Genomic DNA, 128974 nt, shown 5'->3' on the forward strand with positions numbered 1-128974 from the left:
GCCACCTTTGTTTCCTTTCCAAGAAAAGCTGGCTGTGCCGCTGGGCTGAACTGCGGCAACCGGATACCCCAGGCGTGCATTGCTGAGGGTTCACGCCTGCTAAGTTTAGCGACCGTGCGACAAATGGGCAAAACTGGGCAGCTGGTGTCATGTCCGGACCAGAACGGGATGCTACTAGCAAGTCCTAAGAAGAGGATGGGACGAAAGGGGACCCTGGGAGCTGCATCATACACAAAGCCAAAGTATTTGCCCATTTGGCCCGGGATTGACTCTTCTGCCTGCGTGTAGCTCTGGCAAGGAAAACAGCCAAGAGTCTTGTGAGACCCTGAACACTGACGCATTTAGGGCATAAACCCATGCATCGCTAGGCAGAAAAAAGTCCTACAATTCCCAACGTCCGCCCAGCCGCTCATGGAGAAGGAACGTACAAACCGTGATAATTCTATTAACAGTTGCCGTTCACAAAAGCTGGGTGATAATGCAGACATGTAGCGGGGATTTAAAAAACAAAACCTTTGTCCTTGTTCAAACCACAGGAGATAGCATTGAATGTCTGGCTGAATCATGCTTTAGGAATTTCATGTCGATATCAGTCTTTGAAATGCCTTTGATATCTGCTGTCCCCAACTTGGTGCCCAGGCCTGTAGCCGGGGTGGGGTGGGGAGGCCTGCCCCCCTGCAAATTCTCTCTCCCCCCATTATTATTATTATTATTATTATTATTATTATTATTTACAAATAATAAAAACAAGTTTACAATTTTGTCGTTAAAAGCCCCCCTACGTTTTTGGAAAATCTCCCCCCCCTCCCAGAACTTTTAGTCTAGCTACGGGCCTGATGATGCCTGCCATATGTTTTTGACTTCAACTCCCATCAGCCCCAGCGAGTCAGGAATGCTGAGAATTGCTCTCCAAAACATCTGCAGGGAACTTGGAGGAAGCCTGGTATACTAACATCAGGTCTCCAGATGTTTTGAATTACAACCCCTGTCACCCTTGACCATTAGCTGTACTGCTGAGGAGCTGATGGGAGTTGTAGTCCAAAACCTCTGGAGGGAATGACTTTGGGGGAAGGCTGCCAATAAGCCTCCAGATGTTATTGGGCTACAATTCCTGTCACCCTTGGCTATTACCCATACTGCCGAGGAACAGATGGGAGTTGTAGTCCAAAACCTCTGGAGGGAACCACTTTGGGGGAAGGCTGCCAATAGGCCTCCAGATGTTTTTGGACTACAATTCCTGTCACCCTTGGCCATTACCCATACTGCCGAGGAACAGATGGGAGTTGTAGTCCAAAACATCTGGAGGGCACCAGGTTGGGGGAGGGTGTGATGCAATACGTGTGTGTGTGTGTGTGTGTGTGTGTGTGTGTAATCTCTCTCTCTCTCTCTCTCTCATATTGATATATATTTTATAATTTATTTGTTATTTATTTATTTATGTTATTATTTATTTACAATATTGATATAACGCGCTCCCCATTCAGAATTTTGGAGCGCTGAACAAAATAAAATAAAAACAAAATAAAATCACACATTTAAAGTACAAATGTACTTTTAATGTGTGTTTTTATATATGTATGTATGTATGTTTGTTTGTTTCCCTTCAATCCCCGACCCCGACTAGGCCAAAGCCTAACTCCTAACGCGTCGCCATGGCAACCTTGGCCTTCCAGCTCCTACCCTCTTCCCCACCCCGTGACCCGCGCTCCGCCTATCCGCTCCACCCTCTCCTTTTCAGCCCCGCCTCTTTCCCCCCCCTCCAACCCCCCCCATCCACTAGGGGAGCCAAACCGCCCGTAAGCGGCGCAAAGGAGGGGAGGGAGGGAGGGAAGGAGAGAGGAGGCGGAGCCCGCTTTAGCCAATGGGAAGCAAGAGAGGCGGAGTCCGAGGCAGAAAGCAACGGGCGAAAGAAAAAGGGGCCCGGCTGGTCAGCCAATGGCCGAGCGCGCCGGCGCGGTGGGAGGAGCCGGCGCGGCGTCAGAGAGGGGAGGGGGGAGGGCAAGGAGGGGGGAGGTAAACAAAATGGCGGCGGCGTGTTAGCTGCGGCGGCAGGAAGGCAAGCAGAGGGCGAGGCGGCTCCGGTAGTGAGGGGGGGGGATCGCGGCAGCCGCCCCCTCCCCGCAGCCCCCCCTGGGCGGAGGGCAGCCCCCACCTCCCCCCCAGGCCCAGGGCAGCCCCCCAGCCTCCCTTCGCCCCCTTCCCTACCTCAGAGGAGCGCCTGGGCCTGCTCTGGATTGAGGAGGGGGCCCTGCGGGGGTCGGGGGGGGCATATAAGGCCCTACAGAGGGAAGCCCACCCACCCCCACCCTAAGCAGGACCCATTTATTTTAAGGTGGGGGGGAGGCTTTTTGTAAAAAAAAAAAAAAGGGGGGGTCTGGGGGGTTTGAGGGGAGGGGGCTCGAAATAATAATAAAAAGGCAGAGCAGGTTGTATATATTTATATTTTTTTAAGCTGGAGGGGTGTGTGCATTAATTGGGCCCAAAGTTTAGTTTGGGGGGGTGCCAGTGTGGGTTATTTTTTGGGTGTGTGTGTGTATTTTTTATTATTATTATTATTATTATTATTATTATTATTATTATTATTATTATTATTATATTTGTATCCTGCCTTTTGCCCAATGCTGGGCCTCAAGGCGGCCTTACAAAGTTTAAAATATACATTGGGTGGGGGGGGGAGCTAAATATACCTTGTACACCGCTCCAAAATTTTTCAATGGGGTGCGGTATATAAATATTCTAAATAAATAAATATTTGTATATTTAGATCTGCATATATAGCCTCTAAACCGACTTTACTTTGTGGGGGGGGGGCGGGGGGGCGACTCTCCTTCATTGAACCCCTTTTTACGTTTTGAGGAGGGGGAGAGGTTCATGTCCCTTTAAGAAGCAAAGATTACTGGTCAACCCCCCCTCCTCAATTTTTAAAGTTTTTGTTTGTGTGTGAAATAGCGGAGAGAGTCCATTAATTATTCCCCACTTTACTTCCCCCCTCCCCCCCCCCCCCGTGTGTGTCAGTGAGTGACACTTCCCGAATATGGCCGATTCTGCCCCTGTTTTTAAGATGTATTCTGGGGGTTAGGAAGTCCTTTAATTGACACTTTTCTTGGGGAGGGTGGGGAGGGTAAGACAATTACCAACCTTCTTGAGGAAAGAGCCTTATAAGTTTTTTAACTTCAGGGGTGGGGACAACAAATTGTCACCTTTTTTGAAGAGGATATTTTATTTCTCTTCCCTGCCTGGTCGGATTGCTCCTTCAGTTACAGACCCGTGTGGTGAATTAAGTCAGAGCAGGTATAATTCATAAGGGGGGGGGGGGTTTGTATCCATGAATTGACCTCCTCTTTTTCTTTTCCTTCCCAATTTTAGAGACGCTTCTGAGGAAGGAAGATTTTTCCCCTCTCTCCGGCTGTTACATCACCCCTTTTTCTCTCTTCATCCTCCCCTCTGCTTGCTTTTGCACAGAACTATCATCTTTGGAGTGACCCTCATTAATTGCCCACAATCTGGAGAGAAAATTACAGCCCCCAAACTACCCACTCGCTGTAGGTGTTCTTCCCTTTCTTTCTCTTCTTCATCCTCTCTTTGGGAAGAGGCAGGTAGTTTCTCTCCCTTTCCCCCCCCCTAGGGTGCCTTTGTGGATCCCCACTGACCCCCCTCATCCCATCTTGTAGAAGAAGCAGACCCTCCTTAATTGAACGGCGCTATGGGATGGCAACAGCACTGAGGTATATGGAAGTTTTGCACAGGGGTGGGATTATTTCCCTGTTTTAATCCCGGGGCGAGGAAGCCCCTCGTTAAAGACACTTTGATCTGTGTGGTTCCTGACCTTGGTTTCCTGTGTTTGGGCTCCGTGAAAAAAGAAAAAGGAGCAGCAAACCCTGGTAGTTATTGAGGGGAGGGAAAAAGAAAGAACCGAATCCCCCATTTGTATTCTTCTCACCCGCTTGGCAGGTGTCTTGCTCCCTGAGTGACAACTTGCGGGAATAGTACAGTTACCCATCAAAGAGAGAGTCCAGTTTCCTTTCACTCTCGCCCTCTCATGTGCTAAGGTTGACTTCCCCCTTTCTGGAGTTTTGATTGTCACGTTGCCTTCCCCTATTTAGATTGGAAGGAAGTATAAGCATATATTTGTGTGTGTGTGCGCAGAAAAAGAATATTCCTTTCAAGGTGGTCAGGAGCCAGGCGTTAATCCATTCGGAGTAGCGCCTGCAAAAATCTGGAGTTTGAATTGTTTTAAAAGTAGAGGGTTTCCCCCCAAATTTAGAGTACTTAGAGGCTCTTTCCCCTTTTTTCAGGTTAGTTACTTAAATCTGGAGGAGTCTATAAATCGTAGAAGTGTTGCCTCCGGAGAGCTTGTTCAGAGCCTGTTCCCATTTATGGTGGTTGCTCAGCTCTGGGAGACTTAAGTTCGGTCTGCGTTGCCTGCCTGCCTTGATACCTGAAGCAGTGGGGTGACACATCATGTGTCAGGTAGACCCCAGGTGGTTGAAGGATGCCCCCGGAAGTACCTGCTAGGCACAGAAGGCCTCGAACCTTTGCCAAGGACGAAAGAGAAGCGGTTGAGTTCAGTATTGAAAATTCCTTTAAAGAGACTTGGTTTCAGCTACCTAACGGTTGAGAACACCCCCGGCCGGCGTGGTCCCTGGGTGGCGAGAGTGGCAGAAGCCGGAGAGTGGGAGGGCTCGTTCCTTCACGTCCCTTCCTTGCGAGCGATGGAGCGTCCTTAAAGAGACCTAGTTTGCTGTTTGGATTTCAAACCTGGGAAGTCTTCTAAAGATGACTTAGGTCTCAAGGAAGGAGGGGAAATTGGATTTCTTCGGAGGGCAAGCTGACCTGAAAGACGTGGACCGGCGGACAGAGATCGATAAAATTAATGTGGAAGAGAGGTTGGTTTCCTCTCCCACTTCACGCGCACGCTCTATAGTATTGGCATGAGGTGCTGGACCTTCCCGGGTTGACCGGAAAGTTCGCATAGGTTTTTGTTTTTTCATTTCTTAAGTTAAAACTGTTTGTACAATCTTCTGGGGAAAGTCTTTATTTACCTCTGCTGAACCTCCCTACTTCCTCTCCCCACCAAAAAGAAGAAGAAGAAGAAGCCGGGAGTCAAAAGGGAGCGTCGGCTAAATCAGGGATTGGATTTATAAATCTTTGGCGCCCGCCCGCTTGGCCTTTTTCGCGGGGTGGCGAACGGGGTCAGGCGGCTGGAAGCCCAAGATGGATCTCGACGAACCTCAGCAGCTGGGCATGTTTGTGGAAAGCGAGTTGATGTCCGTGGGCATGGACACGTTCATCCACCGCATCGACTCCACGGAAGTGATCTACCAGCCCCGCCGGAAACGGGCCAAGCTCATTGGCAAATACCTCATGGGGGACCTGCTCGGCGAAGGGTCGTATGGCAAGGTCAAGGAGATGCTGGACTCCGAGACCCTCTGTAGGCGAGCGGTCAAGATCCTGAAGAAGAAGAAGCTGCGAAGGATCCCCAACGGGGAAGCCAATGTTAAAAAGTGAGTGGTTTTTTGGGGGGGAGGGCGGGAAGCTGGGTGCACCTGCAAAATTTGGGGCCTGGGCTCCCTGCGTTACAGGGTAAAGCGTAGATTGAAAAGGGGGATGTGGCAAAGGACGCGGGACAGCTGTGTTCAGACGCCACGATGGTTAATAGTCACGGCGGGTTCTAAGCAACTGTGAGCGGATTATTAATCCACGCTGCGTTGACTAACACGTCCCGCCCCCGCCCTCCTCCTCTCAGTCCTCCTTGTGTTCCATCATCCTTTACTGCCAAAGATGGAGTTCTGCTGTTGCCTAGCAACTCTGTAGCCAATGAAAATAACCAATGGTGCCGTCCACATGACACGAGAGGCACGGGTGGTTTAAATAAACCACTCTGCACGTCGTGGGTTATTTTGGACAAATAACCCCGCGGTGGTTTTAAAAAAAATCCACGACACAATAACCCACGATGGGTTATTTAACCCATCGTGGGTTATGGTGTCGTCTGAACCCAGTCAACCGCTGTCTGCAAACGCTCGTACCTTAAAACAGTGCTGTGGGAAATTTTACGAAGTCCTTGAACTACGCAGATGTCAGCCAGCTATAACTGCTGGGAAAAAGCTCTTGCTTTAGCTTTAGACACCAGAAGTGCAAAGTGCGTAGCAGTGAGCCGTTCCCATCAGTTCGAGCCAGAATGGCCCATGGTTGGGGTTTATGGGAGCTGTAGTTCAAACCATCTGGATTGGCTCTGGGTTGCCAACTCCTGAATTAGCGGTAGTAGTCGGAGGGGAACGTTGTAGCCCAGTACTGGATTCAAATTCCTGTTCGGACACCAACTTGTGGAACGACTTCAGGCGTAGGGGTGTCGTGGCCTCACCTTGCCCATCTGTAAAATAGGAGGAATCATAAACCCCTTCTCAGGGCTGCCAGGAGGCACTTTGCGTAATAGTCCTGTGGATACAGTAAGACAAGAACAACTCTTGTGTGGTGTTCACCTGTAGTTCCGTCGGTCTGGAAACGCCACAGATGCCTAGTTATTCAATTTCCAAAATGTTTACACCAGTTGCTGGGGAACATGGGTGGGAGGGTGCTGTTCCACCGTGTCCTGCTTGTTGACCGCTGGTTGGTTGTCCACTGTGTGGACAGAATGCTGGACTAGATGGACCCTTGGCCTAATCCAGCAGGGCTCTTCTGATGTTCTTATGATATATTTGTGCTGTGCCCAGTTGGGTCCTAATAAGGGAACGGATTTTCCACCACCACCTCTAGGTCATCTTTTTGCTGTCAACCAGGCCGGGGAAGTCCCCTTCTTTGATCACTGAACGGGGTCTTCTTCCAGGCTGACTTTCTGATATTTTTTTGGTTGGGGTGAACCGAGGGAGTTTTTCCGCAGCTCGTTGAGAGAGAAATCTTAGCCCTCCCTTCCAGGGAGTCATCGTGACGGATCAACCGCTTGCAGATCTTGTAAAAAGAAAGAAAGTGGCTTTTGGCTGGATAGGGAAGCGTTTGCGTTCTACAGATTGTTAAGGGGCCTCTTCGGTGCAGGGCATTCTTGGCCCCATGGACCTAGGAGCCAGGTGCTGGGTTTAGGCAACACCACACTCTCCAGATGGCCTGGACTCCAGCTCCCATAATCCCTGACCAATGGTTATCCCGGTCGGGGCTGACAGAAGATGCTGTTCATAACATCTGGAGAGTACAAAGTTGCCTCCCCCCTGCAGGGTGTCCTCCAGATGTTTTGGTGCACAGCTGCCAGCATTCCTGACTATTGGCTATGGTCTCTGGGGCTGATGGGAGTTGAAGTCCAAAGCATCTGGAAGGCACTAGGTTGGCGTAGGCTTAGAGCCCTTCTGTGCAACACCGGCCCCTGTGATTGGCCAGGCAGCATGAAAGCTCTGGATTGGCGAAGTGTGGTCTTAACACCAGAAACATGTCCTTCTGCCCTTGCCTGGTCAACAGAGGAAGGCCTGCCTTCGTTTCTCCTTTGCAGGGTCCCAGCTACAGCAACCCCCCTCAGCCGCTCTTCCTGGTTAGAAAACAGCCAGTCTGGGTCTGGCTACAGCGTGCCTGTGGGCCCGGCCTGGCCTCTTAACAAGCAGAGCCAGCCCTGAGCTTTTTGAATCTGGGTGATAAACCTCCGTCGGGTTCATTCCAGCCTCTGTGAAAACTCTACTGTGCTGTCGGGCAAACGTATTTATTTATATGTTCTGCATTTTCATCCCACTTTTCAGACCACGACGGTCTCCCAAAGTGGCTTGCCGTCAATAAAGGGGGACACGGGCGCTGCTCTCAGGCTTACAAGCTAAAATGACAAGAGAAGGTGAAAGGAGGAAGAGGGAGAGGAGTTTTGTGAGGCCTGAGCGAGGTGGTGAGTTCGGAACAGGCATTGAAATGCGCCTCAGGCCAGGCTGAACTTCCCCTGCCGGTGTCCCTGCTTGAATAGCAATTGCGGTCCCTTGTTCCTTTGGCCCAGGGATGGGCCCAGAGCGTTCTTTTCTCCTTCCTTCTTCAGTCCCAGGGCAACGGCACTTTGCAGCCAAGCGTTCTTTCTGGCAAGGCGACTTCCAAGGCTTGTGGGGGTCTCCTTTGTGTTTCTCTTCGAACCCTGAGTTGCAAGGTAGCCACTGGGGCAGGCAGACGTAGGCTAGGAATTCAGGAGTGGGGCTGCCTCTGAGCACATCCTTGGCTCAGGAATTTATGGTGGCTGCCTGCATCAAGCTGGACTCCTGTTTTCCCCGCCAAACACTCTTTTTCAGCACCCTAATTTAGGAAGGGGTGCAATCTTTTTAGTTGTGCCTGTTGTTAGACAATTGGGAGTCAGAAATCTTGCCAATTTACTGTGAATCTCCCAGAGATCCTAATACCCACCCCCTGCTGTTGAGGATAGCTTGCGCCGACTCTCCCAGGCCTCCGCGGCCAGGCAAAGATGACGTACGTGGCCCTCATGCTGTCGCAACCGCCTCTCGGAAGCCCACGGGGGTTGTCGTCCTGGCTTTAATGGGAGGGACAGCGACGTCAGACGAGCGTCAAGGCTTTCTGTCGGGCGAGGGGAAAGAGTTTGTGGTGGCACAGGAAACGAAGAGTGGCAGAAAGGAGTAAGCCATGCAAATGGTACGAAGGAGCCGTGCGGAGAGGACGGCTTTGTGGAAGCAGTGACCTAGGGAGGTTGTGGGCTCTCCCACACTAGAGGCCTTCAAGAGGCAGCCGGACAGCCATCTGTCAGGGATGCTTTAGGGTGGATTCCTGCATTGAGCAGGGGGTTGGACTCAATGGCCTTGTAGGCCCCTTCCAACTTCTATGATCCATCTGTCAGGGATGCTTTAGGGTGGATTCCTGCATTGAGCAGGGGGTTGGACTCGATGGCCTTGCAGGCACCTTCCAACTCTGCTATTCTATGATTCTATAAGTGTGGCACAGCTCTGATGGTTCCCTGCAGCTTCCAGAGGCTTTAGATTTCTCTGGCATCCTCGCCCCCCGCTCTTCTAAAAGCACACGGAGTTCCCGCTTCTTGCTTTTCTCCTCCTTTCCCTGAATGAACCTCTACTTCTTGTTCTGTTCCGACTTCCACTTCCTCTCGGGGAAACTCAGAACAACTTTGAGCGCTTCTGATTTAGGGAATCCTAGAATCGTAGAGTCGGAAGGGGCCTCGAAGGCCATCGAGTCCAACCCCCTGCTCAATGCAGGAATCCACCTTGACGTATTCCTGGCGGATGGCTGTCCAGCTGCCTCTTGAAGGCCTCCAGTGTGGGAGAGCCCACAACCTCCCTAGGTCACTGGTTCCATTGTTGTGCTGCTCCAACAGTCAGGAAGGGAATTGGAAGCCTCTTTTATTTATTTATTATAGTACTTTTATCCCGCCTTTTAGCCAACAAGGCTCTCAAGGCGGCTTACAAAAATATTTAAGACAGTCCCCTGCCCACAGGCTTACATTCTAAACCATCTTCCAGTCTCTTTTCTGTCTAAACATGCATAAGATGGTACCCTAAGGGCAAAATCCACTACTGTTGATAAAATCACCTTCTTATGAGATGTAAACTAAAAAAATATTTTCTCCAAATCAGACCAGTTTCCCCGCTGTGAAGGGAGGGTCTAAAAAAAATAAAAATTGGTTCGAGTTGCAGAGGAATTAACGACAATAAAACAAATAACGAAGGAACTGATTCATTAGCACCGAACTATTTCCACAGGGGCATAATCTAAAATCGTAAGCTATTTTGTTAAAACATTCTTCTAAAACAGCGCTTACACATCCTGAGATAAAGCTCCAGAGTCTGGCTAGGACATTTCTACGGGCAAAATGAGCGATAATGTTCAGATAGCTCGCACGTTCAATTTTAAATTTAAACTCTGCATACCGGGCAGCTATCTTATTACAGGCAATAACACAGAGGTCAGATAAAACGGTAGGACTCTGGACTCGTTTTGCAAAAAGCCTGTTTACAGAGAGTAAAATTCAGTGCTCTGCTCTTCGGAACTAGATAACTGTTGTGCCACACGTAGGATTTATTTGTATTATTTTATCCCGCTTCTCAGTCAAAAAGGCTGCCGGAGCGGCATACGTATGAAATAAAAAGCCACAACACTCGAGGAAGAAGGGATGAAGAGGGAGAAGGAATTATGTTTTTTCAGCCGGACTGGTAGAATGGTCCTGCGTCCTGCTGTCATCCTGTTCTGCATGTAACATAATTCACTGGGCCTCTTTGTAGCGCGTTGCTGTCCTGTTTTGGAGTGCGCGGGGCTGATTTGCGAAGGCCCGGTGCGGCAGCGTTCTGTCGGGTCAAGAATTGAGTTCCACAGGCCTCGCTCTTGAGGATTCTACAGGATGTTGACCAGAGTGACGGTGCTGGTACATCGTGTGAGGCCTTTCCGGTCCTGCTCCTTGCCAGCATCACTGGAGAACCGGATCCATAGAAATCGGCAAAACTAGCTTCCAAGTAGACACGCTTAGCACTGAGAGTGTTACTGGGCCTCCCGTCGATGCTGACAGATGTATCTAGTCTGTATCTTTCCTTCCTTGCTTTTTATAGTCTTTCACACTTTAAATTTCATTTTTATTAACTAATTGGTGGTTTTGCACCTTCTCTGCATTTGAGTGGCTTCAAACTGCAGGTGAAGAGGGCTATAAATATTTTTGAATGAATAAATAGGCTGGTGATTCTCAAACCTAAAAAAAAAACCCCAAAAATCTCAAAGCATAATTAAAGGTAGCGGTGCTGTTGTCCGTTTAACTAATTCCACTCAACTGTCTCCTGTTGCACAAGGCCGTGATCTTGTGCCATGCTGTGGACAGGGGGAATCAACACCCAGCACCCATCTAAAAGGACACTTGCCTTTCCCCAGGTGGGCTCTCTCTTTGAACTCTTTACGATTCAGTAAACCAAAAGAAGTTTTTAAAAAAGGGTATTGTTGCAACTTCTCAAGCTGCCGTGTGTCTGTGCGCGACGGCCTCTTCTACCACCAAAGGAAATTCTCTTCTGAGGTATGGACCGTTTGGGGTGAGATGTTTCCTCCCCTGGCGAAGTTGTCTGCTTTTTTCGGAGTGGAGGACCCTGACCTCCACGTGCATACAGAAAACTCTGGCCTCTGTTTCTTGCGTTTGTGTGACTGGCAAGCTAGGGGATATTGATCTTCTTTTTCTGTATTCTTATTTTTGTCCTATTGAGGGTCCGCTGAGTTGTTTGGTTGGACTACAACTCCCGGCATAGCTGGCTGGGCGAGGGGGGATTCTGGGAGTTGAAGTCCAACACACTTTGAAGGGCGCCAGGTTGGAGAAGGCTGAGCTATATACTCTGAGCTTCTCCAATTTGAGATGGGGGCACTTGTTCACCCTATACCCCTCAAATCTTTGGAATATTCTCTTCTCTCTCGCTCTGGATGGCTCTGGGACCTGCCTTACATGCCCTGTTGAGGCATGTTCTATGGGCAGGAATGTATTCCTCACGAGGAGTGCCGCGGATGAGATTAAATCCCAGAGTTCTGTTCTGCTGATGGGAAGGAAGTTGGACTCATTGGCCTTCTAGGCCCCTTTAACGCTACTATTCTATGATTCTAAGCTTCCTTCACACCCACACCCACACACCCCAGTTGCTGAGGACAGTGCAGGATGTAGACCTTTCATGAAATTTGGACTCCTGGTTCTAAAGGTGGCTTTCTCTTGTCTACTCTGGAAGAAGCCACATGGATCCAGAATGTCTTTGCCTATTAATAGGAGCAATCTATTAATAGGGTTTTGCTTGATTAAATATTCCTTGCTGGGCTCTGGGCTCCTTGCGCTGTGTTTACTCCTGCTCCGAAGCGGAGGAATAGGTGTGGGTGCTTTATAGGGAAATGGCTTTGGCTCGGACGCTTGAGTCTTCTGCCGCTGATAATTTTGGGAGGGGGGCGTTTTCCATCTTTACTTTCATTGTATAAGAGCTGAGTGGAATGAATGCCTCAGGGCCGTCTTGGTGCCTTGCAATGCCTGCATTAGATTCCCTGATGTAGCTGTCAGTTCGTGACGACCGGTGCAGTTTTTAACTGCGACACGACGCGATACGTGATCAGTGTTTCTCCAGTCTTGCTGGGGGTTTGCTGGCCGCTGTTCTGCCCGCTGGCAACCGGAAACACGAGAGCGTAGTTTTGATTTATAGTGCTTCTGCCCCACCCCCCACCCCACAGTCCCCAAAGCTTGGGGGGGGGGCAGGTAGCCAATGCAATGATGATGACAGAAATCCAAGGCCGAATTTTACCCTTATTGAGATGCTGTTGATATTTCTCCTAACCTTTTCCATTTTAACATTGAGGCCAGGCTACAAATATACTTCTAGCCGGTATTTAGAGTCAAAATGGTAGCCATACCACAGGCTGATGAACGTAAGAACATCAGAAGAGCCCTGAGACTGGATCTAGTCCAGCGCTCTGCTCACGCAGGGGTTGACCAGGGACCCACAAAGCAGGACACGGTGCAATAGCACCCTCCCGCTGATGTTCCCCAGCAACTGGTGCAAATAACCCTACTGCCTCTGATACTGGAGGTAGTACACAACCTTCAGGGCTAGCAGCCATGGGTCGCCTTCTCCTCCTCCAGGAATTTCTCCAACCCCCTTTTAAAGCCATCCAAATCGGTGGCCATCCCCACGTCTTGTGGTAGCAAATTCCATGATTTATGTGCTGTGTGAAGAAGCATTTCATTTGATCTGTCCTGTATCTCCCACGAATCAGCATCGTAGGATGATCCCGTTAGTATAATGAGAGAGGAGCAAAAATGCTTCCCCATCCATTTTTTATCCAGGCACATGTGCGCACGGGTTTGCGAGGAATGCAAAGTCACTGAAAGATGTCGCAAACAGCGCATGCGCCGATTCCACAAGGAAGAGGAACACTGGGAGAGCCCTGAGGCTGGATCAAACCAAGGGTCCATCTCGTCCAGCACTCCGTTCACACAGGGGCCGACCAGCCGTCGGCCAGGGACCCACAAAGCAGGATGTGAGTGCAACAGCACCCTCCCGCCCATGTTCCCCAGAAACTGCCTCTGACCCTGGCTGTTTCGAATGACACAAAATTGGGTGGGATAGCTAACACCCTGGAAGACAGAAACAAACTTCAAAGTGATCTTGATAGGCTGGAGCGCTGGGCTGAAAACAGCAGAATGAAATTTAATAGGGATAAATGCCAAGTTCTACACCTAGGAAATAGAAACCAAATGCACAGTTACAAGATGGGGGAGACTTGGCTCAGCAATACTACAAACGAGAAGGATCTTGGAATTGTTGTAGATCACAAGCTGAATGTGAGCCAACAGTGCGATATGGCTGCAAGAAAGGCAAATGCTATTTTGGTCTGCATTAATAGAAGTATAGGTTCCAAATCGCATGAGGTCCTGGTTCCTCTCCTTTCAGCCCTGGTTAGACCTCATCTTGAGTATTGCGTCTAGTTCTGGGCTCCACAATTCAAGAAGGACGCAGACAAGCTGGAGCGTGTTCAGAGGAGGGCAACCAGGATGATCAGGGGTCTGGAAACAAAGCCCTATGAAGAGAGACTGAAAGAACTGGGCATGTTTAGCCTGGAGAAGAGAAGATGGAGGGGAGACATGATAGCACTCTTCAAATACTTAAAAGGTTGTCACATGGAGGAGGGCCGGGATCTCTTCTCTATCCTCCCAGAGTGCAGGACACGGAATAACAGGCTCAGGTTACAGGAAGCCAGATTCCGGCTGGACATCAGGAAAAACTTCCTGACTGTTAGAGCAGTATGACAATGGAACCAATGAGCTAGGGAGGTCGTGGGCTCTCCCACCCTAGAGGCCTTCAAGAGGCAGCTGGACAAGCATCTGCCAGGGATGCTTTAGGGTGGATTCCTGCATTGAGCAGGGGGTTGGACTCGATGGCCTTGTAGGCCCCTTCCAACTCTGCTATTCTATGATTCTATAAATGTATTACACCAGTGCTGTGTCGACACCGGAACCCTAGCCTCCACTGGGCAGGCCTCAGTCCCATGGAGACCCATGGTTACCACCTTCATTTCCATCATGGCAGAAAGGTGGGTTATAAAGATACTAAATTCAGAGCCGCATATCTGAATGTGCAGCTGTGGGGTCAGCTAGGGCAAACTTAGGTTTCCAACTGGTTTGCGGAAACTCTCTCTCTCTTTTTAATCACATAAGGGAAGGTTTATTTTTCCTCTCTCTCTCTCTCCGCCCCTTTCCTGTCTTGCTGATCTAGCCATCTGGTTGGGCTTGGCTCCGTCCCAGATTCCTGTATCCTGCCTTGTCATGATGACGGTGAACAGAAAGAGGGTGAGGGGGGGGGATCCTGGCGTGAACTCGGCCAGGGCAGGCGTGGCGGAAGTGCCTGAAACAGCACTCTTTGCGAGGAGGTGGCGGTGGCCTGACCTTACCTGGATTCAAAGAGGAATCTTTGAATCCTGATTTTCCGGCTGGACGTCAGGAAAAACTTCCTGATTGTTAGAGCAGTATGACAATGGAACCGGTGACCTAGGGAGGTTGTGGGCTCTCCCACATGAGAGGCCTTCAAGAGGCAGCTGGACAACCCTCTGTCAGGGATGCTTTAGGGTGGATTCCTGCATTGAGCGGGGGGTTGGACTTGATGGCCTTAGAGGCCCCTTCCGACTCAACTATTCTATGATCCTTCTTAGGAAGTAGAGAGTTTGAGCAACGGGCTACTGCATTAGGATGATTTGGGGTCATCTCTCCCCCCCCCCCCCGGCATAAAAACCCTCATGTGCCTTTGTAACGTGACGTAAATCGCTCACGGTGCCGTTCCTGATTCTCCCACTGCTCATTTCACCCTCACAACAGCCCTGTGAGGTAGGTTAGGCTGAGAACCAGCTGTCAGCTGAAGGTCCCCCCTCTGAGATCCACGGCCGGGGCCTCACCAAATGGCTTTTGATAAACTCCCTCCCCGAAGACTCCTGAACAGCCCCTCCCCCCACCCCAGCATTTTCCTGTTAATTTGGCGATTCAGTCCCGAGTTCGAATTTAACAGCGCGATCAACATCGAAGACTGCCGCCGTGAGGTTTTAACTGAAACGAGCCAGTCGGACGACCAGGGTATCAATAGAAAGGAAGCCAAATTCCGGCTGGACATCAGGAAAAACTGCCTGACGGTTAGAGCGGTACGACAATGGAACCAGTGACCTAGGGAGGTTGTGGGCTCTCCCACACTAGAGGCCTTCAAGAGGCAGCTGGACAAGCATCTGTCAGGGATGCTTTAGGGTGGATTCCTGCATTGAGCAGGGGGTTGGACTCGATGGCCTTCTAGGTCCCTTCCAACTCTGCTATTCTATGATTCTATGATTAATTTCGTTTCAGCTAAAGCCCCAGGTCTTCGGTGCTGGTCAAATTTTAACTGCTGCTTTAAGACAGAAGGCCAAGTGCAGCTCAGCTGTTAACCAAGCGCATCTGTCCTTCGGGGGCGTCCCCTGGCAGTACCCAGATGTTATGAAGTCCTGGACTTCTGCGCTTTCAAATACACCAGCGCCCTTTGCTGAAGAGTTTGCAGAAACGAGAACATGCGTTCACCTTGTCGGACAACGTACTTCTTTCCTGGAGATCTCGGATGGACAAAAGGGAGTCCTTCTTTGCTAGTTAGGCTTGTGGTCTGTCTGGCTTGATGTGAGGCAGGAATGTGTTCACCAGGTGCTGGGGAACATGGGTGGGAGGGTGCGGTTGCATCTGGGTCCTGCTGTCTGGGTCCCTGTTCGAGAGCTGGTTGGCCCCTGTGTGAACAGAATCCTGGACTGGATGGGCCCTCGGTCTGATCCAACATCAGGGCTCTTCTGATGTTCTTTGTGGCCTTCCAGATATTGCTGGATTACAGTGCCCATCGCTTCCCAGTTGTGAGGGGTGATGGGAATTACAGTCCCAATTACATCTGGATGGCCACAGCCTGCTCACCCCTGGCATCAGGCCATATCCTATGCTTCTAGCATGGAAAACTAGCCATCTTTCCATTTTCATGAGGATTAGAGAGTTGTTAACAAAACCAGGGATCCCCTGGATTACGCCGCACGCCCCGTACCGTCCCTTCCTTCGTCGCTACGAGTACTTGTGTGGCTCCTTGTCGCGGCTTCAAATTTTTTTGAAACTGAGCTGGCCGCTTTTGTAACGGATCGGGTTCTCCTTGTTGTCGTTTTAAATCACTGCCGTTGCGTTGCGGCAATCTCGGAAAGGTTAGGAAACCCCTCCGCAAGTCCCTTTTGCAAAGCCGGCCTGTGGTTGGAGGACACAGCTCCTTCCGTCCGTCTCCACTGCTCCTTGAGCGCATGTCGACATCAGGTTTCGTGTTGGGCTCAGGTTTCTTAAGACTTGCTGCTTTTTTGCGTGGCCAAATGTTTCTCCATTTCGGCGTCGACGCCTTTATTTCTTCCTCTGCATACGTTGGGTGGCTTTAAAAGGGAGCCTGGAGGAGTTCCTGGAGGAGAAGGTTATCCATGGCTACTAGCCCTGATGGCTCTGTGCTACCACCAGTAACAGAGGCTGTGTGCACCAGTTGCTGGGGAACATGGGCGGGAGGGTGCTGTTGCATTCATGTCCTGCTTTGTGGGTCCCTGGCCGATGGCTGGTCGACCACTGTGTGAACAGAGTGCTGGACTAGATGGACCCTTGGTCTGATCCAGCATCAGGGCTCTTCTTATATTCTTCTTATATTCTTCTGTCTCCTCCCACATGTCCCTGCTCAGACCCTAAGATCATCTTCAGGGGTTCTTCTCCGGGAACCCCTGCCTAAGGACGTGAGGTGGGTGACTACCGGGAACAGGGCCTTTTCTGCTGTGGCACCCCGTTCGCAGAATGAGTCCTGCTTGTGGATTCCTGGTCAACAGCTGGTTGGCCACTGTATGAACAGAGCGCTGGGTTAGACGGGCCCTTGGTCTGATCCAGCAGGCCTCTTCTGATGTTCTTAAGATATCTATCTATCTATCTATCTTAGTCTAATATGTATGCATTGAAATTGACATTTTCGCAAGCCTGGGCTGAACTTGTGAAACAACCCCGAAGTGCACCTCGGTCACACAATAATATGTCCATCATTGGTTTCGTTTCCCCTCTCCCACTTCCCCTGAAGCACGCAGCTTGGCTAGCTTGTAGGAGTCATCTCGGCCTGTGTGCGCCTGGAACAACTTCCCACAGCACACACCCCTTTTGTCTGTGCCATTTCGCCAGCCCCACCCCCCCACCCCCGGCAAGCCGGCAGATGAGCAAAAGGTGGGTCCGTTTTGGTGTGGGTCTGATTCTGGCGGCAGGGTGGGCGACAGCAGCGGCCGAACGCCTGCCTCTCGCTGAAATGTGCGCCGCCAGCAACGGAGCCGCATCGCTGACCTCTTGCCTGGAAGAGGGCCAAGATGTGGACACGGCCTCATCCTGGGAGGCGCTGCAGGGGTTTGGGGGAGGCGGGGAGACGTGCGTCCGGAAGAAGGCTGCAAAGCCGCCCGAAGGAACAATCTGTCCCCTCGCACTGTGTGGGTTTCTTGCTCTTGGCAGCTGTAGCCGTGCGCTTGCTTGCTCTGGGCCTCTCTCCGTGTCAGCAGAGCTCAGCTGCTCGCTTTCCCTGGCTGGCAGAGTGCGCTGAGAGGGTCTTCCTGTTTTTGAGATTGCGGGGACAATGTGGGAATGGGGGAGATCCCATTGAGAAGAGATCCTGGCCCTCCTCTGTGTGACAACCCTTTAAGTAGTTGAAGAGTGCTCTCGTGTCTCCCCTCCGTTTTCTCTCCTCCAGGCTAAACATGCCCAGTTCTTTCAGTCTCTCTTCATAGGGCTTTGTTTCCAGACCCCTGATCAACCTGGTTGCCCTCCTCTGAACACGCTCCAGCTTGTCTGCGTCCTTCTTGAATTGTGGAGCCCAGAACTGGATGCAATACTCTAAATGAGGCCTAACCAGGGCCGAATAGAGAGGAACCAGTACCTCACGTGATTTGGAAGCTATACTTCTATTAATGCAGCCCAAAATAGCATATATATTTTTTGCAGCTGCATCACCCTGTTGGCTCAAATTCAGCTTGTGACCTGCAACAATTCCAGGATCCTTCTTGCTTGCAGTATTGCTGAGCCAACGTCTTGTTTGGGGGGCGGGGGAGAAATTTGGATTTCTTTCGTCCGTCAGAGCAATGGGTAACTGGCACCTCCAAAATCCCACGTAGCCCTTGAAAAGTCCGAATTAACAGTCTCTGGATCAGTAGACCTTGAAAAGGAAGTTTAGCCCTACAGTTTTATATACCTGTATTGCTGTAGGCAGGTCATTGTTGATAGGTTATTTCATGCTTGGTCTCAGTTGTATGTTTTTCATGTTGTAGTGTCCGTTGATGGAATAATAAAAAATTCCCCCCCGCAAATAAAATCAATCAATCAATATATATATGGGAAAGGAATGTAAACTCTGTTGTCGTGGGGGGCAGGATTCAAATACAGAAAGTACAGACTGGGATAATGTCCTTAACAGTTGCTTCTGGGTGATAACAGATTCATCAGGGCAACTGTTCAGGTGATAACAGACAACATAGCCAGGGTGACTGGATTAGCTTATGTAGTATGATTTTAAAAAGACCCGCTTGTCTTTAATCCGACCACAAGAAATACAAGTGGGCAAAGCCCCCTCACAAGACGGCGTACAATAAAATGCATTAAAATATTAAAAGCAATGAAGTATTAGAATCATAGAATAGTAGAGTTGGAAGGGGCCTATAAGGCCATCAAGTCCAACCCCCTGCCCAACGCAGGAATCCACCCTACAGCATCCCTGACAGATGGTTGTCCAGCTGCCTCTTGAAGGCCTCTAGTGTGGAAGAGCCCACAACCTCCCTAGGTCACTGGTTCCATTGTCGTACTGCTCTAACAGTCAGGAAGTTTTTCCTGATGTCCAGCTGGAATCTGGCTTCCTGTCACTTGAGCCCCTTATTCTGTGTCCTGCAATATTTAATATTAAAAGTGATAAAAAAAAGCAATAGAACCAGCAAGGGTTGCATCTCTTGATGAATTGCCTGCCAGCCATCTCGTTACTTGCCGTATCCAAATATTCTTTGGCTATTCGACCGCAGTCAAATGAAAAGAGACAATTTACCGACCGTATTCTGGCGTAGTGAACGCTGGGGGCAGGTGAATGGGACAGTGGACGGTGCAGCACCTGCCTTTGACTTTGGAGAGGTGCGAACTATACCGGTGACTCCAGCGTGTGCGCGTGGCCAAAACGATGACGGAAAGGGCATTTAATTGCCCTTTGCTGTTGCTGGTAAGGAGAAGGGCTGGTTTGGTTTGCTCTGATCACCTCTTTCTCGCTTTCTTCCCTCTTCTTCCAGGGAAATACAGCTCCTACGGAGGTTACGGCACAAAAACGTCATCCAGCTAGTCGATGTGTTGTACAACGAGGAGAAGCAGAAGATATATCCTTGCTTCGCGTTCTTCCGCGGAATTTTTCATAGCGAGATGCTGTTGTTTGCTTCGTCCTTGCCTTTTTTTAATTGTTGCGTGATTCCTTGTGGTCCAAAGGATCTTCCATCTATGCATGAGAAGTTGTCTTTTATCGTGTCAAATCTCTTCTCGATGGCCTTAGAGGCCCCTTCCAACTCTATTGTTCTAGGATTCTATCTATAACTTAGTTTGCTCATGAAATTATCATTAAGACCATCAGAAGGGCCCTGATGCTGGATCAGACCAAGGGTCCATCTAGTCCAGCACTCTGTTCACACAGCGGCCAACCAGCCATCGGCCAGGGATGAACAAGCAGGACATGGTGCAACAGCACCCTCCCACCCATGTTCCCCAGCAACTGGGGCACACAGGCTTACTGCCTCTGATACTGGAGATAGCACACAACCATCAGGGCTAGTAGCCCTGGATAGCCTTTGCCTCCAGGAATTGATCCATACGGGTGGCCATCACTACACCTTGTGGTAGCGAGTTCCGTAATTTAATTAAGTTTTGCAACTTTTAAAAGTAAGCTCAGTGAATAAATTTGTAATTGGCGTCTGACCAGATTAGAACTACATTAAATAACTGCTACAGTATGAGAAATGCAGGACTCTTTAGAACCAAACCCAGATTGCCAAAAATGCCCGTTTACTTTCAGGAAGGCACAATGGTGACTCTACTCGCCATGTTGGGAAACTGAGCATCAACGTCTATCTGTAAAATATTTTGTTGTTTATTCGTTCAGTCTTTTCCGACTCTTCGTGACTTCATGGACCAGCCCACGCCAGAGCTTTCTGTCTATCTGTAAAATATACTTCAGATCAATAATTTTAATTAGCCATGAGCGAAATAACTATGCTGGGAATCGTACAGAGAATTTTTTTAAAAAAGGTTGTCTCCCACGGCTTCATTATTTCGAGACATTTGACATCTCCAGTCTTTCTGTTAAAGCAGCCTTCCTCAACCTGGGGCGCTCCAGATGTGTTGGACTGCAACTCCCAGAATGCCCCAGCCACATCTGGAGCGCCCCAGGTTGAGGAAGGCTGTGTTAAAGTGTTGTTATTACATATATATGTTTTTAGAAATCGTTTGGAGGAGAGGTTGGGTAACGTTATAGAAATACTTTGCCTTAAATTTATTTCTTTATTTATTGCATAGCCAAAGCTCTCTGGGCGGTTCACAAAAATTAAAACCATGAAGAGCATGAAAACAACCAGCAATTTAAAAACACGAATACAAATTCTAAAAGAACATATTTGTTTAGTCCAAAGATGTTCAGTTATTTTTTGGGGGGGGGGGGGGAACAAAAAATGCAGGGGGGGAAGGAGGGACAGATTTTTTCCCCCTGCATTTTTTCGTCCCCTTCCCCCAGGTCTTCACATCTCTATTTAGAACCATGAGGGCCAGAATCTTGATATTTAGGAGTAAGGACCGTAGTTGAGTGACAGAGCTGCTGCTTTGTGTATCAAAGGCCGCAGGCATCTCCGGCTCAGAGCATCCGGGAGCAGGTGTGTGGGGACACCCTCTTGGTTTTCCCTGGGGACACCCCCTGCTCGGCAGCTTCTGTATTTCCAACCTCTTCCCCGGTGCTTCCTTAACTCACGCCTCTCACGTATATGGTGATGGAGTATTGTGTGTGTGGTATGCAAGAGATGTTGGACAGCGTCCCCGACAAAAAGTTCCCTGTCTTTCAAGCGCACGGGTAAGTCTCTGTGTGGTGAAATTCGCAGATCTGGGTGGTTCTCCGATTCATCGCTCCACCTCTTTGCAATTCCAGGTACCCTGATTTGCAACCAATCTCCGTGTATTTCCTTCTCCGTATTTTTAATTCTGATGTGTTTTCCTCTCTCTCCCGCCGCACCGCCGTCCCCCAAATTCAGGTACTTTTGCCAACTTATAGACGGCTTGGAATACCTGCACAGCCAAGGGATTGTCCACAAAGATATCAAACCGGGGAACCTCCTGCTAACGACCAATGGGACGCTGAAGATTTCGGATCTCGGGGTGGCAGAGGTGAGCTCGGAGTTTGTGCCTGGGGGTGCACAAGCGCTCCTGTAGGTGTGACGTCCGCCGGCTTTAAAATGGTGCTGGACGCCTTCCCGGAAGAACAGGCTTCTCAGTGGGGCCTGGTCATAAGTCACCTTAAACCCTGCTGATTAAGGCTTTTGGCTTCAGGTGACTTGCGGGATGCGTTTGGCCAAACCCTTTTCTCCCAAACTAGAAGCGATGAAATGTAGGCTTCCATTTATTCGCTGTGTTGAAGCTCTTCAAACTTTTGATAAAACCCCAGCCAAGGAGAGTCACCTGGGTTTTTCGTGCCGCGCCTAGCAATTTGGCCTAGAGCTTTTCTGTTCTCAGGGGACTCTTAGGTGACCCTTCATTCGTCGATGCGTCTCTCTCTCTCTCTCTGTGTTAGCCTGCTGTCAGGCCTAACGAGGGAGACATGCAGGGAATCCCAAGGACCCTGGAAGAAATTCAACTGTGTCCCCTTTGCCGGACGTCCAGGGTTTTCCGTTGGCTTCCAGAGGAGGAACCCGACAGGGTGGCCTCGCAGCGGGGCAATTGCTTCTTCTTGAAAGGGTGACCTGGTGTCGTGCGGGGGCTGTTTTTCGACGTCTATAAACCGATCGGGAGAGGGAGGTCGCTCTGAAATGTTCTCGGCTGTTGGGTAGGGTGGAAGCCAGGATTTTACTTCCCCTTCAGTACATAAACTGCAGACCAGCCGTCCCCCACCGGGCGCTTTGCAGATACGTTGGACTACAGGCCCCATCGTCCCGGACGATGGGGCCTGTAGCCCAACGTATCTGCAAAGCGCCCGGTGGGGGAAAGCCACTGTGTGGACTGAAGTGCTGAGCCGTCTTGGTTTCTCCCCCCACTCTCAGGCCTTGCATCCGTTCGCGGAGGACGACGTGTGCCGGACGAGTCAGGGGTCGCCGGCTTTCCAGCCACCGGAGATTGCCAATGGCCTCGACACCTTCTCCGGCTTCAAAGTGGATATCTGGTCAGCAGGCGTCACGCTGTAAGTACACAGGAAGCGAGTGAAACAGGAGCAGAACCCCTCAATGGCGGCGGCTGAGGGTGGTGGCGGCTTTGTTACTGGCTCGGGGTCCTAGGGGGCATCCCCAGGCAGTATTGGAGGGTCTGCTTCTGCCTTGTGGCCGTGTCAGGGTCCCTCCTATGATCTACACCCCTTGAGCAACTCTTTAAGGATCCCCGCCTCCTTAAGAGGCCCACCTGCCTTCTTTTGCCATCCTCTTCCCTGTAACTCAGCAGTTTACTACTATATTAAAACAACCGAATTACAACAAAGGTATTTAGTCAATAGAGCTGAGTGATATAAAAGGCATTAAAAGAAAATAAAAGTTGAAAGAAACCACAAGTTCTTTTACCCTATGCTGCACCTAGACTTCTTCAAGTTGCTTCTTTCTGTTCCTCCTTTTTGCTCTGGTCTAGCTGACTCTCCCACTCTTTTATCCCCTCTTCCCCTAAAACGGAAAATATTCTTCCATTCTTGAAGAAATGAAACTTAAACTAGGGAATAAATCCAGCACTCTGTTCGCACAGCGGCCAACCGAGCAGAACATGGTACAACAGCACCCTCCCACCATCGAGCACACAGGCTTACTGCCTCGAATACTGGAGTTAGCACACAACCATCAGGGCTAGTAACCATGGTTAGCCTCCTCCTCCAGGAATTTGTCTAATCCCCTTTGAAAGCCGTCCAAATTGGTAGCCATCACTCCATCTTGTGGCAGTGAGTTCCACAGTTTAACTCTGCGCTGTGTGAAGAAGTCCTTTTATTTGTCCTGACTCTCCACCCATCGGCTTCATGGGATGACTACCTGTCCACCTTCTCCACACCAGGCACCATCCTTCATTCCCTTTCTGCTGCTTCCTCCTCTTCTCTCCTCCAACCAGATGCATAATTAATAAAATATAGGAGAGTGGTTGTGGGTGCGTGAACTGACAGGGAACACTGTGTGAAATTTCCTGGAACTGGGGCGTGGGTGGGGGCGTGGGTGGGCCTGCTTTCGCACAGGCGAAGTTTTTCTTCCCAACACATGCTGAGTAGTGCACAGAAGAAACAGAGGAACGTGGGAGGGCCCTGATCCTCCTCTTTTAGAAAGCACAAGCAGGGGAAGGAAGGGGAGTTCAATTCATCTATCGTCCCCAACTAGCATGGCCCAGTGGTTGCATGAAAAGAGCTGCAGTCCAGTTGATATGGAGGGCAGAAGCTTGGGTGGAGCTGGATTCATTTCATTTCATTTCATTTCATTTGTTGCATCTCTGTACTGCCCAACAGCCGAAGCTCTCTGGGCGGTTCACGCAAATGAAAGCCGTAAAAGTATGAAACTTAAACCACAATATGAAAACACAGTATAGAAAGCACAACCGGAATAAAACCTGAGCGGCGATGCCAAGATTTAAAATCCAGATTTAAAACAGGGAAGTTAAAACACGAAGATGGTAAACTGTTAGAATACTGGGAGAATAACAAGGCCTTCACCTGGCGTCGAAAAGAGTATGATGTAGGTGCCAAGTGAACCTCTCTAGGGAGCTCATTCCACAGCCGGGGGGGGGGGGGGGCACAGCGGAGAAGGCCCTGCTCCTGGTAGCCGCTGGATTCACAACTCCATAAATCCCCCTCCTCAATTCTGTGACCTTTTCTCCCCTTCGGCAGGTACAACATTACGACTGGCCTTTATCCCTTTGAAGGCGATAATATTTATAAGTTATTCGAAAACATTGGGAAAGGCGACTACACCATCCCCGAGGATTGTGGCCCTCCGCTTTCAGATCTACTTAGAGGTAAGTGCTCCTCTGTGAAAAAGGCCGGGGAGGGGCGTCTCAGGGAACGCTGCCCCCCCCCCCGACCCTCCCGGCCCATGTGTGACTATCAGAAGTACCAACAGATGGGAAGGTTTCCTGAGCAGACGTCCTCAACCCAGCGCCCTGCAGGTGCTTCGGACTACAACCCCCACCATCCTCAGCTATTGGTCCTGCTGGGATTGATGGGGGATGTCGCCCAAAACACCCGGAGACCTGCAAGTTGGGAGAAGCTGGTTTAAGCTTTTGAGTGTTCTCAATCTCTCAACTTGACTCTCCCCAAAAATAGCAAGGCTTGAAGTTAAAGGAATTTGTGCGTCTGTTTAACCCACCTTTTGGCCCAGCGGTTCCCCCCACCCACAGCGTCAGTGGCTACCCGGATGGTTGTGGGCTACCTCCAGTATTCGAGGCAGTCAGCCCGTGTGCACCAGTTGCTGGGGAACATGGGTGGGAGGGTGCTGTTGCACCATGTCCTGCTTTGTGGGTCCCTGGCTGCCTGGCCCCTGTGTGAACAGAGTGCTGGACTAGATGGACCCTCGGTCTGATCCATCCTCAGGGCTCTTCTTATGACAATCCTAAAGAATGAAGTTAAATTAAAAGCCAAATTTACCGGCACAAGCCCAGCTGCGCATATCGAAATATCTGCTGAAGGGAGATGTGTAACTTTGATCCCCGAAGTTTAATGCGGCAAGGCTTATAATTTTCCTCGCAGTTATAATTTCCCCTTTCTCTCTCTCCTGCCACACGCACGGATCTCCCTGCCTCTCTGTTCAGACGACACGCGGAGCCGCGGTTAGGGCCGCTCCCCCTTTCGTGAGCGGGTTTAAACCGTGGTTCTGCAGCCACCATGGTCAGGAAAGGGTTCGTACGACACCCTGAGCTGCCACGTTGAGCTCAAAGCGCTTCACCTCTGTGGCTTAGTGTGTCGGTGAACATCCCACCTTCAACCTTTCCTTCAGCTCTGTAGTGCCGGCTCAGCTGGCATGTTGAGGGTGGACCTTGAGGCCTTGGGGGAGGATGTCCTCTGCTACGTAAGGGTACCGCAACCTGGGGCCGGCCAGATGTGCCGGGCTGCAGCTCCCATTCCCCGCAGCCAGGAGTTGTACTCCAATGCACCTGGAAGGCCGCCAAAGAATCTCTCGCCGAGAAAACCGTCAGCTGCGCTTCCTCCGTGGCTGCTGCAGGTGGCGCCACGCGCCTTTGGCACCCGAGAATCCACGTTTTGCGTCTTTGGAACAGGCCCCGCTAGAAGCCGCTGTCTCTCTCCCTCTCTAAGGTGCCTGACTGACAACCCCCCCCCTTCCGCGTTAGAGCCATCTGCCCGGCGGTTTTCATTCGACCGCTGCGGCGGGTTTCCTTCGCCCTTTCTGCTTTGGGGAAGGCTCCGCCCCTCCCAAACGCCTCTCTGGCGTCCGCTTCCCCTCGACAGACGCCGTTCTGTTTTTTAACGATGCCCATCCCGTCCGACGGGCTTGGGCTGGGCAGCGGCGTGCGGAAACGCAGGCAGGAGCAGCACCCTGCCCTCCCAGGGCTCCGGAGAGAACAAAGCCCTGCCGAAACGTTGGGTGGAAATCGCCCCGTCGCCGGCTGCGTTTCCTCCCCACTCCCTCCATTAAAAAGCTGGCCCGGCCAGGGCGGATTTTCCACGCTCCCAGGAGAGGTTTTGCCTCCAGCTTTGGGCGAGGCTGTTGGGCAGGTCCGTTCCCACCGTCTGAGGGTTCGGTATGAAGGAGCAAGGCCGCTTTTACAAGGCCCGGCGGCGGGTTTTCGACAGTACCCTGGACGCAACGCAGCAACTAGGGACATATGAACATCAGAAGAGCCGTGAGGGTGGATCAGGCCAAGGGTCCATCTAGTCCAGCGCTCTGTTCACACAGTGGCCGACCAGGGACCCACAAGCAGGACATGATGCAACAGCACCCTCCCACCCATGTTCCCCAGCAGCTGGTGCATATAGGTTAACTGCCTTGGATACTGGAGGTTGCAAATAGCCATCAGGGCTAGTAGCTATGGATAGCCTCCTCCTCCTCCTCCTCCTCCTCCTCCTCCAGGAATTGATCCAACCCCCTTTTAAAGCCATCCAAATTGGCGGCCATCACTACATCTTGTGGTGGTGAGTTCCATAGTTTAACTGAGAACATCAGAAGAGCCGAGATGCTGGATCACACCGAGGGTCCACCTAGTCCAGCACTCCGTTCACACAGGGGCCGACCAGCTGTTGACCCACCAGCTGGACACGGGTGCAACAGCACCCTCCCACCCATGTTCCCCAGCAACTGGTGTATATTGGCTTATTGCCTCTGATACTGGAGGTAGCACAGAGCCACCAGGGCTAGTAGCCATGGCTAGCCTTCTCCTCCCCCTGGAATTGATCCAACCTCCTTTTAAAGCCACCCAAATTGGCGGCCATCGCTACATCTTGTGGTGGTGAGTTCCGTAGTTTAACTTTGCGCTGTGTGAAGAAGTCCTTCCTTTGATCTGCCCTGACTCTCCTGCCCATCAGCTTCATGGGATAATGACCCCGTTGGGTTCTAGTATTATGGGAGAGGGAGAAAAATGTCTCCCCGTCCCCCTTCTCCACCCCATGCAGGGCTTCCGTCTCCCCCCCCTCGCAAGCATGACCACTGCCTAAACAGACTGTTGTGAGAAACCCAGTTCGTTAAACCTTATCTATTTTATAGCCAGACTGTTCTCCCGAGAGTTTAAGATCGCGAAAGGATCCTCTCCTTCTTTCTCCCCTTCTCCCATTTATCCTCACAACGATCCTGTGAGGTAGGCTAGCCTGTGAGATTGGTGCAAGATGCATCACGTCTGAATGTCGGGGGGCCACCCTAGGCCTTCCCTTCCCCTATTCTTTCATTTCCCTTTTCTATTTGCAACCCTAACATTAACAAACAAAAGCCAGTGTGGCGTGTCAGCTGGAGCGTTGGACTGAGAGCCGGGTTCGAGTCCCCGCTCGGCCACGGAAGCTCCCTGGGCGACTCTGGGCCAGTCCCAGACTCTCAGCCCAGCCTCCCTCGCAGGGTTGTTGTTGCGAGGATAAAACAGAGAGGAGGAGGATTCTGTACACGGCCTTGGGTTCCTTGGAGGGAAAAGATGGGATGCAAAGGTAATAAATAAACTAAAAAGCAGGGGTTACTGCAAAAGAGAGAAAAGGAAGAACGTGTCATAAAATATATCTATACACAATAATCGTAGAATGATAGAATAGTAGAGTTGGAAGGGGCCTATAAGGCCATCTTGTCCAGCTGCCCAGAGAGCTTCAGCTATTGGCCGGTATAAAAATGTAATAATAAATAAATGCAGGAATCCACCTTAAAGCATCCCTGACGGATGGCTGTCCAGCTGCCTCTTGAAGGCCTCGAGTGTGGGAATAGAGCCCACGGCCTCATTTGCATCATCTTTCACAACAAAAAAGAAAAGAAGAAAGGATTTAGTCACTTCCATTGCAAATATGCGTTAGTATGAGCGGCCTCTATACCTAAACAAGCAGCCGTGCGAGATGGACGGCTGTCGGTGACAACATTCAAATGTCACAAGGGAAGTGGGGTTTTTAATCCTTCCAAGGCCCGGTCTCGACATCTGATTCATTTTCTTTATTACGTTTCTATACCAGCCATCAGCCGAAGCTCTCTGGGCAGCGCACAGTTAAAACCCCAAGTCTAAATTTAAAACATTAAAAGTCAGTATCAAACCAGCTACGTTAAAGGCATCCAAACCGCGCGGAGTTCTGTGAAGCCCCCAAAGCCCCGCCCACAGAGGAGGCAGCCTGCTGCGTCTCTGTGTGAGTCGCTGCTCCTGTGCGGCCTGCACCTCTTCACTGGAGGCGGTGGGTAAACGTTGCCCCCTGGTTGGAACATCCAGTCGCAGCTGAACCACTCACCCGGAGAGGGGAGTCTCTGCCTCTTGTGTTACCTCTGCATGATTCACCGGTCTGGGCTGCTCTGCCTCCTTCCAGGCAGCTCTCTCCGCCCACCCAACCCCGATCGGTGACTCGTGCAGATTCGCGGGGCTGCCTGGGAGAGTTGAGCAGTTCGTGTCCGCCTTCCCTCCCTCCCCAGCCCTTCCCACCCACACTTTAAAAAGTTAACCCTGAACCGGATGATTAGCGCCTCCAGTTTTGACCCCAAGGAAAAGCGTGCGGCCCCAAGGCCGGCTGGGGGATGCTGGGAGTTGTAGTCCAGAACACCAAAGGGGCAACAGGAAGGCTTAGAGTGAGCCAAGGGCGCAGTAAACCACGTGCAGGAGGACGAGGAGGAGGTGGTCTCCCTGAGCTAATGCAGTGCAGCAGCTTCGGCTAGCGGGCAGCATAAAAATGCAGTAAATGAAATAAATCGAGCCCTGCAGCAGGGATTGGGCCTCTGCGTTTCTAGACTACCAACCAGACCGCAGTGAGGAGGGGAGGAAGACGGGAAACGGAGGGCATCTTTGCCTCCTCTCGGCGTGCGCCTGTGCCGATTCAGGCCGGCCCACGCCTTTTCGAAACCCGGAGCTGCGGCTGGCAGGTTTCGGCACGCCCGCTCAGCGCAGCAGGGGGCGGCTGCTCTTTGGGCCGCCTGCTTGGCTGCCGGCCCGCTTCCCTTCCGCTTCGCCCCCCCCCCCCCCGGCCTCCCAGCACCCGGCTTCACCCTACCCCGCGGACCTCCCTCGCTCAGCTGGCCGGGAGCAGAGCGGAGAAGCCGCGGTTGGGCTCTGGGAACATTTCCCCCTCCTCCCTCCCTCCCTCCCTCCCTCCGGCGGCGCAAACTGCAGTAATGGAAGGTGTGCCCAGCGGAAGCAAAGCCGGAGAGATCAAAGCGTCCTCCCTGGCCAAATTGGGAGTGTGTGGGAAGCTACTGACACCACACGCCAGCAGCGGCTGGCCCCGTTTTTCTTCTCCTGCGTTAAAACCCCGGCTGTCGGGCTGGTTGAATGATTGCTGAATCTAGAAATTGTTCTCCCCCCTTTTTTTTGGGGGGGGGGGACCCTTAATTCCTTAGAAAACAGCCAGAGAATTTTGTGTGTTCAGCAAGAATAAAAACCCCACCCGCTGCCTTCTAGAAAGCTCCGGCCCCTTCCAGAAGCTGCACAGAACAGGGCCTTTTCTAGATGCGGCAAATGCCACGGGCTTGGCACCGGGTCCTTGGGACCCAGGCTGTTGCTTTGGAACCATAGAATCATAGAATAGCAGAGTTAGAAGGGGCCTACGAGGCCATGGAGTCCAACCCCCTACTCAATGCAGGAATCCACCCTACAGCATCCCTGACAGAGGGTTGTCCAGCTGCCTCTTGAAGGCCTCTAGTGCGGGAGAGCCCACCACCTCCCTAGGTCACTGGTTCCATTGTCATACTGCTCTAACAGTCAGGAAGTTTTTCCTGATGTCCAGCTGGAATCTGGCTTCCTGTAACCTGAGCCCGTTATTCCGTGTCCTGCACTCTGGGAGGATCGAGGAGAGATCCTGGCCTTCCTCTGTGTGACAACCTTTTAAGTATTTGAAGAGTGCTCTCATGTCTCCCCTCAATCTTCTCTTCTCCAGGCTAAACATGCCCAGTTCTTTCAGTCTCTCTTCCTAGGGCTTTGTTTCCAGACCCCTGATCCTCCTGGTTGCCCTCCTCTGAACACGCTCCAGCTTGTCTGCGTCCCCGTAGGGTTTTTTTTAATGCTTCCGAAACATGGAGGCCCTTCCCCTGCATTCCTTTCTGGGGATTCTTGCATGTTGCCAGGAGTGTGGTCTGTGTGTATGAGAGAGAAGCTGACTCGGATTGGGCTGGAAACCGTACAGCGAAGCCTTCGAGCGGCGTTGGGCACCTCTCAGAGTTGGAATGTGTTGTTGCTTGCCGCGTCTGAGCGAAGTCAGGCCTTCCGGCACCCCCAGGCACAGGCCCTGCCGTGGGGCGTGCCCTATAGCTCCCTGAGGAAGGGATGTGCCCACCTCATTCCCCTAAGAGGGGCTGTCCCACAGCAGAGAGGAGGAAAGGAACAGGCGTCTAACTCTCTTTCTTGGTCTCCTAATCGCTCCTGTAAGGTTTGCAAAGCTATGTACTACTTAAGGGTGACGGTCTCTACTGGCGGCCGGGAGGGGCCGGGACTACAAATCCATCCCTTGGCTTCCCATTCTCCCTGTTTGGTTAGAGTGTTGGACTGGGACTAGGGAGACCCGGGTTCGAGTCCCCGCTCAGCCATGAAATGTGTTGGGTGGCTTTGACCCAGTCCCTGTCTCTTAGCCTGGCCTACCTCTCAGGGCTGTTGTGAGGATAACATGGAGGAGACCACATAAGCTGCCTTGGGTTCTGGCTGGACATCAGGAAAAACGTCCTGACTGTTAGAGCAGTACGACAATGGAACCAGTGACCTAGGGAGGTGGTGGGCTCTCCCACACTAGAGGCCTTCAAGAGGCAGCTGGGCAACCATGAAATATGAGCTGCTTGGGCCTGCTCATATTTCAGATGCGACCCCCAGAGGGGCAGGAAGAGCAAAAGCCTGGGGGGGGTTTCCTAGTTCTTCTTCCCGCCTCCCCGACTTCCAGATGTCCAGATCTGTCCTTGGGGAGAAGCTCCAGCTTAAAACATGAGCCGGGAGCCTTTTAAACACCTCCCTCCGCCACCTCCCTCCTGACTTCCCAAACGCATGCATGGGATCCTTTCCAGGCTTCTAATTCGTGTTTTGTCGAGTTGTATCCAGCGTTTGGTACGTGAAGGAGGCAATGCCAGCGCATGTTTAGACGGGGGAAAAGTCCGACAACTTCCAGCATTTCTTAGCATTTCGATCCCCCCCCCCCCATCTAAACATGCAGAAAAGGACCACTGAAATGACCCAGGGCCTGGATCTCTTCTCGATCCCCCCACAGCGCAGGACACAGAATAACGGGCTCAAGTTACAGGAAGCCAGATTCCAGCTGGACAGCAGGAAAAGCGTCCTGACTGTTAGAGCAGTACGACAATGGAACCAGTGACCTAGGGAGGTGGTGAATTCTCCCACACTAGAGGCAGCTGGACGACCACCTGTCAGGGATGCTTTAGGGTGGATTCCTGCATTGAACATGAGCCAGTGTGGTGTAGTGGTTAGCGTGTTGGACTGGGACTCAGGAGATCCAGGTTCTAGTTCTCCACACAACCATGAAGCTCACTGGGTGCAGATCTTTCCATTGATTAGAGCACATTTGTGCACATTTTTCAAACGTACAGATTATCAAATGTACGTATGCTGTCAGACACAATTTATATTTGGTCTGTGACTCACATTGCAAGCTTGGAAACACATGGATTTCAACTCCAGATTGGGTCCAAGTTCAGTCCAGAAACTGTACTTGGACTTGATGACCTTATAGGCCCCTTCCAACTCTACTTTTCTATGGAAGGAAGGTGACGGATTGTTCAGCTTGGAAAAAAGGAGGCTAAAGGGAGACAGGAGGGAGGTGGACCAAATTATGCCTGGTGCGGAGAATGTGGATATAGGGAGACCTTTTCCTCCTTCTCTCAAAATACTGGAACCGAAAGGGATCATTGCATGAAGCTGATGGGCAGGAGATTCAGGGCAGCGAAAAGGGAGGACTTCTTCACACAGCACTTGCTTAAATTTTGGAATTCGCCACCACAAGTGATGGCCACCCATTTGGATGGCTTTCGAAGGGGGTTGGGTGAATTCCTGGAGGAGGAGAAGGCGATCAAGGGCTACTTGCCCTAATGGCTCTGGGCTACCTCCAGTATCTGAGGCCGTCAGCCTGTGTGCACCCGTTGCTGGGGAGCATGGGCGGGAGGGTGCTGTTGCATTCATGTCCTGCTTTGTGGGTCCCTGGTCGACAGCTGGTCGGTCGCTGTGTGCGCAGAGTGCTGGACTAGACGGACCCTCGGTCTGATCCAGTTGGGCTCTTCTGGCAGCCTTATGATTAGACCCTAAATCACCTTAGCTGTGGCGATGAGGTATCGCCCCCCCGCTTGCGTGTCATCCTTCGTGGAACGGGGCGGGGGGACACTCTACCATCCGGCTGCGCTTTGATCTCTAATTTAGATCTTCGTTTCCTTCCAGGAATGCTTGAATACGACCCAGCCAAGAGGTTTTCAATACAACAGATACGGCATCACAAGTGAGCGCTTGTTTCTTGGTTCCCTTTCTTTGTGCGGGTTCGTCGTTCCGTCCTTTCTTACGTTTACGGGAGGGAGCAAAGCAGAGGCGAGCGAGGAGCAAAGCCTATTTTTGTTTTTAAAACTTGGCGTCCCGCGACGTTTTGCTTCTGAAAGCCCTTTGGGGCGGCTTCCAGTTCCGGCTCAATCGATAACGTCGACGGTGCGGTTAGTTAACATCTCACAATGTGTGATTTTTTTTTTTTAAAAAAAGGGAAAAGTTGCATTATCGAAAACAAAGCCTCAGCTGCGTTTCCCCATAGTTGTATCACGGTTTAGGGTCCCTTTCGTTTTTAATCGGGAGATGCCAGATTAATGTAGAGTTAAAGCATATAAATAGAGATCTACAAAAGTTTAAAACTATAATTAAACGTGCTGCCGATATTAAAACGTTTTAAATACATATATATATATATATATTAAAAATCTAGTGTAGGAGCAACGCCTATGCAAAGGTCCAGATTATTCCCCAAAAGCCTGCCGGAACGAAGAAGTTTTTGCGTGCCTCCAGAAGCATAGCAAGGAGAGTGCCAGTTTAGCTTCCCTGGGAAGGGAGTTCCCGAGTCCTGGGGCAGCCCCCGAGAAGAGTCATTCCAGCCTTTACGGTTGTTCAGATCCGCTCGGAAACGTGTGTGTGGGGTAATGCCTGCTGAAATGGCAAAGGCGACGGAGCGAGTGGGGGGCGTTGTGCAGAATTGTTCGTGGCTTTGGGTGGCTCCGTTGTCCTCGGACGCCTAGGAATGCCGGGATAAACCGTGCGAAGCGAGATCCGCCTTCAGCAGGACGTGCCCCCTGCGAGGTAGGCGGGTTTGCAGACTCCGGCCAGAATTTGGAGTGCCCGGGTGCAGAAACGTTTCGGCCGGCTGTGGCGGACTCGCCCAAGGTAGTGGCGCTCACGGCTTGCCTCGCTTCGGACTCCGAGCCTGTTTTGGGGACCGTGCCCTCCTAAGGAGGGTCCCAGAGCGTGCGGAGGGCTTGCTTTGCGGCCGCAAGGCCTTCCGTAAGGGCTCTCGGGCGCCCTGGACGCTGGGTAGGGCACGCCCGTCCGCACTTGAATTCAAGGCCGCCGCGGCGCTCAGCGAAGCGTAACAGCGGATTTGGGGCCCTCTCCTGCCTCGCCCAGCCTGCCTCTTCCGGAAGGCTCCGTGCTTTAATGCGTCCAGTCACGTGCGCGCACGCGTGGAGCTGGCTGCCCTGGTTGATACGGAGCAGAACAAGAGGGACGCGTCAGCGCTGGGTCTTCGGTGACCGAGAGCACAAGCTGTGAACCGGGAGGCGTCGACTGCGACGTTGCTATTTTTTGCTATCGATTGCCTCGTACTTGCTGCCGGCAGCTTTTTCAGGCGGATAAGCTGTGTGCAAACGTGAAGGCTGCAGTTCAGATTTACTTCCACCTGAACTGGGGATACACATGCACACGCACGTCTCAGTGGTAGAGTCCCTGATTTGCATGCCGAAGGTCCCAGGTTCCATTCCTGGCATCTCTGGATATGGCTGGGAAAAAACCCTACCTGAAACGTTGGAGAGCCATTCCTACCAATATCCTACAATCCTGTGCATGTTTAGACCGAAAAAGGTCCTACAATCCTGTGCATGTTTAGACCGAAAAATATCCCACAATCCTGTGCATGTTTAGACAGAAAAATGTCCTACAAGTCCTACCAGGCTACTAAAATCTGTTAATGGCCTCGGTCGAGGCAGGCGTTCTGTCCTTCTCTTCTCCTTCCCCGCCTGGCCGCATGTAGTCCATGCTGGCCCACCTCGCGGGGTTGTCGTCAGGGTGGCGGAGACGCCGCGTGCACAGCGATCGGGGCCGCTAGAAAAGGCCGCTATCTAAAGGCGACATGTTTCTCCTCGTAGTTTTCCAGGTATCCCAAGCCCCTCCGTCTTTTTATTAACCAGCCCACAGCCCTTTATGCTCTTGGGCGGCCTAGAAATGAAATGCATGAAAGAAAAAGCATTGAACAGGGAGAACGACACGGAGACTCCCAAGGCTTGTTACGGCAGACACTTTTGGCGGGGGGGCGGGGGGGCGGGAGGGGATATTCCTGGAGAAGCAGCTCTGTGTTTCAAGCCTCCCCCCCATCCCAATTCCCCAACCTGGAGTTGGGGCCCGACACATCCACAGGGTTCCCGCTGGGGACAAACCCAGGAGAGCGGCCATCTCTCCTTCGGCTTTGCCGCTTGCTCTGAGCTGCCTTTCTCCGTCTCGTCCTCGCCAGCCTGGATGCACACGCAAATGTTTGACTATAATCTCCCGGAGGGCTTTGGATCGATATCGCTCTGCAAGTTTCCGCCGTTCTCCAGACCTATTTTTACTCCTTCAATAAGTAGGGCGAGGAGCTGGGGGGTGTGGGGAGCGAGGAAAGAGGGAGACCAAATTTAAAATAGCGCAGAACACAGGCTCCTGCATTTCGGCCACCTGCACGTATCGCCTGTTGCTTTTTTTCCTTTCTTTCTTTAACCATGTTCCTCCACCCCCCAAGTCTGTGCAAATTCCGGGAATAGTAACCATTCCCAGCTGTCTGCGGAGAACTATTTTTAAAAAGCCCTGTTTGTTTTAAAGAACGATTTCCCGAGTGTTTTACCTGTCGCAAAACATACGCACAGGTGCCTCTCTGAGAGATATGCCGTAGTGCAGCAGGGTGCCACCACAGAGAAGGCCGTCTGCCATGCTCCACCTTAGCACTTGTCTCGCATTGGTGGGACGTGGAGGAGGGCTCCTCCAATGGATCTCAAATCTCAGACGAGCATATATAAGGAGAGGCGCTCCCTCAAGATCCCAAACTGTTTAGGGTTTTAAACGTCATTGCCGACACTTTGAATTCCCGACTGGAAGTGTATAGGCAGCCATTCTTTTAAGACCAGTGTTATATAGCCTTTGTGGGATGTACCGGTGTGCAATTCGCAATAGCTGCAAACTTCCGCGTCGTCTTCAAGGGCAGCCCCATGTAGAGCGCGTGGCAGTAGTCTAGCCGAGAAGTGACAGCACGTGCATTACTGTGGCTAGGTTGTCCCGGTCCAGGAAAGGCCGTCAGCCAAAGCTGGGCCCGTGTACTCCAGGCCACGGAGTCCACCTGGGTCTCCAGGGATGAGGATGGATCTCGGAGTGCTGTAAATAAACACAAAAGAACTATAAAGGTCGGCTCGCAGTGAAGACCCTTTCCGCCCTGAGGGTGTCCCTTCTCTCCTCCGTAGCTGGTTTCGGAAAAAGCACGCACAGTCCGAGCCTGTGGTCCCCATTCCTCCCAGCCCAGAGACGAAGGACCGGTGGAGGAGTATGACGGTAGTGCCATACCTAGAAGACCTGCATGGCTACGACGACGAGGACGACGAGGACGACTTAAAAGACGACTACTTGGAGGACGAAATCATCTACACTCAGGACTTCACAGTACCAGGTAAGGGAGCTGAAGGGAGTCCGAAAAGCGTGGGGTTTTTTTTCAGGGCATCGAGAGTGGAGCAGTTAGCAAAGCGGTGTCCGAGGGGAGATCTCAGGTTGTCCGTTGTAGGGGTAGCAGGGTTCACACACGGTGGCGTGGAGCCGGGCAAACGGGGATGCCTTTTGGTTTCTTGGTGGTTTCTTCCTCCGCCTCTGGGCCTTCTGCGCGGGTGAATGCTGGCGGATGGGGTGGCACCGGCTTAGGGGAGGCTGGAGCGCCCAAGGCGGAGCAGGACTCCGATCCCTGTGCTTTAAAACGCCGGACGGTGGCTCTTGGTTGAGCCAGCGGGAGACGCTCTTGACACAGAGCGGATCGGGGACAGAACCGGTTACCTAGAGGGGCGGCTGGCCTCCCCCTCGCTCCGTGTGTCGAAGCAGGAGTTGGACAGCCGCCTGCGGAGAACGCCCCACCCCCTGAATTTCCGGCGTCAAGCCAGGGGTTGGTCTAGATGGCCTCGGAAGGTCCCCTCCATCTCTCCACTCGCCTTTCCTCCCCCTGGCTTCCAAATAGCCTGCCGTCGCAGTGGGCTGCTGAACTTCCGTCGTGCTAAATTCGGGGGACGTTTTGCTTTTCCCCTGACGGTTCCTTTTCCGTCCTGTTGGCTGCTTGCTTCAGTTGCTAACAGCGTCCGAGGTTTCTTTGTAGCGCATGCGCGCCAGAGCGCGCTAGGGAAAAGGCAGGAGGGTTTTTAACATGGAAAAGCCAGAATGGCAGGTCGCTCACAGGGGTTTCAGTGCCGGCCATGGAAGCGAGAGGCCCGGACAGAAAGATGGAGACGGCGAGAGACGGACGGGGCCGGACCTTCCGAAGCCCTGGCCCTCTCTGCGAACGCGCCTTGCCTGGGGATGATGGGAACTGTAGGCTAACTCATCTCAAGGCCCCCTGCTTGGGCTACACCGTCCGGTCTTGTGTGGCTTAAAAGATAAAAATCCGCTTTCCAGGGGGAGACGGATCTGTGCCAAGAACAGCTAGATTGGGCAAACGTGTATAGCAATCTCTCGCCTAACCCACATTTCGAATAACTTTTGCCGTTTTCATCCCCTTTTTTTTAATATAACCAATTATTGGGAGCTGCCACTTTTAGGCGTTTTGCATCATGCCGGTTTTGCTAGTCGCAAAAAAAATGCACCCCGGGGTGGGGGTGGGGGCGCAACCCCTGCCCCAAACCCTCCCTATTCACTCGTCACTGTTTATTCCGCCCCGACCCTCCCGAGAGTAGCTCACACAATAAAACAGGTTGAAAAATTACCTTTTTATTCAGCAGCTCCTTCTTTTGTTCAGTGAGCTTTCCGTTGAATTGTGACCTCTGCAGGCATAATTCACCACCATCACCCCCCCCCCCCCCCCAAAAAAAACACCCCTGGGTTCTGCCCTTGAGAAGCCTGTCCGGGGCTCCCTGGGAATCGCAGCCTACGGTCCGTCCGTCCATCCGTCCGGTTCGTAGGCCGTCCCGACAGCCGCAACAGCAAAACAAAAACTCTAAAAAGGCAGCTTTAAAAGCCCCCCAAACAAAACGGCTTTGCCGAGCTGTGGAGACGCGTCTCTTCGCCGAGGGAACCCGGCCAAGACGCCTTTCAAAAATAACCTGAAACACAGATTTTTTTGAAGTGCGTTCGGGGCTGTTAAAAATAGCCCTTCCTTATTATAGTTTCTCTGGATAAAGGAGACGCCGCCGCAGACCCGTCGGCCGCCATCTAGGGTAGCATTCCCCAGTCTCAACGCCGCCGATGGGCACCAGGTTGGGGAAAGCGAGGGACGTTGGGCCGGCTCCACGCCCCACACTAAACTGCATCCACCCACCTGGTATTGGAGGAGGAGCGTGGCCCAAACGGCCGTCCGAAGCGCCCCGCCTCGGTGCGATTCGTGTCGGCTGCATTTCCCTTCCTTCCCACCCTCCACCCCCACCTGCTCCTCCTAACTTGCTCCCCTGTTGCGTCTCCTCAGGTGAAAGCGAGGCAGGGGTTAGTGAGGAGGAGAGCGCAGATCTGGAAGGCGTGCTGGCGTACCTGTTCGGAGACGGAGACGTGACGACCAGCGGCGAGGAAGGAAGGAACACGAAGCTTAGTTTAGAAGGCCAGAGAGAGCAGGAGCAAGAAGAGAGAGGCACCCGCTTCCCCCCCGGCTAGAACAGTTCGGGGGTTGTCGGCCCTGCGAGGCGGGGGGGTGGGGGCGTTTTGTTGGCGCTCGGTTTGCGTTCGTGGAGGAACAGAACGCGCGCCGTACGAAGCGACACCTCGCGCCAGGGCGCTTGCGGCCCCCCCTGGATGGACTTGGACTACAATTCCCATCCACCCTGACGGATGGGATTTGGAATCCAACAAGATCCAGAGGGGCTCTGTCTTAAGTGGGAGGTCTGGGGGGGACACTCCCCCCACCCCCAATCCCTCTCACAGACCGCACTCTGGAGCACCAAGCCAAAACGAAATGTCGCGTCTGGCTTGCCAGGCTCCTTTTTGTATTTCGGGGACGGTGTTTCCCGCTTCTGCCCGGAGGGGCGGCGGATTGGTGCTCCAAAGCCCCCGTTGAAGATCGGGGGGGGGATTGAGGCCTCTTGTTTGGCCTTCACAAGCAGCGCCAAGCCCCCATCGGCACCAGATGTTTTGTTGCAGAGATGTTGAGCCTCCGGCGTCGGGGTTCCCCTTACCCGGGCAGCCGTCCGGCTGTTTCCGGCTACGGCTTCTTCTCCCGTGCCTTTGAAGAGGAGCCTGCCTGCCCCCCCTGCATTTGAGCCCCCCACCCCCCGGAGGTCTTGGAAACGGAGACCTGGTGCAGGAGCTGGAGAAAGAGGGGGAAAAGAGGAGAATCCAGAAATGCTCTCCCGGTCTGGCGGGTGGGCAGGAAACGTAGTTAAAGTCCAGGTTTTGTTGGAGGGTGTGTGTGTTGGTTGAAAGTAGTGGTAAGCTAATCCCCCCCCCGCATCCCCATTTAAAGAGCCACCCAACGGCTCTGTAGTTGATTAGCCTTCCCTGAGCAAGGACCGTGTGTTTGCATTTTGCCGGCCCCCCCGTTTATGGGAACCCCCTCCCTCGCTCCCTTTCCCGGCCCTGCGAACCGGAACGGGGAGACAAGTTTGTGCCAGGGCTAGCTTTGAACCCAGGGCCGACCGCTCCCAGTTTCACCTCCTGGATCCCGAAAGCGACGCCGCTCGAGGGCCCGGCCAGGCCACGGGACGTGGCCGGCGGGAACGGGGCGCCCCAGCCCCCGAAGCAATAGGGAAATGGGGCCGCCGGCTCTTCCTCGCTCCTGTGTTGTAAAGGGGTTTCAGGTGGAGAGGAATCGGAGCAGCAAACGGCACATTTCTGCGGCCTTCCTGGACCTGCGACTCGCAACAGCTCTGTAAGCTGCCAGATCTGGGAAGGCGCTGCTCCCTCTCTCTCGGAACAGCTACAGCGGCGTTTTGTGGCCGTGTGGCTTTCATTTCTTGTGGGCGGCGCTGGAAGGGAGCATCCCCCCCCCTTCCGTGGGCCGGCGGGGTCATTGCCACAGCGTTTAATCGCTCCCATTATCTGCTGCTTCGGCAAAACAGCCGGGTCGTCGCTTTGGCGCTCTCGGGCTTCCCGTTCCGCCGTCTCTCCCGGGTCGTGCGCGCGCTCTTCAGCGTCCCACCCGCGCAGCTGCGCGCATCCTTTTGTTCTGGAACACCCACCCCCGGTTCTCGTTGCATTAAAAGGTTTTGAGAAAAGCGCTTCTTCGCAACCTTTCGTGACCCTAGGAAGTAGTAAGCGTTGGTGTGAACAGCAAAATAAAAGCGTTCTTATTATATAAAAGCCTCGTTTCTCGTTCCAGAGGCTCGGAAGATCAACTTAAGAGTAGACCGGTTATCTGTCAAAGGTTCCCAGCAAGCATCTGCTCTGTGGAATTTTATATGAGACAATAATAGCTCTCTCTCTCTCTTTCTCTCCCCCCCCCCCCCCCCCCGGTCCAAAAGCTCGGATCAGGTAACAAAAGGCTTAAAATGCCCATTTTGAAATCCAGCTGAGAAGAGCTCAGAAACATATCCCCCGAAAAATATCACGCTGCAGTTCAGAGTCTCTTTGCAAGTAGGGCAGCGGTGCGGGAGGGAGCCCTCCATCTTGAATTTCCAGGGAAGGGCTGCCAGTTAGGGAAGGCGTTGAGAATCAAACTGGCAGCATCGTATACTGCCTTTATACAAATCTAGGGCGCGGCCACACTGAGAATACGGTGTGCCGTTCTGGTCACCGGACCTAAAGAAAGATATTGCAGAGCTGGAAAAAGGGCAACTGAAATGACCCAGGGGGTCGTCTCCCTTAGGAAGGAAGGTGACCACAGCTGGGCTTGTTCAGTTTGGGGGAAAAGGAGGCTGAGGGGAGACATGGATAGAAATGGACAAAGTGATGCCTGGTGTGGAGAAGGCGGATCTAGGGAGGATTTTTTCTCCCTCTCCTGTAATACTAGAATCCCATGAAGCTGATGGGTGGGAGTAAAAGGATGCCCTTCACACAGGGCAAAGTTGAAGCTACGGAACTCATTGCCACAAGATGTAGCGACGGCCAGCCATTTGGATGGCTTTCAAAGGGGGTTGGATCAATTCCTGGAGGAGGAGGAGGAGGAGAAGGCGATACATGGCTCCTAGCCCTGATGGCTGTGTGCTATCTCCAGTATCCGAGGCAGTAAGCCTGTGTGCTTCGGTTGCCAGGGAAGAGACGCTTCTATCTCCTTTCTCTAAAAAGGAAAAAGAAACGCCTGCTATAATCAATTCCCCTGCAGAGTCTGTGTGTGTGTGTGTGTTTGAGTGAGTTCCAGGCAGCCGCAGAGAAAGGAGGAAAAGGTAGCGGTGAGTCACCCGCGGGGGTGGCTGGTGGGTTATGGTGGGGAGGGATCCGGGTGGAGGTTCATTAAGCTTTCATTGATCAGAGGAAGAAAAGCCCTGAATGAGAAGCCCGGCTTCTTTCTTCCCCCACCAAAAACAGTCGTAAAAACATTTGTGCTGCTTGGCTGAACATTAAAAAAGCAAAACTCTCTTCTCCCCCCTTTCCTCTCCTGATGGGCATTATAATCTTTACTGGACGTAGACGTTGGAAAGGTTGGAGCGTTTGCAGGGAAACGCCAGGTCAGGGTTAGGGCGGATTAGGGTCCCCTGCCCGTCCTGACGGGTAACGAAGCAGGGCAGGGCCGGATCCAGCGAAGCCCAAAGAGGTTTCGCTTCGCTCTGGGATCGAGGTTAAATTGTGGAGCGGAGAAAGTCAGTGATTTCTGTTTTGTGGTGAAGAAGCCTTTCCTATCCTGTCCCGATCGCCCTGTATATGTCGCACGCCGTTATCTCCCAAACATCAAGGAATTCCCGCCCTTCCCCTCCGCTGTTTTATTTATTTATTATTTATTTATTTATTTGCAATATTTATATACCGCTCAATTATCTCACGCAGATTCCAGAGCGGTGAACATAGGGATAAACGGTAAAAAGAAAGAAGATTAAAAAAGCAAATTAACGTGGTTCAATTTGAAAACAAAGGAGCCGGAGAAACAGTGCCTAGTCAGTTGAGGAAGGCATCTCGAAAAAGAGTTGATTCCAGGAGGTGCCGGAAGCAGCCTAGTGTTGGTGCTTGCCTGACTTCCAGGGGCAGGGAGTTCCACAGAGCAGGGGCCACCACACGGAAGGCTCTGCTCCAGGTGGATTCCAGTAGGGACACTGGTCCATGCGGAACCACTAGGAGCATGCCCTCCAATGACCTCAGGACGGTGAAGGGAGAAGGCGTTCTCTCAGGTATCCTGGTTCCAAGTTGTTTATCCTCACAACAACCCTGCCAGGTAGGTTCGGCATGACCCGGAGTCACCTGGGAAGCTTTATGGTGACAGGATCTGAACACAGACCTCCCTCGACTTAGACCCACAGAAGGCCGGGCCATCGGTCTCGAACGCCTTTTGACGGTAGAGGTGGGAACAACAGAACGGACATGACATCAGAAAATTGCACCCTTTGGTCTCTTAGGAAAAGACCTTCCCCTCATGAGTACACCCACACGCACCAAATCAACTCCTAGACGCGTAGAATCCGTTCCCCTTTTTCTTAAGGAGGCTCCGGCTGCCGGCGGGGGCATCAGCGGCCCTTGCTCCAAGCCGCGTCCTCTCAGACCTATTTGCATGCCCAGCAACCGACACATGCCGTGGTCTCAAAGGGGTCAAAGACCGCCGGCAAACGAAGCTCTTGCATCTGGAAATGGCAACAGAGAGACAGTGCCGGTCTTGATGAAGTCCGGGCAGGCATTGGAGGGGTGGGGGGCAAGGAGTGAGGTCAGGTGAAGGGATGAAAAAGAAGACAGGTGAGTTGAAATAATGTTGGGTGGGGGGGAGGTTGGCCATTGACCGCACGCCAGCAGAGGCTTATTTCTCTAGCCACAGTTCCAGTAAAGGCTTCCAAAGGACAATTATTATTATTATTATATTTATTTCTATCCCACCTATTGCCCAGTACTGGGCCTCAAGGAGGCCTTACAAAATTTTAAACGATAGCGGTATTGTCAGCACAGGCCTCAAACCGGCCACTCTTTCACGCCGGAAGTGATCTCGTCCTTCCGTCTCGCGGGCTGAGCCCACGGGCCCTCTTAGAACTTGTACGCTGAATTTTCTTTCAGCTTTCTTGAATCAGCTCAAGTTTCTAGTCCTTTTGGATGGAAGCGGCGGCGGAACGAAAGAGTACATTGGCTTCCGCCTTCCGGCCAAATCCGTCGAAAGGCACGGGGAGATTCAGGGCAGATACCAGGAAGGGTTAGATTATGGAACTCACTTCCACAAGATGTTATTATTTATTTATTTATTTATTGCACTTATATACCGCTCTCATAGCCAGGGCTCTCTGGGCTGTTTATAGAAATTCTAAAATTAAGATAAAAACGAGTATACAAAATTTAAAATTCTAAAACACCGAACATACATAAAGCATTAAAAACTATTAAAAAAAACTAAACATGTGGGTGATTAAGATGTGCCGCCATACGCCTGGGCAAAGAGGAAAGTCTTAACCTGGCACCGGAAAGACAGCCGTGTTGGCGCCAGGCGAGCCTCGTCAGGGAGATCGTTCCATAGTCTGGGGGCCACCACCGAAAAGGCCCTGTCCCTCGTTGCCACACTCCAAGCCTCTCTCGGAGTAGGCACCCGGAGGAGGATCTTAGATGTTGAACGTAGTGAACGGGTATATTCACGTCGGGAGAGGTGTTCCGTCAGGTATTGTGGTCCCAAGCCGTGTAAGGCGTTATAGGACAAAACCAGCACCTTGAATTGGGCTCGGAAACATACAGGCAGCCAGTGCAAGCGGACCAGAGCAGGTGTTATATGGTCAAACCTTCTGGTTCCTGAAATCAATCTGGCCGCTGCATTTTGCACGAGCTGCAGCTTCCGAACTGTCTTTGGAACGGTGATGTGACGATGGACACCTATTTGGATGGCTTTCAAAGGGGGGTTGGATCAAGGCTATAAGGGCTACTAGCCCTCATGGCTCTGTGCTCCCTCCAGTACCCGAGGCTGTACGTCTGTGTGCACCAGTTGCTGGGGAACATGGGCGGGAGGGTGCTGTTGCACCACATCCTGCTTTGTGGGTCCCTGGTTGATGGCTGGTCGGCCCCTGTGTGAACAGAGTGCTGGACTAGATGGACCCTTGGTCTGATCCAGCACGTCTCTTCTGATGTTCTTATCATTTTTAATTGATTGCTTATTATGTTGTTTGGGGGGCGGCAGAATTCCTCCCTCCTGTTTTTTGTTCAGCCTCCCAGGCAGAGCCAGCAGCGTTCTGCGACCATCGCAATGTCACGTTCAATTTTATTTGACTTTCCTTCTTTTTGCTTTGGGCCGCCCTTCTTTCTCCCGCACGGCCTCCATCCCACGTGCGGCGATGACAGCGGAATTGCCGTGACGCTCGGCCCTAGGTGTGCCGTGGTGGAGTGAGCGTCGTGCGTCCTCCGGCAAAATCCGACGCAATCATTTTGTGTCCCCTTTACTTTTTTAAATTTTTTTTGCACTGGCTCTGAGTCACCGGGCTTAAAAAGCCCCGGCGTGTCGTGTGTTCTTCTCTGCGTGAAAATTACCTTGGCAGAATCCGCTCCGGGGTGGGTGGGAGAGAGAGACGTGAGCCGGCTCAAAGGGCATCAGCAATGGAGCGTGATTTTCTGAATCATTCCCGCGTGCCCGCGCCTCCCTCCTCCCTCGTTGCTGAGCTAAGCAGCTGAACGAAGAGCTTGGATGCGTTTAAAAATCCTTCTACGGTCAGCTAAAGGCCCTTTTTGAACAAAGCAAAACCTCACACACACACCCTGCAAAAAAAAGAACCCCCAACCGTAACCCATTCACCGTTTCATTTCGCATCTGCGAAGAATTACGGATAAAATAAAAAAAAACCGAGACGGACAATCTAAGACACGAAGAAAGGGTCAAGACGCGTCGTTTCGAGGGGCGGGGTGGATCCTGAGCCATTTAAATGGTATTACTCGAGGGTAGGAAGGGATGCTGTCGGCCCGCAGTTTTTCAAAAGCAGTTTTGACAGATCCTTTCCCACCCCACCGGCCGAAGCAACGGAGAAATCTGTGTCCTGTATCCTGTCATCGTAGCGTGGACCGTTACGGGCGCCAACGCGGCCCGATTTTGATGGGGCCTCGCACAAAAGGGTCCTCTGGGGCGGATCTTGGGCTGATGCCCCCCTTCCCGCTCGGGCATCCCTGGGTGTGATGGGAGCATCAACCCCGCAAGGTGTCTGGGCGTTGCCATTCTAGCCGGGCCTCGGAGCGCCCCATGTAACATCACTGCAGGAGACTGCGGGGAAACGTTGAAGCGGAGGTGCGGGGACCCAGCAGGTGAGCGCGGGGCAGGGCAAATGTGGACCCCTATGCAGGGCAGTGACGTCTGCCCTCGTCGTCCGGTTGTTGGTGCCAGCTCTGGGTACCACCGTTGAGTTCTTTTCCCTGCAAAATGGGTAGAGTGTGTGTGTGTGTGTGAGAGAGAGAGAGAGATCTGGGGCATTTTGTCAGACAAGACTCATATCTTTAACTTTGGTTAGGGGGATGAAATATTTCTCTTTCCACAGCCCAATCTGACCAAAGCTCCATAACACACACACACCCGGTCAAAATTGACCCCGGCTCTGCTGAGCGCATCACCCCTTTCCCTGGGCATCAGTCCTTGCTGAGTGAACTGGGTTCTTCCTCCTTCCTCGGCCTCCAATCCCAAGCCTTCGTTATGGGAGGGAAGGGTATTTTAAGACCTCTGGAAGGGTCCCACCCTTTTCCTCGGGCTCCGCCCCCTTTCCCACCACCACCAATCACCTGTTGTTTCCAGGCTAAAAGGCTGAACTCCTCCTCCTAAAGTTTTAGTGACTGGCAGGAAGCGCTTGAAGCTAAAGTAGGCTGGTATTTTGGCCCCACCCCTTTTTGCAACTGACTCCGCCCACCACTGGACCGCAGCCCCCGAGAGCTTCTGCGGCCCTCAGAGGTGGAAGAGCACGAACACCCTGGCGTTAAACCCTCGAACAGCAGAGCTTGGTTTTGAAGGTAGCGGTCGGTCCCCCGACTCCGACACTTTGCGAAAAGAGCTTTCAGCGCGTGCTCAGAAGCACGGATCCACCTTGGGTCTTTTTTTTATTATTATTTCCTGGCCTTCCAGGACAGGTGCCTGACGAGGAGGCACGGCAAAACGGGCAGAGCCGCAGCCGGGGGCTGCCCAAGCCGGTCTGCATGAACGGGACGGAGCCGGGGCAGCTGAGCAGCAAGACGAAAAGCGAGCGGCGGGCCAGCGCTTCGTCCAACCCCTCGCGCAAGGCCTCCTCCGCCAGCAGCAAAATCCGCAAGCTCTCCACCTGCAAGCAGCAGTGACCCGGGCCCCATCGCCCACCGCAGGTGCGTTGCTTTTCCTTTCCAAGCTGGTAGGTGGCAAACCTGGCTCTGGGCTTGTGGGGAGGCTTAGTGAGGGCAGCTGGCTAGGCAGAGCGGACTCATGATTGCATCTCACTGGCTCCCTACCTGCAGCTGAACCTAGCAAAGCATGGGGGGGGGCTTCAATTCAGCTGGAACGGGGGCAGCCGATCAAAGGAGGCGACGGCAAGCCACGGCGAGCCCATCTCAAGGGTCGGCGCGGTTGTACAACAGGAGCAGTCTATCTGAGCAGTGTGGATTTCAGCAGCTACCCCAAAAAACACCTGTCTTGATTTGCTCCAGGTTTTCCCGTTCAGCGGGACCAGCCATAGCTCAGCGAGAGATAGTCCCAACGCATAGGGAGGGGTGCCATGTTCGGGAAGTCCACGTCGATAGGCTCCCCTCCCCCATGATTTCGCCTTACCCCTTTTTAAAGCCGCTGCTTCTCGCAACGGCGAGTTCCGCGGATTAACGGCGCTTGCCGCGCAAAGGAGGGCTTTCCTCTGATCCGTCGCGGCAATTTGGGGGCCCCCAGAAAACGGAAGCCCTCCTTTCGTGCCGCGTGCGAGTTTTAACTTTTCCGCAACTCGCTGCTGCGCAACGCGGCGTTAGGCACATGCGACCCGGGGGCCACCACCGGCTCGCCCCCGCTCTTCTGTCCGCTTGAAGCCTGTTTCTTTTAAAATAAATAAATAGAGGCGCTTTTGACGCTTGTGTCGGGTATCGCCCCAGGATGATTTTTGGGAACGCAAAAGGGCTGACTGTCCTCCGAGCCGAGTGTGGATCCTTCCGGGGGCGGATCCGGCAAGCGCTTGTGAATGTAATCGGAGCGATCGCTGCCGCGTGCCTCCTCCGTCTGACGTGCGCGGCTTTTCCTCCTTTCTCTTCTCCATCCCCTGCCGTGGCAAATCTCTCGCCCTTTGTCGTCTCGCTCTGCCTTCCCCAAATCTCCTCCCCGGTGGCTTTCGCACAGCTCGCCTGATTCATAAGCTCATCACGAAAAATTATTCATCTCTGCCTGAGCTCCTCCTGCCCCCTCTGCCTCGCCTGGTCTCCGGCCTTGTCACACTCGCTGCCGCGGAGATTTCTTGGCTGGCAACCAGGTTCTTCATTCTACATCCGTTGCTCCTCCTCGGTTTCCTTTCCCTCCTTCCTCAGCAGCGCGTGAGCCCTTGGGTTGCTTTGTAAATGAAGGTGTTTGTTTTTTTAAAAACGTTTCCCTCGCAACTTAGATCTATTCGCTGTTCTCTGGGATGTCGGCAGAAAACGTGCTTCTCCTAATGGCCAACCCAAATCTGCCCTCCTCTCCCTTAGATCTATTTGCTGTTCTCTGGGATGTCGGCAGAAAACGTGCTTCTCCTAATGGCCAACCCAAATCTGCCCTCCTATCTTTTAGATCTATTTGCTGCCCTCTGGGACGGCAGCAGAAAACGTGCTTCTCCTAATGGCCAACCCAAATCTGCCCTCCTATCTTTTAGATCTATTTGCTGCCCTCTGGGATGGCAGCAGAAAACGTGCTTCTCCTAATGGCCAACCCAAATCTGCCCTCCTATCTTTTAGATCTATTTGCTGCCCTCTGGGACGGCAGCAGAAAACGTGCTTCTCCTAATGGCCAACCCAAATCTGCCCTCCTATCTTTTAGATCTATTTGCTGCCCTCTGGGATGGCAGCAGAAAACATGCTTCTCCTAATGGCCAACCCAAATCTGCCCTCCTCTCCCTTAGATCTATTTGCTGCCCTCTGGGATGGCAGCAGAAAACGTGCTTCTCCTAATGGCGAACCCAAATCTGCCCTCCTCTCCCTTAGATCTATTTGCTGCCCTCTGGGACGGCAGCAGAAAACGTGCTTCTCCTAATGGCCAACCGAAATCTGCCCTCCTACCCTTTAGATCTATTTGCTGCCCTCTGGGACGGCAGCAGTGAAATTGCTTCTCCTAATGGCCAACCCAAACCTGCCCTCCTGCCCCTAAGAACTCCTCTGAAATGGATTTTGTCCCTCAGGCTGAAAGACCTTTCCCCCTCCCATCACAGGAACTTCATAGGAACCCATATTCCTCATCGCCCTTGTGGTTCTCATGTAATGGTTCCCATTTGTCTTCGGCCTTCTTAAAGCGTGGTGCTCAGAACTGGCCGCAGCGCTCCAGGCGAGGCGAAGCAGAACCATTCCTTGAAAACGATGGTTCTCTTAACGCGACCGAAGATGGTCTTCGCCTCCGTTGGCGGCTGCGTCACGGGGCTGGCTCGTGATCTTTTCACGGTTGCAAGGAAACCAAATCCTCTCCCTCCGAACTTACTCCGGATTGACTTCATAGCGCCACATCCCTTCCCACACCAGTTGCAATTCCACAACTCCTGTCTTGAGGGAAGCAGGTGCCAATGGGAAGTCTAGCCAGCTGCCCTTCCTAAGCCTCTGAGCAAGCTGGCAGAAATGCAGGCATGTGTGTGTGTGTATGAGAGAGAGACAAACGGCTCTTTTAAAAATACGATAAAAACAAAAGTTCCCTGATCTTTTCATCCTTCACAGGCAGAGCCCTGAATTGTGTCCTGTCCTGGATGGCCGCCCCCGTCTTCATCCTCGCTGTCTCTCCTCATCCCTCCGCCGTCCCCGTAGCAGATGATCCGTAGAAAAGCTTGCAATCAAAAGAGAGGGAGAAGACGAGAAAGAAGAGAGAGAAAAAGAAAAACTTTTTTAAAAAGAGAGAGAGACCGAAGGGAGGAAGACCAGATGTGGACGCTCCTGCGTAATTTGCCCCGATTTGCCGCCCTTCGTCCGGCCGAATCCCGGCTTCCCCATTTCCGGCGAACTTTACCCGTGTGGCCGGCCGTTTCCGGGACTCTTATGAGTTTGCGACGGGCAGGTTGAGGTTAGAGGAGAAAAGTCACGGGGGTGATTTTCTCCCAGGTGTGTTTAGAACTTTTTGCAAGCCATCAAAACGCACTTTATGTAGTAGACTACTGTTATATAATATATATATAGATATATATATTATTATTTTCCTTTTTTGCCTCCTTCCTCCCTCCCCCCTCCCTCGCCCTCCCCACTTTTCTTTGCTTTCGTTTATATTTGCGGTATCTCTCGAAACTTACCTTTAACACATCGTGATGTGTTTGGAATAAAAGCGGGGAGGGGGGGAATCGGAGAGTGGGCTTAATTGGGAAGTGGGGGGGGGTGGCGGAAAGAATAATTGAATCGGTATTTAAAACCAACCCACAACCGCCACGCTCTATTAGAACAAAAGGAAAAAAAAACCCACAATAAATAAAGAAATCTGCATGCTGTTTCTAAGGGCTGGAGCAAAGGGAAAAATGAGTGCATTTTTTTTCTTTATTTCTTTTTTCTTCTTTTTTTAAAAAAAGAAAATAAAGTTAAAATGGAGAGATGGGGGTTTTTTGGCGACTGTTTGTGTGGCTGTAACGGACTGGGATGTGGGCGGGAAATCCTCTCTCTTGCTGCTCATAGAATCATAGAAGAGTAGAGTTGAAAGGGGCCTAGAAGGCCATCCAGTCCAACTCCTCCTCAATGCAGGAATCCACCCTAAAGCATCCCTGACAGGTGGTTGTCCAGCTGCCTCTTGAAGGCCTCCAGTGTGGGAGAGCCCACAGCCTCCCTAGGTAACTGGTTCCATTGTCGTACTGCTCTAACAGTCAGGAAGTTTTTCCTGATGTCCAGCTGGAATCTGGCTCCCTTTAACTTGTGCCCGTTATTCCGTGTCCTGCACTCTGGGAGGATCGAGAAGAGATCCTGGCCCTCCTCTGTGGGACAACCTTTTAAGTATTTGAAGAGTGCTCTCATGTCTCCCCTCAATCTTCTCTTCTCCAGGCTAAACATGTCCAGTTCTTTCAGTCTCTCTTCATAGGGCTTTGTTTCCAGACCCCTGATCATCCTGGTTGCCCTCCTCTGAACACGCTCCGGCTTGTCTGCGTCCTTCTTGAATTGTGGAGCCCAGAACTGGACGCAATACTCAAGATGAGGCCTAACCAGGGCCGAAAGGAGAGGAACCAGGACCTCACGCGATTTGGAAGCATTCTATGAATGCAGCCCAGAATAGCATTTACTTTTCTTGCAGCCGTATCGCAGTTGGCTCACATTCAGCTTGTGATCTACAACCATTCCAAGATCTTTCTGTGTGTGTGTGTGTGTGTCATCCCTATCCACACACTTACGGCCAGTGTCAGAGGTCGGCCTGGACGGGCACCTGCCGAGGGCTTTCACAGCAGCAGGGGCCCACTGACAAAATCCCCTGGAGTTGCTCCTGCGGCTGTTCCTTGTTTCAAGCTTTGCCCCTTGCTCCAGGAGGAGACGCAGGAGACGCCGTGGCCTCCTTGCTCCCTGGCTCTCTGCCTGCCAAGCAAGCAAGCGGCAGCCATGATGAGGAAGAGGAGGGGGAGGCGGAAGAGCAGCTGGAGACCACGGCGCTGAGAAGGCAGACTCACTGAGGGGGGTGGGCATGGAATGTGTCCTGTCCAGGGCCCCTCCAAAACTTGGAGCTGCCGGTCTGGCCCGAGACAGTTTGCTGCCCGCGGTGAAGAGCAAAACGGCACCCACCCCCTCCCATTCCACGCAGCAACGCTACCTGGACACCAAAAGGTAGCCGGGGCAGAGAGCAAGCTGCACAGCACACAGGTCTGCCCTCCCGCACCTGGCTGCCGCCTCCCAGCACCTGCCGCCCGAGGCAACGGCTTCCGTCTGCTTCACAGCAGGGCCGGCTCTGCGGTCTTACTCTCTGCCTATTGGTGCCTCAGTCTGGAGGCGGGATAGTTCGGTGCAGAACTCTTGCAGAGTTTAGGGGCGGCGGCTTTGCTTTCCTTCGGGAATGTCCGAAGTGAGGAGAGGAAATGCCATCCAGTCTGCGTGTTCCGGTATGAGGAATGGTTGCGTGGAATGGTGGGTTCCTAAAGGCTAACTGGGAGGAACGATGCACTTAGAGTCGTCTTGCTCTGGTGGCAGCGCCTTCCCCTCCTGGACTATGTAATGGGGGGGGGGGGGTGTCAGGTGTCCAAAATGGTGGGAGGAGAGGAGTTAAGAGAGGGGCACGTGTGTGTTTCGCTAAGTCCCCCTCCCTACTTGCCAAGAAATGTTGGCAGGACTATAGCTCTGTGGTATAGCCCCTGCTTGGCAATGCCGAAAGGTGCAGCGGTTCAGTCCCTGGACCCTCCAGTTAAAAATCACCGTAGGGGATGGCAAAATACCTTCTTCTGCCAGAAGAGATGGACGAAAATCTGGCCTTGGGAGGGATCTTGTTCACAACTGCAGCATCCTTGACAGATGGCCGTTCACATTCGGCTTAACCACCTCCGGCGAGGGGGAGCCTCTACCCTTTCCCCAAGGTGGCCTGTTCTGCCTTCGGACAGTCCTTCCAGCTTCGGGCGTTTTGTTTCTGCCCCCGCTGTCTTGATGCAGCGATCCTATCCGCGCTGGCACAAGACGGCAGGGCCTTTGAGTTCTTCAGAGATTACTCCCAGGTAAGCGGGCAGTGGGTTTAAGGAAGTTGTCTGCATGCCCCATGGTTTTGAGCGTTGGCCGCGCAAACTGCTGAAACGTTGAACACCGACGGTAGCTGTACCAAAAAAATGAACCCTTCTCCAACTGAGGTCACGGGTTTGAATCCAGCCTGACCTACGGTGAGTTACAACAGCAGCACTTCTCTGCAAACAAAGCGCCTCCCCCCGCCCGAAGCACATTTCAGACAAAGTCTTTTCTATTAAGACGCAGTTCAGCCTTCCCAAGCCGGTGCCCTCTATCTAGAGTACACCTCCCATCAATTCCAGGGTCAGGCATTGATGGGAATTGCAATCCAAAACAGCTGGAGGGCAGCAGGTTGTAGAAACCCGGCATAAACATGACCCCTACCACCACAGCCAAGGCTGCTAGTCGAAAGAGACGCCCTTTCCACATCCAAATGGTGAGAGATTGAAAACGGTCAGCATTTCTTTATTTTAGAAAGGCCGCAGGGTTCTCTGAAAGCAAATGCCTCCAGAATTGATTTTATGTCCGCCTTGGGGTGTCCGAATCACAACTCTGTCATGGGCAGACGTTGGAACTCTCCAAAACTTTTGGACTTCCAACTCCCAAAAGCCTCTACCAGCATGACCTACACTGGGAATGGAAAGTCCAAAATCTCTGGGAATCTACTTTAATTCAGTCACCTCCAAACCAGTGCCCTGCAGGTAGGTTGGATTGCACTTTCCATTATCCCCAGCCTGCATGGCTAGAGTTGTGGTTGAAGCATCTAAATGATGACAGCTATGGGAGTGAATGTTTGTTCTCTCGAGGAGCATAGCTTGGTCTCCTCCCGCTAAAATTGCAGCAAATTTCAAAGACATCCATAGGGAGGGCTTCTGCATGAAACTTCCAGAATCCGTGGTCAGAGATCCGTGGCCACTTCTGGTGAGGGTTTTAAGGGTCTCCATTTCTTGTATGGTGTGTCACGTCCTCGCAGCAGCCTTTCTCAATCTGGTGTCCTCCATAGGTTTTGGACTACAACTCCCATTAGCCCTAGCTGGGCTAAGGAGTTACAGTCTAAAACGTCTGGAGGACCACAAGTGGCCCACCCTTGATGTAACGGCACCTGCTATCGGGAGCAATTCTCTCCCGTATGAATGTATTTTAGCTATCATTTCAGTAAAAAAAAAAAGTAAGAAAAATGACCACCGTGCATGCTTACTCAAATTTCTACCCAGAGACTGGGCTCTTCCATTTCCTTTTAACAACTGCTGCTCCCCAGAATACCTCAAATTCCAGCTGCTACGCTGTAGTGAGGCCGACTCACTCTGCCCATGTTCAGAGGCTATGCACGAGGATGGAAGAGCTGCAGGCAAGGGGAGCTCAAACATTGGGTGTGATACTGGGCCCTTCAGCTCCAGCCACACAAGGAATAGGAGCCACACAAGATGTTGTCATAGCACTGTAGCCAAGGCCTCTTCCCCCTCTTGCAGATACACACATGGATCACCCTGGGGGCTTTTTCTTCCTTCCCCCCCCCCCCCCGGCTTCTCCATGTCGCACAAAGAAAGAACACCAGCTGTTGGCACATGGTTTTTAATAAAGTCTGTTCTGAAAAAAAGTTTGGCTTGTGGGTGGTTTCTGTGTGTGTATGCGTATGTGTGTTCCGTCGTACGCCCCAGCACACTAGGTAGAGGATGCGTTTTTTTGCTCGCCCCAGCTGAGCCGCCGGCCAAAAGAAAGGACAGCAGTTTGGTGCAATAACCCAAAACATTGGGGAAATATATTTATGTAGGCTTGCCTTTCCTCTCTGACCCACCCGCTCCTCTTCCGCCATAGATTTAATTTGCAAAACTTATTTCTTTTCCCCTACCTCCATATGCTCTTTGGATGTCAAAAGGACAAGAGGGATACCCCCCTTCCCAATACACACTGAAAATAACCGGGCACCCGCAACCTCTGTGCTTGCATGCAAATATTTAAAGCATTGAACGGGAAAGAGTGGAATAAAAGAAATTGGATTATTCCAGGTCCTTTGAACTCTCCCTGCGCTGCCGGGTGGGTGGAAATAGGGATTTGATGCATGCATTCCACCACCTCCGCTCACTGTTTTGCATTTGCCCTCGTCCATCCTGCCGCAATTAAATTAAAAAAGAAAAATCTCTCATACACCCACATCTCCCAGGTGTGTTGGACTGCTACTTTTAGCATCTCCAACACATCTGGAAGGCACGAGATTTGGGGAAAGGCTGCTCTGTATAACTGCAACCAATCAGCCTCTGTAATTAAAAACGAAACGAAAACATACACACCACAAATAAATAATAGGTTTAAAAAACAATACAGCAAAAATAAATGCACCCTCTTTGCTTGTATTTCTGTCGGGGGGGGGAGGGGGCGGAGAGGGAGGGATTGTGGAATCAGGTTAAAAGTAAAGGTTTTCCCCAATCTGCTAGCCTTCAGCTGTGCTGGACTACATCTCTCATCATAAGAGATGTTGGGAGTTGTAGTTTGCAACTGGTTGCAGAAGAATAAGAAAGAAAGTGCTTGTGGAAATGGAAGGATAAATGGCACCAGACTTCAATGCCTGCATGCTTTTCTCCTAATTAAGAACCCAATTATCTCCTTATCTCATGCTTCAAGAGCTAAACCGGGATTCCTAGAACAGGAGAATACTTTCCTTCTCCTTTTATGATCCAGAACTCATAAGGACTAGAAACTCGAGGTGTTTGGCAGCTTCACTCCACCCTCCTTTCTCTCAGGATGCAATTTGGTATCTTTGCACCAGGCCCTTTTTTGGGAGCTCTGGACAACTAAGCTCTGAGAGGAGACCCCGAATTGAAGTTTGGGTGGGGGGAGAAATACAGACACACGAGCTCCAAGGTGTGGTTTGAGGAGAGATGTACGGATGAGCTGTATACAAAAGGGAGTGTTTCTACTTCCACTTCAAGCTGCATGCCTTAATTTCCCCCGAAACAGTGCTCCCCGCTCCAAATTAACAAGGGAATCCAAGCCTGTGCAGTAACACACAGTCAGAAATTCTCCATCCAATAAAGTGTCAGCTTTTTTCAAGTCCAGTTTTATGCAAAAGGGGGGGGGGAACTTCTTCAAAAAGAAGACTGGAGAGTCGGGGCCGAGCAACCGGGCCTGGTTTCTTGTCCCATCTGGAAAACGAAGGGCCCCCACCTCCCACCACGAGGACATCCAAAGACTGATGGGGGAAGGAGGAAAGGACACGGTTATTGCTTGTAAAAAAAACCAGAGAGAGTGAGGGTGAAGGAGTCGTAATATCTGCTACAACCAGCTCTTAACATTGTGAGGTAAAAGTCAGGCCTCCGCTAGGTTTCGGGGTCTTTACTATTAGTAAGGGAAAAAAGCCCCTTAAAACTGCTGTGCAAGAGATACGCCTGCTTTGGCAAACCTGCTTCGGAAGGGCGGGGGGAGAACCCTTTGGGGTGCTAGCAAGAAGGGAGCAGAGGTCTCCTCCAACAGCAAGATTCCATCCTCCTTGGCCCTTGCAAGTGGAAAGGTCAGCTTGTGGCTCGCTCCTCCACCATCTCGGGTATGCCGGAGAGGCTTGGATGGACACGGCTGGGCCAGGCTTCCCATAATCCTTGGCGGACTCCGTCATCTGGCAGTAGACAGGGACATCCGCTCGGAAGGGACCCCCCCTCCCTGTACCTTCAACTGTGGAGGGTATATCCCACTGAGATATGCCTACCGAGAACATAGCGGGGTACCCCGTCTGGAACCTGTCCAAGCAGGGACGCCCAATGGAGAGCGCCGCTTGCGGTCCTCCGAGGTAGCCCCTCTCACCCTCGCACCCCTGGAGTGCCTTATGACCCGGTTGGCTGGTACATTCCCGTTTGGGCACTACCAGCACCGGGGACAGAGAGAGACATGTGGCCACCTCACCCTGGGTTGACTGCTCTTCCCTGCTCCGACTACTCCGGGCTGTGGTCAGGGGACGCACTGGCCACAGCCACCATGCACTCTGGACTCTCTCTCATTTTTTTCAAGTGCACGTAGAACCTGTCCTCCAGCCCCCCGGCAATTTTGTCCATCACTTCCATGCCAAGGTGGCCCAACCCTGGGCACTGGCCGCCCTCGGGGCAGCTACCGCCGTAAGGGTCAGGTACCACCTTGGCTTCTTCTGGTGGTTCCTCTTCAATCACCTGGATTTTGTCGCTGGTTTCTGCAGCTGGCGACGCCACCTCCTCGTCCCCGGCACTGATGATCCGGGGCAAGGTGCTCTGGTAGCGCCCCTCGGGTGGGTAGTTGACACTGTCGCCCCGCCTCAATGGGGTCCGGTGCCTCTCCAGCGCTGGAGGGTAGCGGACGCCCGGGTCGCTGTACTGCTTGGTCCGCTGCCACTGCTTGCGCAAGTGGGTGCGGGAACGGTGCTTGGCTCGCAGGGGCGACTCGTCAAACTGAGGGTCGTGGCGGACAAAGGCGTTGAAGAGGGCATCGGTCTTTTCGTCAATGCTGTAGTCCCGGCGGGGCAGGCCCTCCCGAGTGGGGAACAGCTGCCCGTACGGGGCCCATACGAGCGGACTGTGTGGGGGCAGCCCGCCCACCGCCCCTCCTTCCTCCTCCTCCTCTTCCTCAGCCGGCTCCTGCTCTTGCTCTTCAAAGCTCTCAAAGATGGTGGCTTTGCGCCCAGCGCTGGTGAAGCTATAACGTTTCTCCGAGGCCGTCTGGTCCTCGCCCACTCGTCCACTCGGAGCTTCAATGGAGGCATAGCCGCTGTCCATCTGCAAGAGTTTGCGTGTCCCTGCTTCAGACTCCACACTCTCCTGCTTGGGTTTCCCCCAGGGTCTGTCATCTCCTTCTTCGGCCTCATCTGCCAGGGAAGATGGAAAGCTGAGTAGGCCGCTACTTGAGGAAACACTTTCCCCGCCGTCGCTGCGTACCGAGTCCCGGTCATTACCCTGCTCCGACGAAGCATACAACTCGAGCGATGCTCGCAGGCTCCAAATGTCATGATAAGGGGGAGTGGGCTGTGATTCTGATGCTGGGGGCTCAGGTGGGGCTGGGCTGGGCGGCTCGGACGGTTCTAACCTGTAGCCGGGAAACAAAGGGACAATTTGCAAGGGATACCTTTGGCTCTCGGGGTTCCTCGTTTAACGCACATGCGGAACACGGGACAAAGATAACGACAGCAAAACGGGAAAAGGCAGGCTCGACTCAGCCTCACCTTCAGCGACCCCACCGTCAACATTTATGTAGGAAGGAGCACGCCCCTCACGCCTCAGAAACCAGGAAGGGAAACTACTCTTTGCCCCAAACCCAGTATCTCCAGTTAAATGGGGTGGGGAAAATGACTCATTTGACCTGGTATAAGGCAAGTTTTTGTGCTCCTTTTCTAAAGTTTGGCTACCGCAATCTAACATACCATGACCTCATTTTATTCAATTTATGACATTTCTATACCGCCCGACAGTCAAAGCTACCTAGCTAGTTTACAAAGATTACACCCCTAAAAATTAACAGCATAATATACAACCAATGTACAAAAATATAACCGCTTTAAACCGTCAGTAGTAAATCCCACGACCCATTAAAAACATCATCACCGCCATTTAAAAACCTTGGGTAGTTTCCAACCGTAGTCCTACATAGAGTAGACCCATTGAAATGAATGAGAGTTAAGGACTAACAATGGATACTATCCCATACTAGTGTAAAGCCCACGGATAGGCCAACGTAGCACTTCTGAATATTTCCCCAACGTTGGCTGGGACACAACTCCCCCACCCCTCCCTGAAGTGATAGTAATAGCTGTTCCCACAACCTGATGTTCTCCAGATGTGTTGAACTACAACTGGAGGACATCAGTTTGGGTGGGTGGGGGATAGCTATAATAGTTTATTTGCTGCAGGGAGGGAGTCTTTGCTGGTTTGGAAAAGAAGGTATCCTGCAGCCTGAACCAGTATAGCCCATGCTTCCAGTTCAGGACTGTACCATCTCATTCTAGGTGTTTTATAAATACATTACAAACCAATTTGGTGCGGAAGGGAGGGAACACCAGTGCGCTACCAGCTGAGTTTTCAGCTACTGATTTGGCTCAAGATACCAAGTGTTCTCGTCAAACACCTTTTGGCACCCCTTTTCCAGGAAATGTTTCTCCAGGGTGCGTGTGAAGGGGTGGAGGCAACACCCTGCTCCAATCATTTGAGGGGAGAAAACACTCTGTGCATGCTTAAAATACTCACGTAGCCGCCTTTTTTTCCACCCCAACCCTTTCCTTTCCCACTTATCTACTGAAAAATACCTGCCGATAGATAGTGAGGGGCTAGCAGGGGCTGGTAAGAAAGGCCCTGCCACAGGACGGAAAACCACGTCATCCGTCCGAGCAATGTATTGGATGATGTCCGTCTGGTGGGGGTCCCGATCCTCTTGGTCCATGCTCTCGCTTGCGGCCCGCTGCCGCTGGAACTGGTGTCGCTTGGGGGACCCTGAGAGGGGAAGAGAAAAGCAAAGCTTCCAAACCCGGTATTGGTACATTTGGAAGCAGGGAATTGGCTGCAAAGCAAACATTGCATTCTCTACTTTAAGGGTACAGCACTCGAATTGCAGTCGGTTTCAGGGGTGGCGGTGGCTCTCGGACCCTTTGTGACTGGGTTGTTTTTTTTTAAAGACTACCAAAGAGGGCATGATTTGGCGAAAATTCAGGGGGCTGAAGGGAGTTCTCCTGTGCTTCTCCCCGCTATAATTCAAACAATGTACCACTGTGTCACTTTGCCTCCATAAAATCCTGGGAGGATAATAAATGAACAAAGCAACATGCCAATAGCCTCTGCTTCGGCTATTTATCGTGGTCTGTCAATGTTGTGCCGAGAGTTCTGGAAAGCTAAGCTGCGTAACCTTGTCTAGTGCAAGAAAGGGTTTTGCGTTGTGTGTCAGGCTGCCGGCATGTGACAGAAAGTCAGGGCTGACACTCAGTCTTAAAACGCCATTTCGGTAGGCAAAGTAGTGAGGATCAAAGACAAGTAATTGTACCCAAGACCCCAAAGTAGAAAACCGAGCGCCGAATTGCCACAAAACCGCTCTTTTCAGCCCCCAGTGTTCTGCTCCAACAACCATTTCGGAGAACATGGCCATGGAACGGAACATACGAGGCAGCCTGTGTCCCAAATGCTGGATCGGAAGTTTGCCCCCCCCCCCCCCCCGGAAACCAAAACGCCCATTTCACAGAAGGAATTGTGGTGATGCTTAGAGAAATGCTAACACAGACACACCCCACCCCAGTTCAGGGGCAGACGGACTAATACGTCTGCCCCGGTTATAAGGTACTTCTCTAACCTTGTCCGTTCAGGGGTACCCAGCCTGTGTATCGGTTTGCCCATTCTGCCGGGTTACTCACCACGCGTATCCAAGCTAGAAGCCCGTTGGCTTGTCTCTAGCTTCCATTTCTTGATCTTGAAGTAGGGGCTGGCGCCTTCCAAGCTAGCGTGACGGCGTAAGCGGGTGAAGAAATGGAGGACGGCGCCCTGGGCAGGGGGCAGCGAGGGCTCTCCGGGGACCGCACCACTTGCGCCAGCTCCCTTGGGACTCCTGGCTGCGCTGTCAGGCTGAGAGAAAGAACGAGGGTGGGTGAGACACGCGCCGTGCGGTAGATCTGTCTGATCCACCAACATCCTGCTTCATGGGCCCCATGGTACTTCAAAAAATGATCACGACCCCGCCGGCTGGATCGACCTACCGAGACGCCATCGCCGGAGTCCGAGGAAACGGTGGAGCCGGCCTCGACGGTGGAGTTGAAGGTGTCCCCGGGCAAGGCTGAGCTAGGGCACATGGCATGGGTGGTTAGCGCCGTCTGGGGCAAGGTGCCTCCCGAGGGCTGCGGAAAATTGACAACGTGGAGAGTGAGAAAGCAGACAAGCTGAGCGTGTGCAGAGGAGGGCAACGAGGATGGTCAGGGGTCTGGAAACAAAGCCCTGTGAGGAGAGACTGAAAGAACTGGGCATGTTTAGCCTGGAGAAGAGAAAACGGAGGGGAGACATGATAGCACTCTTCAAATACTTAAAAGGTTGTCCCACAGAGGAGGGCCAGGATCTCTTCTCGATCCCCCCAGAGTGCAGGACACGGAATAAGGGGCTCAAGTGACAGGAAGCCAGATTCCGGCTGGACATCAGGAAAAACTTCCTGACTGTTAGAGCAGTGCGACAATGGAACCAGTTACCTAGGGAGGTTGTGGGCTCTCCCACACTAGAGGCCTTCAAGAGGCAGCTGGATAACCCTCTGTCAGGGATGGTTTGAGGTGGATTCCTGCATTGAGCAGGGGGTTGGACTCGATGGCCTTATAGGCCCCCTTCCAACTCTACTATTCTATGATTCTAAGACACAATAGAAAGGCCAGGGACCTTTGAGAAAGACTGAGTCGCAGAGTCAGTCTAGGAGAAGGCCTGCTGCGAAATTCAAAACCTTGCACAGACCCATGGGCCCATCGAAGGATTATGAATATTATTTATCCCTATAGTTGCAAACCAACCCATCTGGAGAGCATCCGGTTGGGGCAGGCTGAGAAACGCGGCGTTTTAAAGAGCAACTCAAGTCGGAAAAGGCAAACGCCCTGCCGCACGGGGCCTGCAACTCTAAATTTAGATGGCAGCAGGAGAAGTTGCAGCGCCCCTGAAGAGGCTGAGCCACAAAACGGAGCTAGAGGAACGAGTTGGCATGAAGCCCGCTTCCGAGTCGAATCGGAACGAAGAGGACTAGAAGCTTGGTTTTTCAGAGGGGTGGACGGCGGCAGAGCAGCCAGGACGATGTGGTGCCCAGTTTCGAGGACTCACCTGGAAGATGGCGAGGCTGGGCTTGGCGGGGGGCCGCCGAGGGGTCATGGCTATGCTGTTCTCGTTGGATTCGCACTCGTGGATGGTGATGATTTTGAGAGCGGCGGAAGGGGGCAGAGGCAGGTGGCTGAGGCGGGCGTTTTTCAAGTGGTGGAAGTCTCCCTCCGTCAGAGTGTACCTGGCCGGGGAAGAGCGGGAGGCGGTTAGATGCGTCGGCGGTGAAAACAGCTCCAAAAGGTGCTTTACCCACTAGGCAACAGACCTGTGTGCATCCTCTGCCTCTGTCTTTGCACCCTCTCAGGCTGCTCATAGATGCCTTTTGGGACCTCCCTCTTCTTACAAGGGTTCAAAGCTCACGGCACCTTCTCCTGGGCCGGTGGCTCAGTGGGCAGAGACCCTGTTTTGCGTGCTGGGTTCGATTCCCGGCACGCCCGACTCAAAACGCTTCGCGGAGCAGGAGACGAGAAAAGCCTCTGCCGATTGGTGACCCACGGGTGTTTTGGACTTCAGCGCCCAGCATTCCTGAACGCTGGCCAGCTGTGACTGATAGGAACTGAAGTCCTCAAAAATCCAGAAGGCACTGGGCTGGGGCAGCCGGAAGAGACAATCCTGAGCTCAACGGACGAATATCCTCCGTCCTGATATAAAGCAGCTTCCTACGTTCTGATTTAAACCAGCCGTTTAAAGACGCTAGTCCTCATGGTATGGGCTGCTTTAATCTGAGGGGGTCAGTTGGTAGCTCAGTGGCAGAACCACCACAAGATGCACCGAGGTCCCAACGCTTGATAAAGCTGCATTCCATGTCTCTCTATAAATCAGCCCTTTTTTTGAAAACAATGAGGGCTAGAATAGTCCTTCGTTTTTAGGGGAGCACCATAGCTTATGCGGAACGTTTCAGGGTCAATCCCCAGCGTCTGCAGGTAGAAGGATCAGGGAACGAGTCCTGAGAATGACCCCTTTACCCTCACAACAACCCAGTGAGGTAGGCTGTTGTGAGGTTTGTGCGGCTTTCCCCAGCCCCTCCAAGAAATATGGCCTGCAACATCCATCCTCCTGGAGCATTGGCCATGCCGGCTGGGGCAGATGGGAGCTGAAGTCCAAAACATCTGGAGGGCGCCTGGTTGTTAAATGTTGTTCTAGCGCAAATCCTGCACTATCCTGCAGATGTGCGGGACACGGAATAATGGGCTCAAGTTACAGGGAGCCCGATTCCAGCTGGATATCAGGAAAAACGTCCTGACGGTTAGAGCAGTATGACAAAACATCAGGAAAAATGTCCGGACGATTAGAGCAGTATGACAAAACATCAGGAAAAATGTCCTGACGGTTAGAGAAGTACGACAATGGCCTAGAGAGGTTGTGGGCAGTCCCACACTATAAGCCTTCAAGAGGCAGCTGGACAACCATCTGTATGGGATGCTTTAAGGTGGAGTCCTGCATTGACAGGGGGTTGGACTCGATGGCCTTAGAGGTCCCTTCCAGCTCTGCGATTCTATGATTTGGACGCTGCTGATCGGCTAAAATCAGCCTCTCTGAACTTGGGTCCCTTCGGATGTTTTGAAGTACAACTCCCATCAGCCCCCATAGGCATGGAATAGCCGTGGTAAAGCACACTACGTTGCATGCAGAAGGTCTTAGGTTCGACGCCCGGGCTGCTCAAATCTCCTGTGGACACGACTGGGCAAGGTGGACCCAGCATCCAAACCAGCTGATAGTTTTGACTCCACCCCCTGTTGCCTTTGACCCCGCCCACTCCAGGAATGCAAACGCCCCCCCACCCCCTGGGAGCCTATCCTCAAAACTGAATTCCACACCCCTGCTCTCTAACCGCCCCTCGCTCGAACCCAAGACTGACCTCCTCCCCTTCTCCTGGGTCTTCTTGCTGTGTTCAAAGAGGGCGGCTTCATTGAAGGAGACCCGCCGCCCTGTGGCGCTGCCGGAGGACAGGAACCGCTCGCTCTCCGCGTCCCGGTAACTGCAACCAGACATCCCGTCCGGATCGTCCACCTTGATGGTGATTTCTAGGGCAGGCAAACACACCGAGGGGGCGGGTTACGAGTTCGAGTTTGCTCTAAAACGGGCCGATCCCGATTTTATTTCACAACTGGAGAGTGTTTGCAGCTCGGGGGGCCGCATTTGGCCCTTGAGGCAAAGGAGGTTCAACACCCCCGGAGCAGAAAATACTGGGCAGGTGCGACACGGACGCCTGAGGTCTAATTTCCTTTTAAAGCCAACGTACACACAGTCTCTCTCTCTCCCTCTCATATACATATGACTACTTGGGCCCTGCAAACCTTTACGCCTACAACTCCCATCATCCCCTGCTATTGGCTATGCAGGCCCAAACATTTGGAGATTTGGCCTACAGATTGTTGACCCCTGCTTTAGGGTGAAAACACACACAGCCTAATCAGGGCTCAGTGAGAAAGCTCTTCCCTTGCATGCAGAAGGTCCCGGGTTCAAATTCCGTCAGCATCTCCAGGTAGGGCTGGGAATACTCCTGCCTGAAGCCCTGGAGAGCTTTTTGCTGCTGCCAGCCCGTGGCGACAATACTGGACCCAGGCTCTGACTCAGTACGAGGCCTAAGCATGCTCAACAGCCCATGGAAAGCTGACCAACTTTTTCGGGGGGGGGGGGGTGGAACAGAGAGCCAGGAGGAAGGGGGAATGGAATGGAACATTTTGGAAGCAGGCACGACCGACTGGCTGGCCCACTGAGCAGCCTACTGCAACATTTGGTTGTGGCGCTCCTATGTCTCTGTCTACCGAAGAATTGCAGCTATCCAAAATGACCCTCACATCCCCCCACTCAGAGCAGCGGAGTCGACTCTCTGTATCGTGGGAGCTCCCCCTCTTCCAAGTGAGGGTGGCTGAGTCCCCAAATTCACCCAACCCAGAGGTACCCGCCAATAGGTACTTTTTGGGTGGGTGGGGGGGAAGCAGCTGCACAGCATCACGGGGAGAGCTGGTGGGTAGGCGATGCACGGGGGGGGGGGGGGATGCAGTTTCCACGGCAACCCCTCCCTAGCAACCGAGTCGCTACTGCCAGGCCTCCCTGATGGAGGGCTGCCACTCAAAGGGAGCTGTGTGTGTGTGTGTGTGTGTCTCACCTTGTGCCGGCTGTGAGTCGTCCAAGTAGGTCGTGTTGGTTTTTTCCGGGTCATCGGTGCCTCTGAAGTCGGAAAGAACAAAATCCGTGTCCGGCAACGGCAGGACAACCACGGCGAGAGAACGAACCAGTGCCTCCGATGGCGTCCGCGCGAGTCGCGACGCAGACCCGAACCTAAGTTCCCCAGCCACGGCCCGTTAGGGACTCGGCTCCCTCACCCACCCCACAACCCTGCTGAGCAGGCCAGGCCGAGAGGTTAGCGATTGACTCGACTTTGCCCGGAGAACGCCGCGGCCAAATGGGGATTCGAACCCGGGTCTTCCTGAGTTCTAAGTGCGGCGTCAGGTTGCAGCTGTGATTCCAGGGGATCGCTTTGGCGGGCCGCCGAAAGCAGCGGGGGAAACGCACACAAAACTGGGGAAACCACGACGTGGATTTCTCCCCGGACGTCTCACATCTCCTATCCCTGCTTTCCTGCGTTACCTGGAGCGCCGACGGTCCGCCTCACAGCAGCGCCGGCAGACGATCAGGATGCCGAAGAGCAGGACCAGGGTGCCCCCGATAAAGATGGAAAGAAGCACCAACAGCAGCATGTACCCATCCTGGGTGTCGACCTCGCCAGGCACGGTCTGTAAGGCGGAACACGCCGGAAGGTGGGGTGAAGGGAGGAGGAGGAAGAGAAAAGGAGGGAGAAGTCAACTTGGTTTTTGTGTTTTTTAAAGTTCCCTTCACAAAAACAACGGGATGATTTGTCAGAACACTCCAGGCGACCGTCCACCCGGAGCAGTTGGAATGTTTGCAAGCATTCCGTGACCGCACAAAATGCTGGGAAAGCGATCATTGGGGAAGACGAAGGGCTTTGTCTCTTGCTTGTGGGATTTTTGACCCCTGCAGGGACGTTGGGTCTGACCCAGTGGGGGTTCTCCCCACATTCATCATGGCATTGACCCGTCTCCTTGGGTCTCCGATGGTAGTAGAAGCACCATTTTACTCTGAGCAGAACTAAACTTCAAAAAAAAAAAAAAGGGGGGGGGGAAGAAGAAGCTTTGATTTCTCAGTAGCCCAATTTTTATGCCTGGCAAATATCAGCATATTTTAGATTAAGGCAATACCTGCCAGTGATTTACACCTTAAGAGAGACATTTCAACTTTTTAGAAAACCACTGAAAGATCTGTGGTTCGGGGAGGGGAAACAGGGCGTGGCCATTTTGAGTGTTTTGGCACCATCACCTTTGGCTCCACCCACCCCTGGCCTTCAGCCTTGGAGAGCGCCCCCGAAACTGAATTTCGGCCAAGCAATCTCTTGTTTTAGAGCGTGTGGGGCGAAGAATTCCCCGCCTTCAGAGACGGCCGGCCGGCCTCCCTCCCATCTCTGCCTGAGTCAACGTTCTGGGCTCAGTTGCAAAACTGGTGAGCGCAGAGCACTGCATTGCTGCAAGAGAGGCAACAGGCACCCTCCTTGGAGGGCAGGGAATTCGGCTGGAACCCTGGCAAGGGAGGCATCAAACGATCCAACTGCATCTATCGCCTTCCCGGCCAGCCAGAGACACATTGGTGTCCATCCCCAGAGGAAAGGCACCAGAGCAGTGACTCACACAGAGACACCATGGGCAATCCCTTCTGTGCTTTGATCCTTTGGGCTCGCCCAGGAGGCGTGCGTCCTCAAGCTAGATCCTTGGTTTGAAGGAAACAAAGAGATCCTGGCTGGCTGGCTCCAGAACCCCGATAGAGACCAGCCTGGATAAATGCAGGCTCCTAACCTATGTAGAACAACATCTCTCATTCACTATTTAGCAAGCAAAAGGGAGCAGCCGGGCTAAGAACATCAGAAGAAGAGCAATGCTGGATCAGACCAAGGGTCCATCTAGTCCAGCGTTCTGTTCACACAGCTGTCGACCAGGGACCCACAAGCAGGACTCATTCTACAACCGGGGTGCCACAGCAGAAAAGGCCCTGTTCCCGGTAGTCACCCGCCTCACGTCCTTAGGCAGGGGTTCCTGGAGAAAGACCCCTGAAGATGATCTTAGGGTCTGGGCAGGGACATGTGGGAGGAGACAGAAGAATATAAGAAGAGAATATAAGATGCTGGATCAGACCGAGGGTCCATGTAGTCCGGCACTCTGTCCACACAGTGGCCAACCTGCTATCGATCAGGCACCCACAAGCAGGACATGCTTTGGACTACAACTCCCGTCAGCCAGCAGTCAGGGATGATGGGAGCTGATCTCTCTCCCCGGCACACACCTGATCTGGAGGGGCCCGGGTTCAGGAGTGGGGAGAAGCTGGTTTAGATGCCAATTTCCACGTGGCCCCATCTGAACTCAACGCACGGCTAACCTTTATAGGCTGTAAACGACGCACAAGTCTGTGAATAGGGGTTACCAACAAGGGTAGAATTCAACGAAAGGTCTACTTAGAGTTGCCCCATTGAAAAGAACGGGACGTCAGTGAGTCCACTGTCTCCGCAGTGAGAAATTTTAGACTGTATGCTCCGTGAGGGCAGGGACCTACCCATATCTAGTTGGATGGACGTTTGTGCAGACACTATAGAAATGATTAAGCTAATAAAGAGGGTCATTATCATCCATAACAACACCCTCATTTCCCCCCTCCCCCCCGAACAGCGAGAGGCTTAACGAGAGGCCCAAACAGCCAGGAATTCAACCGAGGAGGCTTTTGGCAGAACAGAAATGCCAACTCCGGAACCTGTTGGATTTCTACCCTCTGGAGGCTACAAAGCCCGGCTCGAGGTGGAGAAGCGTCAGAAGCCAGGAGACGTGGGCGGGCGCTGAGTCACAGACCTCCAGCCGCCCGTGACCTGGAGGAAAGCTTTTGACCCTTCTTGCAACACATTGCACATTTAAAGCTCAGCAATTGGCTAGTCCTAACACGGCATTTATTTTATGTCATTTTATATCGACATGCAGTGCACAGGGGAAAAAATAACCCACCCACCCCACGCATCATAATAATCCAGCCCAGCCTTCCCCAACCTGCATTGGACTACGACGCCCATCATCCCTGAGCCAGGTCGGGAAAAAGCCGTTTCAGCCATTGACACAGCACACATGCCTCCTTTATTTTTACTCCACCTCTCAAAAGCTGGGTCCAAAGAAGAAAAGGTACAGAGAAAGAGGAAAGATAAGGGTCTTTTTTGGAGGGGGGGGCATTCAGAACAACCAGCCCCCCCGTTCCCCCAACTTCGCAGCCCCCCCTCGCACGCCTCGCACACTCACCGTCACGCCTTCGGCCGTCGCGTTCTCCCATGAACTCAATTCATCGTTCATTGTCCGTCGTCGAGTCGGAAGGTCCTTCTACAAGCCAGGCACGCAAATGAATAAATAATAATAATAACGGGGAAATGAAAGAATTATGTATAGATATACATTTATCAAAGGGAGGTGTCCCCTCGGTGTTTTCTTTTCTTCGGTCTGCCTCTCCCCGGCTCTATCACCAGCTCTCCATCCCGTCTTCCGGAAAGCTCACATGTTTGACCCCCCCAAAATAAATAATAATAATAATAATAAAAACAGGATTATGGCTGGTTTGGCTCACAGCATCCTCGACTCCATCTTCCGGCTCCGCGCCTGGACCAGAGCTTCCTCAGATCCGACAAGGAAGAAGATGAAAGGTGGGTCGCTTGGGGTTTTGGTTTCTTAGAGGAGGGTGGAGGAGGAGAAGGCGAGGAAAAGGGTGGAAGATTTCGGGCAGCGACCGTAGCTGTGCATGCTGTCTTTATCTCTCTGCCTTTGCTCAGCTTCTTTCCGTTCGCTTCCTGCTGCTTCGCTCCTTATGTCAGATCCTTGCCGAACGAGAACGAATCGAACCAGGCCTCTCGGCCACCTCCAGGGGGGGAAAAAAGACTCCCAGATGGCTCCTCTCTGTTGCCGGCCCCTGGGTTAAAAAATAAATTAAAAATTAAATGTGCCAGCTATTCGCCTGCCGCCCGCGGCCGCCCACCCTGCCAGCGAAAGGATCGACCAGCCCCGTTTAAATTGAAAACCAGACACACACACACACACCTCCCAAAAGCCACCCACCCGAACGCAGGCTAAGCCGCCTTGGAAGCCCACAAGCCGGGGTGACTCACCGCAACCCACCAGGAGAGAGAAAGAGATGAGCGAGAGGGGTAGGTGGGAGGGTGAGGAGGGGTGAGGAAGGGCGGATGCCGCCACTAGAAAAGAGCAGCCGGCTTCGTGGCCTCAGCTGCTGCAACAGGGATGGAAGAGGCCTGCCCGGAGGCTGTGCAAAGCCCTTGCAGGTGTTGTACCTATTTGAGGAAAGGGGGGGTTATTTTGAGCTCTCCCTGCAATCCCCCCCCCACCACCACCCTGCTACTGTACAACCTGCTGGTACTGTGTTCCGAACCTGATGCCTTCGAAACGTGGTTCCATTTTGCAGAAAGCCCAGCGCGCTGTGTCCAGCTGCGGGACAGCCGGAGGCCTCCCCATTGGGGGAAGCTAGAAATTGGGGTGATTAAAAAGCCCCCGCCTCAAACATCCGGTCATCAGGTGTGAGAAAGGAGTTGTTGTTGTTGTTGTTGTTTTAAAAAAAGGTATGTCCACACACACACACCTGATGTGGGACAGTCAGTTTTATCACCTCGGCAGAATGAGACAAGGGCCGTACCACATCCGACGACAGGGGCAGCTGAGGCGGGGGCAGACCAGGCCTGCTTGGGAGACGGGGACCAAGGCCTGCATCGTCGTATTGAGAGGAAATCATTCCTGAGTTTTTATTTTATTTTTAAACCACACACCCCTGGCTGGCAACGTGCCCCAATCCCTTGGGGGAGAGAAAAGGCGTGAGGCGAATCGAAAGGAGGAAAGGGCACTCTGCATGCGCCTCAGAGGCGCCTTTCCTACGGAGCCCGGACGTTTCAAAACAGGTTTGTTCAAGGCCCGCTTGGGGGGGGCGGTGGTTTGGAATAAGAAGACCCCCACCCCCAATTAACCCCCCCTGCCCCCAGATGCACAGCAAGGGGGAGGTGAATGGTAGCACGCCTGCTTTTCCTCTCCCTCCCCGCCACAGCCGCACTGATCATAATGCAAGAATTTCATCTCCATGGAGACGTGCAAACGAGGACTGGAGAGGTTGTTATTCATGGCGAGGAAGCAGGTTTCTATCACCTCAACTCCCAGGGGGGTCTTTTGGCTCTCTAGGGGGGTGAGGGCAGGCATCAGAATCCGATCCAAGCCTTCAGAGGCCGGGTCTACGTAACCCAGTGCTCTGTCTCCGGCTGCAGGACAGCAAGCTGCCCCTGGGGGAAACGTACAAGCCCTGGCTCAGCTGTGTCCTCAACATCAGAGGTAGAATGCGTCCAGATGTGGGCTCCCCCACCCCCTTTTAACGCTTCCCTTGTGACTCAGTACCCCATCTCTGTGACCCTGTTTGCCTCAAGCAGCAGGAGAGGGCCTCTTTGAATCTATAATCCTCACTCCACACCGCCCACGAAGCGAGTCGGTTTGCCCCCTGTGCCTCGGCTCTGTTGCCCCAGTGGTAGAGCGCCCCTTTACAAGGAGGTTCTTATTTAGCCGAATCGCTGTGGATCGACCTCTCTTCTGGGAGCACGCCATCCGAGTCACCGAAGGCAGTGAAGGAGTTAACATTTCTGTCTCGCCTTCCAAAATAAAACACACCGGGGCAGAGAGAAAAGATGGGACAAATACAGATGGAGTGAAGGAAGAAAGAAGACGAAAAGAGGGAAGGCTTTTAAAAATGTCATGTAACCCCCCTCCAATTCCCCCCCCCCCAAAGGATCTACAAAACACACCTGGATTTCTTGGTAAGCCCCATCACATTATACAGTCAAAATTATTATTATTAGTAGTAGTAGTATTATTTATTATTTGTCCTGGGGACATATAATAAGGGGAGACATGATAGAGGTGTACAAAATGATGGAGAATGTGGACAGGGAGACATTTTTCTCCCTCTCAAAATACTAGAACCCGGGATCATCCCATGAAACTGATGGGTGGGAGATCCAGGACAAATAAAAGGAAGGACTTCTTCACACAGCGCAGAGTTAAATTGTGGAACTCACTGCCACAAGATGTAGTGATGGCCACCCATTTGGATGGCTTTAAAAGGGGGTTGGATAGATTCCTGGAGGAGAAGGCTATCCATGGCTACTAGCCCTGATGGTTGTGTGCCACCTCCAGTATTCGAGGCAGGAAGCCTGTGTGCCCCAGTTGCTGGGGAACATGGGCAGGAGGGTGCTGTTGCACCATGTCCTGCTTGTTCATCCCTGGCTGATGAACAGAGTGCTGGACTAGATGGACCCTTGGTCTGATCCAGCATCAGGGCTCTGCTTATGTTCTTATTATTATTCGTTTTGAAAAAGGAAAGTCATTAGGTGTCTTTTGGCTGCTAGAGACTGACTGTTTGGTTTCAGACAATTGCTGCATCTCAGGAGAGGGGGGATAATTTCCCCTTCTGGGGAACAGGTTTTGACCCCATGGTTTGCAGGAGGAGGGGACACGGCGAAGCTGGAAGGCAGACGTGCACAAATCTAACTGCACCACAGTCCTGAGGGCTGGATTTCCTAAGTGTGACAACCCTCGGCCCCACCCCGCTCTGACGGTGCAAATCTTCAAGCAGGTCTACTCAGATGTCAGTCCAATTCGGTTCAACGAAGCTTGCTCCCAGGTAAGCGTGCCTAGGATTTCCTGCCCCCTCTCTGGTGCTTGGGAGCACACCCATTTTGGGATTTGCATTTGCAGAAGGGTTTGCATATGTGTGTGTGTGTGTGTGTGCGTGTGACATCTGGCTGGTGAAATGTAACCAGGAAAAAAATGCATATATAATATTTATATATATACACATACACACACAACATATGGCTTTGAATGTATTATCTTTCCCACTTTAAAGAGAGAGAGAGAGAGAGAGGGAGGAAATATTAGTCAATTTCACCATGGAGTCTTTTTTAAAAAAGGGAATGGTTTGGTCAATTTCACTGTGTTTTTACATGTATGCATAATGTGTGTGTGTGTGCCAGAGAGAGAGAGAGATAGGATTTCATTTCTGTAGGTAAAGGATTCCCCACCCCAGGACATATCAGTGAAGCAAATCCTATAGGGTTACAATCTGCTTCCCCAAACCCTTTGCGTCCAAAACAAACCACCGAATTAAACAGAAATCCAGACACATTATTCTAGCTGTGCATCCTTCATCATCAACACCTTCCTAAAGCATTTCTGCCCCCTTGTTCAATTACAAAATGGGGTGAAGGTTTTTTTTTTTTTAAAAAAAAAAGGTGTTTTTTTTTAAGGTGAATAAATCAAAATAAAGGAATGGTTTTTAAACCAGCCAACACTGCAGCTTCAAAGAATCAGATATCCTATTTTATCAAACACCCCCATTCATTTCCTAAAAAGGTCTGTGTAGATGTGTGTGTGTGTGATTCCTTCTGGTTTTTAAATCTTGATTTTTATTCTTCCTAAATGACAGAACTACCACCCTTGTTATACACCCCCCTTCCCCCCCTCATGTTTAATTGCAAAACTGGGCAAAGGATGAACAATAAATAAATAAGGGGAAAAGAAATGAATCAGAAAAAAAGAACTTTTACAGAAAATCCAACCAACAGTTTTTTTAAAAAAAGCTTTCGATATCATGTGTCATCAAGCAACCTTTGATCCATTTCCTAAAAATGGGGGAAGGAAGCGATAGCGGGTCCTATTTTTAAAATCTGATTTTTTTTTCTTTTTAAGAAGAAAAGCAAGGAAGAGTAAAATATGACAAGACAGTCTATATAAAAGGGAGCAAGAAAGAGGAAGTGAAGAGGAAAGACGAGGTGATATACTGATACACAGAGAGAAAAAGGAGATACTATTTATCTCCAATCTTAACATTTGCAAGGTTGAAGGTTTGCAGAGAGAAAAGAGAAAGGGGTGGTGGGGGAATGGGTCCAGAAATTTAAATAATGATAGTAAAATAATAATAATAATACTCACCCAGCAGGAGTTCATGTATTCCCATATGCAAGGAGGGGGGTTGGAAATGCTGCGGAGGTGATTAAATAGATCTAGATATATATTTGAGCGGGGAAACCCCCCTTTTCGCCTCTCTTAACACCTTTAATTTTGATTTATAAAACAGGGCACTGGATTTATGAATGGGAAAGGGTCCCACCCACCTCCGAACGCGGAGGGGGGCCACGTGACCACACATCCCATACAACAGCGAAAGAAAGGGGAGAGAGAGAGACAGAGGGAGGAGGGGCTGGGTGTCATTGAGAGAAGAGGAGCGGCTTGTGATTGGACAGCGCCCGGAGGTCGATTTGAATAAAGGGGAGGGGTTAGGGTTATGTAAAACGGATAAATAAATAAATAAATATTGAAGGCCTCCTCCTATTGAAAGTTGCATTAATTTATTTTTAATTCATTTTTTGGGGGGTGGGTGGGGGGTGCATCAGCTCCACTCTGCCAGGGTGTCAGAGGTGTGTGTGTGTGTGAGAGAGAGAGAGAGAGAAAGTGTGCAAGGCAAACGCCCCTGGGGTGCAGCTATATCTTTTGCATCTCATAATGTTTAGACGTTATATAATTTCCTATAAAAACAGAGGCAGCTGGGTTGGGAAAAGAGGGGTTTTTAATCTGTGCAATTCCCGATTTGTCTACTCAGCCGTAAGCCCCCTGGACTTCCAAAGAGGCTTACGGACAGGTATAGGGTGACCCTATGGAAAGGAGGGCTGCGGCTGCATAGAAAAGGGGAATTTCAGCAGGTGTCCTTGGTATGCAGGCAGCACCAGGTGAAATTCCCTCTTCGTCGCAACAGATACAGCTGCAGGAGCTATATTAGAGCCACCAGATCCAAAAGAGGGCAGGGCTCCTGCAGCTTGGACTGTCGGGATGAAGAGGGAATTCCACCATGCATGCAAATGACACCTGCTGAAATTCCCTTTTTCTGTACAGCTGTTAAAAGATACAGGAACCCGGTCCTCCTTTCCATAGGGTCACCCTACCCAGGTAAGTGGGCACAAAATTGCAATCTAACTGCATCACACACACACACCTCTTCTCAAATTGGGCACCTTGCAGATGTGTTGCCTGGGGGTTAGTTGCAGTTTGACACATTTGGAAGAATCCAGCGTACGCACGTACCTCAAAGTAAAAGGGCCGTGGTTAAGGCTTCCTTCCGAGTAGGATCGTGCTGTGTCTACGTGCTAACCATTATTTTTATACCCTGTGTGCCTACAATATAATCTCTATTGAAAAGGGCCTCTCCGGTTGCAGCTCTACGGCCTACCACGTCATAAAAGGTCTCGGAGATTATTATTAGGAACTTGTATACGCTCTCTAACTTTTCTATTAAAAAAAAATACTTGTGTCTGAATATCCAGCTGTGGCACGTGGATTATTGCTTCAAGGACAATAATATTCTGAAACGTTTCCAGTGAAATAGATATATCTGAACGTACGCGTGAATCCTCCAAAGGCCTCAGGTTGATGGCATCTTAAAAAACCTATCTAGTCCCCAGTGGTACTTACAGGTAAACTACCTCTGAAAATGGAAGCTCAGTCAAGTGATAATCTATTCCTGTTTGGTCAGGAGCTCTTTCTATCCGGTTTTCTCGGAGAGGGTGGTTTGCCTTCGCAAAAGGCTCTTGGAGTTAATTTCGCGACAAAAAGTCACACACCCTTCTTTCTTTAGTGCCACCGAGGTGCACAGCACTGCCCAAAATAAGAATGAAAACAGCGAGTCCCTTCCACAAGGCGGACGTTCTCATAAAATCTCAAAATGAAACCGAGGGGAAGGAGAGGTTAAACAGTCCAAAACTAAATAATATTACCAGCAACCATTAAAATCTAGGCTAAAATCCCAGAAGTCCAGGCACTGGGTTCGAATCCAGCCATCCCAGGTGTTCCCTGATAGTCTTGCCTCTTTCTCCCAACCAACCCGAACCCTAACCCTAACCCACCACCCATCTCACCTTAAGATGAAGCGCCTCTTCTAAGCCTCGGTTACTCGAAGTCTTTCAGCAAAAATACGCTGCTATTTTTCGCCACGGGGGCCCAACCCAAAACTGGAAAGCAGGCCCCGACATCTTCCCCGAAATTAGATTCGGCCCCCGGGGCTGAAAGAAGCTTCACACCCCCGCTATAAACTATAATGTTTGTTTGCCTTTCTCCAAAGCACCACGTAATGTTCTGCTGCTTCCACCGGCCATGGAGCATGCTCAATCCTTACCAGACTGTTTTTCGGGTTCTCCCCCCCCCCCCCACACCCACCTTTCTAAAAAAGTTTTGTATTTCTACATACCTTGGGGTTTGCCTCAGCATGCCACTCGTTTCTCAGCGGCCGTACTTTTTTGGCTCCAGACGTGTCGGCACGCAAGCACCTGGGTCCGCTTATTAAAGGGAGCGCTCGGAACGTTGTTTTTACGCGCGGCTTTGAACAGGAGTTCAAAAGGGAGCGTCACAGAGGTGGTTATTGGCATGCCTGCAAAAAGGATCTTTCCTCTCTGGTGCCCTGCTGGGGGACGGGTTCAGCAACTGGCAGCCTGGTGGGCCAAATCTGCCCCATCTCAAAGATGATGCTATCTGTGAAGGTTAGAAGGAAAAGCTGACAACAGAAAGCCATGGAGAAGGGTGTGTGTGTGATGGCAGATACCGGATCTTGGCCCGAAAGGGTCTCACGCCACACCAGCTGCTACGTATTCCAGCTGTCACTTAAGAACTCCAAGCCTTGCCCATATATGGGGCAAATACTAGCGTGCTGAGGAAAGAAGACCACCCCCGGCCCAGCACTTAAATCTCGTCTGGTTTTGTTTGCTTTGGGTGAATTTTATATTGATTCTGGCAGGTGAAATACATTGGAAAGACAGAGTCATGGGGTGTGTGTACGGAAATGGTATAATTCTGCCTTGCAGGTGTGCTGGACTACAACTCCCACCAACCCCAGCTAGCTTGGTTCACGGCAGGAAGGATGGGAACTGAAGTCCAAGAAAGTTGTTCTGGCCCCCTGATTATCTATCTATATATACAACACTAAGGCAATGAGTGGCATTGCTGGAGGTTCTGAGCTATGAGAAGAACTTTGCACACTGGAGGTTCTGAGCTATGCCAAGAACTGTGTTGTTAAGCAAAAGGCTATATAAACACAGCAGGAGGGAGCGGCTGGGGGGTGGCAGACGCTGCATTAAAATGTATCATTGTTGAAGGAAACCTCAGGTAAGTCCTGTGGGCAGGAAAGTGCAGGGGTGAGGGAAGCTGAGAGCCCAGAGAGGAGGCCAGGCGACTCACCAGCCTGCATGGAGGGCTCAGGTAAGGGTTGGTGGTGGAGGGAGAGTGGGCATCTGTGGAAAAGCTGGAAAACTATGAAGTACTAGCACGCAGATGGCCTCCATGAGTCAAACTAGTTTGGTTATATTTTTGTTGCGTTTTCTGCTGCAAGAACAAAAGGAAGTCAGTGTTTCGCTCAAATTCTTTATCAAAGCAGGTTTTTTGCCGGTTTTCCAAACTAAAAGTCTTCCGAAAGCTGTCCTCGCACACGCAAAAATTTAAACAGAATGCACTGAAAAACTAGCACCCTTACTTCCAGCTCAGATCATTCCCCTGCCAGGGGCCATGCCAGCTGGACATGATGGATTTTGTAGTCCTGGACACCTGGAGGACACCAGGTCAGGGAAGGCAGAGACAAGGGAAGTGTCCGCAGATATTTTTTTAAAGGAATAAATTGCAGGGTATCCAAGGTTTTTGAGTTTTCCTTACGTCAAATGTCGGGTGAGGAGAATGGAAACTGGTCTGTGTTTTGAATGGAAACAGAAAGATGAACTAAAAGCCCAGGAGAATATTTACGGAACAGTTGCCTTCGGAAAAACACACCGCGTCTTACAACGCTGATTAGCCCCGATTCCACACGGAGGCTTCCATCTCGGCGCTTGCACGGATGCAACATCTCCAGTGGTTACCCTCGGAGTAGCTTCCACTTGCTGTGACTACCGTCCGTGCGGTCAGAGGTAAGGCTGCAGTGATGCCCCCGTTAAAAGTCTTGCGTGGAGAGATGAGCTCCTTTTCTGGCATCCTAAATTCACATCAAGATGGGGGAGGGGAGGGGCCCTCTTTTGCATGCAGGTTAGATTCCCAGTGTGCCCAGTTAGAAGGATCAGGGAGCCGGTAATGGAAAATACACGAGACCTGGGACAGCCTTCTAATTAAATCGGTTGTTTTTATTTAGCATCAGTGACAATGGAATCTTACTTTGTCTTTAGGCGAAGGGTCATCTCTCCGTAGTCTTTAGGGAAAGACCAGCAGTTTGAAAGATCAGAGATGGAGGCCTTTTTTTGGCCCAGAGATGGCTACTAGGGAAACCTCTCACGGGCCACATGCCAGCTGTGTCCATGCCCAGAGCCCAAAGACAGTGGGCTCACCCTACTCACACAAACCATTCATTCGGTTTTAACACTCGCCGCTCAGTGCGTCACAACAGGCATGAAGATGGGGCCAGGGAAAGATGCGTGGCCTTGGAGTGTGCCACAGGCCAAACTGGACAGCTCTGTGGGCTAGATGAGACGCCTGCCCTGGCATAAGGCAGCGTCTCACGGCCCGGAGTCTCTTGCCCCAGAATCCAGTTTCCAAGTATTGCAACAAGATCGGCACAAGCAGAGCACAAAGCCAAGAGCAAATGGCATTTAGTGGTAGGCTGCTTCTGGACACGGAGGTTCCATTAAGCCATTTTGGCTAATAGCCTCCGAGTCTCCCTCTCTCCATCGGATCAGTACAGGAATGGGCTTGCTTGCTGCCTCACTGTTTCCCAAAGCGTTTCTGTTTTTGTTTGCTTTTCATCCGGGATGGCGTTTTATTATTTTTGCACTGCTGTTAACTTCCGTTTGGTTATTTTTATAATATATAGTTTTAAACATTTATAGGTTGCATTTTGTTTTACGGCTTAAAGCATTGCAAACCACCAACAGCTTTAGCTATCGGGCGATATAAAATGTAATCAATCAAGAGTGCTGCTCCTGAGCTTCCTCATGGTGTAACAAACCTGGATCACAGCAATGTGGAATAATCCAGGAATAGCTATCTCAGGCGGAGAAGCGGCCGGTCTCTATGCCGGCCGCACAAACCTTGCCGTATTGGGTCATTCACCATTTCTCTAGGATATTTCAACACCTTGAAGGTGGGTGGGTTGAAAAAGACCCTTTAATATGTTGCAATGAACAGCAGAATTCCAACTCTCCTTCCTCTCCGTCACAAAGTAAAAACTGGCCATTAAGGAAGGAATTTCATCAAGAATTAGAAAAATCAAATGCTTTTAAAAATTATTTATTAATATCGTTAATAATGCCCGGGGTTTTAAGGCCTGGTTATTTATGTTTTGGATATTCTGAAGTTGCTGTTGAATGACTCCTTGTCTGGGAAAAGCAGATTTTTACCAAAAACCAACACATAAATCGCTTAGGACATTCTGCGCAGAACTTCCGAACATTTCAGTATGGACCAGGAACGTGGCAACGGCGATTTTATTTGATTCTTGGTCCAATTGCCGGTAAGCACGATTGCAGACGTTCAAAGAGAAGCCCGCTCGAAGAAATAGTTAAAATCCCTGCCTGTTCCGTTCCACAACTCACAAATCAAGACTGCTGTGGTGTGTTTAGGATATTCTGATCCTTCGTGAAGGTGTTTTGCAGGTGCAAGAGCAAAAACTGAAGTTCGTGAAGTGGGAGGTTATAAAATTTTGCCCGATTGGGAGATAAACCTGAGTGGCCCAACTCTGGTTGGGGGGCGGGGAGAAATCGGTCTTGGACAGGGGAGGAAGTTAGATCTGGCTGTACTGCGTGATTTCCGGTAGATTGGCAAGGAAGACCTGGGTTCCAGTCTCTGCTCAGCCATGGAAGCTCCCTGGGTGACTTTGGGACAGTCACTGACAGCCAGCCTAACCTACCTCACAGGGTTGTTGTGAGGAAAAAATGGAGGGATTATTAAGATGCATTGGGATCCTTGCAGGGGAGGAAAGCAGGAGACATACGTAATGAATTAAACAAAACAACTTTCCCCAGCTAAATTAAGCCGCCGAAGTGAAGAAAGTTTGGGACAACCAGGAATGTTTTTTTGGGGAGGTGAATGCTCAGTTCAGGTTCGGAAAAGAAATTCCTATTTGGAATGTGCTCAGGAAACACTTTTTACTTTGAAGGCCGCGATCTTCTGCTCGCTTACCCAGGAATAAACACCATTCAGTGGGAGTTACTTCTGAGTAGACCTGAATAGGGGGTCTTGTATTTTGGGTTTGGCTCCATTTGGTGGATTTCAGGGTTCTAGTAAAAAATAAAAAGGCAACCCACAAATCTCTACTCCGTGTAGCTGTCTGTGCCATGATGCAAAAATGTCTTGTTGGGGAATTACTGCTTCATTCCAATCAATCCCTTGTAGATTTCCAGGACTTGGGAGTCAAGTTTAGCAATGTTTTCCAGCAATTCAACACCTTAGCAGATATACACACACAAACCTGCTTTCTGAATTTGAGATTTAGGTCCCATTTTTTGAGCTAAAGCGCCCTCTGCCGGCAGGAAGCAAGACACGATCCCAATGTCTGGGATTAAATCCTCCACCCATCCAAACCACCGATTGGTGAAGGAAGACGGTTCTGGATATCGAAGATTTGCACTAAGAGGATGAGTAGGACATGAAGAGGGAACTCTGGACTATTTGACAACCAATACACGGAAAGACTGGAAGAGTAGATTAGGCACCACTCAGGTTTGCAGGATCCATTTTAGTTTTGTTTTTACACTGGACAACTTGAGTCAGTGGCTCAAGTGGACAGACGTAAGCGAAGAGCTTAGAAATAAAGGCGCCTCAGAGCACAGGCTCAGGCCAGGAATATGTGATCAGTACCAGAATTATGTCCTCTGCCTCACAGCTTTCATTTCCCCCCAGACGAATCTTGGTTCCAACGTAGCAGAAACCTTCAAACTGGCACAGGGGAAAGGGTGACAAAACAGTATATTGTTAACCGGATTTCTTTGGCCAGTGGCTTCCGTGTTGCTTCTATTCTATCTTCAGTGAAGAATCCAGAATAAATATAGCTTTTTCAGAACAAAAATTCAGAACACTGTCCCTCTAGCACAGCAATATGAGGCAGGGGTCCTCAAAAGCCCTTACCATTATTCCTATCATCCACCAATACATCCTCTCCCAAACCTATTTAGTAACAAGAGTTCTCGAAACCTCAAGAGCATAGCTGAAGCCACCAGGAATTAAGTGGAATTAATTCACCGTTGCAGTTGGGCTTCCTTCCCTGCCTCGCTTAACTGCTATCAGTTCCTACAACAGCCCTCAACTGGCAAAAAGCCTAGCCATCTTTGTTCTGCAGCCGTTTCCCCCATTTTAGAACTGGGAGATTCGAGGGGCTGGAATCGAACCCCGACAAGGAACGCGCTTCACTGGTCTGGAAGTTGCAGCTGGACAGCGGTTTCACTTGTAAACTTTAAAAATCTTGGGCATTATCATCGGATCGCTTTCATCTTTGGTTGGGTGCTGGGTTTCACAGCATGCCTTGGGATGCATTATTCTCTTCGCTGTCACTACCCGGGCAAAAGGATTTGCCTGCTCCGTGCCTCAATCCCCAGTATTTCAGGATGTTCTGTAACTTTCTTGATCGCCAACTCCGTACCTACATGGTTTCGTTGCTAACCTCTGCAAGCAGCACTGTGGCCCGGAAGGTTTCTCTTACGAGTACCGTGGGGATATAGCCCCGTGTCCAACTCCTGAGCGCTCTCATTACTGATTGGCTAAAAATGGCTGGGGGGGGGGGAACCACACAAGGCAGTAAAGGGCTAGATGCACCCACTGTCCAAAAAGCCTGTTCATTAGAAAACTTTTTTTTTTTAAAAAAGAGTCATCTGAATTACTTCAATGCGTTATACCTGGGGCTACCTTTGATAATGGTCCAGAACAGGACAGCAAAATTGATAATGGCCATCAAGTCCACAGAGTCCAATTCATAAAAGTTGGTATTAACATTCAAAATGCTAAACGGCTTGGGACCAGGTCCTCCAAGGATCACCTCCACCCATATGTACCTGCCTGGATGCCAACATCATTTTCAGGGGTCCTTTTCTGTGAGCCTCTGCCCAAGGAAGTCAGGCAGGGAAGGCCTGCACTGCAGTGGTGCCCTGGCGGCGGAATGAGCTCCCAGGAGAGGTTTGCCTGGCACCTACGTTGTATTTTATATTATGGTTTTATGCTGTTTTATACATTGAATGGTTTTAATTTTTGTGAACCGCCCAGAGAGCTCTGGCTATTGGGCGGTACAGAAATGTAATAAATAAATAAATTGATTTTCCCAGTATTTCTGCATCCTAGCCTTTTTGCTCTAGTGTTTTAAATCTGTATTTTTAAATCACTGCACCGCTGTTCAGTTTTATTCCAGTTGTACTTACGCATTGCGGTCTTACGCTTCCGGATTTTATGCTGTACCTCGTGGTTTTAATTTTTGTGAACCAACCAGCCAGCCAGCTTTGGATATTGGTCAATATAGAAATGAATAATAAGCAGAGAAAGTTTGTACTCTACTAGGCCAGGAATGTAAAGGGAGAAAGATCTCCAATGGAGTCCCTTTTCACCCTCCACCAGGACATCTCCTACTTCAGTGTATATGCATTACTCAACCATTTTTTTAGCCCCATGTTTTATTAATTCCTTTTGTACATATCCACTCGGCCGGTTAATCCACTGCAGTACACAATCCTCAAGAGCTTTCTCCTGCACAGGCGGGCACTCCCCATGACCCTTGCTCGCTGGTTCTCTTCCAAGCGGCATGCAGCTGAAATAAGATTAGAAAAAAACCCGTAAGCGTTAAAACCCCAGATGAAAACGTGTTATCAGGATTAAATCCAAATGTTTAAAATTCCAAAGGCAATTTTAAAGCTTGTTTTGTTTTTCAAAGCCAGCCTCCCCCAATCTGTTGCCTTTCAGGTGTGTTAAGGACTACAACTCCCACAATTCCACAGCCAACAGACTGGGCAAGGGTGTTCCAGGCACCTAAGAGTGCCGGACAGTCCATTTTTCAAGTGGCCAAAGCGATTTTACCTGCTTGCGAAGTTGATTTGTCATTTTTTACGATCTAGACTTCGGTTCTCGAGCCTCAAACACCAGTCACCTGCTCAACGGTCCTTTTCTTCGTCAACCTGCCAAGACAAACCCGCGTTAACAAAGAACTATCCGCGCAGGGAAGGCGCAACCGTGCCCACCCCTCACCCCTGAATGGAACAGGCAACGTTTCCCACAAAGGGGCTTCCAAAGCCTGCTTGTAGAACACCCCCCTCCCCCCAAATCTCAGAAGTGTGGGCCAGCTCTGCTCCGAAACTGTGAATCTGTGCCTCCCTTGGCCAACAGCACCTGATCCCACAAAAAGCAGTTAGTCACTGTTGATATAATGGTTGCTTAGGAATAGTGTGGGCTATGGGGAGAAAGTTAAAATGCAAACAAGATGGCAAAAAGCGTTAACGGTTACGTGACTTAAGTGAAGTCTTAAAAGAGTCTCCAGTGATGAACGTAGTCACTTAGGGGGAGGGAGCAGTCAAGTTTCCCCATCTCACATCTAAGCTATCGGCAAAGGAATAGCTACAGAACACAAGCCCCCTTCTGACCCAGGTCAAATTTATGCCACAGAATTCAAAGGCTCACTACAGGAAAGAACTTTTTCTTTTTCTTAGCTGACCAAACTTGGCAGAGAAAATCTGGTGCACGTTTGGTTAACATTCAGCCTTTCAAAAACAAACAAACAAATAAAATATATAATATATGAGCTCTCAACAGGAGGAAGGGATGCGGACATGAGGAAAAGAGTTACCTCGAATTACGGGACTATCCCCACATATGAACTAGCCAAAAGAGCAGCTTTCGTCTCAAGAGGTTCTCTCTGTTGGAGGCACAACACTTCTTTTTCGCCGTTTTCCATATGCTAGCAGAGAATTCTTAGAACTTAGGAGGCAACGACAAAGCTAGCTAAATTAGGTCACGGTTATATCCGCCTTAGAACACTGTCGGACTAGCAGCAGCTGACCCAGTTAGGAAGAGACTCTGTTGCAGGCTAAGTGTTTGGACGGCCTTTGGCTACCAAGGTGTCAGCTAAGTTCTCGCTTGCGCTACTATGGACCTATCGCTCTCGTCAGCGGTCTGTCCTGCGTCACTAGGTGCACGTTACTAACCAGTATTGTTCACAATGGTTGGATCAAGTCCAGCCACATGTAAAGCCGTCCCATGAAGGGCAAAGAGGTTGGCTATGTTGCTTTGTGACTTTTGCTTCCATCACTCCCCAAATTGACAGATTATCTAGTTCAGTCTTAAGAGAACAACAGGGATTTACATTAAACCCCCGCTACTGAGGTTGGGCCCTGTATAGTTCTCCCTAGGACAAGTTTTTCCCCCTCTCTGCTGTCCTGTCTAGCTGTACACTTTTCTCACGGTCATCCAGCCTTAGTGTTGTGCAGCAAGACGTAAGATTTCAAGAGCAATTTTTTTTTCAGATGGACTTTTAATGGGCTTCGTGAAGCCAAAGGAAAACTATACAAGAAATCCTTTTCACCACTTCAAAATTACAACATCAATTGAATTAGGCATACTTTCTTCCAGTAAAAAAAGGACAATAGAAACAAACAGGGTTGTTTTTTTTCTCCCAAATGAACCTTTTGCGTGGTTTTAAGATTTGCAGAGTCTCTCTGGGTAAAGTTTTATGGCATACAAGTAAAAGTCTCTCAATGCAACTTGAACATACAAGCAAGTTATCTCTTTAGATATATCAAGGTGGGTTGCCTTTTGAAATTTATACCCAGGCTACAATTACCTACCTTGCTACACTAAAGTTTATGTTACAAAACGAAGCACTAAACAAAATAAAAAAACCAGTTCACAGCTTGCTCAGCTTCTATCGAACAATTTAAGGTCCTTTCTTGCTCAAATGAAAAACAGAAACACGGCCCAAAAACCTTCCGGCCTTTTTCTTTTTTAAAAAAAAACTAAAACACACACACACGCACACGCACCTCTGCTCACAAATGAACCCAAAAATCTTAAGTGCTTTAAAAATAAAATAAAAAAAGTTAAAACACTTCAGAGGAGAAAGAAACCCAGAGCTTTCTTTGCGTCTGAACAGACCGTTCATAATATTAGAAGCTGTCAGGCTGTGTTTATGACAAGGTCAAAACTGCGAGTTTACTACAAAAGTGAGAATACAAAGGAGATGGACTACACAAGAACGATTTCAGCGGAGCTCCAAAAATCTTTATAAATACAGCCATTGGAAGGACGATCTTGAGCCAGGAAGGTTTTTTACTCGTTGTGTGTAGCTGAGGACAAGAAGCAGGCAGAGTTGTAAAGGCACTGAAGCATAGACAAGTTCTAGCATTTCTCCTCCCGTTTCGCCAAGCACCTAAAAGGGCTAGCTTGCTACATCCTCTTTGCCCCACCCCTTTTTCATCACTTGTGGACTTTTGAGAGGATCGCTGGCATGTTATTTCTCAGCTTCGGAAAACGCTGGTGTATGTATGCTTTTGCTTCTGGGTCCAACTAGCGCAACGCATGCATTAACGCGGGGCTGGGTGTGTGCATGTGTGGTGGTGTGTTTTTCCTCCTTTTTCTTTCCTGCTTTTTCCGTGGCACGAGTGCTTAAGGCCTGCCAAAGGAGTGACGTTTCTCACAGGCCAGAAATCAAAACTCCAAAGCGAACCTTACAGCACTTCCAAGGTTATCGCTGCAAGATCAAGAGCGGCTCCACGCATGCCTCCTTTCCCTCATGATCGAAGACTTACCGTAACTGTCGTAGCTGTCTCTGTAGGACCCTCCGGAAGGCCTGTCGCCATAGCTGCCTTGACTCCTGCTGTGGAAGGCAGACAGGGAAAGGAAACAAACAAACCCACAAGTCGTTTACGAGGCACGTCGACAACCCCAAGCATACACCAACGTCTTTTCCACCCCACTCAAGAGACCTCATCCCTTTCACGTACCTGCTGCTGTAGTAGTCTCTAGAGCCACTATATCCCCCGCTTCTGGATTCAAATCTGCTGCCACCACCGTAGCCTCTGTCTCCACTGGAACCTGGAGAGGGAAGCAACACAAGGGCTGAAATGTAGCTAAGGGGCAGCAACTATGTCGGAAACCAGGAGACACTTGAGCGCACCCGCTCACCTCTGGAAAACCCTCGGCCCCGGCCTCTGCCTCCGCGGAAAAACCCTCGGCCTCCAGCCGAGCCCCCTCTGTAACCACGGGAGCGGTTGTCGGACGATTTGCCGGCTTGATCAACACGGATTTGGCGGCCGTCGACAGACTGAAAAGGAGAGTCATGGGTCAATGCGATGGCGTACACACCATCATAAAGCAGCACACGCAAGCCGTTGGTTACTTGGTGAGATACCAAGTATTGCGGTTAAACCGGAGACTTGCTTGTAAACCAATACTCAGAACTTTTGTTGCCTCCAAACTGTGCCACAAGCCCACATTTGAACAACGCTTTCGCATGAAATAGACCCACATCCCAAATGGTGTAACTCCCTGTTTTATCAACACCCAGGCCCATCACCCGGAACGGCTATTAAAGAACGCAATTCCTCACCTTCCCGTTCATGGCCATCATTGCATCTTTTGCATCATCGATGTTCTCAAAGGTGACAAAACCAAAACCTCTCGATCTCTGGGTTTCTCTGTCTTTTACAACAACAACTGGAAGGAAAACAAGAAACATTGAACACATCTTTACGTTTGATTTTAAATACCTTATATCACTATTTTCTCAACTTTTTGTAAAACACCTTGGCTGCCTTCAGAAAGGCGGTATAGGAATAATTCAAGAACAACAAATAATAATAATAATAATAATGCCACTTAAGAGCCGGGTAAAACATAGCATAAAACTAAATGTATTGCGCAGGGCATTTACAGCCTAAAGAACAGAAACAAGGTTGTACCTTATACTTTATCACATTTTTATACCGCCCAATAGTCGAAGCTCTCTGGGCGGTTCACAAAGATTAAAACCATCATAAAACAACCAACAGTCTAAAAACACAAATACAAAATACAGTATAAAAAGCCCAACCAGGATAAAACCACACAGCAGAAATTGATATAAGATTAAAATACAGAACTAGAACAGTAAAACTAAAATTTAAGTTAAAATTAAGTATTAAAATACTGAGAATCAGCTGGCGACGAAAGGAGTACAGTGTGGGCACCAGGCGGACCTCCCTGGGGAGCTCATTCCACAGCCGGGGTGCCATAGCAGAGAAGGCCCTGCTCCTGGTAGCCCCCTGCCTCACTTCCTTTGGCAGGGGCTCACGGAGAAGGGCCCCTGTAGATGACCTTAAGGTCCGGGCAGGTACATATGGGAGGAGGCGTTCCTTCAAATAACCTGGCCCCAAACCGTTTAGGGCTTTGAATGTTAATACCAGCACTTATACCTGCTCTGAGGGGCGTTAGGAATCCAAACAGTAAACAAAACCAACTGTAACATTTCCATTTTTTTGTTTACCTTCAGCTATTTGTCCATATTTAGAGAAGACTAGCTCCAATGCCTGTTCATTGGTGTCGAAACTGAGTCCCCCAACGAAGAGCTTTCCTTCATCAGATGCCATTTTCTCCCTGCAAGCACAAGTTAAGTGTCAATTCAGCCCCGAGGTGCAAAGGCAACATCCCCACCCCCCCAGACCAGTTTATTTATTTATTGCATTTCTATACCACCCAATAGCAGAAGCTCTCTGGGTGGTTCACAAAAGTTAAAACCATTAAACCTGAATCAAAATATCAAACAGGTAAAACCAAGCAGCAATGCAGAAATTTATACAGATTTAAAACAGCAAAGTGCTCAAAATGTTGATTTTGAAACTGGTGGGTGGGGGACCCATAGGTAGGCTGTATTCATAATTTAGCACCGTTTTCTTTCTTTTTGAGAACAATGCAAAGGAAGACACAATTCCATTAGCAACAGCAGATGGGTAAATAAAAGTGAGGCTGCGTTTGTTACAAACTTATCCTTTGATATAATTATTAAAAATACAGCTCTGCCTTCTCTTTACATCTCAGTAACCTAAAGAAACAAAAGTACATATAGGAAAAGCAATTATCTCTTCTACTTCAACCCCCTCCACGCCCCTTCTCCTCACTGTGTCTTTTCTCCTTTCTTTTAAGGTTTCTATGCCAGACAACCAGGCTCGTCAGCAATTTTTTTTGTTTAGATACAACTACATAACTATGAACACTCTGAAATGTGGATTTTTAATTTTTATATAAAAAAAGCTTTGTTATCAGCTACTTCGGAAGACTATTGCTTTGGGTTCTGTCTGCAAAAAAAATAAGGGTGAAAAAACCATTTAGAAGTCCGCATAGACGCAAATAGCCATCAAAAATATAATAAAAACGTGCATCTAAATAAACCGCCCAGAAAGCTTCAGCTATAGCGGCGGTATATAAATGTAATAAATAAATAAAAGTCAGTAAATCCAATTTATATGTGCATCTAAACAAAATAGCAAGCAAAACATAATACATAAACGGGCAGGTAGGTTATTAATCAAAAATGTACGAGCATATATAAGCAAACTATGTATAAAAAGGGCGTTTTGCCTCTTGTGAACCTCTTTAGAATTTATTTTTTAAAGGAATGAAAAGTAGTGTAGAATAACGGAAATAAAATTAGTAAAAAATTAACAACTGAGACCGAATTAATAAAGATGCAAACATCACAAATTGCTCAGCTTTCCCCAGATCTTTCCCCCCCTTTTAAATTAGAGCATCTTGACAGCTTAATGTGCTATTTTCTCTCTCCCCCCCCCTTTGACCCAATTCCTTGGGAAATTAAGCCACCCACCTCTGCGCATGCGCGCGCGGGGACGAACTATTCGAACCTCTCCCATAGAGGGCGCTCAAACAGCGCCTCTCAGTTGGCCCGCACATGCGCAGACACCCAACCCTCCTCTTCGCTCACCGCCGCCCAGAGCTGCTCCTCCCACGCGCATGCGTAGTACCACCACCCGGCCATTTTTTCCCCCTCCGCCGCCATTTTGAGGCTTTCCCCCCAAACCCGGTCGGAAGCCATTTTGTTTTTTTGTTTTTGTTTGCTACCGGCCACTTCCCCTCACGCCAAAAGCGCCTCCCGCAATAAGATTATTCCCTCACGCACCAACTAGCCATTTATATTACTATACAATATATATATATATATATCTTTTTTTTTAACAAAAAATCACTTCACACACGCGCGAGTCACCAATTCCCCGCCCCTCCCTTACCGATGCGGTTTTACAGCAGCCGACACGAGTCACACTCTTCAAAGACTCAGCGCGAACTACGCCGCGTCTTGGAGGCGCCTCCGCTTATATACCTCCTCGGAGGCTCCGCCCACCTCATGAATATGCAGACAAGGCCGGCTTTGTAAAATGGCGCCCTCTTTACCCCGCCCCTCTCCGGCAGCCATGAGGTAATCCTCGACGGAAGCTTCCCATTGGTTGGAGTCTGATTAATATTCATATCATGCAAGAGGGGAGAAAAAAATTATCCTCCACTCCCCCCTCCTTCTTTTCCGTCCTCACCACCACGTGGGGCCGGGTGCAAAAAAGAAAGACGTGATTGGAGGGATGAGGATGCGGGAGTAGGTTGGTAAGGGCAACCAGCCCCGCCTCTCTGCCTCTGGCGAATTGATTGGCTAATGCTCCTCGGATGGAGGGAGGGAAAAAGAGAAAGTGGGCGTGGCTATGCTGACCTACTTTCGCGCCCTTGTCAGCAATGCGGCGCGGCGTTTGCCGCAGCGAACAAAAGGGGGGGGGGGGAGATGCTGCGGCCGTAGAGGCAGGAGGGGAGCGGGCGCCATCTTGGAAAGCCCCCTTCAAATACCCACAATCCAACGCGCGAAAAAGTTGCTCCTCAAAGCGCCTCACAAATATTGTGGGAAAAACACGCAATTTTCAAAGCCCTCACTGAAATAAATGAAATAAATAAGAATACATACATAATAAATAAATAAATTCTCTTCAGAGGCAAGATGGGTGACAACCCACCGAACCACAAAATCTCCTTAAATATCGTCCACCTAAATAACACAAGCAGATATGTGTATATATTTTATAAATTATGGTGTGTGTATGTGTAAAATTATATTATAATAACTGACACGCAGCGTGTGTGTATCTATATATGCAGAATATACATTTAGAACAATATATATATATAAAAAATTCAGTGCCCGTGAGGTCAACGCAATTATTTCTACAATTATGTGAGTCCCCTCATTGATATAGAGAGGATACATCAACAAAGGATCACATCACATAATTGGAAAGGAATATTTTTTGCATTTATATCCCGCTTGTCTTCATCCAAGGAACCCAAGGCGGCGTACATAATCCTCTCCATTTCATCCTCACAATAACCTTGTGAGGTAGGCTGGGCTGAGAGTCTGACAGGCCCAAAGTCAGCCAGTGGGTTTCCATGGCCGAGTGGGGACTCGAACCCGGATCTCCCGACTCCCAGTCTGACACTTTAGCCACTACGCCACACTGGCTGGAGTTTTGCCTGGTTTCGTTTTGGGGCGCGGGGTGCACGTTTCTCTGAGCGTCACCATGTTGCCTTCTGTGAAATGGGTACTGTGTCATAGTTTGTGTGTGTGTGTGGGAAACATGTGCTTTGGCATTTGGGGCACCGACTACACATCCCATCACCCCTGGCCGACATGGGCAATGTTTGGGGGAAGTGGAGTTTTAGTCCACAAAATGTGGAGCGTGCCAAGTTCGGTAAGACCGAGGTAAGGCCTGGAGAAGAGAAGATGGAAGGGAGACATGAGAGCATTCTTCAAGGCTCAAGTGACAGGAAGCCAGATTCCGGCTGGACATCAGGAAAAACTGTTAGAGCAGTACAACAAAAGATCAGGAAAAACTTCCTGACGGTTAGAGTTGTACGACAAAACATCAGGAAAAACTTCCTGACTGTTAGAGCAGTATGACAGTGGAATCAGTGACCTAGGGAGCCTGTGGGCTCTCCCACGCTAAAGGCCTTCAAGAAGCAGTTGGACAGTGTCAGGGATGCTTTGAGGTGGATTCTTCCATTGAGTAGGGGGTTGGACTGGATGGCCTTAGAGGCCCTTTCCACGTCTACTATTCTATGGTTTATGGGGGCATCACGTCCGAGTGGGGATTTGAACGCGGCTCTTGCAACGCTTTGTAGAGAACGTTTACTGCTACAATGTACTGGCTCTCTAACCGTGCAATCCTATGCATGCTTGCTCAGACGTAAGTCCCGCTGAGTTCAATAGAGCTTACCAGTTGAGAGAAAAAAATGGGTAATTAAGGGCTTAGCCGTGTGGGAACGCGTGCCAAAACTCTCCTCCCCGCCCTATTTGGGGAGGTTTCAGGAAGGAGAATCATTGGGAAAATTCTTGGCTTTTTGGACCATTTTCCATTCTAAAGTGTGAAATATCTCACCTAAGGCGTTATTATTATCATATTATTATTATTTATTGCATTTATATCCCGCCTTTTTTCCTCCAAGGAACCCAAGGCGGCGTACGTAATCCTCCTCCTCTCCATGATATCCTCACAACAACCCTGTGAGGGAGGCTGGGCTGAGAGTCTGTGACAGGCCCAAAGTCAGCCAGTGGGTCTCCATGGCCAAGTGGGGACTCGAACCCGGATCTCTCGGCTCCCAGCCCTACACTTTACTGGCTGTAAGAACATTCCGTTAAGATAGGCTGGCATTTTGGCCCCGCCCCTTTTGCATTCAGCTCCGCCCACGTCGGAATACGGCCCCGGAGACCTCCTTGAACATACAATCCGGCCCTCGGGCTCAAAAACTTTCTGCACCCCTGCTTTAGCTGAGTTTTGGATGCCACGTATAGGGGGAAAAAAACCCACCCTTCGTTTTTAAAGGAAAGGATGAATATGTTTCCGGCGGATCTGTTTGAATCAAGGCCTCCCACCCACGCAGCGCCAAAAGGTTGCAGCCCGACTAATACCCGCCGAAAGCAGCAGCAATCAAGGTTGAAAAACCGAAGAATCAGGAATCTAGGTCACCCTGATGAGCTGTGTGCCAGCGCAAGAGTGCTTTTAGCGAGATTCATCAACACGGCGGGTTGAGGCCTTCTGGATCCGGAACGGCAATCAAGCCGGCCTTCGGGGTTGCCAAAGCAACTGCTGGGGCCGGTGAGCTGATTCATGGCCACGACCGAGCGCTCGGCTGGTAGGTGAAAGACTGGCCGCGTCCTTCTTTTGCAGCTGGCTTTTCCGAGCGCTCACAATTTTCTACGCAGGCTTGCCGGGTGGAGAAGTCGCTTGCCGGGTGGAGAAGTAGCCCGCACAAGGTCGCCGTAACATCGTGGTGGAATCGTTTGTGTTTCAGGATGCAGTCAAGAAGGCAAACGCCATGTGAGGCATTGTTAGAAAAGGGACTGAGCATCAAACTGCCAGTATCATACTGCCTTTATACAAATCTAGGGTGCCACCGCGCCTGGAACGCTGTGGACAGTTCTGGACACCTAAACAGAGCTGGGAAAAGTGCAACTGAAATGATCCAGGGGTTGGAGCATCTCCCCTAGGAGGGAAGGTGACAACAGCTAGGAAGGTTTAGCTTGGAAAAAAGGAGGCCGAGGGGAGACATGATAGAGGTGGACAAAAAGTATGCATGGGAATGAGAATGCGGAGAGGGAGACATTTCTCTCCCTCAGCCACGATCCTAGAACCCAACGGGGTCATCCCATGAAGCAGATGGGTGGGAGATTCAGGACAAATAAAAGGAAGTCCCTTTCCACACAGCGCATAGCTAAACTGTGGAACTCCCTGCCACAAGATGTAGCGACGGCCACCAATTTGGGTGGCTTTAAAAGGGGGTTGAATCAATTCCTGGAGGAGGAGGAGGAGGAGAAGGCGATCCATGGCTACTAGCCCTGATGGTTGTGTGCCACCTCCAGTGTTCGAGGCAGTAAGCCCGTGTGCACCAGTTGCTGGGGAACATGGGCGGGAGGGTGGTGTTGCACCGTGTCCTGTTTGTGGGTCCCTGATTGACAGGTAGTTAGCCGCTGGGTGAACAGAGAGCTGGACTAGATGTAATATTGCCAGGATTCGACCATTTTTGTCTGTCTCTTCTGCCAAGACTCTTGTTCACGCACTGGTTGTTTCTCGGTTGGACTACTGCAACCTTCTTCTCTCTGGCCTTCCTTCGTCTCACATCAGTCCGCTGGTCTCTGTCCACCACTCTGCCGCCAAGATCATCTTCTTGGCCCGCCGCTCTGACCACGTCACTCCACTTCTGAAATCTCTTCATTGGCTTCCAATTCACTCCAGAATCCAATATAAACTTCTCCTGTTGACCTTCAAAGCTTTTCACGGTCTAGCTCCTGCCTATCTCTCCTCTCTCATCTCACACTATTGCCCCGCTCGTGCTCTCCGCTCCTCTGATGCCATGCTTCTCGCCTGCCCAAGGGCCTCTACTTCCCTTGCTCGGCTTCGTCCTTTTTCTTCTGCTGCCCCTTACGCCTGGAACGCTCTTCCAGAACACTTGAGAACTACCAACTCAATCACAGCTTTTAAAACTCAGCTAAAAACTTTTCTTTTCCCTATAGCTTTTAAATATTGAGTTTGTTCTGACCCTATACTGTCAGCTTCACCCTATCCGGTGCCTGTTTACACTTCCCTGTGCCTGTTTGCATCCTCTTTCCCTCCTTATTGTTTACTACAACTTTATTAGATTGTAAGCCTATGCGGCAGGGTCTTGCTATTTACTGTGTAATCTGTACAGCACCATGTACATTGATGGTGCTATATAAATAAATAAATAAATAATAATAATAATAATAATAATAATAATAATAATAATAATAACGTTCTTAACGTTATTGTGCACACCAAACAGGATGGTTAAACAGGTTGCCAGGTGTTTTTTTTAAAAAAAAGAACCTGCAAAACATGTTTGGTCTCCTTTTGAAGCCCTGTTTCAAAGCAGTCTCCCTTAACCTCTCCGAATGTATTGGACCGCAAGCCCCATTACCCCCAACCAGCATGGACATTTAGGAAGATGGGAATTGTAGCTCAACACATATAGAAACAGGGTTAGGTTGGGGTAGAGATGTGACAGCAATGTGATTGTCCGGGGGACTGGAAAAAAGAAAACCAGGAAAATTCAGCGGGGGGGGGGGGGAACCTCTTTAGAAAGAAAGAAAAAAATCTATCTATCTATCTATCTATCTATCTATCTATCTATCTATCTATCTATCTATCTATCTGGGACTTCAACTCCCAGAAGCCCCTGCCAGTGCGTCCAATGGCCAGGAATCCTGGGAGATGAAGTCCAAAACATCTGGCGATCTAGAGGTTGATGAAAGACTGGTGGAAGGCGCCACCTGGTGGGCGAAATCTAGATTGCGCTTTCGACTCCTTATGGACAGGGGGTCTGGCTGGCTAGTTTGGGGGGTGGGGGGCACATCCGTGCATGGCCCAAATTAACGGCCATGCCAGATGAGACCGTCCCTGGATCTTGGCCGTGGATATGGGACATCTCCGTTTGGATGGGGGTGCTGTGACGGAGGAGTGGAGAACGCCCCCCCCCGGGTGTTGTGACCCCCCTTCCTTTAAATCTTGGCTTCTAATAGTGGTACCGCTTTGGAGCCAACACCTCCGAGGCCCTGTCAGCAGAACGAGGCTCCCAAATGCAGCAGGTTGGGAGCAAGTGAAGTAAACACATATATTAGGGTGACCCTATGGAAAGGAGGACCGGGCTCCTGTAGCTTTAACAGTGGCATTGAAAAAGGAATTTCAGCCGGTGTTGGTATGCATGCAGCACCTGGTGAAATTCCCTCTTCATTACAACAGTTAAAGCTGCCTCGTGTAGCCAGATCCAAAAGAGGGCAGGGCTCCTGCAACTCAAACTGTTGTATAGAAAAGGGAATTTCAGCCGGTGTCATTGGTATGCATGCAGCACCTGGTGAAATTCCCTCTTCATTACAACAGTTAAAGCTGCCTCGTGTAGCCAGATCCAAAAGAGGGCAGGGCTCCTGCAACTCAAACTGTTGTATAGAAAAGGGAATTTCAGCCGGTGTCATTGGTATGCATGCAGCACCTGGTGAAATTCCCTCTTCATTACAACAGTTCAAGCTGCAGGATCCCTGCCCTTTTTTAAATCTGGTCACTCTAGTATAGCTCCTGCAGCTCAAACTGTTGTGATGAAGAGGGAATTTTCCCAGGTGTTTCATGCATACCAAGGACACCTGCTGGAATTCCCTGTTTTGCTGCTGGGCCAGGTTTAACGGTTTGGCACGAGTGTACAAAGCCCTAAACAACGTTGGTCCAAAATTCCCAAGGGAGAGCCCGTGATGTGCTACCTCCAGTATCCGAGGAAGTAAGCCGGTGTGCCCCAGTTGCTGGGGAACATGGACGGGACGGTGCTGTTGCACCTTGTCCTGCTTTATGGGTCCCTGGCTGATGGCAGGTCGGCCGCTGTGTGAACAGAATGCTGAACTAGATGGACCCTGGATATGATCCCGCAGGGCTCTTCTGATTTATTTATTTAATTTATTTATTACACTTTTATACCGCCCAATAGCCGAAGCTCTCTGATGTTCTGATGTTCTTATATACAGCTACTATTGACAAGGTGATCAAATTAATCATGGCACCCTGTCGGTGCAGCTTGTATTGCTTTTCTTGCAGTCGGAATTGTTTTTAGTACTGTGTTTTTAACCTCGCATTTCAAATGTGGTTTTAATAGTTACATGTGAACCGCTTAGGGATGGTGTCCTATTTAGCGGTCTATAAATACCACAAATAAATAAATAAAACCAGCCACGGGAAAGTGCGGTATAGGTTATCGGACCGGGACAGATATACCGCATTCAGAAGGGCAAAGTTGATTACGTTTGCCTCGAAAGCAACAGGAACAAAAACTTGATCTGTATTGTTTGCGAGCTGTTGTCTGGGTGTAAATCAGTCTGGTTTTGCTGCAATATCTTTACTTCCATTGTTTTCATTTGAATTTACTTTGATATATGCAATTTGACAGATGTGTTTTTTCTTCTGGAATTATATGATGGCTGATTGCTAATACAATACCCTTTCTTTTTTCTTCTAATACACATCTCCTGTTTCCCCACAAAAGGGCAATATGTAATACCCAATTTATTCAGATCCCTGCAATTCCAATCATAGAATCATAGAACAGTTGAGCTGGAAGGGGCCTCTAAGGCCATCAAGTCCAACCCCCTGCTCAATGCAGGAATCCACCTTAAAGCATCCCTGACAGAGGGCTGTCCAGCTGCCTTTTGAATGCCTCTACTGTGGGAGAGCCCACGACCTCCCTACGTCATGGGTTCCATTGTCGTACTGCTCTAATGGTGAGGACGTTTTTCCAGATGTTTTGTCGTACTGTTCTGACATTCAGGAAGTTTTTCCTGATGTCCAGTTGGAATCTGGCTTCCTGTAACTTGAGCCCGTTATTCCGTGCCCTGCACTCTGGGAGGATCGAGAAGAGATCCTGGCCCTCCTCTGTGTGACAACCTTTTAAGTATTTGAAGAGTGATATCATGTCTCCCCTCAGCCTTCTCTTCTCCAGGCTAAACCTGCCCAGTTCTTTCAGTCTCTCTTCCTAGGGCTTTGTTTCCAGACCCCTGATCATCCTGGTTGCCCTCCTCTGAACCCCCTTCAGCTTGTCTGCATCCTTCTTGAAGTGTGGCGCCCCAAACTGGATACAATCCGAGTCACTTGGGACCAAGCTCAGTGCTGCTTCCTGCTCACCTTTCACAAACAACAGCAAAACTTGAAAGCCTTGTTATCACCTCACCCAATTGCTGGAGCAATTTGGGTCCGTCCATTACCCAGGGAATTCCATTGCTCCTTCTCTGGCAGAAAATAAGTCCTGGAGCTCTGCACACACGGCCCATTTGCTTTCCTTCCACTATCCTGGAAACGTGTTCGAAATCAGTTTCTTGGGTATGATGACGTTTCTATGTTTTGCGTGACAACGCTCCCGAGTTCGAATCTCAACATCTCCACTTAAAAAACCGAGGCGGCAGATTATGCCTGAGATACTGGACAGCCACTACTGGTTAGAGCATAAAATACTGAGCTAGAGAGGGACCCGGGGGTGGGGGGGATCTGGCTGTTTGAGTTCCCCCAAGTTCACCCCTTCGATCCCTTTTCTTTCATCTACTTCATATTGTATATTATTGCTTCTTGCAGTGGAGGCTGGTGGCTCTGGTGGCTGGTGGGGTGATGAATCCACTCTGGGTTTGAGTCAGAACCCATTAGAACTGGTTCTGATTGAAACACGGAGTGGATTCGCCACCCACGGACAACAGAGCCACCAGCCTCCGCTGCTACTTCGCCTGTATAGAGCACATTCTATCAAAATGAAGTTTTTTTAAAGGTTTGGGAGGGTCCTTAGAGGTCATCTAGTCCCACCCCACCCTGCTCAGTGCAGGAATCTTTCAATGACAGCGTCCCTGACAGATGGCTGTCCACTTTCTTCTTAAATCCCTCTAGGGAAGGCGAACCCGGCACCTCCTGAGGCAGTCCGTCCTGCTGTAAAACAGGGAGCATCTTCTCTGTAGCACTCACAGCAGTCCTGCAAGGTAGGACAGTGTTATGTGTTGCAGACAAAGGACTGAGGCCAAGAGAAGATGGCTGTGCTGAGGACGTCCCCCGAAATTCACGGCTGAAGATTGGAGCCGTAGCCACTGCGTCCAGTAGAGGGCGCAAAAATAGTTGAAAGTGGATTCCGAATCCAGACCCCGCATCTCTCGCCCTGGGAGTCCTTCTGCCCTCTTTCCCTGCACAATATTCGATACTGATCTCTGGATTTGGGTCAACCCGTGCAAAAGCGCGAAAGAAAACATGGCTGAATTTGCAGAAGCCGGTAGGTGATGTTGATCACTGTGTGGAGATGCTGGTGGCCGGCGTCTGCAATTTGTGCCGCAGTTTAAGGCGGAGGAGCAGGGGCCTGGGGAAAAGTTGGCAGCCCGATGGGGACGAAATAAACAATGACTTTTCCGCCTGCCCTGGAAGGCAGGCCCAGTCCTCCGTTCTAGGCATGTGGGCAACAGGCTGAAGCTACTCAGTGCTGGAGGAAAGGCACTCTGTGCATGCTCTTGGTTGAGGAAATGGGGTGAAAGGGCACGATGTAGATGCACTGAAGCTGTCTTGGAGCCAGGCATAAACCGGTCAGTGGTCTCTGGAGGAAGGAAGGAAGAAAGAACAGAATGGCAGAATGAAGGAAGGGGAAAAAAGAATGAATTGAAAGTAAGAAAGTGGAAGAAAGGAAGAGTAGAAGGAAAGAAGGAAAGAAGGAAGGACAGAACTGAGAAAAGAGAAAGAAGAGAAAGAAAGAAAGAGAGAGAGAATGGAAGAAAGGAAGAGTAGAAGGAAAGGAGGAAGGAAAGAATGGAGAAAAGAGAAAGAAAAAAGAAAGGAAGAATGGAAATAAAGCATAAGGAAGGAAGAATGGAAAAGGAAAGAAAGAAGAGAAAGAGAGAAAGAAAGAGAATGGAAGAAAGGAAGAGTAGAAGGAAAGAAGGAAGGACAGAATTGAGAAAAGAGAAAGAGAAAGAGAGAATGGAAGAAAGGAAGAGTAGAAGGAAAGAAGGAAGGACAGAACTGAGAAAAGAGAAAGAGAGAAAGAGAGAATGGAAGAAAGGAAGAGTAGAAGGAAAGAAGGAAGGACAGAATTGAGAAAAGAGAAAGAGAGAAAGAGAGAATGGAAGAAAGGAAGAGTAGAAGGAAAGAAGGAAAGAATTGAGAAAGAAGAGAAAGAAAGAAAGAAAGAAAAAGAAAGAGAGAATGGAAGAAAGGAAGAGTAGAAGGAAAGAAGGAAGGACAGAATTGAGAAAAGAGAAAGAGAGAATAGAAGGAAGAGTAGAAGGAAAGAAGGAAAGAAGGAAAGAAGGAAAGAAGGAAGGACAGAACTGAGAAAAGAGAAAGAGAGAATAGAAGAAAGGAAGAGTAGAAGGAAAGAAGGAAAGAAGGAAAGAAGGAAAGAAGGAAAGAAGGAAAGAAGGAAAGAAGGAAAGAAGGAAGGACAGAACTGAGAAAAGAGAAAGAGAGAATAGAAGAAAGGAAGAGTAGAAGGAAAGAAGGAAAGAAGGAAAGAAGGAAAGAAGGAAAGAAGGAAGGACAGAACTGAGAAAAGAGAAAGAAGAGAAAGAAAGAACGAAAGCAGGAGGAAGGACGAAAAGGGAAAGAATGAAAAAAAAGAAGGAAGAGAAAGAAAGAGAGAATGGAAGAAAGGAAGAGTAGAATAAAAAAAGAAGGAGCAAAGAGAAAGAAAGAATGGAAAAGGGAAGGGAAGAAAGAACAGAAGTGAAAAGAGACAGACAGAAAGACAGAATGTAAAAAAGAGAAAGAAGATTTGAAAGAAAGGAGACAGAAGTGTGGATAGAATGCAAGAGAGAGAGAGATTGACAGAATGTAAATAGAGAAAGAAGGAAAGAAACGAATGGAAGAAGGAAGGAGAGAATGGGGGGAAAAAGAAAGAAAGAAAGAAAGAAAGAAAGAAAGAAAGAAAGAAAGAAAGAAAGAAAGAAAGAAAGAAAGGGAAGACAGAAAGGGAAGACAGAAAGGTCTGAAGAGGAAAAGAAGTGAAAGAACGACAAAAGGAAGGACGGAATGGGATGGAGCGAGAGAGCGAGAGAGAGAGAAAGGGAGAGCCCTGCAGTGCGGCAGCATGGTCTGCAGGGGGCAGCCTTGCCGTGCGCCCGTGGCCTGTGGCTTTGCACACGCCCTCGCTGCGCCCACTCGCCGCTGCCTTTGTGTGAGGTCCTGGGAGATGCTTGCCAGAGCGCCAGCCTCGCTCGGCGCCTCCCACGGCGTCGGTGCTCGTCCGCCTCCCCCTCCGCTCGGCTGGGCTTTGTGTGGCTGACACAGAGAGGCCAGGAGAGGTGCAAAGGGGCGGGGTGGCAGCAGTGCAGAGGGCGCAACGGCTGCTGCGGTTTCAAAAAGGAAAGAAAAACAGAGATCCCCCATCGCTTGCGTCCGTTGTCCGCCTGCATCTGTTTCGGAGGCAGGCCGAAAGACGCCGGGCATGCTCAGAGGCCCTCTTCCCCGCAACTGTTCTGCACCAACAGGTCCGGCAGGCTTCGAAACAGCCTACCGGACCTGTTTGGCCACAGAGCGAAAAGGGGAGATGGGCGGCCGTGAGCGGCGGCCCGTCTCCCGAACCGCCTCCAGCTTTCCGGGGGCACGGCAGCGAAAAGCAAATAAAAGTGCTCCCAGCAGAAAAGAGTAAAAGACCATGTTCCGTACTGAAGTAACCTCTCATCACGTGCCCAGAGGAGCGACTCTGTGACTTTCAGGTGTAGATACGAGTCGAGCCAACTCGCATAGCTTATTTGTCTAGTCACAGGGGGTTGGCAGAGAGAGATGCGAGCAATGACATGTCCTTGATATTATCTTCTGGGGTCGGGAGGGTTCACTGGATAGTAGGAGTCTCGGAACCTGGGCTGGAGGCTTTGCAGCCCTGGTTTAGTCCCTTTGGGCCGGGCTTAAATTAAATCAGGGCTTACACTTTCGACCTACGGTTTCTAGACTGACCGCGGCGTGCAAAAAACCAGGAAACTGAGCCCGGCTTTGCAGTCAAGGTGAAGCAGGGCATGCTTGGAGTTTGGCCAAGCGAGGCCGGAGGGGTGGCAGGTAGTTCCTTGTGAGTTGGCAGCAGCAAAAAGAAGCTGTCCGGTTCGCCGACCCACAGAGACCAGGAAGGGGCCATGAACGCCCAAGAGATTCCTTTTTTCATTCCTGTGGGTTTGCGAAGGGCTGAGCCGCCCCGCTTCTCTTCCTGGAAACCGCTTGTAAACAAGAGGGACCAGCAACTTGACTGCGGGCCCAATCGGACGAAGTGAAGCGACTTGCCTGGGTGGAAAATGTAACCCCCTACCCCACCGCTAAACGTGGTGCCACATAGCGATTCTTTGCACAGCAGGCATAATGCCAGAAAACGCCCTCCTCTCCCATGTGCAATGGGTCTATCCTTGCCTCTGTCGCCCCAATGTTGCAGACGTTTGACACGGAGATGCTTCACGGAGCGGGGCCCACTCCTCTCCTCACAACCTGCAGCCACCTCTTGGTCGCGCGAGAGCTTGTCTGCATAAGCCAAGGCCCAGAAACTTGGCTTAAGGATATAAGAGCCCTGCCGGATCAGACCAAGGGTCCGTCTAGTCCGGCACTCTTTCCACACAGTGGCCAACCAGCCATCGGCCAGGGATGAACAAGCAGGACATGGTGCAACAGCACCCTCCCACCCATCTTCCCCAGCAACTGGGGCACACAGGCTTCCTGCCTCGAACACTGGAGATAGCACACAACCATCAGGGCTAGCAGCCATGGATCGCCTTCACCTCCAGGAATTGATCCAACCTCCCTTTGAAAGCTTATTCCAAGATATACCCGGAGACCCCATGAACAGAGACAAAAGACATTAGGTTTCTCTCTGTCACATTCGCTGAGGACCTAGTTCTACTCGCCCAGGGCGATGCCCACCCTCAGAAAGCCAAACGCGTCAAAGAACGCTTCCGAATCAAGCTCAGCTTTTGGCAGTTCTCCAGTTTGGCTCCGGAGAACGCCACCGGATCCTGCCCAGAAGCGTCGGTGGTGGGACACGGAGACCCCAACCATTCTTGGGCTTCCCCAAAGATCACCGGGTTTGGGGATGGGTAGGGCAGAGAGTGTGTGTGGGGGGATTAAAAGTCTCCGGGAAAGTTGGTGGTAGTGGAGGGGAAAACTTGGCCAGACAAGCAGGAGTGGCATTTTCCCAGCCAGAGGGAAAGAAACTTGGCAGGTTGGAACAGGTCCCCGGAGAAACTGCAGCACAAGCGAAGCTGCTTCCCTTGGCTGTCTGGGATCTCACCTGGGCGAAATCCCCCCAAAAGGGGGAAGCGCTTTAAGAAAATAAATAGCAATCGTACGGATAATGCAGATGTCTGCCAGGAGTTTTCCTTGAGATTCCGAAACGTTCTCTTAAAACTGGAAGGTGTGCGTGAATATATTGGTCTCCGTTTTGTTTTTGGTTTCGGGGTCTTTGGAGACACCTTAGCGGCCATCAAGCGCTTGCACCGGGACATAGAATCATAGAATAGTAGAGTCGGAAGGGGCCTCTAAGGCCATCGAGTCCAACCCCCTGCTCAATGCAGGAATCCACCCTAAAGCATCCCTGACAGATGCTTGTCCAGCTGCCTCTTGAAGGCCTCTAGGGTGGGAGAGCCCACAACCTCCCTGGGTCACTGGTTGCATTGTCATACTGCTCTAACAATCAGGAAGTTTTTCCTGATGTCCAGCCGGAATCTGGCTTCCTTTAACTTGAGCCCGTTATTCCGTGTCCTGCACTCTGGGAGGATCGAGGAGAGATCCCGGCCCTCCTCTGTGTGACAACCTTTCAACTATTCTATGATTGTACTCTCTCGATACCTTAGAATACCAGCAACGAACCTATTTGCTGACCCTGGTTCAATTTTTTTTTTAGAAGTATATCCTGCCCACGTGCAATTTTGCATTGTAAACTCACTTCAATCGCCACCAAGATCACAGGGGTTTGCTTCTCGTGCTGCTCTCGGCGTGGTCGTTTGGACAGACCCCGGATTTTGGCTCCAAGGTTCAGCTGTAGCGGCACCAATGAAGCCCCTTGGACGGGAATCAAGCTGAACGCAAAACCTTGCTGCAGCTTCTTCTCCTGAGCAAAGAAGGGACACGCCGTTCCCAGCTCTTGCTCGGCGAGGACACACTGCCCATTTTGCACAGGATGGGCGGTGTGTGTTTATCTCCGACTGTTACTGGTTTGGTTGGACGGGGTCAAATAAATCAGTGAAGATGTGGCTTGTGAAACACTTGGCCTGGGTTAACGGGAGCGATTCCCAAGCCTGGAGACCTGGTGCTTCTTTCATTTCTCCAAGTGACTCTTGGACTGGGCATTGGAAGGCAGCAGGCTAGCTTAGAGCTGGCTGCGTGACACACGAGCCTGTCTCCCTACATTTGGCTGCCCCCTCCAGCATCTGCCGCCTGAGGTTACTGCTTCAGTCTGCCTCACGGTAGGGCCGGTCCTGCTCTCTGCGAGGTTGGCCAACCGTTCCGGGCCTCTTAGACCGCATTGAGGTGACAAGCAACATGGCCTGGCTGGAGAGAGTTTGACCCTGCCGGCCTCGAGGGCTCCCTCGCGACCTGGCCATTCCATTGCGGTGGCCCACCGCCAAGGCATCACATTCCTTCCTCTCCCAAAGGCTCATGGGATTTCCCCTTTCGCAGCTCCGCTTCCTCCTCACGACGGCTTCGGGTTGGGCGAAAGAGGCGGAGTGGTGGGGAAGATGGCAAACAAAGAAGCCACTATGAGCACCACTTCTCTGTCTTCTCCAGCGGTTGCGGTCCAGTTCTTCCTTCCTTTCTTCGGCCTGGAGACACCCTGATGAGCTGGAAGCCCAAAGAGGAAGCAGCGAGCGAGAAGCCGAAAGGCTCGAGCCAAAGACGAGGCCGCTGCAACTCCGGGGTTACGTCAGGCCTGTGCATTCCACACGGCGCTCCCCCCCGCCTCGTCCATCTCCATGGCAACCGTTACACAAACCGGGCTTCCTTTTCATCGGCGGCCAACGTCTGGGGCGGTGAAATCCAAAAAGGGTCATTTCAGCGGCCTTCTCTAAGAGTGTTTACTCGGGCGCGCGTACCAGCGAAATCGCCGTGGGGGTTTGCCCAGGGGAGCGGCACTGAGCGGGGGAAAAGAGGGCAACGGGCAACCTCTTTAGCTCGCTGGGGAAGCAGCAAAGCAGGGCGCTTGGCTAAACCTGAGGTGCTAGGTGCTCTGGACTCTTCCAAAGGGCCCTTCCTGCAACCGAGCAGCTCAGGTTGAGCAAAGCGATCCCCGTTCGCTCGCAGGGGTATTGGCGTCTTGCATAGTTTGCTGGCCAGGGAAACTGACGTGAAGGTCAAAATTGGGGTAGGATGAAGGTAAAGCTCAGATGGCAAGTTTTGGATAGGATGGAGAGAGCTAATACGGGAGCCACTGGCTGAAATTGCATTGGGTGGGTTGCATTTAATGTCCTGGGCTCGTTGCCAAACAAGAAGTATGTATGTAAGCGATATCTCGGTGTATTCATTGCTATTTCCCCTGCTTTCTATAAGATGCATGGAAAAAGCACCTTTCAGGAGAAGAGGCACTCTTCACATGCTCAGGGGCACTTTAGTTCTGTTATAAAAACCACCCCAACCTACCCCACTCTGGTCCCTTGACAAAGGGAAGTTTGTCGGCACACTTGTAAACAGTTTGCTTTTACGAGCTCCTCTTTTCAAAGTAAAAACTCGGTGCCTCGATGGAGAAAAAGGCACTCTGCACATACTCAAGAGTCCTTTGAAAAACAATTCTAAAAGGGGAGGACAGATAGGTCCCCAGTGCCTAGCCTTTTCCCCCCCACAAGAAAATCACTGACACTGGTTAAATTCACCTGCAGCAGAAATTAAAGGCATCACACGGCATGGCCGGGGAGCTTTGCAAGACATCACCTCGTCTCCAATCACTGTGCTAAACCTGAGTCACTCGGTCCCAAAGTAGACAGTGCTCCTTAGCCTGAGTTGGAAACCATTTTCGCTCTCGTGGTCCAGCCCCAGCCTTTGACCCTGATGGGAAACGTATCCTTCAGCGTTTGGGTGTGGTGTCTAAAGGAAGTGAAGAGTCCTTTAATCAGCAGAAGCAAAAAACCGCCATCCTGTGACTCTCCCTTGAGGGCTGGGAGCCCTTTTAGGAAGGGAGACTGCCTCCCAAGAGGCCTTGTGCGGACGAAGAAATCAGAGGACTGTGAAAACAACAGGCAAATTCACTTGTCCAATCGCATACCGATTCGTTGGTACGTCCCCGCGGCCACCGATCATTTCCCCAGCTTTTCAGCGGTGCCCCTGAAATGCCTCTCTTTGGCTACTGGCAGTAAGGGCCTTAAGCTCAGATATTCGTCCGTGACCCCGCCGAGCTTCACCCTTCCGAATCGTCCCCTAGCTTTGCCCCACCCCAGTTTCGGTAGACTCCGCCTCCCCCAGCGGGTGACATGGTGGTTTGTTGGTTTTTTGCAAGCAAATATTTCTAGGCACACTTTATAGCCTTTTCTTTCCCGGCAATTGACAAACTGAGCTTTTTAGAAATGAAGAAAGGATGTTGCTGAAGGATTCGGGGTGTCCGAATCGTACCCTGGCTTTGCTTCACCCCAGTTTCGGTAGACTCCGCCTCCCTCAGTGGGCGACATGGGCTTTTGTTTTGCAAGCAAATGTTTCCAGGCACACTTTGATGTCTTTTCTTTCCCGGCAGTTGACAAACCGAGCTTTTTAGAAATGAAGAAAGGATGTTGCTGAAGGATTCGGGGTGTGGGAGGAAGGAAACGCAAAGCAACAGTCATGTTTCGTTCGGTGAAGGGGAAAGGAAGTCCACCCCGGCCCGGTCGCTTCTGAGTGGTTTCTTCTGTCCGGGATGCTGAGTCAGGTTTGTCCCCGAACATTGACTCAGCACATGCTGTTGTAGGAATCCTTTCCGTTTTAATAACCGAATCCTCCTCCGGACAGGCCTACACTTGGGCTGGTCACCCTCTCTCGGCCTAAGCTCCCTCGCAGGGGTTGTCGCGCCGTAAAACAACCCTGAGCTCCTGGCTCAGGCAGCATAAAAACAATTATACCTGGGAGGGAAACTTATGTCACTAGCAGGATCGCTGTCTCTTCAAATGGCGTGGAAGCGGGGTGGGTTCATGAGCTGGATTGACCCTCGAGAAAGAAATCTGGTGCAAATCTCTCTTTTCCCGTGTTTTGTTTTTCCCTGTTTGTCGAAGGGAGCATCTTTCTAGACCTCAAGGCTGAGAAGATAAACTTGCGAGCGCCGGGGTCACGTCTGGTGAATTCTCAGAAGCCCAAGGGTGGGTGGGTGAGTGTGTTGTGTGTATAACATCCCCCGTGGTCAGGTAGGTTGTCCCTTCTGTGGCTTCATTGCCCCTCACCTGTGATGACCCAAGCTTTTTATAGAACCATAGAATAATAGAGCTGGAAGGGGCCTCTAATGTCATTGAGTCCAACCCCCTGCTCAATGCAGGAATCCACCCTAAAGCATCCCTGACAGATCCAGGTCAAAAATGAACTGAAATGAAAGTCGGATACATTCCTAATGATAACCCCACAAAGGCTTGATAAGCTGTTTTTGCCATCTGCTGCAGGAGGGGTTGCCATGTATTTCATAGAATCATAGAATAGCAGAGTTGGAAGGGGCCTACAAGGCCATCAAGCCCAACCCCCTGCTTAATGCAGGAATCCACCCTAAAGCATCCCTGACAGAGGGTTGTCCAGCTGCCTCTTGAAGGCCTCTACGGTGGGAGAGCCCACGACCTCCCTAGCTCATTGGTTCCATTGTCGTACCACTCTAACAGTCAGGATGTTTTTCCTGATGTTTTGTCATACTGCTCTAACCATCAGGACGTTTTTCCTGATGTCCAGCCGGAATCTGGCTTCCTGTCACTTGAGCCCGTTATTCCGTGTCCTGCACTCTGGGAGGATCGAGAAGAGATCCTGGCCCTCCCCTGTGTGCCAACCTTTCAAGTATTTTTCATTGTTGTGAAACGCAAAACGTTGCAAACCTCCCCCCTGCAAACTACCTTGGTCAGCTTTGTTGGCAAATCCCGCTCATGGTGGCATCTGAGGGTGGCTGCTGACACATCGTGGGGGGCCCTCCCTGGAAGGGGAAATGCGTCATCAAGAAAGAGGACAAAAGCAGAGCCCGGTTTGCCTGACTTTCGCATGTGCTAAGTGAGATGACGAAATCCTGACGAGGCTTGAAAGCAGAAATACAACGTCGCTCACCTTGGTGGCAAAAAGTGGGGTCCGTGTGCCTCCTGCTCTGTTCACAGTCGCGTGATTCTTTCTCTTTGGACTGGAACGCCATTCAAACAGAACAGGGGCGTCCAACCTCTAGCCCGCAAGACCCGATCACAAAATGGTCCCCGACTTTTGGGTGGTTTCCCCCCCTCCACCCCCATTCTGAAAATTTTATTTATTTATTTTATTGACTCATTTCAAACATTTCTTGCCCCCCTTTCAGGGCAGACTTCCTTCCAAGGCAGCCGACGAGAACAAAATACATAAAAAACAGTTAAACTATTAAAAACAACCATCGCATAAATACAATAAAACAGGAACGGAAAATGACCAAAGCCAACGATAAAACCAGCAAGAACAGAAGCCATAGCGGCCGTAACGGGACTCGTATCGTGAGAAGGCGACTGTAAAATAGAACATTTTCAAGGCCTTCTTAAAGGCCTGCAAGGATGGTGCGTGGCGGAACTCTGACGGGAGTTTGTTCCTGAGGTCTGGGGCCACCGCAGAGAAGGCCCTGTCCCGTGGAGTCACCCACCGAATTCCTCTCACGGGCCGCAAGTGAGAAGGCCTAAATTTATTTATTTATTTATTTCAGGTTCTGCCTCTTTTGGCTCCGCTCTGCCCACGCCTGAAATCTTCCCCCTGAAATGGGGTTCGGGATGAAATGAATTCGGCTGCCCTGAAATGGAGGACGCCTTCAAAGGGTGGGCTGTACTTGGCAAAATAGGACACCTGTTCCCCATGGATCCAGAGTTTAATCGCCCTGATCGGTTAGACAGCGCTTTTTACAGAGTTCCGATGGGTCTCTGCCCCACGGAGGCTACAATCTTTCCGTTTCAGGGCTTGAGTCAGATTCACGTTTTTTTTGGGGGGGGGGTTAGCTATTATTGTGGCAGCAGCAAGCGTGAGTGGCGTGGAAGGACACACTTGGGCCGCCCCGGCGTTCCTTGCTAATTTTGCATGCCCAGGGCATCCCTAAATTCATGTCAAACGGAGTCTAGTTCTGTGACATGGGCGGGGTGCCTGTCTCACAGGAGTGTACTTGTCGATCTCGCGAATAGGTTTGTCAGGGTTCGAAAAGGGGACAGGCAAGTTTCCACCCGGTTCTCTAGACAGTGGCCTCAGGGGTTGCATATATATTTGACAACCCCTGCTCTGAGGAGTGATGCCTTCTTTAACGAACATGTATCGATAGTCTCTTTTACCCTCACAATAACCCTGCGAGGGAGGTTGGGCTGAGAAGTAGCGGTGGGCCCAACGTCTCTCTGACGAGCATCGTGGCGGAGAGGGAATTTGAACCCCGCTCTCCCTGGTCTGGAATCAGTGAACTGTGATCCTTCCCCTAAAGATCATAGAACCATAGAATAGTAGAGTTGGAAGGGGCCTCTAAGGCCATCTAGTCCACCCCCTGCTCAATGGAGGAATCTACCTTAAAGCATCCCTGACAGAGGGCTGTCCAGCTGCCTCTTGAAGGCCTCCAGTTTGGGAGAGCCCACCACCTCCCTAAGTCATGGGTTCCATTGCTGTACTGCTCTAACAGTCAGGAAGTTTTTCCTGATGTCCAGCCGGAATCTGGCTTCCTTTAGCTTGAGCCCGTTATTCCGTGTCCTGCACTCTGGGAGGATCGAGAAGAGATCCTGGCCCTCCTCTGTGTGACAACCTTTTAAGTATTTGAAGAGTGCTCTCATGTCTCCCCTCAATCTTCTCTTCTCCAGGCTAAACATGCCCAGTTCTTTCAGTCTCTCCTCATAGGGCTTTGTTTCCAGACCCCGGATCATCCTGGTTGCCCTCCTCTGAACACGCTCCAGCTTGTCTGCGTCCTTCTTGAATTGTGGAGCCCAGAACTGGACGCAATACTCTAGATGAGGCCTAACCAGGGCCGAATAGAGAGGAACCAGGACCTCACGCGATTTGGAAGCTATCCTTCTATTCATGCAGCCCAAAATAGCATTTGCCTTTTTTTGCAGCCACCTCACTCTGTTGGCTCACATTCAGCTGGTGATCTACAACAATTCCAAGCTCCTTCTTGTTTATAGTATCGCTGAGCCAAGTATCAAGCTTCCGGTCCTCATGGGGCTGATTTAACTCGGGTGCCAAGCTGCCATCTTTGAATTGGAGACGTGCCTGGGTATGTCCGGCGCACAAAAACACAGGGCACGGCGTCAACGCTTAATTAGTGTTTTTCTACTCACCCAGAATAACATCTGGTTGGGAGAACCGGGTGGCGTTAAGGCTGGTTGTTTTATTATGGTTTTAATTTTTGTGAACCGCCCAGAGAGCTTCGGCTATCGGGCGGCATAAAAATGTAATAAATAAAATAAATAAAATAAATAAGGCTTCAGATGCAGCAACCCGGCCGTAACGTTTTTGGGTAAATGGAAACACGGTCTTCCCACCAGTTACCTTTTTGCGGGGGCAGGTTTTTTCGGAGGGGGGGGATTTGGGTATCTGCCTGCAAGCATCCACCTGCCTGGGCTGAGATCCCATGCGCGCACATGCATGGACGCACGCTCCAGGCTGCTTGCGTGCAGGGCCGTATTCGTGACACAGCCGTGCAGAGGAGCGGGATGTTTGTGGTGAGAGAGAGAAGGAGGAAAGAGGGAACATGCCGGGAAGTAGCGCCTCGCTCTCCACGCCATTTCTCCTCCTCTCCCCGCTGTGCGCAGCGCACATGCTGACTCACCCAGCCTGACGCCACCGAAGAGCCAGGAGGCTTCCTTGCAGCTAAGCTCCCCTTCTGCTTCTCGGCTCGGCTCCGCCGACTGCCAAGAATAAGAGAGTAGGGCCCTGTCCTCCTCCCGGGATGGTTTCTTGCCACATCAAGGGGGAGCATGAGTGCACCAGCCCAGCCCATGTGCCCAAAGACCATGCTTTTATGTGTGTGTGCGAGAAAGAAAGAAAGAAAGGCAGGGAAAAGGCAGTTGTCAGGCAAACTCTGAGCCTGCACAGAGTGCAATCCTTCTGATCATGTTATTATTATTGTTGTTGTTGTTATTACTGAAATCAAATACCTTATTTGCATTCCATTGATGCGACAAACGGACACTGACGCTTTTTATTCCTCCAAACATAACAAACCCGTAATCGGGGGACATGGTACAAAATGCAGGTCGGTGAGTAGGCAAGAGGCTAGTTGTTGAAGTCACACTGCACGCATGTACAGAGTCCCCAAATGGAAACGGGGCCTGTGTCCCCTCTCCCACCCGCAACAACACACCCACAACCGGCTTTTCGTAACACGATGCCCGATGAAGAACTTTGTGGATCTCAAAAGCTTGCACGGATTTGACGCGGTCTCCCGCTTGGCCTGATAAAGCTGTTACACTCAAATAGTTTTTTGAATGTGGCTGATACCCAACCCGGTGGGTCTTTGCTTTTGGGGGATGATGGTGGAAAGGTTATTTCCTGAGCAGAGTTAGCGGGGCCCAGCTCCTGCATAAACCTGTCTCTCTCGAATTCTGCTCTGATGTCCGCATTTTTTCTCGGGAGCTGTGTTATGGGGCGGGAGGGGGGTTTGTGGGCAGAGGCACTGTTCCCCACATGGCGCCCCACCCATGGGTGGATTTCCCATGGCTCAGCAACACGCCACTGGCAGAATACGCCCCAAACGCTCTTGGAGGGAAACCCAAAGAGAAATCGACTCAACCACCCAACAAAGAAACGCCCTATGTTTTATGGAGTGGCGCACGGGGTGTTCCACCCCATGAAAGGGGGTAAAGGTTCAGATTAAGGTACAATCTGCGCAGATGTGGGAAGCTTTGCTGGAAAACACTCTGCATATGTTCAGAGGCACATTTCTTTGGGCTACAGAGCCTGGAGTCGAGCGCCCGAGATGACATCAATTCTTGTCTGGCAACACAACCGAAACATCAGACAAACAAACACTTGTCACGTTGTCAAGGAGCTTGTGTGTGTGTGCGTGTGTGCATAGTTATGAAGGTCATCTATCTATGCTCAGAGGCACTGTCAACAATTGAGACGCTGGACGACTCCCAGCCTCCTTAATCCCAGGTGTGGGGGGAGCTGGGCCAGTCGCCGTGTGCGCAAAACACTCTGCATATGTTCAGAGGCGCACTTTTTGGCCACGGTGACCCTGTCCGGGAGCTGAGCAAAACCGTTCTGGGCTAGGACTCGGAGCATGTAGAGTTTATTTCCCTCCCAGCCAAAGAACTGCAAGTATCCCTCCCATCTGTGGGATCATCGCTTATTTTATAATGTAGCCCCTGTGCACACACGCATGCACGGGATCACTGGATGAGCATCACATGCACATTTGGGTTCCGATAACGTTTGGGGGGTTTCCTGGAATGGAGAAGCCATGGGTCACAGATCGATTTGCCACACACACAGGCCAGGGGAGGTACGTACCTCTGCGCACGGGCTGCTTGCAATTACACAGCAGCGAAGGAATCGTACTCTGCGCACGCTCAGAGGGCACGATCTCCTTCATTGTCCCTGGAAGAGGCAGTGTGGCATAGCGGTTAGAGCACCGGACTGGCAATATCTGGATTCCAGTCCCCTCTTGGACGTGACTCTCACCAGATGGCTTTGAGCTCTCAGCCCAAGCTACCTTGCAGGGTTGTTGTAAAGCACACCTTCCTCGCAAGGGGAAGGAGAGGCGAGACATCCATGCCGTAATCAACAAAGTGAATCAATTAAAAAAAAATCGCATTCCCACCCAGGCCCTGCCTCAAAGGAAGATTTCCCCTTTCTGCCACTGGGGTCAGCTGAGGTCTCCGGCTTCCACGTGGCAGAGGGATGGCTCTGTGGCTGCAGGAAGGCTGCGCTCCAAGGGTGACTCACCACCAGCTCCGTGGGCCTCTGAGTCACACCTCAGCAAGAGACAGAGGGAGAAGAGACAGAGGAGGGTGGAACAGGGCACGCCGGGACACGCAGACGGAAAAGCAGGCACACGGCGCACCTGCGCTCTGCACATGCCCGCGCGCTTGGGCCCGATGCCGGCCCACAGAGGGGAGCATGGCCGAGGGCCCTGCCAGGGACGGGAGGACGTCTCGCCTGGCTCCAGGCCAACCCCGTGCTAATTTAGAGAGGAGAAATGCCACCATGCGCAACCCATCTGGATGTTTTGATTCCTCTGGCTGGGGGCCCTTCCATTACAACTAAGTTTCTAGTCCACATTGTTCTCAATAAAGACCCGATCGAAAGAGGATCCGGCATCACGCCAGGTCAGAACTATTCATCCTCGTAGCTCTAGTCCAGGTCCTGAACCAGAGCGCGTCTTTCCCATCAGGTTTCCATCCCTTTTTGAAAGGGATGAGGCGGTGCTCGCACCCGGGACCTCCGGCACGTAAAGCAAGGGTGGGTACCTGCTCTGTGTATGCTGCTCATGCTTGTTCCTGATTCCATTTACACCCAACCCTGGCTTCCAAGCGGCTCGTATCTGCTTCTAAGCTTCATTTGCACAACGACCCTGCGAGGCAGGTTAGGGAGAGAGAGGGGGGGGGCGCACGGTCCCGACCTTATTCACAGCTGCTAAAGAGTCTGTTCAGTCGAACTCCGTGGGTTTGACGACCGAGTGTCGCCCCGTCCATGAGCTTTTGCAGCAAACGAGGCTGAATTCGAACCCGGGTCCCTGCAGCAGGATCATCACTGCGCCACACCGAAGGAGCATGTGTGTATGTGTGCGTGTCTGATGCTTCCACAGCATGCTTGGCTCCTCCCCTCCCCCGATTCTCTGCTTCTGGCTGCTGCACCCGCCCCGAATAAAATAACATCAACCCCAGATTCCACAAAAAGCCAGGAACGGCTGAGAAGCAGGTCGGTAATTAAAATCACCCCCGTCTGGGGTTTGGCCCAGGACCCGCTGATTCAGGGTGCGCGGGTGTCGGGCACCCAGGCTCCAGGGCCTCATTGTCCCTCTCCGCCTCCGTCAGTTCTTTTGACCTGCCTGACACAAGCCTTCCTTAAAAACCAGAAGTGAAACGTTGGCGTTTCTCACCTTCCTCTGCCTGAGCTTGTGGAAGAACTCTGTGAGAGCCAAAAACTCACACCTCGCCACCTTTCCACCTCCGCCCAAGCCGGCTCGGCTCTGCCAGGAGATTTCACTGCCTGCCTGGCCCAACCTGAATTCAGAACTTCAAATCCGGATTCACACCCAAAAAACACGCCCTATCCCCTGACCACCCGGCTTTTTTTTTTTTCTGTCCTGCATTTTGGCCCCGAATTCTCCGAAATGCAGCCCTCCGACTGCTTTAATTTGACCTGCAAGCATCACCCCCACTTCCCTGCCTGAACTGCCAACCTCCGGAAGAATTCTGTGTAGGCCAGAAGTTGGCCTCCAACTGTGTGAGTTTCAGCTCAAAGGAGTTTCCTGACACTTCTGCCCCAGCCCTAGACTCGACATACAGAAAGGTTTGATTTTAAACTGTGAGGTGATTTCATTTAAGCTGGCTCAGAGGTTTTATCGTTCCTCAAGCGGTGACGGACGGGGTCTCTGTCCATGTTCAGAGACACTATTTCCCCTTCTTACTAACCCCTAGAAGCCGCAAAAGCGGCGGAGCGGAAGGAGCCGGCTTGGAAATATCAGGGTGGGAGGGTGGATGCCGGACCTTGGCGACGTTTGCATCGATGGCATGCTCAGAGGCAGCCTTGCCATGAGGAAAGTGATCTGGGGGCGGTAGCGGAGTCGAACGTGGGCTGACGTGACTCCTGTGGCAACCTGAGCCCCATTGAAATGAATGCAGTGTGGCCGGGGCGGGTTGCAGTTTTCCCGGCACTCTGCACGCACTCCATTGTATGATTGGCAAAACGATTGGTGTATTAATTGTTCAGGCTCCAGCATCAGTGGGGCTTGGACTTTTACGGAAACTCGCCGCTTGGCAGTGCCGGCTCTAGATCCGGGGGCGCTGCTGTGCAAAGCACCCTGAATGGGCTCCTTCCCTCGAGGAGCCTGTCTTCACCGCCGTTGTCCACAACTGCTTTACTCCTCTTCCTCATCATGGCTGCCACTGGCTTGCTTGGCAGGCAGAGAGCCAGGGAGCGTCTCCTTCCCCTCCTTCTCACCGCCCCGCCGGAGCGAGAGGCAGCTGATCAAGCAGGCTGCTGTTTGCCGGGGCTCTGGACAAAGATCTCCTCTGTCCAATGAACAGGCGACCCGGCTGGCTGCCCAGTCTGGGGTAGCGTAGAGGTCAAGGGTCACTGTGGAAGCAGCAGGATTTGCATCGCAGCTGCACCCGGAGAGGCGCAGCTGCGCGTTTTCGCTCGCTCTTTCTCGTTTCCCCCACCCCCCCGTTAGTCCTTGACTTTGGCTTGTGCTAAAAATACCCACTGAAGATGGAGGGGGGCGACAGGAGACGCTCGCACGGGAAGGAGCCAAATGAAAGGATGGATGAGTTTCCTGGCTGGCTTCCCGCCCTCCGGCATCGCCCTCCCCACTCCGCACCAACACCCGGCCTCGCTGTGATGCAGGCTGTGCTTGCTCTTCAAGGAGGGACGGAAAACAGTGCCTGGACAGAGATAACAGCAGGGCCGCGTCGCCAGATCGGTCGGCGGCTGAAGGTCGAGACACCCAAGAGGCCTCTAAACCCCACACAGGCGGGCCTTGCCCTCTGCACATGGCTAGGGGCACTTTTGCCTTCTTCATCACGGTTATTCATTAGGGTTCCAACACAACGTAACCGGTGAATGATTTTTATTACTTCACGAGGAAAGCTAAGCAAAAAGTTCCATTCCAGAGCCAGCAACATTTTTTTAAATTGATCAAAGGCACACCGGTGCCAAAGTAGCACAGCTACCATTTTGCCTTCTTCATCAGGGTTATTCATTAGGGTTCCAACACAACATAACCGGTGAATGTTTTTTATTACTTCACAAGGAAAGCTAAGCAAAAAGTTCCATTCCAGAGCCAGAAACATTTCTTTTTTTAATTGATCAAAGGAAGACCAGTACCAAAGTAGCACAGCTACCATTTTGGGACAGGTGTTCTCTCCTGGGCAAAAGCAGAAGGCAGTGGCACACCGGCAGCGCTTAAAAGTATTTCTTTGAGAAACCTTTTTTTAAAAAATCAATTCTGTGCCCTGTATCTTGGTGTATGTCACTGTTTTATTCCAAGAATATGTAATTGCCCTGCAGTTTTCTCTTTCCCAGCTCCATCGTTACCTGCACCAGCATTGTGGGGGTGTTTACTTGCTCCAAAAAGTCCATTTCTGGATCTGTCGGCTGGAGAGCAAAACTGAGCTAGGCGTCCAGGTTTTTTGTGGACTACATCTCCCATCATCCCTGCTGGCAGGGGATGATGGGAGTTGAAGTCTGAGGGCATTGCGAGGGACGCACGTTCCCCACCACTGCAGTAGTTTATGGAGTTTTTCTGGGGTTGGGTGGGTGGATGCTATGATCTTCCAGGATTCTCGGCAGATCCTGAACCCAGGACTGTCGCGTTAGTTAGTAAAAAGGCACCGATTTTTCGTTTTTGGCAGCAAATTAAAGCATTCCTGTTTGCTGGGGCATTTTAAATTGGTTAACGTTATCTCGGATCGCATTACGTCGCTTTTCTTTTTATCGTTTTATGATAAAGAAAAAGATGGCAGATGTATTTTAAAATAAAATAAAGTCTTTCGACAGCCAGCCCCCAATCCCCTGGGCAGGCATGAAACCATCTGGCTGGTTTCCTCTTTCCAGGTCTCTGCCCCAAAGAGCCTACAGAGTTCATCCTCAAAACAAACCATTTGAAGGTGGATGGCCTTGCATTATCCTCCAATGTTGATCCAGTCCCCGTTTTCCTTCCCGCCGGGGTGGCCTCCTTTTCTCCTGCCAGGCTGCTGCAGCCGGTGGGAAAACCCGGCCTGGATTATGGGATCAGGCTGTGAGTCTCAATATGGCTGGTAAAGAATCCGTCTCCTTTCAACCCAACAGTGTTCTGCTTTTTCTTGTTCGAAGCACATGCACACGGCCTGGACGTGGTGTTCTTTCCCAGCCCCGAATCTGAACAGGTTAATTTACCCCAACGCCGGGGAGGCTTTACTGGTTGAACAGCCTACCTGTCAGGGCTGTTGTTACAGGCACGGGAACATGGGACGGTTCAGAAGCAAACCCAGGGGAATCTGAGTCAGAAGGGGTGGTCCAAACTTAATTCTGCACTACCACCACCCTGCCCTCATCCCTGTCTGGGTTTCACCCCTTTCCTGCCCCATTGACCTCTCTGGAGGAATTAGGGGTGGGGGTGAGGAAGGAGCCCCCCCCCTCAGCACAGAAAAGTCCATTCATTCATCTCCGTTCCATTCATTCACACTGCAGAGAGGAACCCAGGAGGCCCCTGTTGCCATAGAAACAACTCTCTTCCTTTCTGCCATTTTGGAGGAGCTTCTCCAGGCTGGGTGTGTGTGTTACAAGGGGGGGTGTCGTCTTTATTCTCCCTCCACTCTCCCTCCTCTCCCTGTGCCTTTTTAACAATACGGACAGGCCGGCGATTCAACAGGAGAAGCACCTTAAAAAAAAAAAAGCTTTCCTGGTTGAACTTCTGCCTTGCTTCGTCAAGCAGGCCCTCCTCCCCCACGGTCCCAAGCCGCCGTTTGGAGAAACCAGACGCGGCATCTTTGCTTTGCTCGGGGAGGAAAAAACAGACGAGAGAGGGTTCGGGTGGGCGGATTCTCTCCCTCGTGGGCCGGGGGGCGGGCGGGAGGAGAAGCAGGCCCCAATCCCGAGTGGGCCCTGCTCCCGAAGGACGCAGAACAAACTCGGCCTCCGAGGCTTCTCTCCGGCAGAAGCGCCTTCCTCCGTGGGTGCGTACGCACGTCTCGCACGTGGTGCCGTGCTGCAAAACCTGCCTGGATTCTCCCGGGACCACATGTAGTGGTCCGGACCTTTTGCCTGTGCTCAGAGTCTTTCTTGATTCTATCTGAGCCGCCTAACCAGGTTAGGGAAGCCGGCTTTAAACCAGGGGCGTTGAACCTTTCCCCTCGGGGGCCGCTGGCACGCGGTGGGCGGAGCCAGAGGCAAAAGGAGGCGGGGCGAAACGCCAGCCGTAGTTGAGCTGAAAACACTTCACCGCAGATCCCGAAAGCCTTTGGAGTAGTGTTTTGATCTTTTTGAACACCGGGGGGGGGGGGGGGGAGAACGTCGGGAAAGCCGGGAAGGGGCCCAAGGATGGGTGGTCCCGGGGAAAGGGGTGGAGCCAAAGAACGGGGCGGGGCCTCCTCCAGAAGCCCAGTCTCTGCACCCTTGTTATGAAGGGGTACTTTTCGCCTCTGCCCTTTAACGGGTGAGCTTTCTCTCGGTTCCGAGAAGGGAGGGTGGGGGGCCGTGGTTTTGGCAACCGGGCGGAAGTTCCTCTCCCAGGAAAGTTGGGCTGGGCTGCAACCCCAGGACATCCTGTTCCCTGCTCTGCGAAGCAACGCTGACACACACACACCCCTCCTTAAAAAAAAAACTTTCCGCACCGTGCAAAAAACCAGGCAGAACATCGTGTTGATGTGAGATTAGTCAATGTGCTGCCGTCAAGAATGTCCTTTGCACCACTTCTGAAAAAGAAGCACCGGGCTTCTCACCGCTGCACAACCGCACCCTTGGGTGGGCGAGAACAACCGGGTTGCCAACTGACCAGCAAAAGTCCCACCTCCAGCGCTCCGGCGCTTTTAGCAGAAGCTTCGCCCCGCTGAAACCCACAGAGGAGGCCTCTTTTAGAGGGATGCGTCGTTGTCTGCTCACGGCTGAAATCTGGGCTGCTGTTAAAAGGCAGAGGAGCAGGGGTGGATAAAAAGTTGGAAACCCTGCCTTTATTCTATGTACACCCACCGCGTCTTTCTTCAGGGGATTGCAAGTGGCGTAGAGTCAGTGGTGAGCCCTAACCCAGAGCCTGGGTTGATAGTTTATTTACTTAATATTTATTATCACATGTCTATCCTGCCTTTAGATATTGGGCAAATTAGGAATGTAATAAAGAAATCAATTATTATCCCCTCTTCTTGAAAGGAACCCTCCTCCCTTCTCTTCCTTTTATCCTCACAACAACCCTGTGAGGTAGGTTAGATTGAGAGCGTCAGGGACTGGATCAAAGTCACCTAGTGAGATTCATGGTGAGCAGGGATTCGAACCCGGGACTCCTGAGTCTCAGGCCGTCACTCTAACCACTAGACCACACCGACTTTCTAGATAGACAGGTCTGTCCCTGAAATGCGGGAAACTCGACTGCAAACAGATCATTTTTTCGCTCCCGAAGTCCTCAAACTGACCAAACAAGTTAAAAAGAACAAAAAAGTAAATTCAGGACACACCCAGACATTTCGGTTTCTCCTCCTCCCCACCCCCTCAGAAGGGAATCTCCCACCACAAACCGGCCAAGCCCCCAAAAAACAAACCGTGAGACTGTTTCCCCCTTCGTGGCATCCTGCATGCCAGGGGCGGAGTGCGAAATTTCCTCTCTGCCTGCAGGGCGGCGGCCGCTAAAATCCCAAGTGCCCTGGCAGAAGAGAGCAGTTGGCAACCATCCCCAGAGAGGATCATGGTGACCGTGGGGCGCTGTGTCAGTTGTGGGGAGAAGGGAAACAGGGGTGCTATTGATTCAACCCATCCTCCAATTTTAGCCGATTCATCACCCACACACACCCGTGCCCAAAATATCAGCAAGCTAGGCCTTGCAGCCAAGAATGCTACGTGAATTCAGGGGGAAATTCGGGGGATTAATTCCAGGGCAGGTTGCCAACTATTTTACAGCTCCCCTGCTCCTGCGCCACCTGATTGAGAATTCCAAAGGTTTTCCCAGGTTCCACGTCCTCCTCTTCTCCTCTTTCTGTGCCCAGCTGTTCGTTTCTGGTTGACAAGAGGCCGGAGGGAGAAGCGGAGGAGCATGGCTGCGGGCGGGAAGTTGGCAACCCCGTGTCTGCCCGGCGTGGGGAACGGAGCAGCATTTGTTTCTGGCTTCCCGAGGCGGGAGGCGCTTGCACACAAAAGGCTTGTCTGTGCGTTGCCAGCTGCGTCAGTGAGTGCAGGCGCATGACGCACGGTTACCTGTGGGTCGCAGCTATATATAGCGACGGGCCTCCTCCTCCTCCTCCTCTTCCCCCCCCCCCCACACCCGGGTTCGACTGACTAAACAGAACGGCAGGAAAGTCAAGGACAAATTGTGTGCTGCTGCGCAGGGAGGGACGGAATTATTTCACGAGTATCTTCCCCCCTCCCCCCCCCGCTGTGCCACTTTGCTGGGACACCGCGTGCCTGTTTGGGGGAGCCATGGCCACTGCTAGGCCACGCGGCAAGGCCACATGGGCATGAGATTAGGGGAAGCTGCTCTCTGGCCTTGAAATGGTACTGGGTGGGGGGACATCTGGAACCCCTTGGGACCCCAGAAATACGTCTTGGCTAGTGGCCAACACTGGTCGGGGTACTTCTGTGAGTCATTTCAAAGCTCCCTGCCGTCCTCTTTTCTTACGGCGCTTGGACATTAAACCAGGCTTGGACCGGGGATTTTTTCGAATGAGGGAGGGGGGATACCTTCAAATAGAGGACTTCTTCTGCAAAGTAGGACACCTGGCCTCCCCAGGGGCCTCCTGCACGCAAAGTGGGCGGCCTGGCGCCGAGGCGGGGTCTTTCCGGTTAAATAATAATAAAAAATAAAAGTCGTGATGCTAGTCCTCATGGCTCAGGAGAAGAGGCTGGCCTCAAACCGGGACGGAGGGAGCAGCTCGCTTGCAGGCCGGTCTCTTCAGCAGAGATGGTTTCCAGATGTTTCGGTCAGCGGCGTTCCTGACCGTGGGTCACGCTGGCTGATGCTGATGGGAGATGGAGTCCAAAACAATGGGAGGGCAGCCAGTTAGGGAAGGCCGGTCGACCCTTGACGGGGGACGGTTTTCCGGGGGTCTTTGAGCAGGGAAGGGCCATTCCCCTTTGCTACCTGGTCCTTTTAAGTGGACATGGTAGGAATCGAACCCAGGACCGTGTCCCTACAAAACGACTGAGCTGCAGCCGGCGCCCATCTTTACCACTGATTCCTTCGTCCGCTGCATGTGTGCACCTCCCAGGAACAGTGGGTGAAATTCAACACAAGTTCTTCGTAAAGCCTCCATGGTCAGGAAGAGTGTACCTCGGAAGTGCCGGATGGGATCATAAAGTGTTTAAATTCCAAAAGAAACGGCCCTCCTCAAAATCAATTTGCTTCTGTCCTGGGGGGTGGGTGTGGGTAAGGTTGTACCCCGAAATTGTGGTGCTCTTGGTGACTGGGGGTGGGCAGTTCCCCACACTGTGTGGCACGTCCCAATTTTTGTATGTTTGTTTTCAATAAAACACTGTACCACCTCGATCCAACTTGAGACGCAGCGTGGCATAGTAGTTAGAGCGTTGGACTCAGGAAATCCGAGTTCGAGTCTCCACTCAGCCATGAAGCTTGCTGGTTGACTTCGGGCCAGCTCCGGACTATCATCCTGAGCTACCTCGCAGGGTTGTTGTTGTGAGGATAAAGCGGAGGAGGAAGAACATAAGGAAGAAAAGATGTGATAATACAATGAATAAATTCTTGTCCACGAATGGATGGATTTTGCCCTATTGGTATAACTTATGCAAATAGAACATCTTTGCTGAATTTATCTCATTTTGCATAATTGATTCTGGTTTTGCCAGTTAGAAACCACGCAGATGTGTGTGTGTGTGTGTAAAGGTGCTAAATCCCTGTGGCCTCCAACCTCTAAACACCCCCCCTCTTCTAGCCAGCCTCTGAAATGTCACATACCTCCACCAGGGCTAGAAACTTGACTCTTTCACCTGGAATTCTGCTACTGTATCCCGCACTCATTTTCCGAATCGTGGCACGCATGCAGCGCTGGGCAGGTCGCCAGGAAGGGGGCACGTGGGTGTATGTCTAAAGAAAAATGGGTTTGGGGTGGGTCTGTTCCAAAACCAACCAACGAAAAAAACGGAACCAAATGGGAACCGTTTCGATTCGGGTTTCGTTCATTCCAATCGACAGCTGTGAGTAACGAACGGGAATGTTTCTCGTTACTCACATTCATACTCATGCATGGGCGAGGACTTACCTTCCTCGGCAGAACTAATTTTTGACCCCCGGGCCTCATGGCGGCCATCTTATTTTCCCAGAATGCCCTGGATGTTGTGACCTTCCAGGGCATTTGGAGGGGAAAATGGCATCTTCCAAGTTTTTTTTTGTTTTTCTGAGCCATTTCCCCAGAATGCACTGGAGCAATGCAAAAAGCTGGGGTCTTCTCGGCCTGTTGCAAAGGCATTCAATCTTTCCTTCCCTGTTCGTTTGCAGGATGGTGGCGAAATCGCCCGCCCTCCCCGGGCTGTGCTGGCACAAAGAATGCCCTGTTAGCAGCCTGATGGGGGAAGCGGTGATTATCTCCGCCTACCCCGGGAATGTGTGGGTGAGTGGGAGAAAGGAAGGGGGCACCCCAGCGAGGACGGCCCGCCTGCGGCTCCAGGCTGTTCTCTGATCTCATCAGCCAAGCATCTTGGCCTGGCCTCCCTGCTCTGAGGTTAAAAAACTGCCGGTTGCAACATTCCTGCTCTGCGCAGACCTTTAAAAAGTCCATGGATGCTTTTTTTTTTTTTTTGCGTCTGGCTACCACCCTCGCCCCAAATGGCAGCATCTCGCCTCTGCTCCCCCGAAGGGCAGCCTGCCTGTTTTCCCGGAATCTTTGCCGCTTTGTCAAGCTAGTTTTAACTGGTTGGAGTTGGCTTTCTGGCGGTACGATAATTTTGAGCTCTGGGTGGGGAACACGCTTTTGCTGGGTTTTAGACACATGTCGCTGCAGGCGCCATCTTAGGAGAGGCATTCCCCCATGCCCAAGAGTGATAGGGGAATGCCTCTTCCCAAATGGCACCTGCTCTGATATATGTGAGTGTGAAGGGAGAATGCCTCTTCCCAAAGGGAGCCTGCTCCGATATATGTGAGTGTGAAGTGAAAATGCCTCTTCCCAAATGGAGCCTGCTCTGATATATGTGAGTGTGAAGGGAGAATGCCTCTTCCCAAATGGAGCCTGCTCTGGTATATGTGAGGGTGAAGGGAGAATGCCTCTTCCCAAATGGAGCCTGCTCCGATATAGGTACGCAGCACCATGTGACACCAGGAGGCGTCGTTGCCATCTTAGAAGAGGCATTCCCCCTCGTGTGAGAGTGAAGCGGGGATGCCTCTTCCCAAATGGGGCCTGCCCACCGCAGCATCCCCAGGGCAACGCCACAAGGTAGGTCCGGCTGTCACACAGGGTGCGGGGTGGCTAGGGCAGCCTTCCTAGGCAAGACCCCAAAAGAGGAGCACCCAGTGTTAAATGGGGATTTGAACTCGGGTCTAAGTTGCGGGAGCGAGGCCTGGATAACGGAACCCAGGTGAAATGCGCGCGGGGATTAATTCTGCGGAGCCGGGCTGTTGCGGCCGTAATTATTTTATCTCCGGCTCAGGCATAAAGCGCGATGTCGAGGAGAGAACCAGTGCTCCAGTTCTTGCTTTACCTCAAACAGCCCGGCTCCTGCGCAGACGCCGTGTTCCTGGCATGTGACTGTGCGCCACCCACTAGGAGTCTGGCAGGGAACGGTTCTTCCCCCTCTCTGACGGGCACAGACGCCAGGTGCCGCGTCTGAGGAGCTGCCGAACAGGCCGGCCTGGCGTGGGCGTCTCTGTGTGTGTGTGTGCCATTGTGCGCCACAAGAACAGGCCATCGCACAACACCGCGGAGGGACGTGGCTTCTTCTGGAACGGCCCACATGGCGCCTCCTGTGTCTAAGGGCCAGGACCCTTTCTTTTTGTCGTTTTGTAGCGGTCCCTTTGTGGCTTGCCTTTGTGCCGAGGTGCTCGGGGGAGTTTTACGGCGCTCTTCACAGACAGGCACATGGATGCAGACACCCCCACCCCGGGACACACACACACATGGATACAGAGATAGAGAGAGACCCACCGACTCACCCACCCACACATTAAGGGATACAGAGAGAGAAAGAGACAGACACAAACACAAAGATATACACACACACACACAGAGGGATACAGAGAGAGGCACCCCCACAAACACCCACCCCCACTCATACACACCCACCCACACCCACACAGGGATACAAACACACATACAGAGACACACACACTCACACACACAGGGAAGCAGAGAGACAGACAGCCCCAAACACACAGACACACACACACACACAAAGATACACCCATTTCGTCCTCCCACGAACCTTGAGAGGTAGGTTAGTCGAGAGAGGGCGACTGGCACAAGATTACCCAGCAGCATAGCTGGGCGGAGATTCGAACCCGGTTCTTCTCAACCCTAGTCTATCCGTGCCGAGTCCTGAACCACTGGCCCCTCCCCGCACCGTAAGCAAGTGTCCTCAGTCGCGCCCCCCACCGCCGGAACTTGGGAATCAACGCAACTGCAGCTCTGAACATGTGCAGAGGGCAGGTGCCGCATCGCCAAACAACCCGAAGCCAGCCCGATCTGGGAGGGAAGGAACTGACGTCGTTTGTCACCCATCTTTCTTCTTTTTAGCGTAAACCGCCCAGAGAGCTTCAGCTATCGAGCGGTCTAGAAAGGAAACTAATAAAAATAAGAATAAATATTTCTCTAAAGAGGTCTTTTCACCCCCCGCACCCTTCCCCACTGAAATGCACAACGGATCAAAACGACGACGACACCGTGAAAACACAGACACCTGCCCCCAAGCCCTGCCAAAACATTAAAACAACATCTCCTAAACCACTCAGAGCGATTTCTGAAACGATGCCAGGAAGAGAGGAAGTCGGAGCGGCCTCGAAACATCAGGGCTGTTGTCTGCCTCTGCCCCCTGCCCTCAATCACCCAAGCAAGCCATTATTATTATTATTATTATTATTATTATTATTATTATTAAATTCCTGGAGGCGAAAGCTATCCATGGCTGCTAGCTCTGATGGTTGTGTGCCACCTCCAGTATCTGAGGCAACAAGCCTGTGTGCACCAGTTGCTGGGGAACATGGGTGGGAGAGTGCTGTTGCACCGTGTCCTGCTTGTCAGTCAACAGCTGGTGGGCCACTGTACGAACTAGACGGACCCTTGGTCTGATCCAGCATCAGGGCCCTTCTGAGGTTCTCATAATATTTATACACCGCCTTTCCCCCAAAACTGGGACTCAGGGCTTCTTAACAAATTAAAACATGTACAGTTAAAACCAAGACAGAACGAGAGAACACCCTGGTGGGCGAACTGCTAGGTGGGCGGGTGAAGGAACATTTCTGTTTACGCCGTCTGGATGCGCATGTGTGGGCAAAACGAGCCACTGTGCTCCTGTTTGCGCAGTGCGCCTTGCAAGTTTATTATTATTATTATTATTATTATTATTATTATTATTATTATTATTATTATTATTATTTGCACTCTTATATCGCCCCATAGCTGAAGTTCTCCGGACGGTTTGCAAAGACGAAAAGCCAACCTGACGAAATGCACCCTGCGACGTTTAACAGCCGTTGGCAGAAACCGCGCAAGCGAACAGTGCGCAGAGAGAGGGCAAAACCGGCCCTGAAAAGTTGCAATGTCGGCGCCAGGCGGGCCTCGTAAGGAAGATCATTCCACAACTGGGGGGCCACCACAGAGAAGGTCCTTTCCCCTTTGTTGCCGTCTCGGAGGAGGCATCTTAGACGACCTTATGTGCAGACCCTTTCAATGCGGTTCTTGCTCCTGCTCCCATTGGATTGTCCAAGCCGGGGTGCTAGACCTCAGGGGCCAAATTGGGGTGGCCCCTCCCCCTTTCTTGACCACACCCCTTGCCTCAACTGCCTACCATTGGATGTTTTCCTGTTCTAATATATTCAAACATCTCCCCTAACGCTTAGTGGAGATTCTTCAAGCTAAAGAATGCCTGTATTTTGGTACATTGGTCCTGCCCCTTTTCGCCTCAGGCCCCGCCCACCACTGGAATGCCCCTCCCCTTTCCCCAGAGACCCGCTCCGAAATTAAATTTGGCCCTCAGGGTGGAAGTGCGGACGCCAAAGCGCAACCTGAAGCTGTACAATCCGGATCCAAAATGCTAGTCCTCGCTGGGGTGGCTGGCCTGTGTTCGAATCACACCGATTTGCAAGTGCAGCCGGGGCTGGCCAAACCGAATGCTTCGACTTGGAAATGAAACTTAAGAAGCTTCTACTTACAAACTGCTGACACGTGTCGAGGAGAAGGCTAGAGAAGAACCTTGACGTACTAGCTTTCTAAATGCGGGGTGATGGGGTGTGTGTTTGATAAAGTGCTCGAATTAGGGCAGGGATGTAGGGGGTGGAGTAGGGGGCCTTAATGAAATTCCCAAGCCCCTAAGCTCGACTACCCCACCCCCAATTTTAGCCAAATTGCCAGTTCCCTTGCGGCCCTCCCAAACCAACATCTGAAGGGGTCCTTACAAAAGATAAGGAGACCAGATCCCTCTGTCCCAGCCCTCATACTGCAAGCACCGACATCAGGGACAAAAGCTAGGCCTAAAACCCTGCTCCTTGGCAGGCTAGCTTTCTAGATGCAGGGATCGGTTCATTTTCCTCTTTTCATCATGCGATGCTCCCTCCCCAATGGGGTACAAACCAGACACCCTCCCTCCACCACAGAGACCACAAGGGGACTTTGCCGACGGGTCAGAGGTTGCAAGTTCCGGGGCGCATTTCATGCTGTTGCGCACGAGCGGAGACCGTTTCGCATTGGCATTATTTTCTTGCACGCCCGCCAGGATCCCCGCCCATCGCTGCAGAAAAGGCCTCCCGCGGCTGGGCTCTCCCCGCCTCGCCAAACTTGGCACAGGATGTGGGAAGCGGCCCTGCCGGGTTCGTTCTCTCTGAGATGACGTCAAGAGCCACCCAGAGACAGCACAGAGGCAGCGGCTGGCTGGGGCAGCACATTCATGTGCATGTGGGGCGCATCGAGGTAGCTCTGCAAACAACTTCCTCTTCCCTCCCGCCAAGCCGGTTCTCGCTGGAGCGCGCCGGGGCTGTAAAAATCCAGCCGAAACTGGGGGAACCCGGAAAATCTCTCCTCTCCGTGCTGTTACGGCCTGCTGGCTGGGGCCGACATGCCTTGTCCCACCCTGGGCAGCTGGAGTTCATTGTTAGCACTTAAAAGATTTGGGGCCCAATCCCACAAAATCAACGGGCAGGTCTTCCATCAGCCAGAACGCCAAAGGCCGTTGCAAAGCGACACCCTGTTTCTGCTGGAACACCACCACAGCAAGGGAGAATCCAGCCCGGCTCCAGACATCAGCCAGAAAAGGAACAGCTTGCAGGGAGTTTGTCACCCTTTCTTTCCAGAGAGAACACTTCTAGGAACTTTGAAACTAAGATAGGGTGCTTCCGTTTCGCTCTCTCGTTTTTCCTCCTCCCTCCCAACGCCTTTTCCTCTTGTGCCGTGCCTTTTAAATGGTAAGCCTTTGGGGCAGCGAAAGGAACTGTCTCATCGCTAACCTTTACAAGCCTTTACTCTCTTTTCCTTTTTTTTGGGCTGAAGAGCGAAGTAAAAATACTGTGAATAAATAAATATCTACTGAAAGCGCTTTGCATGCGCTCAAGATTCGTCTGCCTTCCGCGAGCGATACCGTTGCTTTCCCTCTTGCCAGAGGCTGGTGGGTTGGGTTGGAAACTGGGGGTGGGGAGGATCGAAGCCTGGCCAGCATTTTCGGTGGCGCACCTGCTCGCGGGGAAGCGTCTCTTCGGTGGTGCGTAGGTGGGGACCTTGTGGGCGTGGGAACGTGCGTGGGCAGGCAGCCTTCCTGTCTCTTCTGTAGCACAGTTTGACAAGAAAGGAGGCGAACAGTCAACTTTCTCAACGCTAGCTGGGAAAAGGTGGGTCGCTTTCAAAGTGACAGCTTCTCTCTCGGGCTCGGGCTTTGGCGTCCGTCGTTACGGGAGGGCAAATGGCCTCTGAATGAGTCAGAGGGGGCCCCGGACGCAGAAGAGGCCGCTCGCCACGTTCCGAAGCAGCCCACGTCACACAAATCCGTTCGTTACATCTTGGCACACCCCATTGACCAAAGCTCCCTGGGCCGTGGGCAAAAGTTTAAACCCTAAAAAAGCAAGAGAATAGGGTTCATCTCAAACCATCCCTGTTGCAAACTCATCTAACGGTTTCACCCAGGCCCCCCCCCCCCCCGGTCCAAAAAGCTTATCGGATGCTGTCAAACGCCCAGGAGCAAAGTCTTAACCTGGTGCCTAAAAAAAGGACAACGTTGGAACCTCTTTGGGGAATTCATTTTATAATGGGGTGTGTGTGTGTGTGTGTCACCACAAAGAAGGCCTTGTTGCCAAGGAGACACTTGGAGAAAGGACTCAAATTATGATCGTGGTGTACAGGTAGGTCCATATAAAGTTTTAATGCATATCCCAAAGCGCATGTACGCATGGTGCATTCAGTGATGGGAATACAAATGCGTCTGCTTTGGCTTCTGAAAGAGAGAGAGAGAGAGCTGGCAGAATTGCTCAGCTGTGGTTGCGATCTGAGAAGTACACAGAGCACAACGTCGCAGACCCAGGAAGGGGGGGGAGACGGTTTGCATGCGCCCGCCCACCTGCCTCTGGCTTCCTGCAGCTTACCAGTAACTCAGAGACCCAGGTGTACGCAACGAAAAGACTCAATGTTGGCCAGCGCCAGTCAAAACCGACCCTTCGGTGGAGACCTGCATATGTGTGTGTGTGTGTGGTTCTTCTCGGCTGGCAAAGGAAATTCTGCAGGTTTCCTGAAAGAAGAAGAAAACGCACGTGCGCAACGAAAGGGCGTAATTTGCCGACAGCCGACTCGTGGAACTCCCTGCCACTAGAGAATTCAGACTGCTGAGATGGTTGCAGCTCTGCTCCGAAAAGGGTGAGGCAGATTCCTTGGAGGAAGAAAGTAGAAAGGGTGGTTTGATACAGAACGCTTTGCAAGGAGACTGTCCAATCGCGCCGTTCCTCACTGACAGATTGTGCAAGGTTCTGGCCCTGTGTGAGTTTCCCCCCCCTACTGCCCTGAGCTTATCTTTCTCCAGGCCTTCCTCCACATGGTTTCTACATCTTCCGCATCGCCCTGCGCAAATTCTTCCTGGTCGTGTTTTGCACCCTCTGCCCTCTCAGCTTACAGGCCCTCAGTGATATTTCCCATCTATAGCCTCCTTTGGCCCCAGGTGAGGTTTTTCCCTCAGGTAAAAACAACAACTTTCTTTGCCCTTCTCAGCAGTTTTCAGCCACTTTTGAATCACCAAATAAGAGAGATCAGAAGAGGACACCATTTGGCACACACAAAAAGGGGGTGCACATGCTAATTTACATGTATATATATTCAAACTTAGAAATAATTATAATTTAAATAGAAATACAGTACGTTTCACCATAGTTCAGAAGACCGAACCTGTGTGCCTTCTCGTTTAGTCTGCTGTCCACGTGATAATGGGTTCTGTTCTGGGTTTTTTGGGGTTTTTTTTAGGAATTGTTCTTAATTTGACAGGACAGGCCTTCAAAAAGAGGACACTTTCAAACAGGAGAATACACTATAAACACGGCCATCCTAAGTGCCTCCAGCAGGTAGAATGTTTATGAACATTCTGTTGCAACCTGCCAAAGCCCTCATGACCTTTGTGCAAAAAGAGACCCTTTCAAGGCACATAAATCGCTCCGTACCCAGATCCTCTTTGCTGTCTTGGGCAATTCACGTCACGCGATGTGTATCATTTATTTAGGGTACTTCTGTGTGGCTTAATAGAATAAAAACTCTAAGTATGCTCCCTTCATCTTATTTCAACTTCTTCAAATGGCGCGCTTCATTTCGTTTTGTTTCCGTGTCCTCTTTTCATGCAGATTTCGTTTTAAATCTGTATTCCATCGCTGGCCGTCGTGAGCGCCGGTTTTGGGGTGGAAAGGCAGGACCTGAATTGAAATCCATCCATGCCTGCCTCCATGAGGACTAGAAGCACAACTTCGCAAATGCAAATACACCCAACCAGACACGGAACACCGCCGTTCTACAGAAATCGAGGGTGACCTACGTCTCTGTTTCCCTCCAAGCGTGATTCAGCGTGTACACTCAATCTCAGCCTCTCCAAAGAAACAACGTCCTGTTGATTCGTCCGCCAATTGACTTTGCCCTGGAGCACCTATGGGCGAAGAGACTTGTGTGAAAGGCGATGAGTCAAAGTGATGACACAGGATGGCAGCTCCCTATTGCAAGTGGTTGGGAAAAGGTCACCCAGAAGTCAGGGCGGAGGGAAACCAGTTAGGCGACTTTGGGGGTGCTGGCAACACGACAGGCCTGAGAGAGAAAGCTACACCCTCTCTAACTTTCCCCTACAAATTCCAGGGGTCGGGATTCCTGGGCCTCTTGCTAAGACAGGTTTGTTGGGCTCAGTCCAGCAGGCATCGCTCAAATCAAAGCGCCAGGGGAAAATGTACAAAATACATCTTAACCCAGCTCCAAAAAATTATGCCGTGCAGGCACACCTCCGTCGGGCGGGCGGGCCGTCATTTGGGGAGCCCCTGCCAGAAAACCCACTCTTCTGTTGCGGCATGGTGCATGTCTGAATAAGTCAGACACTCAGAGATGAATCTCCACTAGGAAAACCGGTGCCGGCCTTGAAGATGCTACAGGACTGTTTTCATCTACGCTACGGAAGCGGTCGCCGCAGATGAACCATTTTACGCTACGATGACACAATTCGGACGCGCGCAGATGCGGTGATAAACGAGAGGGCTCCTGAACGTGCTCAGAGGGCCTTTCCTTCGACTGCTGCATCACCCCGGGCCTAGGCCAGAACAGGAGAACACCTCCCAAAGTGGATATCCGGTGGCAGAGGTGAAGAAGGAGGAGAACACACAGAGCACGGCTAACATTTCTGACTTTCTTTTCCTCTTCGCAACCGGAGGGCCCCAAGAAACAGACAGTGGGAGAGATGTACTGCATTCAGTGGGGGAGAGCGGTGGGAGCGAAAGCTTCCATTTCTGAGAAATGAGCCACCACGATTTCCCTCCTTTGGCTACGAGGGGCGCGGCATGAGGCTTTCACAACCCACGGTGCGCACACGGGTAGGAGGTTTCTGCCACATGCAAAGGCACGCCGCGCTCTGGGGACAGCGCAGGATGGAGGCCGTGCATGAAAAACAAAGGCCCCCCCTCCCCTCAATGTCAGAAATGAATTTTGCAGCAACGCCAGAAACTTTGGGTGGCCACACTGGTCAAAAAGAGGGCAGCAGTGTGCATAAAACATGCACATGGCCATGTTTAAAGCCCTAAGCGGTTTGGGACCCCAATACTTGAGGGAGCGCCTCTCCCTATATATGCCTGCCTGAGGCTTGAGATCTGTTGGAGGAACCCTCCTCCATGTCCCACCAACGTGAGACATATGCTATGGTGGGACATGGGACAGGGCCTTCTCTGTGGTGACACCCCGGCTGAGGAATGCCCACCCCTCGGAGGCCCGACTGGTCCCAACCCTCTTTATCCGGCAGAAAGTAAATACATGGCTTTTTTTTTAACAAAGTCTTTGACGGTATAAAGTCAACCAAACCTTCCGCAATAAATTTCAAAGGATAACGGAGCTTTGGTTTTTGTAGCGGTTGGTTCGAAATGCGGTACTGAACGGACGTCCTTCGCATCCCTATCACAGGCACTTTGCAGACATTGATTGGTCTAGATTCATAGAATAGCAGAACTGGAAGGGGCCTATAAGGCCATCGAGTCCAACTAGAATCTTAAAGGGCGTTTAAAAGAATTCAAAAAGATAAAACACTGAGATCAGCTGAGAAGTAAAATCTCACAGCCGTTATTGCATCCTGCAATCATTTTTTTCTTAGCCCCTGCAGAATCGCAGCTGCCGTAGAGCACTTGCTATACTCAAGAGGGAATTTTCAAACCCAGTCCATGAGGTTCTGTTAAACCTCTTCCGTCCGTGTGTTGTGGATGATCAGGCGTCTTCCATTCCTCTTTCAAACCGATTGATGGAATTGGGTCCTTTTTTTAGGAACGCGGAAGAATTTCACACAAGTGCGAATTTGCGCAAATCCCCAAATGTAAAAAAAAAGAAAAGAAAATATATTAAAAAATCAAGCCACAAGTCCGTGGAAGCTACGTATCTCAGAAAAAGATGGTCAGCTGCAGAGTCTGCATGTTGGATTCATAGAAATTGTTGATTTCCTATGATACTGAAAAATGAAGCTACAACCATAGGCGTGCATACTGGGTGTGCCCGGGCATCTCCTAATGTCTTGGAAGCCCTGAAAAACACGCTTTCCACTCTAATGGGGCCTTAAAAATAAAAAATTCCCTAATGAAATGTGCTGTATATGCTTAATACCTGAGTTTTGGGACTATTTCCAAGGCGTGGGTGAAAGAGGGCAGCTGTCTCTCATCCAACTTGAAAACTACCTGCATAACCTTAACTCTGCCCCTTAGGAGTGGTGTGGGAGTCATCTAGGGAATACAATAGGGATTTGTTTGCGAGTCCAACGAAGGTGACTCTTATGGAACCACGTTATGCAAAGGTGAAGGAGTCACCAGGGCAAAAGGAGGCGGAGTTTAGTGCCGTATAAAGAATGACCACGCCCCAAATGTAAGGGGAGGGAACATAAGCACTGGGAAAAGTCATTGCACGGGCTCCTGGCACGCGACCCCAAACCGGGAGCACCCCATTTCCTAACAGACACCTTGCTTTAAGAACGTAAGAGCCATGATGCTGGATTAGACTGAGGATTCATCTAATCCAGCACTCTGTTCACAGTGGCCAACCAGCTGCCAACCAGGGACCCACAAAGCAGGACATGGTGAAACAGCCTCCTCCCGCCCATGTTCCCCCATTTGATCCCAGACCCCCCCCCCATTTAAAAAGGATCAGGTGAGGAAAAAGGGCCCTTGTCTGCAAGAGCGGAAATTCAGCATGCGGGGCGTCAAACCACTTTTCCTCCGGGTGCTCATTCCGAGGGAGGCTTGGAAGGCGGCAACAAGAGACGGGGCCTTCTCTGTGGTGGCCCCCCAATTATGGAATTATCTCCCCGACGAGGCCCACCTGGCGCCAACGCTGCTACCTTTTCAGCGCTGGGTCAAGACGTTTCTCTTTCCCCAGGCATTTAGCAACACGTGAGGAGTTTTAATCGATCCGAGATCTGTTTTTAGGCTCGGCTGACCGCTCAAAAGTCATTTTTTTAGATGTAGGTTGTCCATTTTATGTTTTGATGGTTTTAAATCTGGCATGTCTTTTTTAAGGTGTTCATCTTTTGCAAACCGCCCAGAAAACTTTGGCTGTGGGGTGGTATAGAAAATATTAATAATAATTTCAAGTGAATTCAATTTCAGAGGCGCTCTTGGGGGTGGCATTCCAGGAGTGGGCA

General features: G+C 51.1%; 3 protein-coding genes across 9 annotated transcripts; 1 reads left to right on the forward strand and 2 right to left on the reverse strand.

Annotated features, from left to right (window-relative positions):
- The first annotated feature begins 3370 nt into the window (after positions 1–3370).
- On the forward strand, positions 3371–48629 carry STK11 (serine/threonine kinase 11). 3 transcript variants are annotated; one of them, XM_063147099.1, is made up of 11 exons: positions 3371–3725; positions 4296–5504; positions 19273–19356; positions 20997–21086; positions 21265–21397; positions 22267–22403; positions 24066–24193; positions 32216–32273; positions 35509–35711; positions 45360–45592; positions 48131–48629. In XM_063147099.1, the coding sequence occupies exons 2-10, from the start codon at positions 5215–5217 to the stop codon at positions 45566–45568; spliced, it is 1332 nt and encodes a 443-aa protein (XP_063003169.1). In that variant the 5' UTR covers positions 3371–3725; positions 4296–5214; the 3' UTR covers positions 45569–45592; positions 48131–48629. The 3 variants fall into 3 exon arrangements, with proteins under 3 accessions (XP_063003169.1, XP_063003170.1, XP_063003168.1); XM_063147100.1 differs by having other exon boundaries at positions 3371–3542; XM_063147098.1 differs by having other exon boundaries at positions 3371–5504.
- A 6279-nt stretch (positions 48630–54908) lies between these two features.
- CBARP (CACN subunit beta associated regulatory protein) lies at positions 54909–66398 on the reverse strand. The gene is made up of 10 exons (XM_063146916.1): positions 66339–66398; positions 66189–66266; positions 63436–63581; positions 62954–63015; positions 61700–61865; positions 59845–60022; positions 58755–58892; positions 58416–58623; positions 57324–57507; positions 54909–56110 (listed from the first exon to the last, which is right to left on the reverse strand). The coding sequence occupies exons 2-10, from the start codon at positions 66237–66239 to the stop codon at positions 54994–54996; spliced, it is 2250 nt and encodes a 749-aa protein (XP_063002986.1). The 5' UTR covers positions 66240–66266; positions 66339–66398; the 3' UTR covers positions 54909–54993.
- A 13181-nt stretch (positions 66399–79579) lies between these two features.
- Positions 79580–86258, reverse strand: CIRBP (cold inducible RNA binding protein). Of its 5 annotated transcripts, XM_063147156.1 has the most exons (8): positions 86183–86258; positions 84427–84536; positions 83512–83618; positions 83088–83226; positions 82907–82997; positions 82712–82779; positions 79992–80089; positions 79580–79725 (listed from the first exon to the last, which is right to left on the reverse strand). In XM_063147156.1, the coding sequence occupies exons 2-7, from the start codon at positions 84527–84529 to the stop codon at positions 80085–80087; spliced, it is 513 nt and encodes a 170-aa protein (XP_063003226.1). In that variant the 5' UTR covers positions 84530–84536; positions 86183–86258; the 3' UTR covers positions 79580–79725; positions 79992–80084. The 5 variants fall into 5 exon arrangements, with proteins under 5 accessions (XP_063003226.1, XP_063003225.1, XP_063003224.1 ...); XM_063147155.1 differs by lacking the exons at positions 79580–79725; positions 79992–80089 and adding an exon at positions 81583–82249 and having other exon boundaries at positions 82712–82776; XM_063147154.1 differs by lacking the exons at positions 79580–79725; positions 79992–80089 and adding an exon at positions 81583–82249.
- Positions 86259–128974: the final 42716 nt, after the last annotated feature.

This window comes from Elgaria multicarinata, chromosome 23 (assembly GCF_023053635.1).
Source record: "Elgaria multicarinata webbii isolate HBS135686 ecotype San Diego chromosome 23, rElgMul1.1.pri, whole genome shotgun sequence".
NCBI lineage: Eukaryota > Metazoa > Chordata > Lepidosauria > Squamata > Anguidae > Elgaria > Elgaria multicarinata.

Bases quoted from the DNA above. Each gene is read 5' to 3' on its own strand.
- CIRBP (XM_063147151.1), bottom strand. From the start codon at position 84,529: ATGGCATCTGATGAAGGAAAGCTCTTCGTTGGGGGACTCAGTTTCGAC. The intron at 82,998-83,087 runs GTGAGCGGGTGC...TTCCCTCTCCAG, and splicing joins GGGCCGAGGGTTTTCCAGAG to GTTCCAGTGGAGACAGAGGC. The intron at 82,780-82,906 runs GTACGTGAAAGG...TGCCTTCCACAG, and splicing joins AGAGACTACTACAGCAGCAG to CAGGAGTCAAGGCAGCTATG.
- STK11 (XM_063147098.1), top strand. From the start codon at position 5,215: ATGGATCTCGACGAACCTCAGCAGCTGGGCATGTTTGTGGAAAGCGAG. The intron at 19,357-20,996 runs ATATCCTTGCTT...CACGCCTCTCAC, and splicing joins AACGAGGAGAAGCAGAAGAT to GTATATGGTGATGGAGTATT. The intron at 21,398-22,266 runs GTGAGCTCGGAG...CCCCACTCTCAG, and splicing joins CGGATCTCGGGGTGGCAGAG to GCCTTGCATCCGTTCGCGGA.
- CBARP (XM_063146916.1), bottom strand. From the start codon at position 66,239: ATGAACGATGAATTGAGTTCATGGGAGAACGCGACGGCCGAAGGCGTG. The intron at 58,893-59,844 runs GTGAGTCCTCGA...AATTTTCCGCAG, and splicing joins CCAGCCTCGCCATCTTCCAG to CCCTCGGGAGGCACCTTGCC. The intron at 57,508-58,415 runs GTGAGTAACCCG...TTCCCCTCTCAG, and splicing joins TTCTAGCTTGGATACGCGTG to GGTCCCCCAAGCGACACCAG.